Source organism: Aythya fuligula, chromosome W, assembly GCF_009819795.1.
Source record: "Aythya fuligula isolate bAytFul2 chromosome W, bAytFul2.pri, whole genome shotgun sequence".
Lineage (NCBI taxonomy): Eukaryota > Metazoa > Chordata > Aves > Anseriformes > Anatidae > Aythya > Aythya fuligula.
This window is the reverse complement of record NC_045594.1, coordinates 8,463,333-8,588,602: the sequence shown is the minus strand read 5'-3', so window position 1 is coordinate 8,588,602 and position 125,270 is coordinate 8,463,333. Positions and strand designations below refer to the sequence as shown.

At 43.9% G+C, this 125,270-nt stretch overlaps 1 protein-coding gene and 1 pseudogene across 1 annotated transcript; one reads left to right on the top strand and one right to left on the bottom strand.

Moving 5' to 3' along the window:
* Positions 1-27,540: 27,540 nt before the first annotated feature.
* Positions 27,541-58,773, bottom strand: LOC116501287 (annotated as a pseudogene).
* Positions 58,774-61,410: 2,637 nt separating this feature from the next.
* On the top strand, positions 61,411-96,552 carry LOC116501286 (mitogen-activated protein kinase kinase kinase 1-like). The gene is given in 20 exon segments (XM_032206804.1): positions 61,411-61,611; positions 68,508-68,714; positions 69,851-70,063; positions 71,084-71,200; positions 71,724-71,800; positions 72,355-72,473; positions 73,118-73,199; positions 73,330-73,507; positions 77,403-77,693; positions 78,151-78,277; positions 78,838-78,948; positions 79,205-79,394; positions 79,722-81,000; positions 82,115-82,267; positions 82,625-82,707; positions 84,593-84,672; positions 87,865-87,996; positions 89,010-89,152; positions 89,612-89,743; positions 96,403-96,552. Coding segments are annotated over 20 exon segments (4,065 nt in total).
* The last annotated feature ends 28,718 nt before the right edge of the window (positions 96,553-125,270 follow it).

Genomic DNA, 125,270 nt, shown 5'->3' with positions numbered 1-125,270 from the left:
GTCAGCGGGTGGTGAGCAATTGCATTGTGCATCACTTGTTTGTACATACTATTATTACTTTCGTATTATCACCATTGTATCATCATTATTATTATTGTTATTATTATTTTGTTATTTTTTTTTTCCTGTCTTATTAAACTGTCTTTATCTCAACTCACGGGCTTCACTTTCCATTTCTCTCCCCCGTCCCAGAGAGGGAGGGGGGAGGGTGAGCGAACGGCTGCGTGGTGTTTAGCTGCCGGTCGGGTTAAACCACGACAGTCTTTTTGGCGCCCAACGTGGGGCCCGAAAGGTTGAGATAACGGCAGATCTGATCAGAGTGTGTTAAACTAAAATTGGTGTAAGGATTAGACCTGCTTAATAGTCACTTGTCATGATGCTGATTGCTTTAATCACAACTCTGCTGCGCCTGTTTTCCAAATTGAGTATTATAGTACATTATTTTCCGTATTTGCTCTCTGTAGTGTTGTTTCTCCTCTCCGGGCCCTGGTTTCAGACCATTATGGTACTAAGTGTTATAGCAATGGCTTATGAGACGATAAAATATCTGGTCATGACTCTAACTTGGTATTTATACTCAGTAACATCGTGGACTCTGTACTTTGGAAACAGCATCTTGGGAACTATTAGCAATTATACCTATTGTTTTTCTCCATTAGAGAGTCAATCTGTGGAGGGGAAAGGGGAGGATATTTTTCCTTACTTGCTTACTCTCCCTTTCTCCTTCACCACCCCTGTATCCTCCTGGGTCACTCTGCCTTCCTCCTTCACCACTCTCTTATCCCCTGAGCTTGTCACAATAGCTCTCCAAGATATTGAATATTTCTGGAATACTCAGAATACCATAGTCTTGTTGTTCTGCCTCATGAATGCACTTCAGATTCTGCTTAAAGTTAAACAACTACTTAGGAAGCTCATCCGGAGATCTGCCCGGAGGCAGTATAGTTGTGGGTGGCAGGGAGTATGGGTGGATATGGGCAGGCATCTAGAGCAGTTGGCACCCCCAGTGTGTTGGAAATTCACCCCTGAACAATGGCAAAATCCTCAAAAACTGGCAGAATGCTTGAAAAAAAGGTGTAATGATTCTGGCAGTTCCAAAGTAACACAAATCATTGTAACGTGCTGGGGCCTGGCTCATGCCTATCGAGCTGCCATTGATACTGCTGTCAACTTAGTGACAGACCCTGCGGCCACTCCAAACCCTGTGACAGATCCAACGGCCACTGTGACCCCTACGGTGGATTCTGCAGCCGCTCCAGTCCCAGCTCCTGCAGCCGCTCCAGTCCCAGCTCCTGCAGCCGCTCCAGCTCCAGCTCCTGCAGCCGCTCCAGTCCCAGCTCCTGAAGCTGCTCCAGTCCCAGCTCCTGCAGCCGCTCCAGTCCCAGCTCCTGCAGCCGCTCCAGTCCCAGCTCCTGCAGCCGCTCCAGTCCCAGCTCCTGCAGCCGCTCCAGTCCCAGCTCCTGCAGCCGCTCCAGTCCCAGCTCCTGCAGCCGCTCCAGCTCCAGCTCCTGCAACTGCTCCAGTCCCAGCTCCTGAAGCTGCTCCAGCTCCAGCTCCTGCAGCTGCTCCAGTCCCAGTTCCTGCAGTCGCTCCAGTTCCAGCTCCGGCCGCTACTCTAGTCCCAGTTCCTGCAACTGCTCCAGTCCCAGCTCCTGAAGCCGCTCCAGCTCCAGCTCCTGAAGCCGCTCCAGCTCCAGCTCCTACTGCTGCTCCAGTCCCAGCTCCTGCAACTGCTCCAGCTCCAGCTCCTACTGCTGCTCCAGTCCCAGCTCCTGCAACTGCTCCAGCTCCAACTCCAGCTTCTGTAGCCGCTACAGCTCTGGTTCCTGCAACTGCTCCAGCTCCTGTAGCCGCTCCAGCTCCTGTGGCCGTGTCAGAGAAACGAGCTGTAGCAGTGCAAGTTGACCCTGCAGAGGGCATTCCAACCCCTGTGGCAGACCCTGTAACAAAGTCAGAGAAACGAGCAGTAGCAGTGCAAGCTGCCCCTGTAGAGAAGGTGAAAATATGGTATAGAAATTCAAGTCGTTTAGAACGCAGAGAGTCTTCTGCCAATCCAGGTAAGGCTTCTGCCAAAACTAAGTATAGAGATGACGAAGATGATGACGACGCTGGGCCGTCAAGGATTCAGGAGGAGGAAGATGAGGATGCCGAAAGAGCAACAGTAACTACCCGAAGCCTAAACGAGCGCGAGCTACGAGATGTGCGAAAAAGATTTTGGTCGCTGTATAGGTGAGCAGCTTGTCACCTGGCTGCTCCGGTGCTGGGACTCTGGAGCCAATTGTGTGGAATTAGACGGCAGGGAAGCCAAGCGGCTGGGATCCCTTGCTCGAGACGCCGGCATTGACAAAGCAATTGCAGATGGAGCACGACCCATCAGCCTCTGGAGGCGTCTCCTCTCAGCCGTGAGGGAAAGGTATCCCTTCAAGGAAGATATTTTATGTCTACCAGGCAAGTGGACCACTATGGAGAAGGGAATCCAGTACCTGAGGGAATTAGCCGTACGGGAAGTGATTTATGAGGATCCAGACCTCAAACAAACATCCACAGATCCAGATGAAGTCAAGTGTACACGACCCATGTGGCGGAAGTTTGTACGGAGTGCACCATCATCATATGCCAGCTCATTGGCAATAATGGCCTGGAAAGAGGATGAGGAACCCACAGTGGGTGAAGCGGCTAAACAACTCCGGCAGTACGAAGAAAGTCTCTCCTCTTCCTTACAGGCCTGCGTCTCAGCTGTGGAGAAACTTTCTGAAAAGGTTCACCAACTTGAAGAGAATCTATTGTCCTCCCCACCTGAACCAACCAGTGCCCACCGACCAAAGGAGAACACTTGGGAGAAACTTTCTGAAAAGGTTCACCAACTTGAAGAGAGATTATTCTCCTTCGCACCTGTACAAAGCAGTGTCTCAGCTGTCAGGGGTAGGCGTTCACCCACACAAGGAAGACGATATGGTGGGTACTCACCCCGTGCCACCCTGTGGTTTTACTTACGAGACCATGGAGAGGACATGAGAAAGTGGGATGGAAAATCTACCGCGACCCTAGAGGCACGGGTACGTGAGTTGCAAAAGAAAACAATCAGGAAAAAGGGATTCTCCGAAAAGTTTGCTGCTCCAACTTCCAGCAGACAGTCCTTCAAACACAGAAACGAGGAAGATTCTGACCAGGATTAGGGGGGCCCTGCCTCCAGCCAGGGGGAGGAAAGGGACAATCGAGTTTATTGGACTGTGTGGATTCGATGGCCTGGCACATCACGCGCACAGAAGTATAAGGCTTTAGTAGACACCGGTGCACAATGTACTATAATGCCATCGAGCTATAAAGGACCAGAGCCCATCTATATTTGTGGAGTGACAGGGGGATCTCAGCAGTTGACTGTATTGGAGGCTGAAGTGAGTCTGACTGGGAATGAGTGGGAAAAGCACCGCATTGTGACTGGTCCGGATGCTCCATGTATCCTTGGCATAGACTATCTTAGAAGAGGATACTGCAAGGACCCAAAAGGGTTCCGGTGGGCTTTTGGTATTGCTGCCTTAGAGACAGAGGGCATTAAACAATTATCTACCTTGCCTGGTCTCTCAGAGGACCCCTCTGTTGTGGGGTTGCTGAGGGTCGAAGAACAGCAAGTGCCAATTGCTACCACAACTGTGCACCGGCGGCAATATCGCACCAACCGAGACTCCCTGATTCCCATCCATAAGCTAATTCGTCAATTGGAGAGCCAAGGAGTGATCAGCAAGACTCATTCACCTTTCAATAGTCCCATATGGCCAGTGCGAAAGTCTAATGGCGAGTGGAGACTAACAGTGGACTATCGCGGCCTGAACGAAGTCACGCCACCACTGAGTGCTGCAGTGCCGGACATGCTGGAACTTCAGTATGAACTTGAATCGAAGGCAGCCAAGTGGTACGCCACAATTGATATCGCTAATGCATTTTTCTCCATCCCTCTAGCAGCAGAGTGCAGGCCACAATTTGCCTTCACTTGGAGGGGAGTCCAATATACTTGGAATAGGCTGCCCCAGGGGTGGAAACACAGCCCTACCATTTGCCATGGGCTGATCCAGTCTGCACTAGAGCAGGGGGAAGCTCCTGAACACCTGCAGTACATCGATGACATTATTGTGTGGGGTGACACAGCAGAGGAAGTTTTCGAGAAAGGGAAGAAAATAGTCCAAATCCTTCTGAAAGCCGGTTTTGCCATAAAACAAAATAAAGTCAAAGGACCTGCACGGGAGATCCAGTTTTTAGGAATAAAATGGCAAGATGGACGTCGTCAAATCCCAATGGATGTGATCAACAAAATAACAGCTATGTCTCCACCAACTAACAAAAAAGAAACACAGACTTTCCTAGGTGTTGTGGGGTTTTGGAGAATGCACATCCCAAATTACAGTCTGATTGTAAACCCACTCTACCAAGTAACTCGTAAGAAGAATGAGTTTGAATGGGGCCCTGAACAACGACAAGCCTTTGAACAAATCAAGCAGGAAATAGTCCATGCAGTAGCCCTTGGGCCAGTTCGAACAGGACCAGATGTAAAGAATGTGCTCTATACTGCAGCCGGGGAGAACGGCCCCACCTGGAGCCTCTGGCAGAAAGAACCTGGGGAAACTCGAGGTCGGCCCCTGGGGTTTTGGAGTCGGGGATACAGAGGATCTGAGGCCCGTTATACTCCAACTGAAAAGGAGATATTGGCAGCATATGAAGGAGTTCGATCTGCTTCGGAGGTGGTCGGTACTGAAGCGCAGCTCCTCCTAGCACCCCGATTACCGGTACTAGGCTGGATGTTCAAGGGAAGGGTCCCCTCTACGCATCATGCAACTGATGCTACATGGAGCAAGTGGGTTGCACTGATTACTCAGCGGGCTCGAATAGGAAACCCCAGTCGCCCAGGAATATTGGAAGTGATCATGGACTGGCCAGAAGGCAAATACTTTGGGATATCATCAGAGGAGGAGGTGGGTCGTGCTGAAGAAGCCCCACTGTACAACCAGTTGCCAGAGAATGAAAAGAAATATGCCCTGTTCACTGATGGGTCCTGTCGTATTGTGGGGAAGCATCGGAGATGGAAGGCTGCTGTATGGAGTCCTACGCGACGAGTTGCAGAAGCTGCTGAGGGAGAAGGTGAATCGAGTCAGTTTGCAGAAGTGAAAGCCATTCAGCTGGCTTTAGACATTGCTGAACGAGAAAAATGGCCAGTTCTCTATCTCTACACCGATTCATGGATGGTAGCAAATGCCCTGTGGGGATGGTTACAGCAATGGAAGCAAAACAACTGGCAGCGTAGGGGCAAACCTATCTGGGCTGCTGCATTGTGGCAAGATATTGCTGCTCGGGTAGAGAACCTGGCTGTGAAAGTACGCCACGTAGATGCTCATGTGCCCAAGAATCGGGCTACTGAAGAACATCAAAACAACCAGCAGGTGGATCAGGCTGCTAAGATTGAAGTAGCTCAGGTGGACCTGGATTGGCAGCATAAAGGTGAATTATTTATAGCCCGATGGGCCCATGACACCTCAGGCCATCAAGGTAGAGATGCAACATACAGATGGGCTCATGATCGAGGGGTGGACTTGACCATGGACGCTATAGCACAGGTTATTCATGACTGTGAAACATGTGCTGCAATCAAGCAAGCCAAACGGTCAAAGCCTCTTTGGTATGGAGGACGATGGCTGAAATATAAATATGGAGAGGCCTGGCAGATTGATTACATCACACTCCCTCAAACTCGCAATGGCAAGCGCCACGTACTTACAATGGTGGAAGCAACCACCGGATGGCTGGAAACATATCCTGTGCCTCATGCTACCGCCCGGAACACCATCCTGGGCCTTGAAAAGCAAGTCCTATGGCGACATGGCACCCCAGAAAGAATAGAATCAGACAATGGGACTCACTTCCGAAACAACCTTATAGACACTTGGGCCAAAGAACATGGTATTGAATGGGTGTATCACATCCCCTATCATGCACCAGCCTCCGGGAAAGTTGAACGATACAATGGCCTGTTAAAGACTACCTTGAAAGCAATGGGCGCTGGGACGTTCAAAAACTGGGATACGCATTTGGCAAAGGCCACCTGGTTAGTCAATACTAGGGGATCTACCAACCGAGCTGGACCTGCCCAATCAAACCTGTTACGTACTGTAGATGGGGATAAAGTTCCTGTAGTGCATGTAAAAAATATGCTGGGTAAAACAGTCTGGGCTACTCCTGCCTCAGGAAAAGGCAAACCTATTCGTGGAATTGTTTTCGCTCAGGGACCTGGATACACTTGGTGGGTGATGCAAAAGAACGGAGAGGTCCGGTGTGTACCTCAAGGAGATTTAATACTGGGTGAGAATAGCCCATGAACTGAATTGTACCATGTTAATTACTATATAATACTGTATGTTATCACTACTATGACTACTATAGGTGACTAATTAGAATGTATGGAAAAGAGTGTAACCTGAGCATGACATAAATGGTATGGAATAAGGGGTGGATAGATGTCCTGGTTTCAGTTAGAACAGAATTAATTTTCTTCCTAGTAGCTGGTGGAATGCTGTGTTTTGGCTTAGAATGAGAAGAGTGCTGATAACACCCCGATGCTTTAATTGTTGCAGAGCAGTGCTTATACTAAGCCAAGGACATCTCAGCCTTTGCTCTGTCCTGCCAACGGGCAGGCTGGGGGGTGCAGTAAGAGCTGGGAGGGGACAGACCCAGGACAGGTGACCCAAACTAGCCAAAGGGGTATTCCATACCATCTGACGTCATGCTAAACAATATATAGGGGTGGCTAGCCGGGGGGAGGGGGCCGGACTGCTCGGGGTTAGGCTGGGCATCGGTCAGCGGGTGGTGAGCAATTGCATTGTGCATCACTTGTTTGTACATACTATTATTACTTTCGTATTATCACCATTGTATCATCATTATTATTATTGTTATTATTATTTTGTTATTTTTTTTTTCCTGTCTTATTAAACTGTCTTTATCTCAACTCACGGGCTTCACTTTCCATTTCTCTCCCCCGTCCCAGAGAGGGAGGGGGGAGGGTGAGCGAACGGCTGCGTGGTGTTTAGCTGCCGGTCGGGTTAAACCACGACAACCTGATGTTACGGTTCCAAATTTCTAGAAGTAACCTTTAAATTGAAAGCTTTATGGGTTATTGCAAGACCCAATATGCCACAGTGAACACATTCTTTTGGGAAAATAAGTACTTTGAATTTACTTTTCACCGGCAGAAAAATAATTAAACTGACTGGATTTGTCCACTACATTGAAAATAAACTGATTTACAGAGTATTGTCTCAGTGCATAGCATTAACGGTATTGTTTTTAAATCTAGTAAGTTTTGTTTGCATTTATATTAAATGTACTCTGGCAGGAGTCATTGCATTTCAGAATGACATAAAGATATTTTTATCACCAGTTCTTGCTTTGTAGCAGCAGAAGTATATCTATGCAATAAGCATCTGTTTTGATTATATATTTTCCACAAGGTTGTGTAAACTATGTAGCATTAATCCATGAGCACAACTGCTCTCAGTGATGTCACATACACTTATAGTACAGCTTATATAGACATTCCTCGTCAAGATATTTTTGAATTGCACTACTTTTTATAGTAAGTAATTCACAATTTTAAACTCTAAAGCAAAAATATCAAGATTAGCTTTTGTCCATGTTTAACTTTTTTAGGAAAAACCTTTTTAAATAAGGTGATATCTAACAATTTTGGGCCAAAGATGTAGCGTGTTTTTCTTTTTCCTTTTTGTTAGTTTAAATAAGGGGGGTTATTCAATACATCATTTTTTTTTCATTTCTTTCTTTGAACAAACATTCAAATGTTGGTGTAGTTTATTTTGGCACAATGTTTTCAAATATGCCATTTTGTTGTCTAAATTTTAGAGGATAAAAATGTTTGTTTTTTTGAAGAGAAAACTGCTGTATCAGTAATGAAGTCTTTCCTAATTGTATGCCTTAAACATGTGTGGAATAATTGCCTGAGGTGACTTGGAAATTAAACCGATATTCACATTTTAAAGAAAAGGTTTTGAAAGGACTGAAGAAGCTTCCAGGGTGGAGTGTAGCTGCACTACATAGGAGTTCCCTAAGCCTTCAATCTTAGATGTTAATCACACTGGGGGAACTTGGTGTGCTGACTCTAAGAGGAACAGTACAGAGTGTGGAGCGGAGTGGAGACACCGAAGCTAGGCTCTGTGATAAGATGGGAACTTGATTGTTCTTGTACAGACCAAAACTGATAAACTTCACATTTGCTACCCTGAGCCAACGGCCTGTCATGTTTTTGACAAAATGCTGTACTGCAGTGAACTTTTCTCATTATAATATTATAATACCAAAACACACCTCCATCCCAAAAACTACCCATCTCCAAGGTGTGACCACCCCTCACCGAGCATGCACTCTGGATTTCTCTGAAACTATACTTTTAAACACAAGTGAGAAAACTTTGCAGCAATTGTAACCAAGATATGTATGACTAGAGTCACTCAAGCTCCACCTAAAAGATAGAAAATAATATAAATTGGCTTAAGAGAGAAAGGTTGTTAGGGAAGATACCATTGTGAAGGATACCTTCTGACTCCTGGGATCAGTTGACGGGCTGAGTCTCTCTTCCTCCCCCATTGGGATGCCTTTGGGTAAGATTTGAACGCTTGGTTATACCAAGTGCCTCCCTGGGAAACTTATAAATCTCTATAGAGTCGCTTTATACTTTTTAACATGTTTATAGCCAGGCTGTGTTACTCATACTTTTGGTATTGATTCAAAGATCGAAGCCGAAATTCCTTTAAGTGGTATATTCTTTATTGCAGCGCTGGATGCACGGGGGATCTCTCCACCTATCGTGCATACCCAAAGCGGAAAGCAGTCTTGAATTTATACAATCAATCTATCAATATTCTACAAGCGCCTATACATATTCATTACCTATCCCCGCCTTCCCTCGCTTCTCATGCTAATTAGCCTTTTGGCACCTTGCGCCTGCGCAGAGCCTTCCAAGAATTGTGGGCAGGGGTCTTTGGGAGGAAGACCCCAAGTCTTCCTCACAGTGTACTTTTCACCTTTGGTCAGGAATCTGCTGAATTGGCATGTTTCTTAATTGCAAGAGCTGGTTGTTGCTAATTCTTCCGTTTGTTGTATCTTTATAATGAATTCCAATGTCCAGTTTTGAGATTTATAGTCCTTACGTTTGTTTCTCTGTCTGTCTGCCGCTTCCTTATCATGAGTTCCAGTGTCTTGTTTCGAGATATACAGTCCATGTCTGGGGATTGTCCTTGCCTCCCCAATGCGTTTTATTGTGTTCTGTAAGAGCTATGGGCCATGTCAAACTAGAGGGTATTACTATGTGGTTATCTTTTAAATATACTCATCCATCTGGTTTCATTTTACCTTTCAAATCTTCAATTAATTTTAAGTCTTCTTTTGTATAATTTGGATATAGTTTGGATTTTACCGTCTGGTATCAAAGACAATGCCTTCACCTCAGTTATTTCAGCTGCCTGCTTAGCCTCTGCCAATCGATTTCCAATTTCAAAATCGGTGTTCCCCTTTTGGTGTCCCTGACAATGCATGATAGCTACCTTTTCTGGTTGTTTTACAGCCTCTAACAATTTTAAAATTTCTTCAGCATACTTTGTGTTTTCACTGAGCGGTCAGCAATCCATGTTCTTTCCAAATTGCTCCATGAGCATGTACCACGCCGAATGTATATTTAGAATCTGTCCAAATATTTACCCTTTTTCCTGCTGCCAGTTCCAATGCTCTCGTGAGAGCAACTATCTCCGCCTTTTGAGCTGATGTTTCAGGGGGTAAAGGCTTAGACTCGATTACCTGCTGAGTAGTTGTTATAGCATATCCAGCTTTACGTTGTCTTTGCATAACAAAACTGCTCCCATCCGTGAACCAAGTTTCTTCCGCATCTTCCATGGGCTCCTCCTTAAGGTCTGGTCGGCTGGAATACACAGTCTCTATAGTTTCTAAACAATCGTGAATCACAGGTTGTGCCAGAGCATCACTAAGAAAAGAGGCTAGATTCACAATATTAGTTATCACAATTTCCACGTTGTCCTGTTCTACCAATATTGCTTGATATTTCAAAATCATCAATTCTTGTTTAAGTTGTTTAAAGACTTTTTGTGCTTCTCCAGTCCAGACTAACTTTGACTGGTTAATCTTTATCAATTCACATAGAGGCTTTACCAATAGTCCATAATTATAAATCCAAAGGCGACACCAACCTGTCATTCCTAAAAAGGTTTGTAGCTCCTTTACCATTTGAGGTTCTGGAGTCTGGCAAATGACTTCCTTATGTTCAGTTCCTAGTTCTCGTTGTCCTTCCGAAATTTCAAATCCCAGATAGGTCACACTTTGTTGAGCCAGCTGGACTTTCTGTCAAGAGACTTGATATCCATTTAAACCCAGAAAATTGAGACGACTTATAGTCCATTGAATACAACTCCCTTTAGTCTCGGTAGCTATTAAGAGATCATCTACACATTGTAACAAAGCACCTTCAGTGTCCGGAGGCATCCATGTTTTGAGTTCCTTGCTAATTGGTTTCCAAAAATAGTGGGGCTATTCTTGAATCCTTGAGGTAGTAATGTCCACGTAAGCTGCGTCTTTCTGCCTGAATCGGGATTTTCCCATTCAAAGGCGAATAGGTTTTGGCTTTCTGTGGCTAAGCCTAGGCAGAAGAAGGCATCTTTTAAATCCAGTACGGTAAACCAGACTTGACTATTCTTTAATTTAGTCAGCAAAGTATAAGGGTTTGCCACTACTGGATGTATATCCTCAGTGATTTTATTTATGGCCCTCAGATCCTGAACTAGCCTATAGCTTTTTCATCTGCCTTTTTAATTGGCAATATGGGTGCATTGTATTCTGATTCGCATTCAATCAATAATCCATACTGTAAAAATTTATTAATTATCTCTTTAATTCCTTTCCTATCTTCTATCCTCAAAGGATATTACTTAACCTTAACGGGTTTCTCTCCTGGCTTTAATTTAATAATTATTAAGGTCACATTTTTAGCTCTTTCAGGGGTTTCAGTAGCCCAAACTCCTGGACATACTTGATCTGTGATCTCTAAAGGTATTTCACTTTTAGGGTCAGTTTGTATTAGTGCCAAGCTTAACACATTTGTTAGTTGTTCTTCTCCTATACTTAATTCCATTTTCCCTTTTTCAAAGACAATTTCTGCTCCTACTTGCTCTAATGAATCTCTACCTAAGAGTGCCCATGAGGAGCTAGGCATAGATAAAAATCTGTGTATGCCCCATTGTTTCCCTAACTTGTACTTCAAAGGTTCCCAAAAATAAGCCTTTTCGGTTACACCTTGTCCTGGTTTCAGTTAGAACAGAGTTAATTTTCTTCCTAGTAGCTGGTAGAATGCTATGTTTTGGCTTAGGATGAGAAGAGTGCTGATAACACCCCGATGTTTTAATTGTTAAAGAGCAGTGCTTATACCAAGCCAAGGACATCTCAGCCTTTTGCCCTGTCCTGCCAACAGGCAGGCTGGGGGTGCAGTAAGAGCTGGGAGGGGACAGACCCAGGACAGGTGACCCAAACTAGCCAAAGGGGTATTCCATACCATCTGACGTCAGGCTAAACAATATATAGGGGTGGCTAGCCGGGGGGAGGGGGCCGGACTGCTCGGGGTTAGGCTGGGCATCGGTCAGCGGGTGGTGAGGAATTGCATTGTGCATCACTTGTTTGTACACATTATTAGTAGTGGTACTATTATCACCATTGTATTATTATTATTATTATTATTATTATTATTTTGTCTTATTAAACTGTCTTTATCTCAACTCACAGGCTCCACTTTCCATTTCTCTCCCCCGTCCCAGAGAGGGAGGGGGAGGGTGAGCAAACAGCTGCGTGGTTTTTAGCTGCCGGCCGGGTTAAACCACAACACACCTTTTACCCTAACATAATAATTCTGTGAAGGCATTAATGCTTGATTTAGAACTGAATACGTTGCCCCATATCAATAAGAAATTTCACTTCCATTCCTCCCCTAGCTTCATTATAACCAGTGGAGGATCCGCTAGGGTAGATTCCCCAGGTCCCCATTATTCCTGTTGAAATCAGGGGTCAATTACCCTAGGAAAAGGCTAGTCAATTTATCCTCCGAAGCCAGGTCCAAACCGTTTTGTTTTATTTATTTATTTATTTATTTTCATTACATTTCAGAGTTGGTCTAAAAATTCCATAGGGGTTTCTTTTAGACCTTGTTGGAAGCATATTCTCAATTCCCAATTCATCCAGGTTTTAGTATTTACTTAACCGTTCATAATTTTCAGGATGATTTGGGTCTTAGTGGGGGTCGGTCAGGGGAATGCAATTGTCCACAGTTCCCTGAGCGGTCCCATCGGCAATCTGAGCTCGCACATGAACTCAGGTTGTTTTAAGAGTTAGCTGCTTTTCTGTTTCTGTGACAACTCTCTCGGACCCATCATGGTCCCTTTGCCCTAAAGGGCTAACACCCGTGATTTTAAGATCTCTGCCTCGGGCAGAGGCAGAACTATTAACATTCCTACATCCTCTTTCCCTGCTCATTCAACTTCAAACACCTTTAACACTTTCAACAACCCTTTTAACACTTCCTTTATCTTTCTCCAGCCTGTACTTCTCTAATGCCATCATCAAAGGCTCAGTCAGGGGCCAACTTAATTCTGTACCTTTTCCCACCAAGATGCTGAAACATCAGTATACAACATTTCATCCTGTTCTGCTTCTCCAAAAACAACACTAACTGTAGCAAAATATTATAGTTTAAAGTTCCATTTAGGGGCCACTTTTCTCCACATTCCAGCTTATAAAGTGGCCACCACTGATTACGATATTTTATCAATGTTTTCCTGTTCACACTTCCACCGGCAGATCCTCCAATATCCTTCCAGTGACTTAAAACACATCCTAACACACTTTTCTTTAAAATTTCACTGCTTGTTTGCCCCCCCATTTTCCAGTTTACACTTTCAGAATACACGTTACTTACAAAAGCGTATCACAAAACGTATCACTCACAAAAATACGGGCACGCAATATCTTTCAGTAGCGATGTCACAAAACTACTATTACCAGCAATATTGCCAAAATCACAATAACAATAGTCAGAGTCAAATTCCACGTGCGATAAGTCAGAAAACCGAACTGTGTAACACCGTAACGATATCTTTCTTATAACAATGCCACGAACCTACTATTACCACCAGGAAAATAGCCAAAATCGCAGTAACAATAACCAGAGTTAAATACCATACTCCATGAGTCAGAAAACCGAAATAGACAACACAATTCCAGATGGACCTTAAAGCGAGCTCCTTCCTTAAGGTCCCCAAACATATACTTATGGTGCTAACCACAAAGTATATACCAAACACTGCCTCGCAGAAGATCACCTTCTGACTTACAGACAGTTCCAGATGATCGGTCTACCAGAAAACCAAACCAGAATAAAGAATATACTCACTTACAATGATGGGGTCCTTGTCTGCCTCCGCAGTGATCCGGTGAGTCGAGGAGTCCCTCCGGGAAATCCCGGGGGTACCCTAGGGAGTCCTGTTCCCAGCGGGTCCTGCGGTCCGGCAGAGAGGTTGTCCCATCTGGGGTGCCAGATTGATTCAAAGATCGAAGCCGAAATTCCTTTAAGTGGTATATTCTTTATTGCAGCGCTGGATGCACGGGGGATCTCTCCACCTATCGTGCATACCCAAAGCGGAAAGCAGTCTTGAATTTATACAATCAATCTATCAATATTCTACAAGCGCCTATACATATTCATTACCTATCCCCGCCTTCCCTCGCTTCTCATGCTAATTAGCCTTTTGGCACCTTGCGCCTGCGCAGAGCCTTCCAAGAATTGTGGGCAGGGGTCTTTGGGACGTGGGCAGGGGTCTTTGGGAGGAAGACCCCAAGTCTTCCTCACAGTGTACTTTTCACCTTTGGTCAGGAATCTGCTGAATTGGCATGTTTCTTAATTGCAAGAGCTGGTTGTTGCTAATTCTTCCGTTTGTTGTATCTTTATAATGAATTCCAATGTCCAGTTTTGAGATTTATAGTCCTTACGTTTGTTTCTCTGTCTGTCTGCCGCTTCCTTATCATGAGTTCCAGTGTCTTGTTTCGAGATATACAGTCCATGTCTGGGGATTGTCCTTGCCTCCCCAATGCCTCCCCAATGCCTCCTTAATCAGTATTTGTATGTGCTTTGCAGACAGTGAATTTATCACCGGCAATCCAAAGAACCTGTGTACCGTTTGCTTTAATAAATTGCACTCACCTTTAATGCAACAGAGAAATTGGTGTATTTGGCAGGATTGCCATGGATAAACTGCAAACATACAAATGTCCCCCTTCCCAGGCTGGGAAGGAGTGGGCTCAAAAATTTTAGAAATATGGAGAGACAGTGGTAGAACGGATTAAGCAGTGTCAGGTTATGCAAAAGATTGGAGTGAAAAAAGGTGAAGGTGTAATTTGTGCAGTATTAGGAGTCTGTTTGTCTTACACTCAGCAAGAAGCTAAGGAAATTTCTGCTCCCAAACTAGTTTCTGATGTGGAATATACAACTTTAAAATGGGAAAATGTGGTGTTAAAGTCATCATTAGCCTTTGAAAGGGAGACAGGAAGAACATTAGGAATCAGTTGCTAAACTTTTGAATTAGAATAGTCATCTTAAACAATTGCTGGAAAGGTTTAATCATTTCTTAGATAAAATGCAACCTGCTCCAGTTAAGCAGGTTCGTAGATTAACGCATAGTGCAGACCCTGAAAGTACCATGCCAGGAGAGCATAACTGCTCCTTAACTGCATGAGCTGCATACTGGGCAGGTGGTATAGATCCTCAGGAGAGGGGAAACACTAGAAATTAGAGCCACAGGCTATTCCAACCTGGCTGTAGCAGTACAGAAAGCAGCCTGCATACAGGTGATATATGAAAGATTTGAATTTAGGAAATCCCCAGTGTTAGCCCTTATCGACCCAGCTCAATTAACCCCTCTCATCCGTGGACTCCCTGATTGTTTTAAGATGTTTGTAGCAAATACCCAGGATTGCATACAAGCTGTTCATAGGGAAGGTGATTGTGGTTGTAGACAAAATCTGCACTCTCCCATTCCCACCTGGAGTGAATTTGCACAAGACAGATAAGTATGGACGCTGAATGGGCTGAATTAGTTCATCCAGTATTAAGTCCCCAGATCACTCCTGGCGAGTTCACCAAATCCACACTCAAAACCCCAAATACCCCAAATTCAAAGAGAGGTTCAAACCTAATAAGGAACAGGGTGAGTTGTGGTGTAAGGCCCTAGATTTGGGTGTACCCTGACCAATCTTGCTTGGCATCTCTATGGAGGTTCTCCATACATTAGTCCAATCTCTGGGTAAGGAAAATATTCCAGCTGGGGAGAATTGCCTAACTGGAAAACTCCCAACCCATAAGGAAAGTACACCTTCTGCACTGAGCCCAATTGACGAGGCAGAAGCTAACCAAAAAAACTCCTATCTCCGGGGAGGGCAGTGAGCCACCCTGCTTGGCAGGTATTAGCAATTCAATGGCTCTGTTGAATACTCTGACCCTACCATTGCCCTTCCCACTGGACCCCGAAAAATACTGCTAAACTTTCTCATTGACACTGGGGCCCAAATGTCAGTAATTACCCATGAGACAGCACAAACCCTGGGTATAAGACCTGGTTGACACATGGTTGAAATCACAGGAATCGACAGTGTGAAGAAAGAATGTCCCACCACAAAAATTTCACTCTGGCTGCCAGAGGTATGAAAATTAACCAGGGCAGAAGTATTAGTTGGTGCTGCATATACTAATATTTTAGGATTTGACATACTGGGTAGATGAATGTGGAAACTCCCAGATGGGATGGTGTGGAGTTTCACGACACATCAAAGGAATTCAGGCACAGTGAGATTGTCTGTTACAAACATTTATACCCTTACCCCCCTCTAAAATCACTAATGTTTGGCAATATCCATTGCCAGCAGCAGCACTTATGGGGATTGACAGTGTGGTAACAGAATTGGAAGAAAGAGGCATTATTAAAAGGACTCATTCACCTTACAGTTCACTGGTGTGGCTGGTAAAGAAACCAACCGGGCAATGGTGTTTTACCATGGATTACAGACAGTTAAATGCTAATACCATACCTTTGACTGCCACAGTTCCAAACATGGCAGAAATAGTGACATTGATACAAGGTGCTGCCCATTCTTAGATGGCTGCACCAAAATGAAAGTCTGTGCATCTAGCAATACAATCACCCCAAGCATTATACTAAACCAGGAGAATATCCTACAGGATTTCACACTGGACAACCTGTGCTGGTAAAAATGCCTCAGACTGGAACAGTAGCAATGGTACCAACTATCCCCAAAAAACTCTACGCATGGCAAGCCAAAGATTGTTCAGGAAAAGTACACCGGATTAGCACTCAGTGGATTTCACCCTCTTTTTAACCCTGCCGGTTGAATACAACCAAGCATATTTTCTTTCCTTTTGTGTTCACAGGAATCCTGAGTGAACTGCATGTAGACAGTTGGAGAATGAAAAATCAGCAGTTTGAATTGATAAAACTATACTTTACCCTGACCTTAATGCAATCCCCTTTGGTTCATAGCCAAAAAGACACAGAATGGCCACGATCCCAAGTCCACGTTAAATACACTGGAATTAAGGGAACACGTGCCGTCAGGGAAAACTTAAACTTGGCTACTGTGGTTGTGCATGGAGCTGAGGTGTTTCACCATGACATGTCATAATGACCCTTGGAACAATGCATTGTCACGATATAGTGCAAGTGTTGGAAAACTGCAAAACAAAAGAACTTAAATCTCTCAACTCTAGCTATACAAGGAGATGAAGTGTTTTCAAAAGATGAGTGGAGTTGGAATGACTCTCTTCGGATGGCTGAACTTCAAGCCATTTCAGGACAGACAATACAAATCAGTTGCCTAATAACTAATGCGTCTACTTACAATAGGCTGACTGAAATTAAGATGATTTATTGTTGAGGTTTAACCCAGCTGGCAGCTAAGCTCCACACAGCTGTTCATTCACCCTCCCCCCACCCCCTTGTGGGACAGGAGAAAATCAGGAAAAAAAAGTGAAAGCTTATGGGATTAGATAAAGACACTTTATTAGGATAGAAAAGAAAGGATAATAATAATAATAATAATAATAATAATAATAATAATAATAATAATAATAATAATAATAATAATAATAATAATAATAGTGTGTACAAATCAAGTGATACACAATGCAATTGCTCACCACCAGCTGACAAGCCTATCCTCAAGCAGCAGATCCATCCCTCCCCACCCCAGCCAGCCCCCCATATTAATTGTTCAGCATGACGTCAGATGGGATGGAATACCCCTTTGGCTAGTTTGGGTCACCTGTCCTGGGTCTGTCCCCTCCCAGCTCCTGCTGCACCCCCAGCCTGCCTGCTGGCAGGACAGAGTGAGAAGCTGAAAAGTCCTTGGCTTAGTGTAAGCACTGCTCTGCAACAATTAAAACACCTGTGTGTTATCAACATTATTCTCATCCTAAATCCCAAACACAGCACCATGCCAGCTACTAGGAGGAAAATTGACTCTCTCCTAGCCAAAACCAGGACAATAGCCACCCCTTATTCCATACCATTTATGTCATGCTTAGGTCCCACACTTCCCAATACATTCCAATTAGTCACCACCTTCATATATGTATATAAAATGTCCACTGAGCTTGTGGAGTCTGTGACTGACTTTGGGCTCTATCTGTCCCAGCAGTCTTTCAGGGCAGAAGGGATGATGTGTGATGTTGGATCATCACATGCTAAAGCTCGTTCTGGTTCCATCACACCACTGTGCTTGTCCAATTCTATCAAAATTCATTCATCATTATCTGCATGGCTGTTACTGTGATACCATTAATGGGACATTGACATGTAGCAATCAAGGTAGTGATGACATACAGCATTATATAATAATTAACATAATACAATTCAACTCGTGGGCTATTCCCACCCAACATCAGATCCCCTTGAGGTACACATCGGACCTCTCCATTCCTCCCCCATAACGAAGATGCTTTAACCACTTGGCTTGCTTGATTGCAGCATGTTTCACAATCATGAATAACTTGTGCAATAGCAGTCATGGTCAGGTTTGCCCATTGATCCTAAGCCCATCTGTATGTTGCAGCTCTTCCTTGATGACCTGAGGTGTCATGGGCCCATCGAACCATAAATAATTCACCCTTATGTTGCCAGTCCAGGTCCACCTGAGCCACTTCAATCTTAGCAGCCTGATCCACCTGCTGGTTTTTCTGATGTTCTTCAGTATCCCGATTCTTGGGCATGTGAGCATCTATGTGGCATACATTTACAGCCAGGTTCTCTACCCGATCAGCTATATCTTGCCACAATGCAGCAGCCCAGATGGGTTTGCCTTTGCACTGCCAGTTGCTCTGTTTCCATTGCTGTAACCACCCTCACAGGGCATTTGCTACCATCCATGAATCAGTGTAGAGATGGAGAACTGTCTACTTTTCTCATTCAGCAATATCTAAAGCCAGCTGAATGGCCTTCACTTCTGCAAACTGACTCGATTCACCTTCTCCCTCAGCAGCTTCTGCAGCTCGTCGCATAGGACTCCATACAGCAGCCTTCCACCTCCGACATTTTAACAGAATCACAGAACTGTAGGGGTTGGAAGGGACCTCAAGAGATCATTGAGTCCAACCAACCCTGCCAAAGCAGGCTCCCTAGTGCAGGTTGCCCAGGTAGGAGTCCAGACATGTCTCGAATATCTCCAGAGAAGGAGACTCCACAACCTTCCTGGGCAGCCAGTTCCAGTGCTCCGTCACCCTCACTGTGAAGAAGTTCTTTCGCTTGTTGGTGCGGAACTTACTGTGATCCATTTTGTGGCTATTGCCCCTTCCCCTGTCCCCACAAACCTCTGAAAAGAGGTTGGCCAAATCCCTTTGTCTCCCACACTTAAGGTATTTGTAAATATTAATAAAATCCCCTCTCAGTCTTCTCTTCTCAAGGCTGAACAGACCCAGGTCACTCTTGTCCCCTGTGCTGTGGGGTCAGTCCTTGGGATGCAGTCCTTGGTGAACTGATCCAGCGTGGGCTTCCCACAGGCAGCAGCTCTTCCAGAACTGCTCCAGATATGGGTCCGTACCATGGGGTCCATCCCTCAGGAGCAAACTGCTCCAACCTGGGTCCCACATGGGCAGCAGCTCCTGCCAGGTCACCTGCTCCTCTCCATATGGCTCCTCTCCACGGGCTACAGGTCTGTCCCGGAATCTGCTCCAGCAGGAGTATTCCACAGGCCACAGCCTCTGTCGGTGCAGGTCCACCTGCTCCACCATAGTTTCCTCCACGGGCTGCAGGGGGACAGCCTGCTCCACTGTGGTCCTCACCATAGGCCGCAGGGGACTTCTGCTCCGGTGCCTGGAGCACCTCTCCTTCTTCACTGACCTGGGCGCCTGCAAGGCAGTTCCTCACTCTTCTCACTCTCTCAGCTGCTGTGAGGCACAGCGTTTTTTTCCCTGTCTTAAATATGCTCTCACAGAGGCACAAAAAACCATCACTTATTGGCTCGGCTCTGGTCAGCAGCGGGGCCCTTACCAAACATGGATCCTTCTCACAGAAGCCACTCCTATGGCCCCAAGCTCAGATCCTCTGTATCCCCGACTACAAAACCCCAGAGGACGACCTTGCGTTTCCCAGGACTCTTTCTGCCAGAGGCTCCAGGTGGGGGCATTCTCCCTGGCTGCAGTGTAGAGCACATTCTTTACAACTGGTCCTGTTCAAACTGGCCCAAGGGCTACTGCATGAACTATTTCCTGCTTGATTTGTTCAAAGGCTTGTCGTTGTTCAGGGCCCCATTCAAAATCATTCTTCTTACGGGTTACTTGGTAGAGCGGGCTTACAATCAGACTGTAATTTGGCATGCGCATTCTCAAAAACCCCACAACACCTAGGAAAGTCTGTGTTTCTTTTTTGTTAGTTGGTGGAGACATAGCTGTTATTTTGTTGATCACATCCATTGGGATCTGACGACGTCCATCTTGCCATTTTATTCCTAAAAACTGGATCTCTCGTGCAGGTCCTTTGACTTTATTTTGCTTTATGGCAAAACTGGCTTTCAGAAGGATTTGGACTATTTTCTTCCCTTTCTCGAAAACTTCCTCTGCTGTGTCACCCCACACAATAATGTCATCGATGTACTGCAGGTGTTCAGGAGCTTCCCCCTGCTCCAGCGCAGACTGGATCAGTCCATGGCAAATGGTAGGGCTGTGTTTCCACCCCTGGGGCAGCCGATTCCAGGTGTATTGGACGCCCCTCCAAGTGAAAGCAAACTGTGGCCTGCACTCTGCTGCTAGAGGGATGGAGAAAAATGCATTAGCGATATCAGTTGTGGCATCCCACTTGGCTGCCTTTGATTCTGGTTTGTACTGGAGTTCTAGCATGTCCGGCACTGCAGCACTCGGTGGTGTGACTTCGTTCAGGCCACGATAGTCCACTGTTAGTCTCCACTCACCATTAGACTTTTGCACTGGCCATAGGGGACTATTAAAAGGTGAATGAGTCTCGGTTGGTGCGATATTGCCGCCGGTGCACAGTTGTGGTAGCGATTGGCACTTGCTGTTCTTCGACCCTCAGCATCCCCACAACAGAAGGGTCCTCTGAGAGACCGGGGAAGGTAGGCAATTGTTTAATGCCCTCTGTCTCTAAGGCAGCTATACCAAAAGCCCACCAGAACTCTTTTGGGTCCTTGCAATATCCTCTTCTAAGATAGTCTATGCCAAGGATACATGGAGCATCCGGGCCAGTCACAATGCGGTGCTTTTGCCACTCATTCCCAGTCAGACTCACTTCAGCCTCCAATACAGTCAACTGCTGAGATCCCCCTGTCACTCCGTAAATACAGATGGGCTCTGGCCCTTTATAGCTCGATGGCATTACAGTACATTGTGCACCGGTGTCTACTAAAGCCTTATACTTCTGTTCGTCTGACGTGCCAGGCCATTGAATCCACACAGTCCAATAAACTCGATTGTCCCTTTCCTCCCCCCGGCTGGAGGCAGGGCCCCTGGTCAGAACCTTAATTTCTTTGTCTGAAGGACTGCTTGCTGGAAGTTGGAGCAGCATGTTTGTGGTGGTTTTACTGTGCTAGGCAGCTGAACACCACAACCGCTCTCTCACTCCCCCTCTGTAGAAGAGGAAGGGAAGAAGGAATGGAAAGAACAACTCACGGGTTGAGATAAAGATAATTTAATTAAAAGGTAAAAAAATATTAAGGAAAGATTATTATTAATTAAACAATTAGCTTAAAGGGAAAAAAGGGAAAGGGGAAAAGGGAGGGGGAAAGGGAAAAACAAAACAAAACAAGTATAGGCTATGTGGAAGTGCAGAGGAAAGAAATTACTCTCTACTTCCCACAAATGAGCGATGCTTGACCACGTCCTTGAAGCAGGGCCTCAACGCACATAGCCGGTGTTCGGGAGGACAGACGTTTTCACCATGAGAGCTCACCCCTCCCCTCTTCTTCCTCTTTCCACCTTTTATTGCTGAGTGTGACATCATATGGTATGGAATATCCCTTTGGTTGGTTTAGGTGCTTTTGGTTTTATATGTTCAACTTGGAGGTTTGAGTCCGCTCCTGGGGAACTGAAATGCAAGCTAAGGAAGAACTAATATTCTGTCAACGAGGGTCTGCATGAATTAAGGATGCCAAATAAAGGGGACAAGCCTGAAGGGAGGAAAGGGAGAAGGCAAGACCGGGGCAGGACCCTCCACTGCGGTATGTATGGTCTACCGAGGGAGGCAACCCCTATGGGTATTGACTGCCGAGTGAGAGGGCCTTGACCGGACTTCTCCCACACTAAGGTCAGGTTGTCCTGAGAAAATAACATAAGAACCTCTTTTTTTTTAAACCTATATAAAATTGTGATTCGTTTTCCAGGAGCTGGATCACCCTGATAGGCTGAACGGTAACACAAGCCTCAATCGACCCTGAAAGCAGGCCCAACCCCTTGATTGAAGGCGTTTGCCTATTATGATCCAGCTATGTGGGCAGAAGACAGATCCTGGGGCTATAGGACCCCAATATATATACTTAATAGAATAATTAGGTTACTAGCTGTAATAGAAATAGTTATAAATAAAGCCAGAGATGCACTTGGATTAATTGCAAAGCAAAATACCAAGATGAGAACTGTTTTGTATCAAAATAGCTTAGCTTTGGATTATTTACTAGCACAAGAAGGAGAAGTCTGTGGAAAATTTAACTTTAGTAATTGCTGTTTAAAGATTGATGATGAGGGTGTTTCTTCCTAGTAGCTGGTAGAATGCTGTCCTGGTTTCAGTTAGAACAGAATTAATTTTCTTCCTAGTAGCTGGTGGAATGCTGTGTTTTGGCTTAGGATGAGAAGAGTGCTGATAACACCCCGATGTTTTAATTGTTGCAGAGCAGTGCTTATACCAAGCCAAGGACATCTCAGCCTTTTTGCTCTGTCCTGCCAACAGGCAGGCTGGGGGTGCAGTAAGAGCTGGGAGGGGACAGACCCAGGACAGGTGACCCAAACTAGCCAAAGGGGTATTCCATACCATCTGACGTCATGCTGAACAATATATAGGGGTGGCTAGCCGGGGGGAGGGGGCCGGACTGCTCGGGGTTAGGCTGGGCATCGGTCAGCAGGTGGTGAGCAATTGCATTGTGCATCACTTGTTTGTACATATTATTATTACTTTCCTATTATCACCATTGTATTATTATTATTATTATTGTTATTATTATTTTGTTATTATTATTTTCCTGTCTTATTAAACTGTCTTTATCTCAACTCACGGGCTTCACTTTCCATTTCTCTCCCCCGTCCCAGAGAGGGAGGGGGGAGGGTGAGCGAACGGCTGCGTGGTGTTTAGCTGCCGGCCGGGTTAAACCACGACAGTCTTTTTGGCGCCCAACGTGGGGCTCGAAAGGTTGAGATAACGGCAGATCTGACCAGAGTGTGTTAAACTAAAATTGGTGTAAGTATTAGACCTGCTTAATAGTCACTTGTCATAATGCTGATTGCTTTAATCTCAACTCTGCTGCGCCTGTTTTCCAAATTGAGTATTATAGTGCATTATTTTCTGTATTTGCTCTCTGTCATGTTGTTTATCCTCTCCGGGCCCTGGTTTCAGATCATTATGGTACTGAGTGTTGTAGCAATGGCTTATGAGACGATGAGATATCTGGTCATGACTCTAACTTGGTATTTGTACTCAGTAACATCGTCGACTCTGTACTTTGGAAACTGTATCTTGGAAACTATTAGCAATTATACCTATTGTTTTTTTCCATTAGGGAGTCAATCTGTGGAGGGGAAAGGGGAAGATATTTTTTCTTACTTGATTACTCTCCCTTTCTCCTTCACCACCCCTGTATCCTCCTGGATCACTATGCCTTCCTCCTTCACCACCCTCTTATCCTGCGAGCTTGTTACAATAGCTCTCCAAGATATTGAATATCCTTGGGATACTCAGACCAGCATAGTCTTGTTGTTCTGCCTCCTGAATGCACTTCAGATTCTGCTTAAAGTTAAACAACTACTTAGGAAGCTCATCCGGAGATCTGCCCGGAGGCAGTATAGTTGTGGGTGGCAGGGAGTATGGGAGGATATGGGCAGGCATCTAGAGCAGTTGGCACCCCCAGTGTTTTGGAAATTCACCCCTGAACAACTGCAAAATCCTCAAAAACTGGCAGAATGCTTGAAAAAAAGGTGTCATGATTCTGGCAGTTCCAAAGTGACACAAATCATTGTAACATGCTGGGGCCTGGCTCATGCCTATCGAGCTGCCATTGATACTGCTATCAACTTAGTGACAGACCCTGCGGCCACTCCAAGCCCTGTGACAGATCCAAGGGCCACTGTGACCCCTACGGTGGACTCTGCAGCCGCTCCAGTCCCAGCTCCTGCAGCCGCTCCAGTTCCAGCTCCTGCAGCTGCTCCAGTTCCAGCTCCTACAACCGCTCCAGTTCCAGCTCCTGCCGCTACTCCAGTCCCAGCTCCTGCAACTGCTCCAACTCCAGTTCCTGCAGCCGCTCCAGCTCCGGGAGGGGGGGGCTGGACTGCTCGGGGTTAGTCTGGGCATCGGTCAGCGGGTAGTGAGGAATTGCATTGTGCATCACTTGTTTGTACACATTATTATTAGTAGTACTATTATCACTATTATTATTATTATTATTATTATTATTATTATTATTATTATTATTATTATTATTATTATTATTATTATTATTATTATTATTATTATTATTCTTTTCCTGTCTTATTAAACTGTCTTTATCTCAACTCACGGGCTTCACTTTCCATTTCTCTCCCCCGTCCCAGAGAGGGAGGGGGGAGGGTGAGCGAACAGCTGTGTGGTGTTTAGCTGCCGGTTGGGTTAAACCATGACAATAGCATAAGCAAGCACGTAGATAGATTTAACAGAACGATGCTACAATATATGTTAAACTGGGTATGCTTTCTTGCATTGTCTTTACTGCATTTCTGCTACCACCCTGAAGGGCAGTCTTTCTCAGATGGAACACTAGGATTACACCACCAGATTCACACAGACCACTGAATCATTAAGACAATTAGATCTCTTATTTGAATATCTCACAGAATCACACAGAATCACACACAGAATTTCTAGGTTGGAAGAGACCTCAAGATCATCGAGTCCAACCTCTGACCTAACACTAACCAGTCCTCCACTAAACCATATCACTAAGCTCTACATCTAAATGTCTTTTAAAGACCTCCAGGGATGGTGACTCAACCACTTCCCTGGGCAGCCCATTCCAATGCCTCACAACCCTCTCAGTAAAGAAGTTCTTCCTAATATCCAACCTAAAACTCCCCTGGCGCATCTTCAGCCCATTCCCCCGCGTCCTGTCACCAGGCATGTGGGAGAATAGACCAATCCCCACCTCGCTACAGCCTCCTTTAAGGTATCTGTAGAGAGCAATAAGGTCGCCCCTGAGCCTCCTTTTCTCCAGGCTGAACAACCCCAGCTCCCTCAGCCGCTCCTCGTAGGACTTGTTCTCCAGACCCCTCACCAGCTTCGTTGCCCTTCTCTGGGCTCGCTCGAGCACCTCGATGTCCTTCTTGTAGCGAGGGGCCCAAAACTGAACACGGTACTCGAGGTGAGGCCTCACTAGAGCTGAGTACAGGGGGACAATCAGTTCCCTAGAACTGCTGGCAACGCTGCTTCTTATACAAGCCAGGATGTTGTTGGCCTTGGCCACCTGAGCACACTGCTGGCTCATATTCAGCCGACTATCCACCAATACTTCCAGGTCCTTCTCCGCCAGGCAGCTTTCCACCCACTCATCTCCCAGCCTGTAGCTCTGCTTGGGGTTGTTGCGCCCCAGGTGCAGGACCCGGCACTTGGCCTTGTTGAACTTCATGCAGTTGACCTCAGCCCATCGGTGCAGCCTATCCAGATCCTCCTGCAGAGCCTTCCTACCGTCAAAAAGATCAACACACTCACTTGGTGTCATCTGCAAACGTACTGATGGTGTACTCAATGCCCTCATCCAGATCATCGATGAAGATATTAAAGAGGACCGGCCCCAGCACCGAGCCCTGGGGAATGCCACTAGTGACTGGCCTCCAGCTGGATTTGACTCCATTCACCACAACTCTTTGGGCCCGGCTATCCAGCCAGTTTCTAACCCAATGAAGTGTACGCCAGTCCAAGCCAAGAGCAGCCAGTTTCTTGAGGAGAATGCTGTGGGAGATGGTGTCAAAAGCCTTGCTGAAGTCAAGGTAGACCACATCCACAGCCTTTCCCTCATCCACCCAGCACGTCACTTTGTCATAGAAGGAGATCAGGTTCGTCAAGCAGGACCTGCCTTTCATAAACCCATGCTGACTGGGCCTGATCGCCTGCTTGCCCTGCAAGTGCTGCATGATGACACTCAAGAGAATCTGCTCCATGAGCTTCCCTGGTACTGAGGTCAAACTGACAGGCCTATAGTTCCCCGGGTCTGCCCTCCGGCCCTTCTTGTAGATGGGTATCACGTTTGGTAGCCACCAGTCAACTGGGACCTCCCCCGATAGCCAGGACTGCTGATAAATGATGGAAAGCAGCTTGGCCAGCTCCTCCGCCAGTTCTCTCAGTACCCTTGGGTGGATCCCATCCGGCCCCATCGACTTGTGCACATCCAAGTGCCGTACCAGGTCACCAACCAGTTCTTCATGCATAGTGAGGGCCACATCCTGCTCCCCATCCCCTTCCACCAGCTCAGGGTACTGGGTATCCAGAGAACAACCGGTATTGCCGCTAAAGACTGAGGCAAAGAAGGCATTAGCACCTCACCCTTTTTTTCATGTCTTGTAACTAAGTTTCCCTCTGCATCCAGTAAAGGATGGAGATTCTCCTTAGTCCTCCGTTTTGCGTTGATGTATTTGTAAAAAGATTTCTTGTTGTCTTTAACGACAGTAGCCAGATTGAGCTCCAGATGAGCTTTGGCCTTTCTTATTTTGTCCCTGCACAGCCTCGCAACATCCTTATATTCCTCCTCAGTGGCCCGCCCTTTTTTCCAAAGATTATAAACCCTCTTTTTTCTCCTAAGCTCAAGCTGCAACTCTCTGTTGAGCCAGGCTGGTCTTCTTCCATGCCGGCTCGTCTTTGGGCACGTGGGGACAGACCGCTCCTGCGCCATTAAGATTTCCTTCTTGAGGAGTGCCCAGCCTTCCTGGACTCCTCTGCCCTTCAGAACCGCCTCCCAAGAGACTCTGCCAACCAGTGTCCTGAGCAGCTCAAAGTCAGCCCTCCAGAAATCCAATGTAGAAGTTTTACTGGTCCCCTTCTTGGCCTCGCCAAGAATAGAGGACTCCACCATTTCGTGCTCACTCTGCCCAAGACAGCTCCCGACCACCACATCTCTCACCAGTCCTTCTCTGTTTGTGAAGAGAAGGTCTAGCGGGACACCACCCCTGGTAGGCTCACTAACCAGCTGCATCAGGAAGTTATCTTCCATGCTCTTCAGAAACCTCCTAGATTGCTTTCTCTGGGCTGTGTTGTGTTTCCAGGATATGTCAGGGAAGTTGAAGTCCCCCACGAGTACAAGCGCCGACGATTTCGCAATTTCTGTCAGCTGCCTGTAGAACTCCTCATCCATCTCCTCATCCTGGTTCGGCGGTCTATAACAGACCCCGACCAGGATGCTAGCCTTGTTGGCCTTCCCGCCGATCCTAACCCACAGGGACTCAGCCTTGTCATTCCCAGCCTCAAGTTCTACAACATCGAAAGATTCTCTAATACAGAGAGCCACACCACCACCCCTTCTGTGCTGCCTGTCCCTTCTGAAGAGCTTATTGCTGTGCTAGTTCTGTTTTGTGGAAACACTTTATTCACTCACGCTAGCGAAGATGCTAATCACTTTCTTCACCTGTGACAGTATTTTCTTCATTCATGCCTACAGTTCAACTTGATTTTTAGAAACAAATATACTTAGTTGATTTTAGTGAGAAAAATGAATGCTGAAATTGATGACCTACAAAAGGGAGGGACAATACTCATATATAGTATGGCATAATGGTAAATATCTTTCAGTGAAATCTGGTCGTGGAAAATCACGTTTCACCAAACAGCATTCCCCACTATGAAATATGAATACACATATAAATGTTTTATGTTAGAAACACTTTTCTTTTGCTCCCATATTTTACAGGATTGTAAAAAAGACTTCAAATTCTTGACTCTAGGAAGAAGATTGGATCTCTACTTCCTAACTTTTTTTAGCCTGTTACATTATGTGTCTTCTAACAGGGATTTTTCTGCATATTATTGCTGGTAGCTTTTTTTTTTTTTTTTTTCAAAGTCAGTATGATTAGTATATTGATATCAGTATTACCTTTTTACTAACAGCTCTATTATAAAGAAGGGCCATTGGAACAACCCCAGCAACCCCTTCTACTTGCATACTTTTCTAAAATTCACACTTCTGTATATGAAATTGGTCAGTGTCATTTGTAGCAACAAATACCTCACCTTAAATACCAGAGCAAGATGATTGGAATGTTTCTCTGCATTCCAGGGAGGCTTAGCACAAGCCATTTCTATAACAACACAGCCAACGCTCCACACATCACAACTCCTACCATATTGCTGACCTCTCAGAACCTGAACAGATAGACAAATTAAAGCTCAGATTATCCACTTCAAAGTCTCCTAACTAAGTAATTTAGATACTGAAAAAAAATCAATCAAGTGCATTCTGATTAACATTTCAGGTTAACAGAGTGATCAGTGATGCAAATGCCATTAGACTTATACAGCTGTAGAAACAAAGTGCCTGATCAAGGGACAAATCAAATAATCTTGCAAGCTTTTGACCAAATGGTTATTTAGGCTTTTGTAACAGTACTCATGCTATATTTTGCAGCAAATTACTTATAACAACTTTGACAACAAGAAAGAAATTTAATTACTGCCATGTTGAAATAATTTCTATTCTTTAGAACAAGTACACTTAAAATATGTTAGAAGCATTTACATCAGTTTTCTGTTATTTGACTGCATGAATTAGCTTACAGAGTTCAAACAAACTTTTTGAAGTAACTTCTAGAACTGTTTTCTTACCTCTGGTTCCATAAATGCAATAGTTCCCAACAACTGTCCCTGAAACTCGCCAGCACCAGTTCCTTTTGATGCCAACCTGGCTGCAGCTCCAAAATCAGCAATTCTTAATCTATGACCTGTGCTGTCAATTAGCAAATTGGCACCTGTCAACAGCATAATAAAAATACTGTTAGTTGGTTTTCTATTAAAGGCAAATGGATGAACAATCTTCCTCCCTCTGTTTCAAAACTATAAATAGGTTGATGCTTCCCACCCTCAGTATCAAGAAAATCTAAAAATTAAGGACAAGTCTAATAATGTCACTTTTTCTGTTATGCCTGAGTGATACTGCACACAACTTGAGGACATCTGAGAGATTTAGAGAAGCAATCAAATTTTCAAAGTAGGGCAAACACTGGATTCTGGAACAATGGCTGAAGCTAGAATAATGAAAGAAATTGGTGCACTCAAACCCTGAAGATTTTCAGTGACTGCACCTCCCTGTGAAATTTACACATTTCGTTCTTATTTAGCTTTGAGATGTCTTGAAGATAATTACATAGCAATTGAAAATTTTCCTATTTTAAAGAAAAAATATTAGAAGGCAAGTGTTTGTCATTGTTACATTGCTACTTATTTGGATCTCTCTCCAGTTCGAGGATAGTTATAATGACATTAAAGGCTGAAGTTTAATAAGACTGGGATTTCCCAGTAAAGTCCAAATTTTGTTTGTCACACAGCACAAATGTGTTTATGTTCAATTAGGATGAAGGAAGAAAACCCATCACAATATTCCTATACATTAGAGACCAGATGACCTCTTTATTTTGGATCGTTCACAGATTTTACTATCACTTCGCAGTAAATATTTACATAAATTTAACTAACTAATCTTTAAAGCTATATGGTAACTTTATATTTTATTTGAAAAAATCCAGAAAACCAATTTTTCTAAACTATTGGCTCAGCACTCCATGTGCTGGCAACAGCAGTTCCCAAGCACTCCATGAATGTTCTGGTTAATTTCTGTAAAGTAAAGGTTCTTAAGTATGATCAGATAAACCCAATAGCGATACTACTCTTGAGATGGCATACAAGAGAAGCAATAGGTGTCAAGCCAAAATAGATGTTGCCTTCCAAATATTACTTTTTAAAAGATACTCTAAATAATTCTTACCTTTAACATGTCTATGGATTATCTGATTCTCATGTAGGTAAGAAAGGCCACATAAGAGTTGTTCTGTGTAATTGTCGTGGTTCCGCTCGAGTGGGCAGCCGAGCTCCACCACAGCCGCTCTCTCACTCCCCCTCCTCAAAGAGGAATGGGGAGAAAATATGTGAAAAGGGCTCAAGGATTGAGATAAGGACGAGAAAATCACGCAATAATTATTGTAACGGGCAAAACAGACTCGGCATAAGGAGATAGTAAGATTTATTGCCTACAACTAACAAGCGAGAGAAGTGAGAAAACAAAGGAAAAAAAAAAACAAAAGCACCTTCCCCCCCATCCACCCTCTTCCACCTCCTCCCCCCGAGCGGCGCAGGGGAACGGGGAATGGGGGTTATGGTCAGTCTACAGCACTTCTTCTCTGCCGCTCCTTCTCGGTCACTCTCGTCCCCTGTGCTGTGGGGTCCCACCCACGGGATGCAGTCCTTGATGAACTGATCTGGCGTGGGCTTCCCACAGGCAGCAGCTCTTTCAGAACTGCTCCAGATATGGGTCCGTACCACGGGGTCCATCCCTCAGGAGAAAACTGCTCCAACCTGGCTCCCCTACGGGCAGCAGCTCCTGCCGGGTCACCTGCTCCTGCGTGGGCTCCTCTCCACGGGCTACAGGTCCGTCCCGGAATCTGCTCCGGCAGGGGTCTTCCACAGGCGGCAGCCTCCGTCGGTGCAGGGCCACCTGCTCCACCGTGGTCTCCTCCACGGGCTGCAGCGTGGAACCTTGCTCCACCGTGGTACTCCATGGGCTGCAGGGGGACATCCTGCTTCACCATGGTCCTCACCACAGGCCGCAGGGGACTTCTGCTCCGGCGCCTGGAGCACCTCTCCCCCTCCTTCTACACTGACCTTGGTGCAAGGCTGTTCTCTCACTCCCTTGACTCTCCCGGCTGCTGTGTGGCGCAGCGTTTTTTTCCCTGTCTTAAATATGCTCTCACAGAGGCGCAAAACAACATCCCTTATTGGCTCAGATCTGGAAAACAATGGGGCCCTTCCCAAACATGGGGCAGCTTCTAGATCTTTCTCACAGAAACCACCCCTATGGCTCCCTGCTACCAAAACCTTGCCACGTAAACCCACTCCATGAATGTTCTGGTTAATTTCTGTAAAGTAAAGGTTCTTAAGTATGATCAGATAAACCCAATAGCGATACTACTCTTGAGATGGCATACAAGAGAAGCAATAGGTGTCAAGCCAAAATAGATGTTGCCTTCCAAATATTACTTTTTAAAAGATACTCTAAATAATTCTTACCTTTAACATGTCTATGGATTATCTGATTCTCATGTAGGTAAGAAAGGCCACATAAGAGTTGTTCTGTGTAATTAATAATAACTGATTCTTTGAAGGCTCCATAATTACTTGATAAATGAGCAACTGAACCCCCTAGAAGATAACAAAGGAATTTATCAACACAATTTGTATTAGTAGAATGCGACACTGCCTCCTAAATTTGGAGCTTGGTATCGGTATTCCTAATTTATACCTAGATTTCTCCTCTTAAAAATATGTTAAAAATTCTCTAGGTAAAAAGTAATATAGTTGATTACTTAATTACTTTCTGCCTGGAACTGTACACATTATAATGGCATAGGTCTTTATTCTTCCTAATAATTTCATCCTTCCTTAAAAAAAAAAAAAAAAGTATGAATACTTTAGTATACTAAATAGTGGCATATAGAACCTCAAGGATTTGAATTTCCACTGTGCTTCTCGAAGTACTGTAATATAACCTGCACTTGAATGATGCAAAGACATTTCATTATCTAAGCAATATTATTTCATAAAACATAAACTTTAAAAATTAAGAAAAAATGAGATAAGTTAAAAAAATACACACACAAAGAAAATACAAAAAACACCCTTAGTTTCAAGAAAATATTTTCTGCACTATTGATTGTAATAACACGTATTTGGGCTTTGCTTGTTAGCACTCTGGTATTGCTAAGTGATTTCTGCCGAAGAACATAAGTTAAGGTGCAATGCCTTCTTTCATAAGGAAATAAGGATGTATAAAACATCCTTTGATGGAAATTTGGAGAGTGTGATTTGGGGAGTGACATTTTACAGGGGCAGATAACGATAGGATAAGGGGAAACAGTTTTAAACTAAAAGAGGGTAGATTTGGATTAGATGTTAGGAGGAAATTCTTCACTGAGGAAGGTAACACATTGGAACAGATTACCCTGAGAAGCTGTGGATGCCCCATCCCTGGAGGTGTTCAAGGACAGGTTAGATGGGGCCCTGGGCAACCTGATCTAGTGGGTGGCGGGGTGGGGGGGGGTTGGAACTAGATGATCTCTCTAGTGGAGATCATCTCTCTCATGGACAGTGAGGTTGAGTGCACCCTCAGCAAGTTTGCCGATGACACCAAGCTGTGTGGTGCGGTTGACATGCTGGAGGGAAGAAATGCCATCCAGAGGGTCCTGGACAGGCTTGAGAGTTGGGCCCATGCAAACCTCATTAGAAGTTCAACAAGACCTTCAAGGTCCTACAGCTGGGTTGAGGCAATCCCAAGCACAAATACAGGCTTGGAGGAGAATGGATTGAGAGCAGCCCTGATGAGAAGGACCTGGGGGTCTTGGTTGATAAGAAGATCAACATGAGCAGGCATTGTGCGCTTGCAGCCCAGAAAGTCAACCATATCCTGGGCTGCATCAAAAGAAGCATAGCGAGACGGTTGAGGGAGGTGATTCTCCCCTCTCTACTCTGCTCTCATGAGACCCCACCTGGAGTACTGTGTTTGGATCTGGGGCCCCTAGCACAAGAAGAACATGGAACGAGTCCAGAGGAGGGCCACAGAGGTGATCAGAGGGCTGGAATATCTCTCCTACAAAGACAGGCTGAGAGAGTTGGGGTTGTTCAGCCTGGAGAAGAGAAGGCTCCAGGGAGATCTCATTGCAGCCTTCCAGTACCTAAAGGGGGCCTACAGGAAAGCTGGAGAGGGAGTCTGTCAGGAAGTGTAGTATTGGACAAGGAGTAATGGCTTTAAGCTAAAAGAGGGTAGACTTAGATTAGATATTAGGAAGAAATTCTTTACTCTGAGGGTGGTAAGGCACTGGAACAGGTTGCCCAGAGAAGTTTTGGATCCCCCATCCCTGGAAATGTTTAAGGCCAGGCTGGATGGGGCTTTGAGCAACCTGGTCTAGAGGAAAGTGTCCTTGCTCATGGCAGGGGGGTTGGAATTAGATGATCTTTAAGGTCCCTTTCAACCCAAGCCATTCTGTGATTCTATGAAAACACCAAATCTAGTCTTGTTAACCAGAATGCAATGACATATAGTCCCATTCAGAAAATAAAGCTCCTTCTTAAAAAAATAAAAGATATAAACTTACTTGGCACTGCCATATACAATAATGAAAAATAATTACTACTAAAGTACCACTTAACAGATAGTTAAACAGATAGTATTTTAACATGGTTTTCCTGAAGCATCCTGTTGTACTGGGTGTGGCTGGAATGGAGTTAACTTTCCCTGCAACGACCCATATAGTGTTGTGCTCTGCACTTGTAGCTGGAACAGCCCTGATATCACACCAATGTTTTTGCTATTGCTGAGCAGTGCTGGCACAACATCAAGACTCTCTCCAAACCCCCCAAAGCCAGTGGGGAGGGGACATCACCAGGGCAGCTGACCTAAACCAACCAAAGGGATATTCCATACCATATGATGTCACATTCAGCAATAAAAGGTGGGAAAGGGGAAGGAGGGTGGGGCTCTCATTGTGAAGATATCTGTCCTTCCAATCATCCCCTATGCGTATTGAGGCCCTGCTTCCCAGGACATGGCCTAACAACGCTCGTTGATGGGAAATATAGAATGATTTTTTTTCTTTCCCCTTTTCTTCAGCATGGCCTTTTCTTTTTTTTTTTTTTTTTTTTCTTTTTTTTTTTTCTTTTAATTAAATTATTCTTATCTTAACCTGTGAGTTGTTTTTTTCTTTCCATCATACTTTCTTCTTCCCCTCTTCTATTGAGGGGGGGGGAGTGAGACAGAAGTTGTGGTAGAGTTTAGCTGCCCAGCACGGTAAAACCACCCCACCTGTTTACTACCTATTATTAGAAATTTACTTTAAGTTCTCAAGTGCTTTTGCATGTCCCCTCACACAATTTTAAAGAAAATGCTTGGGACAAAAACAAGTGACCGGCATCGCAAACTTTCTAGGAAAGTAATTTTTAATAATCATTTAAAATTACACAGCTACACAGAAAATGCAACAGTTGGAAATATAGAAAGCTGAAGAGTCTGTATCTCAAAGTTTAATTCCTCTTTTGGATGCAGAAATTGAGGAAAATGTAATTGATTTTTTGTTCAGGGCTTTAAACTACATTAACTGTATGACAAATTATGCATGGATAATTCCAAATCAAATGAAAGATGCCAGTAAGAATATTGCTATGACCACTTAAACTGTTTTGTAAGTAAATCTTTATGCTTTAATTAGCACAAATCTTTAAATCAGCAATAAAAACATAACTTTCCGAACTGAAGCAATGCATGGAATATTTTGCAGTATGAAACTACATAGTTCCAAGACAACCGATACTTTAATTTTATTTGGCATGTAGTTGTTTACCAGCCATCCATTCAATAAAGAGGTTATAGTTGCTCTTCTCACATGTAGCACCCAATATGCAAATAATATTAGGATGGTTAGGGACAAAATTAGGAAGGCCAAAGCTCATCTGGAGCTCAATCTGGCTACTGCCGTTAAAGATAACAAAAAACGTTTCTATAAATACATCAACACAAAAAGGAGGACTAAGGAGAATCTCCATCCTTTACTGGATGCGGGGGGAAACTTAGTTACAAGAGATGAGGAAAAGGCGGAGGTGCTCAATGCCTTCTTTGCCTCAGTCTTTAGCGGCAATACCGGTTGTTCTCTGGATACCCAGTACCCTGAGCTGGTGGAAGGGGATGGGGAGCAGGATGTGGCCCTCACTATCCACGAAGAACTGGTTGGTGACCTGGTACGGCACTTGGATGTGCACAAGTCGATGGGGCCGGATGGGATCCACCCAAGGGTACTGAGAGAACTGGCAGAGGAGCTGGCCAAGCCACTGTCCATCATTTATCAGCAGTCCTGGCGATCGGGGGAGGTCCCAGTTGACTGGCGGCTTGCAAATGTGACGCCCATCTACAAGAAGGGCCAGAGGGCAGACCCGGGGAACTATAGGCCTGTCAGTTTGACCTCAGTACCAGGTGTAGTGGGTTTACGTGGCAAGGTTTTGGTAGCAGGGAGCCATAGGGGTGGTTTCTGTGAGAAAGATCTAGAAGCTGCCCCATGTTTGGGAAGGGCCCCATTGTTTTCCAGATCCGAGCCAATAAGCGATGTTGTTTTGCGCCTCTGTGAGAGCATATTTAAGACAGGGAAAAAACGCTGCGCCACACAGCAGCCGGGAGAGTCAAGGGAGTGGGAGAACAGCCTTGCACCAAGGTCAGTGTAGAAGGAGGGGGAGAGGTGCTCCAGGCGCCGGAGCAGAAGTCCCCTGCGGCCTGTGGTAAGGACCATGGTGAAGCAGGATGTCCCCCTGCAGCCCATGGAGTACCACGGTGGAGCAGGGTTCCACGCTGCAGCCCGTGGAGGAGACCACGGTGGAGCAGGTGGCCCTGCACCGACAGAGGCTGCCGCCTGTGGAAGACCCCTGCCGGAGCAGATTCCGGACCGGACCTGTAGCCCGTGGAGAGGAGACCACGCAGGAGCAGGTGATCTGGCAGGAGCTGCTGCCCGTAGGGGAGCCAGGTTGGAGCAGTTTTCTCCTGAGGGATGGACCCCGTGGTACGGACCCATATCTGGAGCAGTTCTGGAAGAGCTGCTGCCTGTGGGAAGCCCACGCCGGATCAGTTCATCAAGGACTGCATCCCGTGGGTGGGACCCCACAGCACAGGGGACGAGAGTGACCGAGAAGGAGCGGCAGAGAAGAAGTGCTGTAGACTGACCATAACCCCCATTCCCCGTTCCCCTGCGCCGCTCGGGGGGAGGAGGTGGAAAAGGGTGGATGGGGGGGGAAGGTGCTTTTGTTTTTTTTTCCTTTGTTTTCTCACTTCTCTCGCTTGTTAGTTGTAGGCAATAAATCTTACTATCTCCTTATGCCGAGTCTGTTTTGCCCGTTACAATAATTATTGCGTGATTTTCTCGTCCTTATCTCAATCCTTGAGCCCTTTTCACATATTTTCTCCCCATTCCTCTTTGAGGAGGGGGAGTGAGAGAGCGGCTGTGGTGGAGCTCGGCTGCCCACTCGAGCGGAACCACGACACCAGGGAAGCTCATGGAGCAGATTCTCTTGAGAGTCATCATGCAGCATTTGCAGGGCAAGCAGGCGATCAGGCCCAGTCAGCATGGGTTTATGAAAGGCAGGTCCTGCTTGACGAACCTGATCTCCTTCTATGACAGAGTGACGCGCTGGGTGGACGAGGGAAAGGCTGTGGATGTGGTCTACCTTGACTTCAGCAAGGCTTTTGACACCGTCTCCCACAGCATTCTCCTCAAGAAACTGGCTGCTCTTGGCTTGGACTGGCGCACGCTTCGTTGGGTTAGAAACTGGCTGGATAGCCGGGCCCAAAGAGTCGTGGTGAATGGAGCCAAGTCCAGTTGGAGTCCAGTCACTAGTGGCATTCCCCAGGGCTCGGTGCTGGGGCCGGTCCTCTTTAATATCTTCATCGATGATCTGGATGAGGGCATCGAGTGCACCCTCAGTAAGTTTGCAGATGACACCAAGTTAGGTGCGTGTGTCGATCTGCTTGAGGGTAGGAAAGCTCTGCAGGAGGATCTGGATAGGCTGCACCGATGGGCTGAGGTCAACTGCATGAAGTTCAACAAGGCCAAGTGCCAGGTCCTGCACCTGGGGCGCAATAACCCCAAGCAGAGCTACAGGCTGGGAGAGGAATGGTTGGAGAGCTGCCAGGCAGAGAAGGACCTGGAAGTATTGGTGGATAGTCGGCTGAATATGAGCCAGCAGTGTGCTCAGGTGGCCAAGAAGGCCAACGGCATCCTGGCTTGTATCAGGAACAGTGTGACCAGCAGGGCTAGGGAGGTGATCGTCCCCCTGTACTCAGCTCTGGTGAGGCCTCACCTCGAGGACTGTGTTCAGTTTTGGGCCCCTCGCTACAAGAAGGACATCGAGGTGCTCGAGCGAGCCCAGAGAAGGTCGACGAAGCTGGTGAGGGGTCTGGAGAACAAGTCCTACGAGGAGTGGCTGAGGGAGCTGGGCTTGTTCAGCCTGGAGAAGAGGAGGCTCAGGGGCGACCTTATCGCTCTCTATAGGTACCTCAAGGGAGGCTGTAGCGAGGTGGGGGTTGGTCTGTTCTCCCACATGCCTGGTGACAGGACGAGGGGGAATGGGCTAAAGTTGCACCAGGGGAGTTTTAGGTTAGATGTTAGGAAGAACTTCTTTACTGAAAGGGTTGTGAGGCATTGGAACAGGCTGCCCAGGGAAGTGGTGGAGTCACCATCCCTGGAAGTCTTCAAAAGATGTTTAGATGTTGAACTTAGTGATATGGTTTAGTGGAGGACTGGTTAGTGTTAGGTCAGAGGTTGGACTCGATGATCTTGAGGTCTCTTCCAACCTAGAAATTCTGAGATTCTGTGATTCTGTGGTTCAGATGACTCATCATCCATATCTCCTCCCTCAGTGCTTTGGCTACCTTTTCTTGCTCAGATGATGTGTTCCTGACATACGTCACCTTTTTTGAAATATGATATTCAGGTTTACTTTATATAATTATCAATTGTGTTTCCACACCCCCTCCCACAACCCATTCAGTACAGTAATGACAATGGATGGTTTTCCATCTCTGTTCACCATCCAAAAACTGCAGTTGTTCTTCTAACCTCAAGTCCGTTCAGCTGAGAATGCATCTCCATATGAGACAGTCATAGAAAAAGTAAGAGCAATCTTCTGGGGAAATACCAACAGAATCTCTGGAGTGGGGAGCAGAGGAAGTAGGGAACAGTTTGTGAGAGCAAAAGGTTTTTATATTTAATATTCAAAAAAATATTGAAGAGCAAGCAGAATACATTCAAGAATGTGAAATATTTACCTGTTTTACAGCCATTAATGTCCCTGTTCCTACATCCTGTGCTTGGTAACAGGAAGAGAAAGCTCCAAGACTAATTTGCTGACCTTTAAGCCATTCTGAATCTTCTCTGTAATGGTGTTTTGCTTTGTTATGTCCAGGCAGGGTTTCTGGTATCTGCAAATTAAATTCCAAATCAATTACATGTTTACTAGCATGCATCTAAAATGTAGACATTCTGGAAGGCTATGATATATCCAAGTTTATATTCCTCTCCTCTCCCTTACAGTTATTTACATTGCATGTTATATGTTTCAGTTGAGACTAGAACACCATATAATCCACATCTTCTATAATCCACACATTCCTACCGTATGTAAGAAAAGAGCACATCCTCTGTGTTATTAACTGAAGATGAAAGACAAGATGTAAAGACACAAATAGAAGCTAGACTTTTTTTCTATTCCTAATCTCATGTCTATTTATTTTTTTTTTGTTTTTTTATCATCTGCACTAAACACAACCAAAATCATGTTTTCTACTTAATTTACTCCTGGCATTTTGTGCTTCACGTGTTGTTACCTCATGCAAATGATCACAAAAACCAACATGAGATTTCTTTCTTCTTCCCAGCAACACTATCAATTCTGCTGCCTTTCCTAGGCATGTAGCCTCATAAGCTTCCAGCACCTGTCTTACTCCCTCAAGTCAATATACTCAAATATTTTGTGAACTTTTATAAAATACTCCTTTCTCTCTCTATTCTTATTTCTTGTGATTTTGTATACTTGCAAACAAACATATTCAGCTTCTCATGCTGCCCTGCCAGAGAGGAGGGTAGGGGTGCACAAGAAGCTGGGAGGCGACACAACCAGGACAGCTGACCCAGACTGGCCAAAGGGATATTCCATACCCCATTGGACATCATTCTGAACAATAAAAAACTGGTGTATGTGTGTGTGTGCACTGCTCTGCTCGGGGAGGGGCTGGGCATCAGTCAGCAGGTGGTGAGCAATTGCATTGTACATCACTTGTTTTATATATATATATATATAATTATTATCATTATTATTATTTTCCCTTCCTTTTCTGTCCTATTAAGCTGTCTTTATCTCAAGCCACAAGTTTTACTTGTGGCTTGAGATAAAGACAGCTTAATAGGACAGAAAAAAAAACAAAAAAAAAAAAACAAGCTGTGGGGGGTGGGGAGTGAGTAAATGGCTGTGTGGTGCTTAGCTGCCTGATGGGTTAAACCACAACAGAGACATGTTAAATTCCCATATGTATACTTACATCCTGCTGAATAATTATGATTTCTTCACCATTTTCAACCTGTAGTTGGGGAATTATTGGCAGTGCATCTTGAGACACTGACATTGCCAGAGCAATAGCTAAAGCTTCCTCCTCTTCAGCTTCCATCTCTTCCTTGCATTTTTTATTATGATTTACATCATCTTTATAAGTGTCATAATTTTCTTCCTGCTCAGGAGAGAGAACTGCAACTTCAGACTTGAATGTAACTGTGCCATCACTTGTTGGCATGGAGGCCTCAAGTAGGTGTTCAATACTGGAGTTGAGCTCTGCATTAACATCCAACCAACATTTCTCATCTACTGGTGTGAACACCATCCCTTCAATTGGTATAACTACACTGCTATTACTACTACTGCCATCGAACTTTGAGATATCATCCAGGTGAAGTGTCATAAGTGTCATACTGTTTTTTGAGGTTTCTCCCTGCTTGTTCATATTGCTTGGAGTGGGTCGTGATGGCTTTGGCCTGTGTATGTGACTGGATGGCAGTGGCCTGGCTTGGATAAAAACTGGAGAAAGTTCCTCTGGTTCTTTATTTTCAGAACACCTTCTCCGAAACTGGAAAGAAAGTTTCCGCTGTGTTTGAGAAGAAGGTGAGGGGATTTTGGTGGGAATGAATCCCTGAGATCTGAGTTTAGAGACTTCTGTTACAGTGACAGCTGGGACAGATGGATTTGAAGGAGAGAGAAGCATTGGGAATAGTGATTGGGAATGACTGGATGAGGGAGAAGAGTTCAAACACTGACTGTGGAGTTTTCCTTTTGTTTGAACAGTTGTCTTTGGTTGCTCAGTTGATGAAATGGGAAGTCCCACAGCAAGACCAGCCAATGTCTTTAAAACGTCCTCTGGAGTGGCACTCAGTTTTTAATCACTTAAACCTTTCCAACTTTTCCCTGATAACTGGACAGTATTGTTAGGAGTATTACTTTCTGCAGCTTCTGGAGAGTTATCTGGTACAGGTAGCTGCAAAAAGACTTTATGTTGGCATTCCCTAGACTGCATTTCTCCCATGCCTAGCTGGATGGCTTCTGCAATTTCCATTTCATCTGCAATTGCCATCAGACGTCAACGCACCCTTGCATAATGAGTTGAGCTTGTCACACTCAACATTTCTAACAGCTTTACAAAAACATGAGGTACTCTTGCGACAATTCTTGCTGCACTCAAAAATACTCTCCATGATAGTTTACCAGTCCTTGAGTGGGAATTGTCAATTGACTGCAAGGCAAAATTTAAGAGGGAGAGAAGTTTCTTATACCTGAAATTAAAAAAAAAAAAAAAAAGTAAAAAAAAAAAAAGTAAAAAAAAAAAAAGTAGCGTTTTATACAATGCTCTAGTTAACTAGTGCTAAGAAAGCCATTTCAGGACAATGCATTTAGCTGTCAGTTCTGCAGTAGCAGAGCAAAGACTTACTGCTGCACCGGTGCTTCAGAATTGTTTGACAGGTCAGAAGTTTAAAAATGGTAACCATTTACTCTAAAGTATGTGCACTTTTGCATGTAAATATGCACTACTTGTTTACAGATATTAAAACCACTATTTTTGGAAGAGATCACCAACAATGTTCAACTACAAATAGTCAAATAGTGTAAGCAAGTACCTGTTTATTACAGTATCAGCCTGTAAATCATCTCCACAGACAATTTGGGGATAAAATTCACCAGGAAATTCCAACAGAAGTCTGTCTATAAGACAAAGTCGCCCCAGTAGTGCTTGCCAGTTGCTAGAATCAGTTTGGGTTCCAAGAATACAGTTTAAGACATAATCAACACCACCAATACCAATGGACTCTAAAAAAAAAAAAAAAAAAAAAAAAAGTTGATAAAAATAAGGATTTGATATGTTCACAGTCTAAATTCCATAAAGATCAGAACTGTGTCACACAGAAATACATGTGTGCCCAAACCAACCCCACCCGAACCTCCAAAGAACAACACCGTTCTCTTTGCCATGCTGATTTTGGATAAATCCAGTACTTAATTTAAAACACTTGAGTATATTTGCTTGTAATTATAATTCATTTATGTATGAAGAGCTATTATTACCAGATTTAAGTATTGTTCTCCCAACTGCCAGCTCTCCCGCTTGGCCTTTACACATCTTCAGTAGTGCTGAGACTGACAGAGCAGACAGGGTAGATTGGGACAAGACAAAGCCTGCTCAAGCCAGACCTGCCAAAGGCATTCACTCAGAATAGCCATCTCCTAACATTATACTATGAAATAAAAAGTAACAGCATTATGTTAACACTTAATGAAACAGATCTACAGCAGCTTTTGTTGAAGTAAGAAATACGTGCAAATATATTAAATATATAAAATTTGATTATTGGTACTTGCGAAAAAGTTTTAAAGGAGATTCATGAGAATTAGACCAAAACAGTCCAACTAACTGAGAGGGAGGGGATGGTTGATGACTGCACCCAACATATCTTCCTTCATTTTAAGGCACAAAGTCCTTGTGAAAGCAAAGCATCATTTAAGATCTGTAAATGCTGGAAAAATATAATCAGATGTGTTCAAAACCTACATCTTTCAAGACTGAAGTTGGCTGTAGCAACTAGATTTTAACAAAAACATACAATGATAAATTTATACTTATTATCCACACACTTTATTTCACCACCACCTATGAATAGTCTTCTGGTTTCACACAAAATAGCAACAAATGAAGCTGCAAGACATTTCAGTAACAATCCAAAATGAATTTGAGACACCATACCTGTTGCCATCTGCACATTTAACTAATATTGTCTCTACAACTGGTTTGAGAAGTTGCCATAGTTTAGTTCTCTCTGCGAAAGTATGACAAGGTGTATACACCAGCATGGCTCTTAAGGTTTTCTAAGAGAAAGGAGAAAAAACAATATATATGACATTAAATTAGCTACACAAATAGTTTTTTGTTGTTGTTTGCTCTTTTTTTTTAAGTTGTGAATAGATTCATATAAATTACATTAAAATATGACTGAAATGTTAAAAGGATAAATAGCTTAATATGCATTCACTCTTAGGTTAGTCATGTACTCTTTGTGACTAGCAAGTGACCTGGTCATACAATTACTGTTAATGCTAAACACTGTAGCAAGCATTTCCTTATATTTGGCCAGTGGAGTCATGCCAATTCACCCTTGCTGAGAATTTTGTTCATCCCACTTTCAGATGATAGTTAATAGTTGTCAGCAGTGATGCTCAACAACAATAATTAGCATTCTTGACTTCATACATGCCCTTTTCCTTCCCCTTCAAAAATGAAGCAGCTTTGAAATTACTAGAATACAATGAGTAAACAGCTACTTACTAAAGCAGCAACATACACTTTGTAGACAGGGTCAGAACAGACCATGGACAGCACACTGCAGCAGGATTTAACCACGACATCTTCTGAGGTAGTGTTCTGAGATGACCCACTAGCTGCTCCCAGAGCTCCAACACTTGTGTTGTTTCCATTGCTACTTCCAGAATTTCCAGTGCTTTCACCATTAGCCAGTAATAGAGCACCACTAACATCATGGGAAAGACGTCTAAGTGCCATCTCTCGTATATTCCAGTTTTGAGAAAACAAGCAGCCAACTAACTCCATTCCAAATACCTGCCAAGGAAAAAGCAACCTTACATGAGTCAAATTGAATAATGTCACAACTTAAGAAGAGCAATCAAAAAAGAGCAAAGAAATGTTTCTCGTGAAAAATCATTTTAAGTAGTCTGACAGCAAAAATATGTCAGAGGGTATACAGTCTTAAAAAATTCTATGACAGAAATCAACCATCATAAATGATGAATCATCAGTTCTCCAAAAACTCTGCTAGGACATGTGGGGGAATGACAGTATGGGTAGTTTCATTTACCATGGTTTAATTACTTAGTATGGAGTTTGTTTTTAGATGCTGATGTAAACAACCCTGAAATCGAGGTCCAGCTATGCTAGACAAAAATTACAGCAAAAATATAGGCAACATACATTCTCCCATTCTTTTAAGTGTATAATCCCTGCTCAGTTGAACCCACCTCTAGGCTAGAGAGTATTTAGGCTATTTGCAACCCAACTTAAGTAAGTGCCAATTTTGTATTTATGTGACACTTGCACAGTTAAGACCAAAATTAGGAATACTATATTTTATTACATGGACCTTCAATAAGAGGCCATATGTTGCAGGAAGAACGGCCGAAAGCACGACAGACACTAGTACGGTCAGATCATGCTCCATTTTATTACCCGAATAGCCTAGGTTTTATAGCGAACTTAACGGGGACGGATAGTATCTCACACAAGATTATTGGTCAAAAGCACTCAGACAAACAGCTGCAAGAAAACAACCCCACCTGCAAGAAAACAACCCCCTTGTGATTAGCAGTCACGTAGACCTTGTCCTTGAAGCCAGCTGCTGGCAACAATATTTTTCTGAATTCCTCAATTGGGCGATGTGGGAACACTGTCATGGGAACTTCTCATAGTTGCCCTGGTAGCTTGGTTTGCTCAGCTGCAGCAAGCCATGGGATCTTTGCTGTTTCAAAAATCCCTCAACAGCCATTGGTTGAAAGGATTGATTTCATATTGAATCTTTCTCATGAGCTCTTTCAGGAAAGTAATGGATTTATGAATTGATTCACTATGATCAAAAAGGTTCAAACAGCACATTCCCTCAAAGTCCTCACACCCATGCCCTTGAGCCAAAAGCAAGAAGTCAATAGCAGCTTGATCCTGTAAGAGCGCATGTCGCAGACTATTTTGATCTGGTAACATCTCCTCAAGTATCTCTGTCGTGGCATGGGCTTGTTTCTTGGCCCAGCATACCAATTTTTCTAAGTTGTTAAGTGCGGCCGCAGATGCCACTCCTGGCACAAAAATTGCCAATGCTGCTCTAGCTGCAACACCAAGCAACTCAACATTATCATTGCAATCCAGTGCGAGCAATACCCATTTATGTCTGGTGACCTCACGCAACTGCGACAAGCTAGGAGCAAATATAGTAAGTTTACGTAAGTAACGTGGACGTCCGATAGCATTTGCAGGGATACCTTGCCAGGCCCTATCCCTGCAAATCAGGAAACCATCAGGAGGTAAGGCCATAGCTGTACGATTGTTCCAAACGCTATAGTTGTTACCCCTTGTCTCCGTGCCATAAGTCCCTAAACCCTGCCTAGCAGTGTTTTTTATTGTTTGAGAATGAATACTCGCAGGACGGTCTTCTCGGTCCCTAATCAAACATAAGTGATTCACAACAACCGATGCCTTGGGCAATCGCTCATTGATGTTCTTGATCTCTTTTAATCTCACTAATTGTTCCTTTAAAACCCGATGTGATCGTTCAACCATCACTTGGCCCGTGGGAGAAAACGGAACACTCGTTTTTGGATGAATCTGTAGGAAAATCCATTCCAGAACTCGACAATGCTGCCCTATCATTCCACCCTTGCCATCACCTGTGTCATTTATACTACTCCTATTACCCGTGCTGTTAGTGTCAGCGGCATCCTCCTGGTACCGTTTCTGTCTTTGTCGCCCCTTACTCTCCCCCTTTTCTTTTTGCCACTGACCATTCACCACAAATGGATGAGACACACGATTACTAGTTAGAAAAGAGAGTGTAACGTCTGCTATACGGCCGCAGGCAGTGCCGGCTGCAACCTTAGAAGCTGTTTGTGAAGGAGCCTGCCGGTGGTCATTTGGCAGTGTAATCTGCGACTCTGCACTCCTGCCCTGTAATAGAGCTAAGTCGTCATTAGTAATCCGTAGAATGTGGCAACCCCACGGAATCTTATCCAGAAACGTAGTTATAACACCGATCTGGGGACGAATAGTCTTTTTTGCATTGCAAGATAAACCTCTTATAAAAAGAATGCCAGAGAGAAGCAGCACAGCCGCCGCTGCTTCCATGGTTACGTCAGACAGTCTGCAGGGTCCTGATGTCCGTCCCTCTGCTCTGTGCCGACTCGCCACACAGTGAGGGTCGGCTGCCGTTCGATTCCGCGGAGCTCGGAGCGCAACGCTGCCCGTGGCGGTGACTGAGGGGGGGGGGGAGGCTCCCATTGCCCCGTAGCCCCCTGAGGCAGCGTTATCGTTCTCACTGAAGGCGGCAGTGGGCAATCCCCAGCTCCCTCCTTCCCTCCCTGTTGAGGGTTAACACTAGCAGCACCTCCCGGCAATCCCAGTCGCTCTGTAGCGGCAGCAGCGACTCTCTGCTCAGCCTGATGTATAGCTAAAGCGTTAGTGACTGCTCTCCAAGGCTTCAATAATTTTTTAGCAGCCTTATTTTCATTAATAACTTCATCAAACAATTTGTCCCCAAATTTACGCCACTCTGTTTGTTCAAAAACTGTATCAGGATTGATAAAACAACCCTGCGCTAAATCCTTTTTGCAGTCTATAAGCTGCCTGCTCCGCTTTTCTAAAAAGCATTTGAGCAAATCATGCGCCGCTTGTCTCTCCATACCTTTATTTATATTAGCACCGATGCAGCCTTTGCGAGACCTCGACGGCGCATAACCGGCGGGACCCTCTATAGGCGCTCCCAGGTGCGGGGACTCCGTTTCACCTTCCGAGACACGGGTGCAGGGGTTCCAAGTTTTCGTCCCTTTCACCTTGCAGACCGCGGCGACATGGGTGCAGGGGTTCCAAGTTTTCGTCCCTGTCACCTGTCAGACCAAGCCGCGATCCACGTCCCTTTCATCTCCTGGGCTGCATTGCAGGACCGGTACCCGTATTCCGTCCAACCGTGGCCCAGGTTCACCGCCAGCGGTGTCCAGATCCCGTTCAGGTCTCAGCCTGTTCGGGCGCCATTTGTTGCGAGGACATTTGTTGTCGACGGAAGGAAGACAAGCGCACTCAATATGAGTGATCAGCAAGCTCCATTTTATTGCCCGAATAGCCTAACTTTTATAGTGAACTTAACAGGGGCGGACAGTGTCTCACACAAGATCATTGGTCAAAAGCACTCAGACAAACAGTTACAAGAAAACAACCCCACCTGCAAGAAAAGAACCCCTTGTGATTAGCAGTCACGTAAACCTTGTCCTTGAAGCCAGCTGCTGGTAACAGTATTTTCTGAGTTCCTTAATTGGGCGATGTGGGAGTCATAGCCGTGGGAGCTTCTCACAGTTACTCTGGCAGCTTGGTTTGCTCAGCTACAGCAGGCCCTGAGATTTTCTAAGGCCTACCCCTGGTTGCTTAAAGCAAGCTCAAATTGAACAATTGTTCCACGGGCACATGTCCACGTCCTGTATGCCAATTCCCAACATAACTTTCCTCATTCCAAGCTCTTTCAGAAGAAAGCTCCTTCAGTTATTAAAAATAGCAGGAGCAAATACTGCATAAGCATATTTCATTACTGGCCAGTAGGCACAATGATCATAGTTTCTTCTGAAGGAAATTAAAGTAGTTTTGCATTAGTGCTGTGTAAATGTAATATTCACCAAGTATAGCAAATCTAGCGTAATGGTTCAAAATCATTTTTTACATTTGAAGCTTCTTTTGCAAAGTAAAATTACCTGAATCCATGGCTCAGCGAAACCTTTATAGGCAGAAGGGATCTGCTGGACCCCATAGTGAGTAAGGTTAAAATTGCTATCTTGGGTTCTCCTCTGTGATCCAACTGTAGATTGCTGTTGAGTTTGTTGCTGAACCACATGGAGAACAGAAGAAACCACAGGGGTTGGCAATTCATGACTACAGATTAACAACAAATAACATGGATTAACAAACGAAACACTGACCAAAGTAAATACTTCACTGTATTTAAGAATACTTCTAGAGATCCAGAAACAGATAGTTTGTTATACTCAGACTGACTGCTTACCTATAGAAATCATGAGATCTCCATTTAGATCTACAAAGAGGACATATAAGTGGCTCTCTGTTTCTTCTACATTCTTCTGCCCCTGGAACACAGCAACAGGATAATATGTATTCCAGTTTTATAGTGTATATAACCAGAAGATGGCATTAGTATACCTAAATTTTACTGAAGAATGTCAGTTTCAGGATAAACGTTTCTGAACTGAGCCACTGCAGCAGCCTGATAAATATGTGCATTTAAACATTTCTGTATGCAGAAATGCTTCAGTCTAGCACTATAATTAATATTAAAAGTTATGAACTGAAATATGGGTCTTTTTATACGTCAAACATAAGCAATGTTTTTAAAAAAGTACTAATATACATGAGACTGAATTTTATTTGCTAAAGCAAACTAGCTATTTATATACTTTATTTAATGTAGTATGTAAGAATATTCCATAATTTACTATATAATCCAAGCTGATCGTGGATGACTCTCATGAACTCTAATGTCGAGTTGCAGAGGAATAAAGTCTGCTCCTAACCTTGCTCTGAGATTGGACATAATCTCATTCAGGTAAAAGAGGTTCAAACCTCTAGCCCTTCAGTTAACTTCTTTCTAAAAGCACTAAATTACAAGCTTGATTTGTGAATAAACAACAAAAAAAAAAACAACACACAAAGTTATAATACTTTTTGATATTTAGAGTCACCAGAATTTAATGAGACAAAGATGATAACATACATATTGACATGCAGTGGTGTAATTTGTTCCTGCAGCCATCCTCACACACAGGCAGGCTCTCTTCATCCAGCATGCCTAACAAACAAATGGAGCACATCTGTTCTTCATCCTTTATACTACTAAAAATAATAAAAAAAAAAAAATCGTGATTGTTTATTGGGTTTACATGGCAAGGGTTTGGTAGCAGGGGGTTGTAGTGGTGGCCTCTGTGAGAAGAGTCCAGATGCTGCCCCATGTCAGATAAGGGCCAGTTTCAGCTGGCTCCAAAAGGAACCCATCTCTGGCCAGAGCCAAGCCAATGAGAAATGCTGGTTGTGCCTCTGTGAGAGCAAATTTAAGAAAGGGAAAAACTGCTGTGAATCAGCAGCTGGGAGAGAGGAGTGAGAAATAACCCTGCAGACACCAAGGTTACTGAAGAAGGAGGGGGAGGAGGTGCTCCAGGCGCAGGAGCTGAAGTTCTCCTGCAGCCTGTGGAGATGCCCATGGTGGAGCAGGCTGTCCCCCTGCAGCCCATGGTGTACCACGGTGGTGCAGATTTCCACACTGCAGCATATGGAGGAGCAGGTAGTTCTGACCTGAAGGATGCTGCGGCCCATGGAGAGCCTCTGCCTGAGAAGGCTCCGGGCCAGACCTGTAGCCCATGGAGAGGAGCCCACGCAGGAGCAGGTGCAACTTCTGGATGGTGTTACAAGATGGAGCTTTGATCCTCGAGCTACGCCTACTGTGATATTTCTGGAACAAACTCTCAACCTACCATCAGAAAAATATAGCAACAGTTGTATTTATGCTATGAATTGCTTATATTTAAAGGCAACGTTACTAAAGCTTAACTACTGCTTAAAGATCTATTGACCTTCACAATAATGTATTAGCAGCAGAAGTAACAGGAATTTCAGAAGTCTTACTAATCAACAGATCACAAGAAACACAGCTTACAGCAAAAAGCTATTTATTTATTAAAAATAGCTTACAGCTTTAAGTATATACAAATACTTCTGAGGACCCCTGTTCTGCTTATCTTTCAACTCATGGCGACATTAAATTTGAATCATTCACTAAACTGCAGCTCTCTACTAATTCTTTTAGTTACATCTTTTATTTGCAGATTTTTTTTCTACTTACATAGCTCTTGAAACTGAATTAAAAACGATTAAAACCACATTCTTGTTGCTTTGAAATGCAGCAGTTTTGATCATTTTTAAGACAGTACCCTAAAGAATTCTACCTGGAGTATATTTTAGATCTGCCATTAGATCTTTATGAGATTGATTACCTCAAAGTTCTTCAGTGTCTTTCTCCATAGCATTGGGTCTGAGGGTTCAAGCTGGAATACACGCAGCATAACAAATAGCAGATGAATATAAAATGTTCCACAGCCACAGCTACAAGTCTGCAAAGAAAAGTATAAGCTAGGGAGGGCTCTACTGACTTGATAATTACATGGATCATTTTTCCACATTTAGGTGCATCATGGAAGTGTATACTAGGCCCTCCTACTTTTCAAAAAAGAGTATTTAATGCAAAATAGTATTTCAAATATGGGCATAAATATCTTCTTACATGGCCTTTCAGAAAAGGGAATTCCCAAAATATTATTTAGGAATATGTCTGAAAAAAATCTGACAATTATAGCATCAGTTTTCTCCTTTCTTTTTCAAAAAATCAACTGAAAGCTATTGTTACTCTCCATACTAAAAGGAATTTATGCATATAATCATAATATATATCTGTAACATGACGGCAAACTTAAATGACATGTTTCTGCTTACACAAAAACCTACATGTTCCCCAATACAGCATCACAGTAGTACTATGAAAGTCTCTGAAAAGGACCTTATTATGGGTATTAATGATATTATCACTCCATTAAAGGAATTATGACATTGCTTGTCATTTATAGCTACCCCATAGTTAAAGAAATAAAGCATTTCAGGGTGAGAAACCAGGAAAGTAAGTGGCCAAATTTTAGCCAAAAATGCTTAATAAGACATATAATTAGGAGCTACTTGTAGGAATAAGAAATATATGGAACGTTAGTAAAGATTTCTTTAACTAGAATCTTTTTCTTAAGAGAAACTTCGGACAAAAATAGTACTTGCTACATATTTGATAAAAATACAAGCTGATTACTATGCTATATGAGCACGTATTGCATCTTTTAAACATTGCTTTACAGAACCATTAGCATGGGTTGCTGACTGACAATCTAATTTGGTTTTGTACAGTTGTCCTGGTTTCAGCTAGGATAGTTAATTTTCCTCCTAGTAGCTGGTAGGGTGCTGTGTTTTGGATTAGGATGAGAAGAGTGTTGATAACATGCTGAAACCAGGACAACGGTTTTCCAAGATTAATTATAAATTAATAAAATTATAATTTATTATAAATTAATAAAAGATACAGACAACACAACAATGTTCTTTATCTGAGGCCCAATAAACACTCTGTATTTATTATCAGGGCTGTCTCCTCCAATTAAGAAAGAGTAGGGTCCTATCTACTGCAGCAGGTACAGCCTAGCTTGCATAACTTTATTGACACGACGATTTGTTTCTTCAGGGTTGTATGGAGAGAAGCCATCTGGAGATGGGGCTCTTTGAGGCAGTGTTATTCGTCCATTCTGATGCTACAAAAGTGGTTCCATTGTTTCCAGGAAGGAAATAGAAAGTTTAGCTATGTATTTTGTTCAGAATGTCATAGAATAAGAGTCCCTCAGACCTGAAGAAACTACGACTTGATTAGACTACATGAATTTAAAATGATTAATTTTCTTTTATGACCAGAACTAGAGGGCAGAAGAAAAACAAGAATTTTTAATTGAAATTTTTATAACTGAAATTTTGTCTGGTATTATGACAGAAAAGGAGACTTTTAAGTTGCTTCAGTTTTCAAGTCTTCATTAATAGCCTTTTAACATTTTAATTTCTCTTATTAAGAGGAAAGGATTTGTTCTACAGTGCTATATTGTGTGATATTAATTCCTAGTTCAGTGGAATAACAGTACATATTTTACTGATTTTGGAATCCTTTGTTAGAGCAATGGGACAATAAAAGCAATTAGACTTTATTCTTACTCTAATTGCATTGTGAAATTGTATACAAGTCAACAGAAGATTAACTGTGGATGAGTATGTTTGTAATCTGTTATATACTATTGCTCAAAACACTATATTCCTGATCTTCTCTAATGAAGTCAGTAATTAATGCTCAAAATATTCCACTCCATTCCTGATCTTCTCAAATGCAATGGTATAGATTTTATCATCTAACAATGCAAATACCTAAAACGTCACCAATCTGTATGCAAAGAACAGTCCTGAAACAGAGGATCACAAATAGCATACCAGTAACTCTTTTCTACAGGAATCTTACTCTAATCAACAATCTTTTCCTCGAGGGAATATACTTGCCTGGAGAACTGACATGCAAAACTACAGAGAAAAACTACTGACATCTCTTTGTGCAAATCTAACTAAGAGAACATATGGCCTCATTTATTTCCTACAAAACAAAACAAAACAAACAAACAAAAAACCGAAAGCATGACTGAATTAAAAAGAAGAAACACACCTAAGAGCAGAGAATAAAGTTCCATACATAAGAGAAATGTAACACTCTCAAGTGATACTGTGTCATAACACCCCTTTTTTACATCAGCATCTTGCCCTACCCAGCGAGGATTACATACTAATTGCCTCTCTTTTAAGCAAAAGATTGCAGAATATAGCCAAATTAGTAATTACATCACAGCTTGCAACTTACATGTACTGCAGATACCCTTTTTCTTCTAACACCTGGTGATTCAGATTTAACAGTCCTAGAGGACGATGAAGAGGAGCTACCAGGAGAAGGACTATGCCTTCCTTTCTGCATAGGTGAACAAGCAGTGCTTTGTCCTTCAGCTTGAGGTTCTTGAGATATCTTGTTCTTTTCATATGCATCTCCTTTCACAGGGATAGGTTTCACCACCTTGCAGGAATTAAACCATGAGTGTTAGAATTACAAATTAATCATTTCACTTTAAAGCAACGCAAACCCATCAAAACTTGTTTTTCTAGCATTATATAATTAAGCCATAATTCAGACATACAAAGTTTGCAAATTTGCTAGTTTCCAATATTAACATCTCATAGGTGTTTTCTTGTTAGTCTATATGCAAAACATATAAAAACAAGAACGTTTTTCCCGTCCGTTTGTGCCACTTCCATTAGTTGTAGAAGCAACTGATTTATTCTTAAAGTGCTTATCTGTCATTCATGGTATCCCAAAGGACAGCAGTTCCCCCATTTGGACAGTAGGATTAAAATGATTTTTTTTCCTACAGTCATTGTCTGCCTATATAAGAGTTATAACCTTGAATCCATTTATTATATACTGTATGTATCAGACGAGAAATATTAGGTTTATTATTTCTACAGCACAGTATGACCACTTGTTACAAAATAAAATTACTTTAAACCTGGAAGCAATACAGAAAAATTAAGGTGTTCTGTGCCCTGTAAGAACCCTGGACTGTTTTTCTGCCTGCAATACAGCTGAAACAGTTAGTTAGCGCAGATACTGGAAGCAAATCACTGTGCACGGTGTTGCACAGAAAAATGCTCAACCAGAGTAATCGTTTATACTCCTAATAAAGCGCTCTATTGCATCAACACTCAATTTAGACACAGATATGGAATATTTTAGTCCCTTTCGGAGGTGGTTTTGAAGGGCAGAGAAGTCCAGCAAGGCTGGGCACTCTTTGAGAAGGAAATCTTAATGGCGCAGGAGCGGTCTGTCCCCATGTGCCCAAAGACAAGCCGGCGCGGAAGAAGACCGGCCTGGCTCAACAGATAGTTGTGGCTTGAGTATAGGAGACAAAAGAGGGTTTATGATCTTTGAGAGATCATAAGAAGGCGGGCCATGCGGGAGGACTATAAGGATGTTGCGAGGCTGTGCAGGGACAAAATTAGAAAGGCCTAATGCCTTAATGCCTTCTTTGCCTCAGTCTTTAGCAGCAAGAGCAGTTGTTCTCTGGATATCCAGTACCCTGAGCTGGTGGAAGGGGATGGGGAGCAGGATGTGGCCCTCACTATCCATGAGGAAATGTTTGGCAACCTGCTACAGCACTTGGATGTGCGCAGGTCGATGGGGCCAGATGGGATCCACCCGAGGATACTGAGAGAACTGGCGGAGGAGCTGGCCAAGCCGCTTTCCATCATTTATCAGCAGTCCTGGCTACTGGGGGAGGTCCAAGATGACTGGTGGCTACCAAACGTGACGCCCATCTACAAGAAGGGCCAGAGGGCAGACCCGGTGAACTATAGGCCTGTCAGTTTGACCTCAGTGCCAGGGAAGCTCATGGAGCAGATTATCTTGAGTGTTATCACGCGGCACTTGCAGGGCAAGCGGGCGATCGGGCCCAGTCAGCATGGGTTTATGAAAGGCAGGTCCTGCTTGACGAACCTGATCTCCTTCTATGACAAAGTGACACACTGGGTGGATGGAAAGGCTATGGATGTGGTCTACCTTGACTTCAGCAAGGCTTTTGACACCATTCCCCACAACATTCTCCTCAAGAAACTGGCTGCTCATGGCTTGGACTGGCGTACGCTTCGTTGGGTTAAAAACTGGCTGGATAGCCGGGCCCAAAGAGTTGTGGTGAATGGAGTCAAATCCAGTTGGAGGCCAGTCACTAGTGGCATTCCCCAGGGCTCGGTGCTGGGGCCGGTCCTCTTTAATATCTTCATCGATGATCTGGATGAGGGGATCGAGTGCACCCTCAGTAAGGTCACAGATGACACCAAGGTAGGTGCGTGTGTGTCGTGGTTCCGCTCGAGTGGGCAGCCGAGCTCCACCACAGCCGCTCTCTCACTCCCCCTCCTCAAAGAGGAATGGGGAGAAAATATGAGAAAAGGTCTCAAGGATTGAGATAAGGGCGAGAAAATCACGCAATAATTATTGTAACGGGCAAAACAGACTCGGCATAAGGAGATAGTAAGATTTATTGCCTATTACTAACAAGCGAGAGAAGTGAGAAAACAAAGGAAAAAGCAAACCAAAAGCACCTTCCCCCCCATCCACCCTCTTCCACCTCCTCCCCCCGAGCGGCGCAGGGGAACGGGGAATGGGGGTTATGGTCAGTCTACAGCACTTCTCTGCCGCTCCTTCTCGGTCACTCTCATCCCCTGTGCTGTGGGGTCCCACCCACGGGATGCAGTCCTTGATGAACTGATCCGGCGTGGGGTTCCCACAGGCAGCAGCTCTTTCAGAACTGCTCCAGATATGGGTCCGTACCACGGGGTCCATCCCTCAGGAGAAAACTGCTCCAACCTGGCTCCCCTACGGGCAGCAGCTCCTGCCGGGTCACCTGCTCCTGCGTGGGCTCCTCTCCACGGGCTACAGGTCTGGCCCGGAATCTACTCCGGCAGGGGTCTTCCACAGGCGGCAGCCTCCGTCGGTGCAGGGCCACCTGCTCCACCGTGGTCTCCTCCACGGGCTGCAGCATGGAACCCTGCTCCACCGTGGTACTCCATGGGCTGCAGGGGGACATCCTGCTTCACCATGGTCCTCACCACAGGCCACAGGGGACTTCTGCTCTGGCGCCTGGAGCACCTCTCCCCCTCCCTCTACACTGACCTTGGCACCTGCAGGCTGTTTCTCACTCCCTTGACTCTCCCGGCTGCTGTCTGGCGCAGCGTTTTTTCCCTGTCTTAAATATGCTCTCACAGAGGCGCAAACAACATCGCTTATTGGCTCAGATCTGGAAAACAATGGGGCCCTTCCCAAACATGGGGCAGCTTCTAGATCTTTCTCACAGAAACCACCCCTATAGCCCCCTGATACCAAAAACTTGCCACGTAAACCCACTACAGTGTGTCGATCTGCTCGAGGGTAGGAAGGCTCTGCAGGAGGATCTGGATAGGCTGGACCAATGGCCTGAGGTCAACTGCATGAGCTTCAACAAGGCCAAGTGCCGGATCCTGCACTGGGGGCACAACAACCCCAAGCAGGGCTACAGGCTGGGAGATGAGCGGTTAGAAAGCTGCCTGGCAGAGAAGGACCTGGAAGTATTGGTGGATAGTCGGCTGAATATGAGCCAGCAGTGTGCTCAGGTGGCCAAGAAGGCCAACAGCATCCTGGCTTGTATAAGAAGCAGTGTGGCCAGCAGGTCTGGGGAAGTGATTGTCCCCCTGTACTCGGCTCTGGTGAGGCCGCACCCTGAGTCTTGTGTTCAGTTTTGGGCCCCTCGCTACAAGAAGGACAACGAGGTGCTCGAGAGAGTCCAGAGAAGGGCGACGAAACTGGTGAGGGGTCTGGAGAACAAGTCCTACGAGGAGCGGCTGAGGGAGCTGGGGTTGTTCAGCCTGGAGAAAAGGAGGCTCAGGGGCGACCTTATTGCTCTCTACAGATACCTTAAAGGAGGCTGTAGCGAGGTGGGGATTGGTCTATTCTCCCACATGCCTGGTGACAGGACGCGGGGGAATGGGCTGAAGATGCGCCAGGGGAGTTTTAGGTTGGATATTAGGAAGAACTTCTTTACTGAGAGGGTTGTGAGGCATTGGAATGGGCTGCCCAGGGAAGTGGTGGAGTCACCATCACTGGAGGTCTTTAAAAGATGTAGAGCTTAGTGATATGGTTTAGTGCAGGACTGGTTAGTGTTAGGTCAGAGGTTGAACTAGGTGATGTTGAGGTCTCTTCCAACCTAGACGATTATGTGATTCTGTGATTCTGTGAGCTACATGGCGTACTTTTACAACCAGGTTCTCCACACAGGCAGCTATATCTTGCCACAGTGCAGCAGCCCAGATGGGTTTGCCCTGGTGCTGCCAGTTGTTTTGCTTCCATTGCTGTAACTACCTCCACAGGACATTTGCTACCATCCATGAATCAGTATAGAGATAGAGTACTGGCCACTTTTCTCATTCAGCAATATCTAAAGCCAGCTGGATGGCCTTCACTTCTGCAAACTGACTCGATTCACCTTCTCCCTCAGCAGCTTCTGCAACTTGTCACGTAGGACTCCATACAGCAGCCTTCCACCTTCGATGCTTTCCCACAATACGACAGGACCCATCAGTGAACAGGGCATATTTCTTCTCATTTTCTGGTAGCTTGTTGTACAGTGGGGCTTCTTCAGCACGGACCACCTCCTCCTCTGGTGATATCACAAAACATTTGCCTTTTGGCCAGTCCACAGTCACTTCCAAGATTCCTGGGTGACTGGGGTTTCCTATTTGAGCCCACTGAGAAATCAGTGCAACCCACTTACTCCACGTAGCATCAGTTGCATGATGTGTAGAGGAGACCCTTCCTTTCAACATCCAGCCCCAAACCAGGTAGCATCCAGCCAACAGCAGGATCCAGGTGGGGCCATTCTCCCCGGCTGCAGTGCCCATTCCTTACATCTGGTCCTGCTCTGACCGGCCCAAAGGCTACCGCATGAACTGTCTCCCGTTTAATTTGTTCAAAGTCTTGTCATTGCTTGGAGCTCCATTTGGAGTCGTTCTTCATATGGTTTACTTGATAGAAAGGGTTTACAATCAGAGTGTAATTTGGAATGTGCGTTCTCCAAAACCCCACGACACCTAGGAAAGTTTGTGTTTCTTTTTTGCTAGTTGGTGGAGACATAGCTATTATTTTGTTGATCACATCCATTGAGATTTGACGAAATCCATCTTGCCATTTTATTCCTAAAAACTGGATCTCTCGTGCAGGTCCTTTGACTTTATTTTGTTTTATGGCAAAACCAGCCTTCAGAAGGATTTGGACTATTTTCTTCCCTTTCTCAAAAACTTCCTCTGCTGTGTCACCCCACACAATGATGTCATCGATGTACTGCAGGTGTTCAGGAGCTTCCCACTGTGTATAGGGACAAGGTTTTGGTAGCAGGGGACTGCAGGGGTGACCTCTGTGAGAAGAACCCAGAACCTGCCCCATGTCAGCTAAGGACCAGTTTCAGCTGGCTCCAAAAGGGCGCACCACTGCCCAGAGCCGAGCCAATAAGCGATGTAGGTTGCACCTCTGTGAGAGCATTTTTAATAAAGGAAAAAGAAATGCTGCTCAACAGCAGCTGGGAGAGTAAGGAGTGAGGAACAGCCCTGCAGACACCAAGGTCAGTGAAGAAGGAGGGGAGGAGGTACTCTAGGTGCTGGAGCTGAAGTTCTCCTTCAGCCTGTGGAGATGCCCATGGTGGAGCAGGCTGTCCCCCTGCAGCCCATGGTGTACCACGGAGGAGCAGATTTCCATGCTGCAGCCCGTGGAGGAGCCCACAGTGGAGCAGGTGGATATGACCCGAAGGACTCTGTGGCGTGTGGAGAGCCCCCACTAGAGCAGACTCTGGGCCGTACCTGTAGCCCGTGGAGAAGAGCTCATGCAGGAGCAGGTGACCTGGCAGGAGCTGCCACCCATGGGGGGACCCATGTTGGAGCATTTTGCTCCTGACAGATGGACCCCGTGGTACGGACCCATATCTGGAGCAGTTCTTGAAGAACTGCTGCCTGTGGGAAGCCCACACAGGATCAGTTTGGGAAGGACTGCATCCCAAGGGAGGGACCCCATGCAGGATCAGGGGAAGAGAGTGACCATGAAGGAGTGGCGGAGATGAAGTGCTCTAGACTGACCACAACCCCCATTTCCTTCTTCCCCTGTGCTGCTCGTGGGGAGGAGGTAGAAGAGGGTGGATGGGGGGGAAGGTGTCTTTAATTTAAAAAAAAAAAAATTTTTGTTTCTCACTTCTATAACTTGTTAGTAATAGGTAATAAATTTTATTAATCTCCCTATGCTGAGTCTGTTTTGCCCGTGACAATAATTGTTGAGTGATCTCTCTGTTCTTATGTCAACCCTTGAGCCCTTTACATCATATTTTCTCCCTCTTTCCCTTTGAGAGGCGGGAATGAGAGAGCGGTTATGGTGGAGTTTGGCTGCCCACCTGAGTGAAACCATCACACCCTGTTCCAGTGCAGACTGGATCAGTCCATGGCAAATGGTAGGGCTGTGTTTCCACCCCTGAGGCAGTCGATTCCAGGTGTATCGGACGGCCCTCCAAGTAAAAGCAAACTGTGGCCTGCACGCTACTGCCAACGTGATGTAGAAAAAACGCATTAGCAATATCACTTGTGGCATACCACTTGACTGCCTTTGATTACGGTTCATATTGGAGTTCTAACATGTCCGGCACAGCAGCACTCATTGGTGGCGTGACTTCCTTCAGGCCACAGTAGTCCACTGTTAGTCTCCATTCACCATTAGACTTTTGCACTGGCCATATGGGACTATTACTTCCTGGCTGGAAGCAGGGCCCCTCTATTCCTGGTCATAACATTCATTACTGTGTCTGGGGGATTGCCTGCTGGAAATTGGAGCAGCCATTTTTTCAGAGAACCCCCCTTTTGCAATTGTTTTTCCTCGCACCTCATGTACCCATGCCTCTAGGGTCAAGGTAGAATTTCCATCCCATTTTCTCATGTCCTCTCCATGGTCATGCAGGTAAAACCACAGGGTGGCATGGGGTGTATACCCACTATATCTTTTTTCTTGAACAGAGGGACGCTTACCCCAATAGCTGAGACACTGGTTTGTAGAGATGGGGAGGAAGATAAATTCTCTTTAAGTTGGTGGACCTCTAGAGAAAGCTTCTCCACAGCCCAAATGAAGGCCCATAGGGAAGAAGAAAGACTTTCTTCGTGCTGCCAGAGTTACCTAGTCAATTCTTCCATCATGGATTCCTCTCGGTCTTTCCAGGTCATTACTGCCAATGAGCTGTCATATAATCACGGTACACTCTGTACAAACTTCCACCACATGGGTCATGTATGCTCGACTTCATCTGGTTCTTTTGATAGCTGCTCTTTTTCTAGGTCATCATAAATCACCTCCCATACGGCTAATTCCCTCAGGTACTGGATTCCCTCCTCTATGGTCACCCACTTGCCTGGTTGACATACAAGATCTTCCTTGAAGGGATACCTTTCCTTCACAGCTGACAGGAGACACCTCCAGAGGCTGAAGATTTGCGCTCCTTTTCGAATAGCTTTGTCAATGCCTGTGTCTGTGGGAGGAGATCCCAGCCGCCTGGCTTCCATGCCCTCTAATTCCAGGCTATTGGTCCTGCTATCCCAGAACTGGAACAGCTAGGTGACAACATGTTCAATTGGACAACTGCTGAAATCTTTTATGTATATCTCATAACTCACCCTAGGATAGACATTGGGTAGTTATTGATGCTTTTATGATAGCTTCCTCTTTGTCTTCCTGTTCATCTGATGGCCCAGCCACTTTCGGTGTAGCCTTCTTCTTCCTCCTCAGTCTGAGTAGGAGTTCCTCTGCTTTCTAAATGAACTTACTTTCTCATCTGTTGTTTCATCTTGGATGCAGGGGCAACTAATACTAGCACAGTTTGGTTCCCTGGCCAACCTTGGAGCCTGTCACATGGGTTGGAGTGGCTGCATGGCCCGTCACAGGGGTTGGAAGTGCTGTAGGGCCGATTGCAGGGTTTGGGCTGGCGTTGATTGCAGTTCACTAAGCATAGGCCAAGTCCCAGAACATTGCAGTGATTTGTGTCTCTTTGGAATTGCCAGGGTGTTAGAGGACGCACGGCTGAAAGCACGACAGACACCAGTAGAGTCAGATCATGCTCCCTTTTATTGCCGGAATAGCCTAACTTTTATAGTGAACTTAACAGGGGCAGACAGTGTTTCACACAAGATTATTGGTCAAAAGCACTCAGACAAACAACTACAAGAAAACAACCCCACCTGCAAGAAAACAACCCCCTTGTGATTAGCAGTCACGCAGACCTTGTCCTTGAAGCCAGCTGCTGGTAACAATATTTTTCTGAATTCCTCAATTGGGCGATGTGGGAACACTTTCGTGGGAACTTCTCATAGTTGCCCTGGTAGCTTGGTTTGCTCAGCTACAGCAGGCCAAGGGATTTGCTAAGGCCTACTCCTGGTTGCTTAAAGCAAGCTCAGATCGAACAATTGTTCCACGGACTCATGTCCACGCCCTTTGTGCCAATTCCCAACAATTCCCCCTTTTTCTTTTAGTACGAGCAGTACTTGGCCGAAGGTGTTTTCCATCAGACGTCGAATACATGACATAACACAACTTAAACCTAATAACACTACAATTACTATAATCACTTAATGGTACCCCGACAAGGTATGTAACAGCAGGTGTGCTAGGGCTGGCTAGACTTGCACAGAAGATGGTGGTATTCAGTTCCCTAGCCAGCGATACCCAGACATTCTCCTTAGGATCGAAGGCTGTCCTTGACAGTCCTTGAGTGCCGCAGCCCGTATCATTGTCAGATTGCCTTCAACTCTATACTTTGGAACCCATATCTCAGAAACTATTAACAATTACACCATTTACCTTTTCTACTCAGGAAACCAATCTATGGGGGAGGACACACGGGGATGCTATTCCCCACTTCTTCACCCTCCCTTTTCCCTTCACCCCCCCCTTCTCATCCAGGATAGTTACAATAGCTTTTCAAAATTTTGAATATCCTTGGGATGTTCAAAGCAGTGTGTTCTCATTGTTATGTCTCCTGAATGCGCTTCAGGTTTTGTTTAAGTTTAAACAACTACTTAGAAATCTCATCCGGAGATCTGTCCGGAGGCAGGATAGTTGTGAGTGGCAGGGAGAGCGGGAGGATATGGGCAGGCATCTAGAGCAGTGGGTACCTCCAATGCTTTGGAAATTCACCCCTGAACAACTTCAAAATCCTAAAAAGTTGTCGGAATTCTCAAAAAAAGGTGTGTCCTCACCCTGGTGTTGGGAATTGGCACAAAGGGCGTGGACATGAGTCCGTGGAACAATTGTTCGATCTGAGCTTGCTTTAAGCAACCAGGAGTAGGCCTTAGCAAATCCCTTGGCCTGCTGTAGCTGAGCAAACCAAGCTACCAGGGCAACTATGAGAAGTTCCCACGAAAGTGTTCCCACATCGCCCAATTGAGGAATTCAGAAAAATATTGTTACCAGCAGCTGGCTTCAAGGACAAGGTCTGCGTGACTGCTAATCACAAGGGGGTTGTTTTCTTGCAGGTGGGGTTGTTTTCTTGTAGTTGTTTGTCTGAGTGCTTTTGACCAATAATCTTGTGTGAAACACTGTCTGCCCCTGTTAAGTTCACTATAAAAGTTAGGCTATTCCGGCAATAAAAGGGAGCATGATCTGACTCTACTGGTGTCTGTCGTGCTTTCAGCCGTGCGTCCTCTAACACCCTGGCAATTCCAAAGAGACACAAATCACTGCAATGTTCTGGGACTTGGCCTATGCTTAGTGAACTGCAATCAACGCCAGCCCAAACCCTGCAATCGGCCCTACAGCACTTCCAACCCCTGTGACGGGCCATGCAGCCACTCCAACCCATGTGACAGGCTCCAAGGTTGGCCAGGGAACCAAACTGTGCTAGTATTAGTTGCCCCTGCATCCAAGATGAAACAACAGATGAGAAAGTAAGTTCATTTAGAAAGCAGAGGAACTCCTACTCAGACTGAGGAGGAAGAAGAAGGCTACACCGAAAGTGGCTGGGCCATCAGATGAACAGGAAGACAAAGAGGAAGCTATCATAAAAGCATCAATAACTACCCAATGTCTATCCTAGGGTGAGTTATGAGATATACATAAAAGATTTCAGCAGTTGTCCAATTGAACATGTTGTCACCTAGCTGTTCCAGTTCTGGGATAGCAGGACCAATAGCCTGGAATTAGAGGGCATGGAAGCCAGGCGGCTGGGATCTCCTCCCACAGACACAGGCATTGACAAAGCTATTCGAAAAGGAGCGCAAATCTTCAGCCTCTGGAGGTGTCTCCTGTCAGCTGTGAAGGAAAGGTATCCCTTCAAGGAAGATCTTGTATGTCAACCAGGCAAGTGGGTGACCATAGAGGAGGGAATCCAGTACCTGAGGGAATTAGCCGTATGGGAGGTGATTTATGATGACCTAGAAAAAGAGCAGCTATCAAAAGAACCAGATGAAGTCGAGCATACATGACCCATGTGGTGGAAGTTTGTACAGAGTGTACCGTGATTATATGACAGCTCATTGGCAGTAATGACCTGGAAAGACCGAGAGGAATCCATGATGGAAGAATTGACTAGGTAACTCTGGCAGCACGAAGAAAGTCTTTCTTCTTCCCTATGGGCCTTCATTTGGGCTGTGGAGAAGCTTTCTCTAGAGGTCCACCAACTTAAAGAGAATTTATCTTCCTCCCCATCTCTACAAACCAGTGTCTCAGCTATTGGGGTAAGCGTCCCTCTGTTCAAGAAAAAAGATATAGTGGGTATACACCCCATGCCACCCTGTGGTTTTACCTGCATGACCATGGAGAGGACATGAGAAAATGGGATGGAAATTCTACCTTGACCCTAGAGGCATGGGTACATGAGGTGCGAGGAAAAACAATTGCAAAAGGGGGGTTCTCTGAAAAAATGGCTGCTCCAATTTCCAGCAGGCAATCCCCCAGACACAGTAATGAATGTTATGACCAGGAATAGAGGGGCCCTGCTTCCAGCCAGGAAGTAATAGTCCCATATGGCCAGTGCAAAAGTCTAATGGTGAATGGAGACTAACAGTGGACTACTGTGGCCTGAAGGAAGTCACGCCACCAATGAGTGCTGCTGTGCCGGACATGTTAGAACTCCAATATGAACCGTAATCAAAGGCAGTCAAGTGGTATGCCACAAGTGATATTGCTAATGCGTTTTTTCTACATCACGTTGGCAGTAGCGTGCAGGCCACAGTTTGCTTTTACTTGGAGGGCCGTCCGATACACCTGGAATCGACTGCCTCAGGGGTGGAAACACAGCCCTACCATTTGCCATGGACTGATCCAGTCTGCACTGGAACAGGGTGTGATGGTTTCACTCAGGTGGGCAGCCAAACTCCACCATAACCGCTCTCTCATTCCCGCCTCTCAAAGGGAAAGAGGGAGAAAATATGATGTAAAGGGCTCAAGGGTTGACATAAGAACAGAGAGATCACTCAACAATTATTGTCACGGGCAAAACAGACTCAGCATAGGGAGATTAATAAAATTTATTACCTATTACTAACAAGTTATAGAAGTGAGAAACAAAAATTTTTTTTTTTTTAAATTAAAGACACCTTCCCCCCCATCCACCCTCTTCTACCTCCTCCCCACGAGCAGCACAGGGGAAGAAGGAAATGGGGGTTGTGGTCAGTCTAGAGCACTTCATCTCCGCCACTCCTTCATGGTCACTCTCTTCCCCTGATCCTGCATGGGGTCCCTCCCTTGGGATGCAGTCCTTCCCAAACTGATCCTGTGTGGGCTTCCCACAGGCAGCAGTTCTTCAAGAACTGCTCCAGATATGGGTCCGTACCACGGGGTCCATCTGTCAGGAGCAAAATGCTCCAACATGGGTCCCCCCATGGGTGGCAGCTCCTGCCAGGTCACCTGCTCCTGCATGAGCTCTTCTCCACGGGCTACAGGTACGGCCCAGAGTCTGCTCTAGTGGGGGCTCTCCACACGCCACAGAGTCCTTCGGGTCATATCCACCTGCTCCACTGTGGGCTCCTCCACGGGCTGCAGCATGGAAATCTGCTCCTCCGTGGTACACCATGGGCTGCAGGGGGACAGCCTGCTCCACCATGGGCATCTCCACAGGCTGAAGGAGAACTTCAGCTCCAGCACCTAGAGTACCTCCTCCCCTCCTTCTTCACTGACCTTGGTGTCTGCAGGGCTGTTCCTCACTCCTTACTCTCCCAGCTGCTGTTGAGCAGCATTTCTTTTTCCTTTATTAAAAATGCTCTCACAGAGGTGCAACCTACATCGCTTATTGGCTCGGCTCTGGGCAGTGGTGCGCCCTTTTGGAGCCAGCTGAAACTGGTCCTTAGCTGACATGGGGCAGGTTCTGGGTTCTTCTCACAGAGGTCACCCCTGCAGTCCCCTGCTACCAAAACCTTGTCCCTATACACAGTGGGAAGCTCCTGAACACCTGCAGTACATCGATGACATCATTGTGTGGGGTGACACAGCAGAGGAAGTTTTTGAGAAAGGGAAGAAAATAGTCCAAATCCTTCTGAAGGCTGGTTTTGCCATAAAACAAAATAAAGTCAAAGGACCTGCACGAGAGATCCAGTTTTTAGGAATAAAATGGCAAGATGGATTTCGTCAAATCTCAATGGATGTGATCAACAAAATAATAGCTATGTCTCCACCAACTAGCAAAAAAGAAACACAAACTTTCCTAGGTGTCGTGGGGTTTTGGAGAACGCACATTCCAAATTACACTCTGATTGTAAACCCTTTCTATCAAGTAAACCATATGAAGAACGACTCCAAATGGAGCTCCAAGCAATGACAAGACTTTGAACAAATTAAACGGGAGACAGTTCATGCGGTAGCCTTTGGGCCGGTCAGAGCAGGACCAGATGTAAGGAATGGGCACTGCAGCCGGGGAGAATGGCCCCACCTGGATCCTGCTGTTGGCTGGATGCTACCTGGTTTGGGGCTGGATGTTGAAAGGAAGGGTCTCCTCTACACATCATGCAACTGATGCTACGTGGAGTAAGTGGGTTGCACTGATTTCTCAGTGGGCTCAAATAGGAAACCCCAGTCACCCAGGAATCTTGGAAGTGACTGTGGACTGGCCAAAAGGCAAATGTTTTGTGATATCACCAGAGGAGGAGGTGGTCCGTGCTGAAGAAGCCCCACTGTACAACAAGCTACCAGAAAATGAGAAGAAATATGCCCTGTTCACTGATGGGTCCTGTCGTATTGTGGGAAAGCATCGAAGGTGGAAGGCTGCTGTATGGAGTCCTACGTGACAAGTTGCAGAAGCTGCTGAGGGAGAAGGTGAATCGAGTCAGTTTGCAGAAGTGAAGGCCATCCAGCTGGCTTTAGATATTGCTGAATGAGAAAAGTGGCCAGTACTCTATCTCTATACTGATTCATGGATGGTAGCAAATGTCCTGTGGAGGTAGTTACAGCAATGGAAGCAAAACAACTGGCAGCACCAGGGCAAACCCATCTGGGCTGCTGCACTGTGGCAAGATATAGCTGCCTGTGTGGAGAACCTGGTTGTAAAAGTACGCCATGTAGCTCACAGAATCACAGAATCACATAATCGTCTAGGTTGGAAGAGACCTCAACATCACCTAGTTCAACCTCTGACCTAACACTAACCAGTCCTGCACTAAACCATATCACTAAGCTCTACATCTTTTAAAGACCTCCAGTGATGGTGACTCCACCACTTCCCTGGGCAGCCCATTCCAATGCCTCACAACCCTCTCAGTAAAGAAGTTCTTCCTAATATCCAACCTAAAACTCCCCTGGCGCATCTTCAGCCCATTCCCCCGCGTCCTGTCACCAGGCATGTGGGAGAATAGACCAATCCCCACCTCGCTACAGCCTCCTTTAAGGTATCTGTAGAGAGCAATAAGGTCGCCCCTGAGCCTCCTTTTCTCCAGGCTGAACAACCCCAGCTCCCTCAGCCGCTCCTCGTAGGACTTGTTCTCCAGACCCCTCACCAGTTTCGTCGCCCTTCTCTGGACTCTCTCGAGCACCTCGTTGTCCTTCTTGTAGCGAGGGGCCCAAAACTGAACACAAGACTCAGGGTGCGGCCTCACCAGAGCCGAGTACAGGGGGACAATCACTTCCCCAGACCTGCTGGCCACACTGCTTCTTATACAAGCCAGGATGCTGTTGGCCTTCTTGGCCACCTGAGCACACTGCTGGCTCATATTCAGCCGACTATCCACCAATACTCCCAGGTCCTTCTCTGCCAGGCAGCTTTCTAACCGCTCATCTCCCAGCCTGTAGCCCTGCTTGGGGTTGTTGTGCCCCCAGTGCAGGATCCGGCACTTGGCCTTGTTGAAGCTCATGCAGTTGACCTCAGGCCATTGGTCCAGCCTATCCAGATCCTCCTGCAGAGCCTTCCTACCCTCGAGCAGATCGACACACTGTAGTGGGTTTACGTGGCAAGTTTTTGGTATCAGGGGGCTATAGGGGTGGTTTCTGTGAGAAAGATCTAGAAGCTGCCCCATGTTTGGGAAGGGCCCCATTGTTTTCCAGATCTGAGCCAATAAGCGATGTTGTTTGCGCCTCTGTGAGAGCATATTTAAGACAGGGAAAAAACGCTGCGCCAGACAGCAGCCGGGAGAGTCAAGGGAGTGAGAAACAGCCTGCAGGTGCCAAGGTCAGTGTAGAGGGAGGGGGAGAGGTGCTCCAGGCGCCAGAGCAGAAGTCCCCTGTGGCCTGTGGTGAGGACCATGGTGAAGCAGGATGTCCCCCTGCAGCCCATGGAGTACCACGGTGGAGCAGGGTTCCATGCTGCAGCCCGTGGAGGAGACCACGGTGGAGCAGGTGGCCCTGCACCGACGGAGGCTGCCGCCTGTGGAAGACCCCTGCCGGAGTAGATTCCGGGCCAGACCTGTAGCCCGTGGAGAGGAGCCCACGCAGGAGCAGGTGACCCGGCAGGAGCTGCTGCCCGTAGGGGAGCCAGGTTGGAGCAGTTTTCTCCTGAGGGATGGACCCCGTGGTACGGACCCATATCTGGAGCAGTTCTGAAAGAGCTGCTGCCTGTGGGAACCCCACGCCGGATCAGTTCATCAAGGACTGCATCCCGTGGGTGGGACCCCACAGCACAGGGGATGAGAGTGACCGAGAAGGAGCGGCAGAGAAGTGCTGTAGACTGACCATAACCCCCATTCCCCGTTCCCCTGCGCCGCTCGGGGGGAGGAGGTGGAAGAGGGTGGATGGGGGGGAAGGTGCTTTTGGTTTGCTTTTTCCTTTGTTTTCTCACTTCTCTCGCTTGTTAGTAATAGGCAATAAATCTTACTATCTCCTTATGCCGAGTCTGTTTTGCCCGTTACAATAATTATTGCGTGATTTTCTCGCCCTTATCTCAATCCTTGAGACCTTTTCTCATATTTTCTCCCCATTCCTCTTTGAGGAGGGGGAGTGAGAGAGCGGCTGTGGTGGAGCTCGGCTGCCCACTCGAGCGGAACCACGACACACACGCACCTACCTTGGTGTCATCTGTGACCTTACTGAGGGTGCACTCGATCCCCTCATCCAGATCATCGATGAAGATATTAAAGAGGACCGGCCCCAGCAGCGAGCCCTGGGGAATGCCACTAGTGACTGGCCTCCAACTGGATTTGACTCCATTCACCACAACTCTTTGGGCCCGGCTATCCAGCCAGTTTTTAACCCAACGAAGCGTACGCCAGTCCAAGCCATGAGCAGCCAGTTTCTTGAGGAGAATGTTGTGGGGAATGGTGTCAAAAGCCTTGCTGAAGTCAAGGTAGACCACATCCACAGCCTTTCCCTCGTCCACCCAGCGCGTCACTCTGTCATAGAAGGAGATCAGGTTCGTCAAGCAGGACCTGCCTTTCATAAACCCATGCTGACTGGGCCCGATCGCCCGCTTGCCCTGCAAGTGCCGCGTGATAACACTCAAGATAATCTGCTCCATGAGCTTCCCTGGCACTGAGGTCAAACTGACAGGCCTATAGTTCCCCGGGTCTGCCCTCTGGCCCTTCTTGTAGATGGGCGTCACGTTTGGTAGCCACCAGTCAACTTGGACCTCCCCCAGTAGCCAGGACTGCTGATAAATGATGGAAAGCGGCTTGGCCAGCTCCTCCGCCAGTTCTCTCAGTATCCTCGGGTGGATCCCATCTGGTCCCATCGACCTGCGCACATCCAAGTGCTGTAGCAGGTTGCCAAACATTTCCTCATGGATAGTGAGGGCCACATCCTGCTCCCCATCCCCTTCCACCAGCTCAGGGTACTGGATATCCAGAGAACAACTGCTCTTGCTGCTAAAGACTGAGGCAAAGAAGGCATTAAGGCATTAGGCCTTTCTAATTTTGTCCCTGCACAGCCTCGCAACATCCTTATAGTCCTCCCGCATGGCCCGCCTTCTTATGATCTCTCAAAGATCATAAACCCTCTTTTGTCTCCTATACTCAAGCCACAACTATCTGTTGAGCCAGGCCAGTCTTCTTCCGCGCCGGCTTGTCTTTGGGCACATGGGGACAGACCGCTCCTGCGCCATTAAGATTTCCTTCTCAAAGAGTGCCCAGCCTTGCTGGACTTCTCTGCCCTTCAAAACCACCTCCGAAAGGGACTAAAATATTCCATATCTGTGTCTAAATTGAGTGTTGATGCAATAGAGCGCTTTATTAGGAGTATAAACGATTACTCTGGTTGAGCATTTTTCTGTGCAACACCGTGCACAGTGATTTGCTTCCAGTATCTGTGCTAACTAACTGTTTCAGCTGTATTGCAGGCAGAAAAACAGTCCAGGGTTCTTACAGGGCACAGAACACCTTAATTTTTCTGTATTGCTTCCAGGTTTAAAGTAATTTTATTTTGTAACAAGTGGTCATACTGTGCTGTAGAAATAATAAACCTAATATTTCTCGTCTGATACATACAGTATATAATAAATGGATTCAAGGTTATAACTCTTATATAGGCAGACAATGACTGTAGGAAAAAAAATCATTTTAATCCTACTGTCCAAATGGGGGAACTGCTGTCCTTTGGGATACCATGAATGACAGATAAGCACTTTAAGAATAAATCAGTTGCTTCTACAACTAATGGAAGTGGCACAAACGGACGGGAAAAACGTTCTTGTTTTTATATGTTTTGCATATAGACTAACAAGAAAACACCTATGAGATGTTAATATTGGAAACTAGCAAATTTGCAAACTTTGTATGTCTGAATTATGGCTTAATTATATAATGCTAGAAAAACAAGTTTTGATGGGTTTGCGTTGCTTTAAAGTGAAATGATTAATTTGTAATTCTAACACTCATGGTTTAATTCCTGCAAGGTGGTGAAACCTATCCCTGTGAAAGGAGATGCATATGAAAAGAACAAGATATCTCAAGAACCTCAAGCTGAAGGACAAAGCACTGCTTGTTCACCTATGCAGAAAGGAAGGCATAGTCCTTCTCCTGGTAGCTCCTCTTCATCGTCCTCTAGGACTGTTAAATCTGAATCACCAGGTGTTAGAAGAAAAAGGGTATCTGCAGTACATGTAAGTTGCAAGCTGTGATGTAATTACTAATTTGGCTATATTCTGCAATCTTTTGCTTAAAAGAGAGGCAATTAGTATGTAATCCTCGCTGGGTAGGGCAAGATGCTGATGTAAAAAAGGGGTGTTATGACACAGTATCACTTGAGAGTGTTACATTTCTCTTATGTATGGAACTTTATTCTCTGCTCTTAGGTGTGTTTCTTCTTTTTAATTCAGTCATGCTTTCGGTTTTTTGTTTGTTTGTTTTGTTTTGTTTTGTAGGAAATAAATGAGGCCATATGTTCTCTTAGTTAGATTTGCACAAAGAGATGTCAGTAGTTTTTCTCTGTAGTTTTGCATGTCAGTTCTCCAGGCAAGTATATTCCCTCGAGGAAAAGATTGTTGATTAGAGTAAGATTCCTGTAGAAAAGAGTTACTGGTATGCTATTTGTGATCCTCTGTTTCAGGACTGTTCTTTGCATACAGATTGGTGACGTTTTAGGTATTTGCATTGTTAGATGATAAAATCTATACCATTGCATTTGAGAAGATCAGGAATGGAGTGGAATATTTTGAGCATTAATTACTGACTTCATTAGAGAAGATCAGGAATATAGTGTTTTGAGCAATAGTATATAACAGATTACAAACATACTCATCCACAGTTAATCTTCTGTTGACTTGTATACAATTTCACAATGCAATTAGAGTAAGAATAAAGTCTAATTGCTTTTATTGTCCCATTGCTCTAACAAAGGATTCCAAAATCAGTAAAATATGTACTGTTATTCCACTGAACTAGGAATTAATATCACACAATATAGCACTGTAGAACAAATCCTTTCCTCTTAATAAGAGAAATTAAAATGTTAAAAGGCTATTAATGAAGACTTGAAAACTGAAGCAACTTAAAAGTCTCCTTTTCTGTCATAATACCAGACAAAATTTCAGTTATAAAAATTTCAATTAAAAATTCTTGTTTTTCTTCTGCCCTCTAGTTCTGGTCATAAAAGAAAATTAATCATTTTAAATTCATGTAGTCTAATCAAGTCGTAGTTTCTTCAGGTCTGAGGGACTCTTATTCTATGACATTCTGAACAAAATACATAGCTAAACTTTCTATTTCCTTCCTGGAAACAATGGAACCACTTTTGTAGCATCAGAATGGACGAATAACACTGCCTCAAAGAGCCCCATCTCCAGATGGCTTCTCTCCATACAACCCTGAAGAAACAAATCGTCGTGTCAATAAAGTTATGCAAGCTAGGCTGTACCTGCTGCAGTAGATAGGACCCTACTCTTTCTTAATTGGAGGAGACAGCCCTGATAATAAATACAGAGTGTTTATTGGGCCTCAGATAAAGAACATTGTTGTGTTGTCTGTATCTTTTATTAATTTATAATAAATTATAATTTTATTAATTTATAATTAATCTTGGAAAACCGTTGTCCTGGTTTCAGCATGTTATCAACACTCTTCTCATCCTAATCCAAAACACAGCACCCTACCAGCTACTAGGAGGAAAATTAACTATCCTAGCTGAAACCAGGACAACTGTACAAAACCAAATTAGATTGTCAGTCAGCAACCCATGCTAATGGTTCTGTAAAGCAATGTTTAAAAGATGTAATACGTGCTCATATAGCATAGTAATCAGCTTGTATTTTTATCAAATATGTAGCAAGTACTATTTTTGTCCGAAGTTTCTCTTAAGAAAAAGATTCTAGTTAAAGAAATCTTTACTAACGTTCCATATATTTCTTATTCCTACAAGTAGCTCCTAATTATATGTCTTATTAAGCATTTTTGGCTAAAATTTGGCCACTTACTTTCCTGGTTTCTCACCCTGAAATGCTTTATTTCTTTAACTATGGGGTAGCTATAAATGACAAGCAATGTCATAATTCCTTTAATGGAGTGATAATATCATTAATACCCATAATAAGGTCCTTTTCAGAGACTTTCATAGTACTACTGTGATGCTGTATTGGGGAACATGTAGGTTTTTGTGTAAGCAGAAACATGTCATTTAAGTTTGCCGTCATGTTACAGATATATATTATGATTATATGCATAAATTCCTTTTAGTATGGAGAGTAACAATAGCTTTCAGTTGATTTTTTGAAAAAGAAAGGAGAAAACTGATGCTATAATTGTCAGATTTTTTTCAGACATATTCCTAAATAATATTTTGGGAATTCCCTTTTCTGAAAGGCCATGTAAGAAGATATTTATGCCCATATTTGAAATACTATTTTGCATTAAATACTCTTTTTTGAAAAGTAGGAGGGCCTAGTATACACTTCCATGATGCACCTAAATGTGGAAAAATGATCCATGTAATTATCAAGTCAGTAGAGCCCTCCCTAGCTTATACTTTTCTTTGCAGACTTGTAGCTGTGGCTGTGGAACATTTTATATTCATCTGCTATTTGTTATGCTGCGTGTATTCCAGCTTGAACCCTCAGACCCAATGCTATGGAGAAAGACACTGAAGAACTTTGAGGTAATCAATCTCATAAAGATCTAATGGCAGATCTAAAATATACTCCAGGTAGAATTCTTTAGGGTACTGTCTTAAAAATGATCAAAACTGCTGCATTTCAAAGCAACAAGAATGTGGTTTTAATCGTTTTTAATTCAGTTTCAAGAGCTATGTAAGTAGAAAAAAAATCTGCAAATAAAAGATGTAACTAAAAGAATTAGTAGAGAGCTGCAGTTTAGTGAATGATTCAAATTTAATGTCGCCATGAGTTGAAAGATAAGCAGAACAGGGGTCCTCAGAAGTATTTGTATATACTTAAAGCTGTAAGCTATTTTTAATAAATAAATAGCTTTTTGCTGTAAGCTGTGTTTCTTGTGATCTGTTGATTAGTAAGACTTCTGAAATTCCTGTTACTTCTGCTGCTAATACATTATTGTGAAGGTCAATAGATCTTTAAGCAGTAGTTAAGCTTTAGTAACGTTGCCTTTAAATATAAGCAATTCATAGCATAAATACAACTGTTGCTATATTTTTCTGATGGTAGGTTGAGAGTTTGTTCCAGAAATATCACAGTAGGCGTAGCTCGAGGATCAAAGCTCCATCTTGTAACACCATCCAGAAGTTGCACCTGCTCCTGCGTGGGCTCCTCTCCATGGGCTACAGGTCTGGCCCGGAGCCTTCTCAGGCAGAGGCTCTCCATGGGCCGCAGCATCCTTCAGGTCAGAACTACCTGCTCCTCCATATGCTGCAGTGTGGAAATCTGCACCACCGTGGTACACCATGGGCTGCAGGGGGACAGCCTGCTCCACCATGGGCATCTCCACAGGCTGCAGGAGAACTTCAGCTCCTGCGCCTGGAGCACCTCCTCCCCCTCCTTCTTCAGTAACCTTGGTGTCTGCAGGGTTATTTCTCACTCCTCTCTCCCAGCTGCTGATTCACAGCAGTTTTTCCCTTTCTTAAATTTGCTCTCACAGAGGCACAACCAGCATTTCTCATTGGCTTGGCTCTGGCCAGAGATGGGTTCCTTTTGGAGCCAGCTGAAACTGGCCCTTATCTGACATGGGGCAGCATCTGGACTCTTCTCACAGAGGCCACCACTACAACCCCCTGCTACCAAACCCTTGCCATGTAAACCCAATAAACAATCACGATTTTTTTTTTTTTATTATTTTTAGTAGTATAAAGGATGAAGAACAGATGTGCTCCATTTGTTTGTTAGGCATGCTGGATGAAGAGAGCCTGCCTGTGTGTGAGGATGGCTGCAGGAACAAATTACACCACTGCATGTCAATATGTATGTTATCATCTTTGTCTCATTAAATTCTGGTGACTCTAAATATCAAAAAGTATTATAACTTTGTGTGTTGTTTTTTTTTTTGTTGTTTATTCACAAATCAAGCTTGTAATTTAGTGCTTTTAGAAAGAAGTTAACTGAAGGGCTAGAGGTTTGAACCTCTTTTACCTGAATGAGATTATGTCCAATCTCAGAGCAAGGTTAGGAGCAGACTTTATTCCTCTGCAACTCGACATTAGAGTTCATGAGAGTCATCCACGATCAGCTTGGATTATATAGTAAATTATGGAATATTCTTACATACTACATTAAATAAAGTATATAAATAGCTAGTTTGCTTTAGCAAATAAAATTCAGTCTCATGTATATTAGTACTTTTTTAAAAACATTGCTTATGTTTGACGTATAAAAAGACCCATATTTCAGTTCATAACTTTTAATATTAATTATAGTGCTAGACTGAAGCATTTCTGCATACAGAAATGTTTAAATGCACATATTTATCAGGCTGCTGCAGTGGCTCAGTTCAGAAACGTTTATCCTGAAACTGACATTCTTCAGTAAAATTTAGGTATACTAATGCCATCTTCTGGTTATATACACTATAAAACTGGAATACATATTATCCTGTTGCTGTGTTCCAGGGGCAGAAGAATGTAGAAGAAACAGAGAGCCACTTATATGTCCTCTTTGTAGATCTAAATGGAGATCTCATGATTTCTATAGGTAAGCAGTCAGTCTGAGTATAACAAACTATCTGTTTCTGGATCTCTAGAAGTATTCTTAAATACAGTGAAGTATTTACTTTGGTCAGTGTTTCGTTTGTTAATCCATGTTATTTGTTGTTAATCTGTAGTCATGAATTGCCAACCCCTGTGGTTTCTTCTGTTCTCCATGTGGTTCAGCAACAAACTCAACAGCAATCTACAGTTGGATCACAGAGGAGAACCCAAGATAGCAATTTTAACCTTACTCACTATGGGGTCCAGCAGATCCCTTCTGCCTATAAAGGTTTCGCTGAGCCATGGATTCAGGTAATTTTACTTTGCAAAAGAAGCTTCAAATGTAAAAAATGATTTTGAACCATTACGCTAGATTTGCTATACTTGGTGAATATTACATTTACACAGCACTAATGCAAAACTACTTTAATTTCCTTCAGAAGAAACTATGATCATTGTGCCTACTGGCCAGTAATGAAATATGCTTATGCAGTATTTGCTCCTGCTATTTTTAATAACTGAAGGAGCTTTCTTCTGAAAGAGCTTGGAATGAGGAAAGTTATGTTGGGAATTGGCATACAGGACGTGGACATGTGCCCGTGGAACAATTGTTCAATTTGAGCTTGCTTTAAGCAACCAGGGGTAGGCCTTAGAAAATCTCAGGGCCTGCTGTAGCTGAGCAAACCAAGCTGCCAGAGTAACTGTGAGAAGCTCCCACGGCTATGACTCCCACATCGCCCAATTAAGGAACTCAGAAAATACTGTTACCAGCAGCTGGCTTCAAGGACAAGGTTTACGTGACTGCTAATCACAAGGGGTTCTTTTCTTGCAGGTGGGGTTGTTTTCTTGTAACTGTTTGTCTGAGTGCTTTTGACCAATGATCTTGTGTGAGACACTGTCCGCCCCTGTTAAGTTCACTATAAAAGTTAGGCTATTCGGGCAATAAAATGGAGCTTGCTGATCACTCATATTGAGTGCGCTTGTCTTCCTTCCGTCGACAACAAATGTCCTCGCAACAAATGGCGCCCGAACAGGCTGAAACCTGAACGGGATCTGGACACCGCTGGCGGTGAACCTGGGCCACGGTTGGACGGAATACGGGTACCGGTCCTGCAATGCAGCCCAGGAGATGAAAGGGACATGGATCGCGGCTTGGTCTGACAGGTGACAGGGACGAAAACTTGGAACCCCTGCACCCGTGTCGCCGCGGTCTGCAAGGTGAAAGGGACGAAAACTTGGAACCCCTGCACCCGTGTCTCGGAAGGTGAAACGGAGTCCCCGCACCCGGGAGCGCCTATAGAGGGTCCCGCCGGTTATGCGCCGTCGAGGTCTCGCAAAGGCTGCATCGGTGCTAATATAAATAAAGGTATGGAGAGACAAGCGGCGCATGATTTGCTCAAATGCTTTTTAGAAAAGCGGAGCAGGCAGCTTATAGACTGCAAAAAGGATTTAGCGCAGGGTTGTTTTATCAATCCTGATACAGTTTTTGAACAAACAGAGTGGCGTAAATTTGGGGACAAATTGTTTGATGAAGTTATTAATGAAAATAAGGCTGCTAAAAAATTATTGAAGCCTTGGAGAGCAGTCACTAACGCTTTAGCTATACATCAGGCTGAGCAGAGAGTCGCTGCTGCCGCTACAGAGCGACTGGGATTGCCGGGAGGTGCTGCTAGTGTTAACCCTCAACAGGGAGGGAAGGAGGGAGCTGGGGATTGCCCACTGCCGCCTTCAGTGAGAACGATAACGCTGCCTCAGGGGGCTACGGGGCAATGGGAGCCTCCCCCCCCCCTCAGTCACCGCCACGGGCAGCGTTGCGCTCCGAGCTCCGGGGAATCGAACGGCAGCCGACCCTCACTGTGTGGCGAGTCGGCACAGAGCAGAGGGACGGACATCAGGACCCTGCAGACTGTCTGACGTAACCATGGAAGCAGCGGCGGCTGTGCTGCTTCTCTCTGGCATTCTTTTTATAAGAGGTTTATCTTGCAATGCAAAAAAGACTATTCGTCCCCAGATCGGTGTTATAACTACGTTTCTGGATAAGATTCCGTGGGGTTGCCACATTCTACGGATTACTAATGACGACTTAGCTCTATTACAGGGCAGGAGTGCAGAGTCGCAGATTACACTGCCAAATGACCACCGGCAGGCTCCTTCACAAACAGCTTCTAAGGTTGCAGCCGGCACTGCCTGCGGCCGTATAGCAGACGTTACACTCTCTTTTCTAACTAGTAATCGTGTGTCTCATCCATTTGTGGTGAATGGTCAGTGGCAAAAAGAAAAGGGGGAGAGTAAGGGGCGACAAAGACAGAAACGGTACCAGGAGGATGCCGCTGACACTAACAGCACGGGTAATAGGAGTAGTATAAATGACACAGGTGATGGCAAGGGTGGAATGATAGGGCAGCATTGTCGAGTTCTGGAATGGATTTTCCTACAGATTCATCCAAAAACGAGTGTTCCGTTTTCTCCCACGGGCCAAGTGATGGTTGAACGATCACATCGGGTTTTAAAGGAACAATTAGTGAGATTAAAAGAGATCAAGAACATCAATGAGCGATTGCCCAAGGCATCGGTTGTTGTGAATCACTTATGTTTGATTAGGGACCGAGAAGACCGTCCTGCGAGTATTCATTCTCAAACAATAAAAAACACTGCTAGGCAGGGTTTAGGGACTTATGGCACGGAGACAAGGGGTAACAACTATAGCGTTTGGAACAATCGTACAGCTATGGCCTTACCTCCTGATGGTTTCCTGATTTGCAGGGATAGGGCCTGGCAAGGTATCCCTGCAAATGCTATCGGACGTCCACGTTACTTACGTAAACTTACTATATTTGCTCCTAGCTTGTCGCAGTTGCGTGAGGTCACCAGACATAAATGGGTATTGCTCGCACTGGATTGCAATGATAATGTTGAGTTGCTTGGTGTTGCAGCTAGAGCAGCATTGGCAATTTTTGTGCCAGGAGTGGCATCTGCGGCCGCACTTAACAACTTAGAAAAATTGGTATGCTGGGCCAAGAAACAAGCCCATGCCACGACAGAGATACTTGAGGAGATGTTACCAGATCAAAATAGTCTGCGACATGCGCTCTTACAGGATCAAGCTGCTATTGACTTCTTGCTTTTGGCTCAAGGGCATGGGTGTGAGGACTTTGAGGGAATGTGCTGTTTGAACCTTTTTGATCATAGTGAATCAATTCATAAATCCATTACTTTCCTGAAAGAGCTCATGAGAAAGATTCAATATGAAATCAATCCTTTCAACCAATGGCTGTTGAGGGATTTTTGAAACAGCAAAGATCCCATGGCTTGCTGCAGCTGAGCAAACCAAGCTACCAGGGCAACTATGAGAAGTTCCCATGACAGTGTTCCCACATCGCCCAATTGAGGAATTCAGAAAAATATTGTTGCCAGCAGCTGGCTTCAAGGACAAGGTCTACGTGACTGCTAATCACAAGGGGGTTGTTTTCTTGCAGGTGGGGTTGTTTTCTTGCAGCTGTTTGTCTGAGTGCTTTTGACCAATAATCTTGTGTGAGATACTATCCGTCCCCGTTAAGTTCGCTATAAAACCTAGGCTATTCGGGTAATAAAATGGAGCATGATCTGACCGTACTAGTGTCTGTCGTGCTTTCGGCCGTTCTTCCTGCAACATATGGCCTCTTATTGAAGGTCCATGTAATAAAATATAGTATTCCTAATTTTGGTCTTAACTGTGCAAGTGTCACATAAATACAAAATTGGCACTTACTTAAGTTGGGTTGCAAATAGCCTAAATACTCTCTAGCCTAGAGGTGGGTTCAACTGAGCAGGGATTATACACTTAAAAGAATGGGAGAATGTATGTTGCCTATATTTTTGCTGTAATTTTTGTCTAGCATAGCTGGACCTCGATTTCAGGGTTGTTTACATCAGCATCTAAAAACAAACTCCATACTAAGTAATTAAACCATGGTAAATGAAACTACCCATACTGTCATTCCCCCACATGTCCTAGCAGAGTTTTTGGAGAACTGATGATTCATCATTTATGATGGTTGATTTCTGTCATAGAATTTTTTAAGACTGTATACCCTCTGACATATTTTTGCTGTCAGACTACTTAAAATGATTTTTCACGAGAAACATTTCTTTGCTCTTTTTTGATTGCTCTTCTTAAGTTGTGACATTATTCAATTTGACTCATGTAAGGTTGCTTTTTCCTTGGCAGGTATTTGGAATGGAGTTAGTTGGCTGCTTGTTTTCTCAAAACTGGAATATACGAGAGATGGCACTTAGACGTCTTTCCCATGATGTTAGTGGTGCTCTATTACTGGCTAATGGTGAAAGCACTGGAAATTCTGGAAGTAGCAATGGAAACAACACAAGTGTTGGAGCTCTGGGAGCAGCTAGTGGGTCATCTCAGAACACTACCTCAGAAGATGTCGTGGTTAAATCCTGCTGCAGTGTGCTGTCCATGGTCTGTTCTGACCCTGTCTACAAAGTGTATGTTGCTGCTTTAGTAAGTAGCTGTTTACTCATTGTATTCTAGTAATTTCAAAGCTGCTTCATTTTTGAAGGGGAAGGAAAAGGGCATGTATGAAGTCAAGAATGCTAATTATTGTTGTTGAGCATCACTGCTGACAACTATTAACTATCATCTGAAAGTGGGATGAACAAAATTCTCAGCAAGGGTGAATTGGCATGACTCCACTGGCCAAATATAAGGAAATGCTTGCTACAGTGTTTAGCATTAACAGTAATTGTATGACCAGGTCACTTGCTAGTCACAAAGAGTACATGACTAACCTAAGAGTGAATGCATATTAAGCTATTTATCCTTTTAACATTTCAGTCATATTTTAATGTAATTTATATGAATCTATTCACAACTTAAAAAAAAAGAGCAAACAACAACAAAAAACTATTTGTGTAGCTAATTTAATGTCATATATATTGTTTTTTCTCCTTTCTCTTAGAAAACCTTAAGAGCCATGCTGGTGTATACACCTTGTCATACTTTCGCAGAGAGAACTAAACTATGGCAACTTCTCAAACCAGTTGTAGAGACAATATTAGTTAAATGTGCAGATGGCAACAGGTATGGTGTCTCAAATTCATTTTGGATTGTTACTGAAATGTCTTGCAGCTTCATTTGTTGCTATTTTGTGTGAAACCAGAAGACTATTCATAGGTGGTGGTGAAATAAAGTGTGTGGATAATAAGTATAAATTTATCATTGTATGTTTTTGTTAAAATCTAGTTGCTACAGCCAACTTCAGTCTTGAAAGATGTAGGTTTTGAACACATCTGATTATATTTTTCCAGCATTTACAGATCTTAAATGATGCTTTGCTTTCACAAGGACTTTGTGCCTTAAAATGAAGGAAGATATGTTGGGTGCAGTCATCAACCATCCCCTCCCTCTCAGTTAGTTGGACTGTTTTGGTCTAATTCTCATGAATCTCCTTTAAAACTTTTTCGCAAGTACCAATAATCAAATTTTATATATTTAATATATTTGCACGTATTTCTTACTTCAACAAAAGCTGCTGTAGATCTGTTTCATTAAGTGTTAACATAATGCTGTTACTTTTTATTTCATAGTATAATGTTAGGAGATGGCTATTCTGAGTGAATGCCTTTGGCAGGTCTGGCTTGAGCAGGCTTTGTCTTGTCCCAATCTACCCTGTCTGCTCTGTCAGTCTCAGCACTACTGAAGATGTGTAAAGGCCAAGCGGGAGAGCTGGCAGTTGGGAGAACAATACTTAAATCTGGTAATAATAGCTCTTCATACATAAATGAATTATAATTACAAGCAAATATACTCAAGTGTTTTAAATTAAGTACTGGATTTATCCAAAATCAGCATGGCAAAGAGAACGGTGTTGTTCTTTGGAGGTTCGGGTGGGGTTGGTTTGGGCACACATGTATTTCTGTGTGACACAGTTCTGATCTTTATGGAATTTAGACTGTGAACATATCAAATCCTTATTTTTATCAACTTTTTTTTTTTTTTTTTTTTTTTTTTAGAGTCCATTGGTATTGGTGGTGTTGATTATGTCTTAAACTGTATTCTTGGAACCCAAACTGATTCTAGCAACTGGCAAGCACTACTGGGGCGACTTTGTCTTATAGACAGACTTCTGTTGGAATTTCCTGGTGAATTTTATCCCCAAATTGTCTGTGGAGATGATTTACAGGCTGATACTGTAATAAACAGGTACTTGCTTACACTATTTGACTACTTGTAGTTGAACATTGTTGGTGATCTCTTCCAAAAATAGTGGTTTTAATATCTGTAAACAAGTAGTGCATATTTACATGCAAAAGTGCACATACTTTAGAGTAAATGGTTACCATTTTTAAACTTCTGACCTGTCAAACAATTCTGAAGCACCGGTGCAGCAGTAAGTCTTTGCTCTGCTACTGCAGAACTGACAGCTAAATGCATTGTCCTGAAATGGCTTTCTTAGCACTAGTTAACTAGAGCATTGTATAAAACGCTACTTTTTTTTTTTTTACTTTTTTTTTTTTTTTTTAATTTCAGGTATAAGAAACTTCTCTCCCTCTTAAATTTTGCCTTGCAGTCAATTGACAATTCCCACTCAAGGACTGGTAAACTATCATGGAGAGTATTTTTGAGTGCAGCAAGAATTGTCGCAAGAGTACCTCATGTTTTTGTAAAGCTGTTAGAAATGTTGAGTGTGACAAGCTCAACTCATTATGCAAGGGTGCGTTGACGTCTGATGGCAATTGCAGATGAAATGGAAATTGCAGAAGCCATCCAGCTAGGCATGGGAGAAATGCAGTCTAGGGAATGCCAACATAAAGTCTTTTTGCAGCTACCTGTACCAGATAACTCTCCAGAAGCTGCAGAAAGTAATACTCCTAACAATACTGTCCAGTTATCAGGGAAAAGTTGGAAAGGTTTAAGTGATTAAAAACTGAGTGCCACTCCAGAGGACGTTTTAAAGACATTGGCTGGTCTTGCTGTGGGACTTCCCATTTCATCAACTGAGCAACCAAAGACAACTGTTCAAACAAAAGGAAAACTCCACAGTCAGTGTTTGAACTCTTCTCCCTCATCCAGTCATTCCCAATCACTATTCCCAATGCTTCTCTCTCCTTCAAATCCATCTGTCCCAGCTGTCACTGTAACAGAAGTCTCTAAACTCAGATCTCAGGGATTCATTCCCACCAAAATCCCCTCACCTTCTTCTCAAACACAGCGGAAACTTTCTTTCCAGTTTCGGAGAAGGTGTTCTGAAAATAAAGAACCAGAGGAACTTTCTCCAGTTTTTATCCAAGCCAGGCCACTGCCATCCAGTCACATACACAGGCCAAAGCCATCACGACCCACTCCAAGCAATATGAACAAGCAGGGAGAAACCTCAAAAAACAGTATGACACTTATGACACTTCACCTGGATGATATCTCAAAGTTCGATGGCAGTAGTAGTAATAGCAGTGTAGTTATACCAATTGAAGGGATGGTGTTCACACCAGTAGATGAGAAATGTTGGTTGGATGTTAATGCAGAGCTCAACTCCAGTATTGAACACCTACTTGAGGCCTCCATGCCAACAAGTGATGGCACAGTTACATTCAAGTCTGAAGTTGCAGTTCTCTCTCCTGAGCAGGAAGAAAATTATGACACTTATAAAGATGATGTAAATCATAATAAAAAATGCAAGGAAGAGATGGAAGCTGAAGAGGAGGAAGCTTTAGCTATTGCTCTGGCAATGTCAGTGTCTCAAGATGCACTGCCAATAATTCCCCAACTACAGGTTGAAAATGGTGAAGAAATCATAATTATTCAGCAGGATGTAAGTATACATATGGGAATTTAACATGTCTCTGTTGTGGTTTAACCCATCAGGCAGCTAAGCACCACACAGCCATTTACTCACTCCCCACCCCCCACAGCTTGTTTTTTTTTTTTTGTTTTTTTTTCTGTCCTATTAAGCTGTCTTTATCTCAAGCCACAAGTTTTACTTGTGGCTTGAGATAAAGACAGCTTAATAGGACAGAAAAGGAAGGGAAAATAATAATAATGATAATAATTATATATATATATATAAAACAAGTGATGTACAATGCAATTGCTCACCACCTGCTGACTGATGCCCAGCCCCTCCCCGAGCAGAGCAGTGCACACACACACATACACCAGTTTTTTATTGTTCAGAATGATGTCCAATGGGGTATGGAATATCCCTTTGGCCAGTCTGGGTCAGCTGTCCTGGTTGTGTCGCCTCCCAGCTTCTTGTGCACCCCTACCCTCCTCTCTGGCAGGGCAGCATGAGAAGCTGAATATGTTTGTTTGCAAGTATACAAAATCACAAGAAATAAGAATAGAGAGAGAAAGGAGTATTTTATAAAAGTTCACAAAATATTTGAGTATATTGACTTGAGGGAGTAAGACAGGTGCTGGAAGCTTATGAGGCTACATGCCTAGGAAAGGCAGCAGAATTGATAGTGTTGCTGGGAAGAAGAAAGAAATCTCATGTTGGTTTTTGTGATCATTTGCATGAGGTAACAACACGTGAAGCACAAAATGCCAGGAGTAAATTAAGTAGAAAACATGATTTTGGTTGTGTTTAGTGCAGATGATAAAAAAACAAAAAAAAAATAAATAGACATGAGATTAGGAATAGAAAAAAAGTCTAGCTTCTATTTGTGTCTTTACATCTTGTCTTTCATCTTCAGTTAATAACACAGAGGATGTGCTCTTTTCTTACATACGGTAGGAATGTGTGGATTATAGAAGATGTGGATTATATGGTGTTCTAGTCTCAACTGAAACATATAACATGCAATGTAAATAACTGTAAGGGAGAGGAGAGGAATATAAACTTGGATATATCATAGCCTTCCAGAATGTCTACATTTTAGATGCATGCTAGTAAACATGTAATTGATTTGGAATTTAATTTGCAGATACCAGAAACCCTGCCTGGACATAACAAAGCAAAACACCATTACAGAGAAGATTCAGAATGGCTTAAAGGTCAGCAAATTAGTCTTGGAGCTTTCTCTTCCTGTTACCAAGCACAGGATGTAGGAACAGGGACATTAATGGCTGTAAAACAGGTAAATATTTCACATTCTTGAATGTATTCTGCTTGCTCTTCAATATTTTTTTGAATATTAAATATAAAAACCTTTTGCTCTCACAAACTGTTCCCTACTTCCTCTGCTCCCCACTCCAGAGATTCTGTTGGTATTTCCCCAGAAGATTGCTCTTACTTTTTCTATGACTGTCTCATATGGAGATGCATTCTCAGCTGAACGGACTTGAGGTTAGAAGAACAACTGCAGTTTTTGGATGGTGAACAGAGATGGAAAACCATCCATTGTCATTACTGTACTGAATGGGTTGTGGGAGGGGGTGTGGAAACACAATTGATAATTATATAAAGTAAACCTGAATATCATATTTCAAAAAAGGTGACGTATGTCAGGAACACATCATCTGAGCAAGAAAAGGTAGCCAAAGCACTGAGGGAGGAGATATGGATGATGAGTCATCTGAACCACAGAATCACAGAATCTCAGAATTTCTAGGTTGGAAGAGACCTCAAGATCATCGAGTCCAACCTCTGACCTAACACTAACCAGTCCTCCACTAAACCATATCACTAAGTTCAACATCTAAACATCTTTTGAAGACTTCCAGGGATGGTGACTCCACCACTTCCCTGGGCAGCCTGTTCCAATGCCTCACAACCCTTTCAGTAAAGAAGTTCTTCCTAACATCTAACCTAAAACTCCCCTGGTGCAACTTTAGCCCATTCCCCCTCGTCCTGTCACCAGGCATGTGGGAGAACAGACCAACCCCCACCTCGCTACAGCCTCCCTTGAGGTACCTATAGAGAGCGATAAGGTCGCCCCTGAGCCTCCTCTTCTCCAGGCTGAACAAGCCCAGCTCCCTCAGCCACTCCTCGTAGGACTTGTTCTCCAGACCCCTCACCAGCTTCGTCGACCTTCTCTGGGCTCGCTCGAGCACCTCGATGTCCTTCTTGTAGCGAGGGGCCCAAAACTGAACACAGTCCTCGAGGTGAGGCCTCACCAGAGCTGAGTACAGGGGGACGATCACCTCCCTAGCCCTGCTGGTCACACTGTTCCTGATACAAGCCAGGATGCCGTTGGCCTTCTTGGCCACCTGAGCACACTGCTGGCTCATATTCAGCCGACTATCCACCAATACTTCCAGGTCCTTCTCTGCCTGGCAGCTCTCCAACCATTCCTCTCCCAGCCTGTAGCTCTGCTTGGGGTTATTGCGCCCCAGGTGCAGGACCTGGCACTTGGCCTTGTTGAACTTCATGCAGTTGACCTCAGCCCATCGGTGCAGCCTATCCAGATCCTCCTGCAGAGCTTTCCTACCCTCAAGCAGATCGACACACGCACCTAACTTGGTGTCATCTGCAAACTTACTGAGGGTGCACTCGATGCCCTCATCCAGATCATCGATGAAGATATTAAAGAGGACCGGCCCCAGCACCGAGCCCTGGGGAATGCCACTAGTGACTGGCCTCCAACTGGACTTGGCTCCATTCACCACGACTCTTTGGGCCCGGCTATCCAGCCAGTTTCTAACCCAACGAAGCGTGCGCCAGTCCAAGCCAAGAGCAGCCAGTTTCTTGAGGAGAATGCTGTGGGAGATGGTGTCAAAAGCCTTGCTGAAGTCAAGGTAGACCACATCCACAGCCTTTCCCTCGTCCACCCAGCGCGTCACTCTGTCATAGAAGGAGATCAGGTTCGTCAAGCAGGACCTGCCTTTCATAAACCCATGCTGACTGGGCCTGATCGCCTGCTTGCCCTGCAAGTGCTGCATGATGACTCTCAAGAGAATCTGCTCCATGAGCTTCCCTGGTACTGAGGTCAAACTGACAGGCCTATAGTTCCCCGGGTCTGCCCTCTGGCCCTTCTTGTAGATGGGCGTCACATTTGCAAGCCGCCAGTCAACTGGGACCTCCCCCGATCGCCAGGACTGCTGATAAATGATGGACAGTGGCTTGGCCAGCTCCTCTGCCAGTTCTCTCAGTACCCTTGTGTGGATCCCATCCGGCCCCATCGACTTGTGCACATCCAAGTGCCGTACCAGGTCACCAACCAGTTCTTCGTGGATAGTGAGGGCCACATCCTGCTCCCCATCCCCTTCCACCAGCTCAGGGTACTGGGTATCCAGAGAACAACCGGTATTGCCGCTAAAGACTGAGGCAAAGAAGGCATTGAGCACCTCCGCCTTTTCCTCATCTCTTGTAACTAAGTTTCCCCCCGCATCCAGTAAAGGATGGAGATTCTCCTTAGTCCTCCTTTTTGTGTTGATGTATTTATAGAAACGTTTTTTGTTATCTTTAACGGCAGTAGCCAGATTGAGCTCCAGATGAGCTTTGGCCTTCCTAATTTTGTCCCTAACCATCCTAATATTATTTGCATATTGGGTGCTACATGTGAGAAGAGCAACTATAACCTCTTTATTGAATGGATGGCTGGTAAACAACTACATGCCAAATAAAATTAAAGTATCGGTTGTCTTGGAACTATGTAGTTTCATACTGCAAAATATTCCATGCATTGCTTCAGTTCGGAAAGTTATGTTTTTATTGCTGATTTAAAGATTTGTGCTAATTAAAGCATAAAGATTTACTTACAAAACAGTTTAAGTGGTCATAGCAATATTCTTACTGGCATCTTTCATTTGATTTGGAATTATCCATGCATAATTTGTCATACAGTTAATGTAGTTTAAAGCCCTGAACAAAAAATCAATTACATTTTCCTCAATTTCTGCATCCAAAAGAGGAATTAAACTTTGAGATACAGACTCTTCAGCTTTCTATATTTCCAACTGTTGCATTTTCTGTGTAGCTGTGTAATTTTAAATGATTATTAAAAATTACTTTCCTAGAAAGTTTGCGATGCCGGTCACTTGTTTTTGTCCCAAGCATTTTCTTTAAAATTGTGTGAGGGGACATGCAAAAGCACTTGAGAACTTAAAGTAAATTTCTAATAATAGGTAGTAAACAGGTGGGGTGGTTTTACCGTGCTGGGCAGCTAAACTCTACCACAACTTCTGTCTCACTCCCCCCCCCTCAATAGAAGAGGGGAAGAAGAAAGTATGATGGAAAGAAAAAAACAACTCACAGGTTAAGATAAGAATAATTTAATTAAAAGAAAAAAAAAAAAGAAAAAAAAAAAAAAAAAAAGAAAAGGCCATGCTGAAGAAAAGGGGAAAGAAAAAAAATCATTCTATATTTCCCATCAACGAGCGTTGTTAGGCCATGTCCTGGGAAGCAGGGCCTCAATACGCATAGGGGATGATTGGAAGGACAGATATCTTCACAATGAGAGCCCCACCCTCCTTCCCCTTTCCCACCTTTTATTGCTGAATGTGACATCATATGGTATGGAATATCCCTTTGGTTGGTTTAGGTCAGCTGCCCTGGTGATGTCCCCTCCCCACTGGCTTTGGGGGGTTTGGAGAGAGTCTTGATGTTGTGCCAGCACTGCTCAGCAATAGCAAAAACATTGGTGTGATATCAGGGCTGTTCCAGCTACAAGTGCAGAGCACAACACTATATGGGTCGTTGCAGGGAAAGTTAACTCCATTCCAGCCACACCCAGTACAACAGGATGCTTCAGGAAAACCATGTTAAAATACTATCTGTTTAACTATCTGTTAAGTGGTACTTTAGTAGTAATTATTTTTCATTATTGTATATGGCAGTGCCAAGTAAGTTTATATCTTTTATTTTTTTAAGAAGGAGCTTTATTTTCTGAATGGGACTATATGTCATTGCATTCTGGTTAACAAGACTAGATTTGGTGTTTTCATAGAATCACAGAATGGCTTGGGTTGAAAGGGACCTTAAAGATCATCTAATTCCAACCCCCCTGCCATGAGCAAGGACACTTTCCTCTAGACCAGGTTGCTCAAAGCCCCATCCAGCCTGGCCTTAAACATTTCCAGGGATGGGGGATCCAAAACTTCTCTGGGCAACCTGTTCCAGTGCCTTACCACCCTCAGAGTAAAGAATTTCTTCCTAATATCTAATCTAAGTCTACCCTCTTTTAGCTTAAAGCCATTACTCCTTGTCCAATACTACACTTCCTGACAGACTCCCTCTCCAGCTTTCCTGTAGGCCCCCTTTAGGTACTGGAAGGCTGCAATGAGATCTCCCTGGAGCCTTCTCTTCTCCAGGCTGAACAACCCCAACTCTCTCAGCCTGTCTTTGTAGGAGAGATATTCCAGCCCTCTGATCACCTCTGTGGCCCTCCTCTGGACTCGTTCCATGTTCTTCTTGTGCTAGGGGCCCCAGATCCAAACACAGTACTCCAGGTGGGGTCTCATGAGAGCAGAGTAGAGAGGGGAGAATCACCTCCCTCAACCGTCTCGCTATGCTTCTTTTGATGCAGCCCAGGATATGGTTGACTTTCTGGGCTGCAAGCGCACAATGCCTGCTCATGTTGATCTTCTTATCAACCAAGACCCCCAGGTCCTTCTCATCAGGGCTGCTCTCAATCCATTCTCCTCCAAGCCTGTATTTGTGCTTGGGATTGCCTCAACCCAGCTGTAGGACCTTGAAGGTCTTGTTGAACTTCTAATGAGGTTTGCATGGGCCCAACTCTCAAGCCTGTCCAGGACCCTCTGGATGGCATTTCTTCCCTCCAGCATGTCAACCGCACCACACAGCTTGGTGTCATCGGCAAACTTGCTGAGGGTGCACTCAACCTCACTGTCCATGAGAGAGATGATCTCCACTAGAGAGATCATCTAGTTCCAACCCCCCCCCCCCCCCGCCACCCACTAGATCAGGTTGCCCAGGGCCCCATCTAACCTGTCCTTGAACACCTCCAGGGATGGGGCATCCACAGCTTCTCAGGGTAATCTGTTCCAATGTGTTACCTTCCTCAGTGAAGAATTTCCTCCTAACATCTAATCCAAATCTACCCTCTTTTAGTTTAAAACTGTTTCCCCTTATCCTATCGTTATCTGCCCCTGTAAAATGTCACTCCCCAAATCACACTCTCCAAATTTCCATCAAAGGATGTTTTATACATCCTTATTTCCTTATGAAAGAAGGCATTGCACCTTAACTTATGTTCTTCGGCAGAAATCACTTAGCAATACCAGAGTGCTAACAAGCAAAGCCCAAATACGTGTTATTACAATCAATAGTGCAGAAAATATTTTCTTGAAACTAAGGGTGTTTTTTGTATTTTCTTTGTGTGTGTATTTTTTTAACTTATCTCATTTTTTCTTAATTTTTAAAGTTTATGTTTTATGAAATAATATTGCTTAGATAATGAAATGTCTTTGCATCATTCAAGTGCAGGTTATATTACAGTACTTCGAGAAGCACAGTGGAAATTCAAATCCTTGAGGTTCTATATGCCACTATTTAGTATACTAAAGTATTCATACTTTTTTTTTTTTTTTTTAAGGAAGGATGAAATTATTAGGAAGAATAAAGACCTATGCCATTATAATGTGTACAGTTCCAGGCAGAAAGTAATTAAGTAATCAACTATATTACTTTTTACCTAGAGAATTTTTAACATATTTTTAAGAGGAGAAATCTAGGTATAAATTAGGAATACCGATACCAAGCTCCAAATTTAGGAGGCAGTGTCGCATTCTACTAATACAAATTGTGTTGATAAATTCCTTTGTTATCTTCTAGGGGGTTCAGTTGCTCATTTATCAAGTAATTATGGAGCCTTCAAAGAATCAGTTATTATTAATTACACAGAACAACTCTTATGTGGCCTTTCTTACCTACATGAGAATCAGATAATCCATAGACATGTTAAAGGTAAGAATTATTTAGAGTATCTTTTAAAAAGTAATATTTGGAAGGCAACATCTATTTTGGCTTGACACCTATTGCTTCTCTTGTATGCCATCTCAAGAGTAGTATCGCTATTGGGTTTATCTGATCATACTTAAGAACCTTTACTTTACAGAAATTAACCAGAACATTCATGGAGTGCTTGGGAACTGCTGTTGCCAGCACATGGAGTGCTGAGCCAATAGTTTAGAAAAATTGGTTTTCTGGATTTTTTCAAATAAAATATAAAGTTACCATATAGCTTTAAAGATTAGTTAGTTAAATTTATGTAAATATTTACTGCGAAGTGATAGTAAAATCTGTGAACGATCCAAAATAAAGAGGTCATCTGGTCTCTAATGTATAGGAATATTGTGATGGGTTTTCTTCCTTCATCCTAATTGAACATAAACACATTTGTGCTGTGTGACAAACAAAATTTGGACTTTACTGGGAAATCCCAGTCTTATTAAACTTCAGCCTTTAATGTCATTATAACTATCCTCGAACTGGAGAGAGATCCAAATAAGTAGCAATGTAACAATGACAAACACTTGCCTTCTAATATTTTTTCTTTAAAATAGGAAAATTTTCAATTGCTATGTAATTATCTTCAAGACATCTCAAAGCTAAATAAGAACGAAATGTGTAAATTTCACAGGGAGGTGCAGTCACTGAAAATCTTCAGGGTTTGAGTGCACCAATTTCTTTCATTATTCTAGCTTCAGCCATTGTTCCAGAATCCAGTGTTTGCCCTACTTTGAAAATTTGATTGCTTCTCTAAATCTCTCAGATGTCCTCAAGTTGTGTGCAGTATCACTCAGGCATAACAGAAAAAGTGACATTATTAGACTTGTCCTTAATTTTTAGATTTTCTTGATACTGAGGGTGGGAAGCATCAACCTATTTATAGTTTTGAAACAGAGGGAGGAAGATTGTTCATCCATTTGCCTTTAATAGAAAACCAACTAACAGTATTTTTATTATGCTGTTGACAGGTGCCAATTTGCTAATTGACAGCACAGGTCATAGATTAAGAATTGCTGATTTTGGAGCTGCAGCCAGGTTGGCATCAAAAGGAACTGGTGCTGGCGAGTTTCAGGGACAGTTGTTGGGAACTATTGCATTTATGGAACCAGAGGTAAGAAAACAGTTCTAGAAGTTACTTCAAAAAGTTTGTTTGAACTCTGTAAGCTAATTCATGCAGTCAAATAACAGAAAACTGATGTAAATGCTTCTAACATATTTTAAGTGTACTTGTTCTAAAGAATAGAAATTATTTCAACATGGCAGTAATTAAATTTCTTTCTTGTTGTCAAAGTTGTTATAAGTAGTTTGTTGCAAAATATAGCATGAGTACTGTTACAAAAGCCTAAATAACCATTTGGTCAAAAGCTTGCAAGATTATTTGATTTGTCCCTTGATCAGGCACTTTGTTTCTACAGCTGTATAAGTCTAATGGCATTTGCATCACTGATCACTCTGTTAACCTGAAATGTTAATCAGAATGCACTTGATTGATTTTTTTTCAGTATCTAAATTACTTAGTTAGGAGACTTTGAAGTGGATAATCTGAGCTTTAATTTGTCTATCTGTTCAGGTTCTGAGAGGTCAGCAATATGGTAGGAGTTGTGATGTGTGGAGCGTTGGCTGTGTTGTTATAGAAATGGCTTGTGCTAAGCCTCCCTGGAATGCAGAGAAACATTCCAATCATCTTGCTCTGGTATTTAAGGTGAGGTATTTGTTGCTACAAATGACACTGACCAATTTCATATACAGAAGTGTGAATTTTAGAAAAGTATGCAAGTAGAAGGGGTTGCTGGGGTTGTTCCAATGGCCCTTCTTTATAATAGAGCTGTTAGTAAAAAGGTAATACTGATATCAATATACTAATCATACTGACTTTGAAAAAAAAAAAAAAAAAAAGCTACCAGCAATAATATGCAGAAAAATCCCTGTTAGAAGACACATAATGTAACAGGCTAAAAAAAGTTAGGAAGTAGAGATCCAATCTTCTTCCTAGAGTCAAGAATTTGAAGTCTTTTTTACAATCCTGTAAAATATGGGAGCAAAAGAAAAGTGTTTCTAACATAAAACATTTATATGTGTATTCATATTTCATAGTGGGGAATGCTGTTTGGTGAAACGTGATTTTCCACGACCAGATTTCACTGAAAGATATTTACCATTATGCCATACTATATATGAGTATTGTCCCTCCCTTTTGTAGGTCATCAATTTCAGCATTCATTTTTCTCACTAAAATCAACTAAGTATATTTGTTTCTAAAAATCAAGTTGAACTGTAGGCATGAATGAAGAAAATACTGTCACAGGTGAAGAAAGTGATTAGCATCTTCGCTAGCGTGAGTGAATAAAGTGTTTCCACAAAACAGAACTAGCACAGCAATAAGCTCTTCAGAAGGGACAGGCAGCACAGAAGGGGTGGTGGTGTGGCTCTCTGTATTAGAGAATCTTTCGATGTTGTAGAACTTGAGGCTGGGAATGACAAGGCTGAGTCCCTGTGGGTTAGGATCGGCGGGAAGGCCAACAAGGCTAGCATCCTGGTCGGGGTCTGTTATAGACCGCCGAACCAGGATGAGGAGATGGATGAGGAGTTCTACAGGCAGCTGACAGAAATTGCGAAATCGTCGGCGCTTGTACTCGTGGGGGACTTCAACTTCCCTGACATATCCTGGAAACACAACACAGCCCAGAGAAAGCAATCTAGGAGGTTTCTGAAGAGCATGGAAGATAACTTCCTGATGCAGCTGGTTAGTGAGCCTACCAGGGGTGGTGTCCCGCTAGACCTTCTCTTCACAAACAGAGAAGGACTGGTGAGAGATGTGGTGGTCGGGAGCTGTCTTGGGCAGAGTGAGCACGAAATGGTGGAGTCCTCTATTCTTGGCGAGGCCAAGAAGGGGACCAGTAAAACTTCTACATTGGATTTCTGGAGGGCTGACTTTGAGCTGCTCAGGACACTGGTTGGCAGAGTCTCTTGGGAGGCGGTTCTGAAGGGCAGAGGAGTCCAGGAAGGCTGGGCACTCCTCAAGAAGGAAATCTTAATGGCGCAGGAGCGGTCTGTCCCCACGTGCCCAAAGACGAGCCGGCATGGAAGAAGACCAGCCTGGCTCAACAGAGAGTTGCAGCTTGAGCTTAGGAGAAAAAAGAGGGTTTATAATCTTTGGAAAAAAGGGCGGGCCACTGAGGAGGAATATAAGGATGTTGCGAGGCTGTGCAGGGACAAAATAAGAAAGGCCAAAGCTCATCTGGAGCTCAATCTGGCTACTGTCGTTAAAGACAACAAGAAATCTTTTTACAAATACATCAACGCAAAACGGAGGACTAAGGAGAATCTCCATCCTTTACTGGATGCAGAGGGAAACTTAGTTACAAGACATGAAAAAAAGGGTGAGGTGCTAATGCCTTCTTTGCCTCAGTCTTTAGCGGCAATACCGGTTGTTCTCTGGATACCCAGTACCCTGAGCTGGTGGAAGGGGATGGGGAGCAGGATGTGGCCCTCACTATGCATGAAGAACTGGTTGGTGACCTGGTACGGCACTTGGATGTGCACAAGTCGATGGGGCCGGATGGGATCCACCCAAGGGTACTGAGAGAACTGGCGGAGGAGCTGGCCAAGCTGCTTTCCATCATTTATCAGCAGTCCTGGCTATCGGGGGAGGTCCCAGTTGACTGGTGGCTACCAAACGTGATACCCATCTACAAGAAGGGCCGGAGGGCAGACCCGGGGAACTATAGGCCTGTCAGTTTGACCTCAGTACCAGGGAAGCTCATGGAGCAGATTCTCTTGAGTGTCATCATGCAGCACTTGCAGGGCAAGCAGGCGATCAGGCCCAGTCAGCATGGGTTTATGAAAGGCAGGTCCTGCTTGACGAACCTGATCTCCTTCTATGACAAAGTGACGTGCTGGGTGGATGAGGGAAAGGCTGTGGATGTGGTCTACCTTGACTTCAGCAAGGCTTTTGACACCATCTCCCACAGCATTCTCCTCAAGAAACTGGCTGCTCTTGGCTTGGACTGGCGTACACTTCATTGGGTTAGAAACTGGCTGGATAGCCGGGCCCAAAGAGTTGTGGTGAATGGAGTCAAATCCAGCTGGAGGCCAGTCACTAGTGGCATTCCCCAGGGCTCGGTGCTGGGGCCGGTCCTCTTTAATATCTTCATCGATGATCTGGATGAGGGCATTGAGTACACCATCAGTACGTTTGCAGATGACACCAAGTGAGTGTGTTGATCTTTTTGACGGTAGGAAGGCTCTGCAGGAGGATCTGGATAGGCTGCACCGATGGGCTGAGGTCAACTGCATGAAGTTCAACAAGGCCAAGTGCCGGGTCCTGCACCTGGGGCGCAACAACCCCAAGCAGAGCTACAGGCTGGGAGATGAGTGGGTGGAAAGCTGCCTGGCGGAGAAGGACCTGGAAGTATTGGTGGATAGTCGGCTGAATATGAGCCAGCAGTGTGCTCAGGTGGCCAAGGCCAACAACATCCTGGCTTGTATAAGAAGCAGCGTTGCCAGCAGTTCTAGGGAACTGATTGTCCCCCTGTACTCAGCTCTAGTGAGGCCTCACCTCGAGTACCGTGTTCAGTTTTGGGCCCCTCGCTACAAGAAGGACATCGAGGTGCTCGAGCGAGCCCAGAGAAGGGCAACGAAGCTGGTGAGGGGTCTGGAGAACAAGTCCTACGAGGAGCGGCTGAGGGAGCTGGGGTTGTTCAGCCTGGAGAAAAGGAGGCTCAGGGGCGACCTTATTGCTCTCTACAGATACCTTAAAGGAGGCTGTAGCGAGGTGGGGATTGGTCTATTCTCCCACATGCCTGGTGACAGGACGCGGGGGAATGGGCTGAAGATGCGCCAGGGGAGTTTTAGGTTGGATATTAGGAAGAACTTCTTTACTGAGAGGGTTGTGAGGCATTGGAATGGGCTGCCCAGGGAAGTGGTTGAGTCACCATCCCTGGAGGTCTTTAAAAGACATTTAGATGTAGAGCTTAGTGATATGGTTTAGTGGAGGACTGGTTAGTGTTAGGTCAGAGGTTGGACTCGATGATCTTGAGGTCTCTTCCAACCTAGAAATTCTGTGTGTGATTCTGTGTGATTCTGTGAGATATTCAAATAAGAGATCTAATTGTCTTAATGATTCAGTGGTCTGTGTGAATCTGGTGGTGTAATCCTAGTGTTCCATCTGAGAAAGACTGCCCTTCAGGGTGGTAGCAGAAATGCAGTAAAGACAATGCAAGAAAGCATACCCAGTTTAACATATATTGTAGCATCGTTCTGTTAAATCTATCTATGTGCTTGCTTATGCTATTGTCATGGTTTAACCCGACCGGCAGCTAAACACCACACAGCTGTTCGCTCACCCTCCCCCCTCCCTCTCTGGGACGGGGGAGAGAAATGGAAAGTGAAGCCCGTGAGTTGAGATAAAGACAGTTTAATAAGACAGGAAAATAATAATAATAATAATAATAATAATAATAATAATAATAGTGATAATAGTACTACTAATAATAATGTGTACAAACAAGTGATGCACAATGCAATTGCTCACCACCCGCTGACCGATGCCCAGCCTAACCCCGAGCAGTTCGGCCCCCCTCCCCCGGCTAGCCACCCCTATATATTGTTTAGCATGACGTCAGATGGTATGGAATACCCCTTTGGCTAGTTTGGGTCACCTGTCCTGGGTCTGTCCCCTCCCAGCTCTTGCTGCACCCCCAGCCTGCCCGTTGGCAGGACAGAGCAAGAAGCTGAGATGTCCTTGGCTTAGTATAAGCACTGCTCTGCAACAATTAAAACATCGGGGTGTTATCAGCACTCTTCTCATCCTAAGCCAAAACATAGCATTCCACCAGCTACTAGGAAGAAAATTAATTCTGTTCTAACTGAAACCAGGACATCTATCCACCCCTTATTCCATACCATTAATGTCATGCTCAGGTTACACTCTTTTCCATACATTCTAATTAGTCACCATTTTCATCTAGGGTATATAGTAGTCATGGTAGTGATAACATACAGTATTATATAGTAATTAACATGGTACAATTCAATTCATGGGCTATTCTCACCCAGTATTAAATCCCCTTGAGGTACACACCGGACCTCCCCATTCTTTTGCATCACCCACCAAGTGCATCCAGGTCCCTGAGCAAAAGCAATTCCACAAATAGGTTTGCCTTTTCCTGAGGCAGGAGTAGCCCAGACTGTTTTACCCAGCATATTTCTTACATGCACTACAGGAACTTTGTCCTCTTCTACAGTACGTAACAGGTTTGATTGGGCAGGTCCAGCTCGGTTGGCAGATCCCCTAGTATTGACTAACCAGGTGGCCTTTGCCAAATGCGTATTCCAATTTTTGAATGTACCAGCGCCCATTGCTTTCAATGTAGTCTTTAACCATCCGTTGTATCGTTCATCTTTCCCGGAGGCTGGTGCATGATAGGGGATGTGATACACCCACTCAATACCATGTTCTTTGGCCCAAGTGTCTATAAGGTTTTTTTGGAAATGTGTTCCATTGTCTGACTCTATTCTTTCTGGGGTGCCATGTCGCCATAGGACTTGCTTTTCAAGGCCCAGGATAGTGTTCCGGGTGGTGGCATGAGGCACAGGATATGTTTCCAGCCATCCGGTGGTTGCTTCCACCATTGTAAGTACGTGGCGCTTGCCATTGCGAGTTTGAGGGAGTGTGATGTAATCAATCTGCCAGGCCTCTCCGTATTTATATTTCAGCCATCGTCCTCCATACCAAAGAGGCTTTGACCGTTTGGCTTGCTTGATTGCAGCACATGTTCCACAGTCATGAATAACCTCTGCTATAGCGTCCATGGTCAGGTCCACCCCTCGATCACGAGCCCATCTGTATGTTGCATCTCTACCTTGATAGCCTGAGGTGTCATGGGCCCATCGGGCTATAAATAATTCACCTTTATGCTGTGCCAATCCAGGTCCACCTGAGCCACTTCAATCTTAGCAGCCTGATCCACCTGCTGGTTGTTCTGATGTTCTTCAGTAGCCCAATTCTTGGGCATGTGAGCATCTATGTGGCGTACTTTCACAGCCAGGTTCTCTACCCGAGCAGCAATATCTTGCCACAAAGCAGCAGCCCAGATGGGTTTGCCTCTGCGCTGCCAGTTGTTTTGCTTCCATTGCTGTAACCATCCCCACAGGGCATTTGCTACCTTCCATGAATCAGTGTAGAGATAGAGAACTGGCCTTTTTTCTCATTCAGCAATGTCTAAAGCAAGCTGAATGGCCTTCACTTCTGCAAACTGACTCGATTCACCTTCTCCCTCAGCAGCTTCTGCAACTCGTCGTGTAGGACTCCATACAGCAGCCTTCCATCTCCGATGCTTCCCCACAATACGACAGCACCCATCAGTGAACAGGGCATATTTCTTCTCATTCTCTGGTAACTGGTTGTACAGTGGGGCTTCTTCAGCACGACCCACCTCCTCCTCTGATGATATGCCAAAGTATTTGCCTTCTGGCCAGTCCATAATCACTTCCAATATTCCTGGGCGACTGGGGTTTCCTATTCGAGCCCACTGAGTAATCAGTGCAACCTACTTGCTCCATGTAGCAAATATAATAATAATGTGTACAAACAAGTGATGCACAATGCAATTGCTCACCACCCGCTGACCGATGCCCAGACTAACCCCGAGCAGTCCGGCCCCCCTCCCCCGGCTAGCCACCCCTATATATTGTTTAGCATGACGTCAGATGGTATGGAATACCCCTTTGGCTAGTTTGGGTCACCTGTCCTGGGTCTGTCCCCTCCCAGCTCTTGCTGCACCCCCAGCCTGCCCGTTGGCAGGACAGAGCAAGAAGCTGAGATGTCCTTGGCTTAGTATAAGCACTGCTCTGCAACAATTAAAACATCGGGGTGTTATCAGCACTCTTCTCATCCTAAGCCAAAACATAGCATTCTACCAGCTACTAGGAAAAAAATTAATTCTGTTCTAACTGAATCCAGGACAGCTGTGGCAGTTAACACTGACTGCAAGTGGACTAAAGAATACCCACAGTTATGGCATAAGAACTTTTCTTATGGTCTGTCTTGCAGTTAGTCACTGCAGAATCTTGCTGTAAGAAAAAAATTTAGAGAAAAGTGCAAGGAGAGAGGCAAACTGCAAAAACCAAGAGAGCATATGTTATTGGTGAAAGATGCATAAATGGAACTTAATACCCATTTTATAAAATGGCAGTTTATGTAATACTCAAACTGAAGTGTGAAATATGCTAAGGGGATAAAAATACATAGTATAACTCGTCAGCTGAATATAATCAGCTTATTGAAAGTTTTTGGGGTAGAAGAGTGGGCTTAAAAGACACTTCTCAGAAAAAAAAAGAAAATATTTTCACTTTGTTCAGATTGCTAGTGCAACTAATGCTCCATCAATCCCTTCACATCTGTCTCCTGGTTTGAGGGATGTGACTCTTCAGTGTTTAGAACTTCAACCTCAGGACAGACCCCCATCAAGGGAGCTGCTGAAACACCCAGTGTTCTGCACTACGTGGTAGCTAATTATGTGTAAGGCTGATATACTGAAGAAGATGGTACTGAATATACAGTAACTGTTTTGCACTGCAGTTAAGCACAGCAACTTTTGTTATTCTGCTGGCCTTAATTACAGGTATATCAGGTACTCAAGGCCAGTGGAGGACCCTACCAAGTATGTGATTTACAAATCGAGATCTTTACCTAACTCAGTATGCAACATTTCACAATTTGTACAGAGATTTGTAAACTGTGTCTTTTCAAATATCTGGCCCTATGTCAACACCAAAGCAGTTTTCTTTAAATCTGCATGATTATTTAGCAGTTAGGTGATTTTTATTTTATTTGGAGCACTTTTTCAGCAATATTAGCAGCTGAGGCACTCAGGATCTATTTTAATATAGTTCGCTTTCACTGTTCCATTTCACAGCACGTAGATGTAAGTAGAGGGTTCTGCAATTACAGTCGGTTTTCAGCAATGATTAAAAGGAAGTTCTTTATCTGTCCCTTTTGATTATACAAAGTTCTCTGTGTAACAATTCCAAATGTTGATGGATACTTTTAAAAAACATTTTGCCTTCTTTAAAGTAAGAACAGGCAGTTGTGGTTCACTATGCATTTTTTGCTGGCTATATAATTTCTTTTGTAATTAATGTTTTGTATTGTCATTGTATTTTTAACTTTCAGAGAAAGGTGATCTTTTAAAATAGTTTTTAGAAAAAGATGCAAGCTATGTCACTGAGCATCTTACTGACACAAGTTTTAAAAACGGATTTGCTGAAAATCTGGAATAAAATGCTACCTTCAACAAGTCAGTGTTTCAGGGTCTGATAGTATAATTTATTTAAAAATAAAAAAAGGGAAAAAAGGGAAAAAAATTGTTCTGCATAAAACAACTTAGAAGCTGAATCATGCTAAAAGTTGTTGAGTCTTCCTTTCATATAGCAGTTTCTTCTGGCAAATTATGTCAAAAAATTTCATGTTAAAGTCCCCAAACTCAGTTCCCATTAAAGTATATGGGAGGCTTTGTCCCATACTTCAGTGGGAGCAGGTGCCAATTATGAGTAAATCTCATTCTTTCTGTAACAAAACTGAGGTCACATTCTCCACTGATACCAACTTTTACCTGCTGTTTTCCTTCTGTCATACATAATCTATTTACTATAACTGTTAGCAATAATTTAATTTGAAAACGTTAAAAAAAATTCCATAAGAAAGGTATTTATTTTAACAAGAAATGAACTTGGACTTGAAAAGCAAGATAAAGTAAAATGTGAAGTAAAGGTTCACCTGTAGTGCAAAACTTGTTTTCAACAAATGTGTTTTTAAAATAGGTTTTTAAAGTGATTTTAAAGGTATGTTTTTAGGTTCTGAAGCATGTAATTCTGAAGGAAAATGGCAGCTTTTCTTTCTCTTTTTTAAGAGGGCAGAGATCTTTTTAAATCAAATACTGATTGTATTTAATCCATTTGAAAAAAATACTGATTGCATTTTAACTCTTCAGAAGCCAGTTGAATTGTTGGACTGAAATAGAATTGGCTATTTTCAAAGACTCAGGACAAACTAAATAAGCTATAGTAAATTTAAAAATGTACGCTACAAATTGGAAGTAAAACATCTCAATAGGTTTACAGGAATAATAGTGCTCATACCAATTAAAAAAAAAAAAAAGCATTGTCATTAGTCATGAATGTGTTTCTTTTGAAAATTGTACATGCCTTTGTTTTGGAAGATTGGCAGACTTCAAAGAGTTAAAGATATAATACCAATATGTTAAGTTTGGTAGCTCTGTTTCTCTGTTTTGTACTTGACTTTCTTTTGACCATTTCAGAATTTCTCTTTCTAATAAGATTATTTCCAAGTTTTTCTTATGTGCAAGCTTTAAAGGATGCACTCTTGCCAATTCATGTACTGGAAAATCAGTTGTCAGATTAATATCGTTTCTGGCAGAAATGTAAACTGTATAAACTGATGAACCTCAGCTAATCAGTATTACTTTGTAGATCACCATGCCTACCACATTTCAAACTCAAACTGCCTCTAGATATCCAAATGCATTTTGTTTGAATTTGCTTGTGTTTCCCTCAGCTTGCTGGTGTTTTAAAAATGCAGATGTGTTGTAATATTATTTTCTTTGGATCAAAGCTGTACTGAAAATTATATCGTGTAATTATTTTTTCGTGTTCTTAATGTTATTTGGTACTTCAGTTATAAATAACCTCTACTGTTGTTTATTCCAGTTTGTACTACCTCAGGTGCTCTATAGAGTTTCTTCTACCAAAGTTCACATTCACAATGAAATTATATTTGCTATGTGACTGATTCCTAAGACTTCCAGGGCTTAAGGGCTAACTTCCATTAGCACCTTACTGTACAAGAAAATTTTACAGAAATCTCTGGGTTAAGAAGTTTGGCTTCATTGTATCCTTTGTTATTTTAAATATATCAAAATATTTTAATTAAAAGTTTTTACCCTATTGAACCAATTTTATATAGTATGATTTGTACCTATTTTAGTGTTTTTGTTTTTATAGTAAATAAAAGGTTTTGAACAAATTTTGTCCTTTGTTTATTGTAATGTAAACACATTAAATTTACCAATGTGAATAAAATATTTCTGGTACACTTCACTGTTTATACACACATTTCAAATGCAACACTCAATATAGTAAGACTTATGTGTCATTTAATAGTAGAAATTATGAATTAGTGTTGGCTGTCGTGTGTACCTTAAGTATATCAATGAAGAACACTGAGATAAAGGGCAACAACAAACTAAATATTTTTAATTAGTAGTAAAGGTAGGAACTGCTCTTATGACAATTTTGTATCTATGAACCTCACCTTGCATATGCCCTTAGATCAAACATTAAATGTCTAAATTTTGCATTACTACAGAAAAGTAATTATTAATTGCCAAGTCAGGTGAGTTGATTTGGTTAGATCAGTTCTGAAACCATTGACGTAATTTATGGTTTTCAGTGAAGTGGTTCTGCTGCTTCTGATTTAAGTAGAAAACATAAGCCTTTCCCTTTTTTAGGCAGTTTGAATATGTATTGCAAAGCTAGGGCTTGTTTCAGTTCTTTGTTTTTCTCTTGTTTTTTGGATATTTTTAAAATTGATTAATTTTTGGATAGTTGAAAAAGTATTCTGTAGTCTCTTTTGTGATTACTAAATTCCACATTTTGAAGGATCAGGCTCTTTATTTTCCCCATTATTTACGTGGTTTTCTGCAAATAGAAATGAACACATCAATTTCGATATTTCAATATTGTCACGTCAATTGTTCAATATATTAATCGATGACTTGGATGAGGGAATGGAGTGCGCCGTCAGCAAGTTTGCTGATGACATTGTGAGAAACAAAGTTGTGTTTTTGCAATAGAAGGTGTTTTTGCAGTGGAAAATTCCATTAACCTTGCACATTCAAAAGTGGTTGTGCAGCATAGCAGTGGGGAGTATGTTAAGCAGATAAGGGGAAGGTCCCACTGTCCCAAAATAAGGAGGATAGCTAAGGAAAACAGGACGAGCAGTACGAAACCAGTAAAAACAAAAATCACGAGCCCTCTAGACACAAGAGAAGAAGGAAAAAAAAAAAAAAAAAAAAGGGAAAAGGAGAAATGAACAGTTGGTCAAATAAAATTGTACATTTAAGGTATAGAAGTGCGTTGAGTAGGTTGTGAACCTGTAGTACTCAGCCAATGAGGAAACAGGGGAGGAATCAAGAGTCAGGTAATAGGGAATATAAGGTTATGATAAACTTTTACTGTGTGCTCCTGCTTGCAGGACACCCGCCACTGCAATCACAAATAAAATAGCTTCACAGAAGATCCTGTCTGAAGAAAATTATTGATTTTTTTCTCACAACATTGAACTGGGAGGAGTGGCTGACATGCCAGAAGGCTGTGCTTCCATCCAGCAAGACATTGACATGTTGGAGAATTGGGCGGGGAGAAATTTAATGAAATATAACGACAGCAAGTGTAGAGTCCTGCATCTGGGCAAGAAAAAAAAGAACAGACACCAACTGTATAAGCAGGGGACTGCCCTGCTGGAAAGTAGTGAAGGGGAGAGGGACCTGGGGGTCCTGGTGGACAGCCAGATGACCATGAGCCAGCACTGTGCCCTTGTGGCCAATAAGGCCAATGGCATCCTGGGGTGTATCAGAAGGGGTATGGTTAGTAGGTCAAGAGAGGTTCTCCTCCTCCCTCTACTCTGCCCTAGTGAGACTACATCTGAAATATTGTGTCCAGTTCGGGACACCTCAGTTCAAGAAGGACAGGTAACTACTTGAGAGAGTCCAGCGCAGAGCCACAAGGATGATTAAGGGAGTGGAGCATCTCCCTTACGAGGAAAGGCTGAGAGAGCTGGGTCTGTTTAACTTGGAGAGGAGACTGAGGGGTGACCTTATTAATGTTTATAAATATGTAAAGGGCGAGTGTCAGGAGGATGGAGCCAGGCTCTTCCCGGTGACATCTAATAGGACAAGGGGCAATGGGTGCAAGCTGGAACATAGGAGGTTCCACTTAAATATGAGACAACTTTTTTACGGTGAGGGTGACAGAGCACTGGAACAGGCTGCCCAATGGGGTTGTGGAGTCTCCTTCGCTGGAGACATTCAAAACCCACCTGGACATATTTCTGTGTGACATGATTTGGGTGTTCCTGCTCTGGCAGAGGGATTGGACTAGATGATCTTTCAAGGTCCCTTCCAATCCCTAATATTCTGTGATTTTGTGATTCTGTAATTTACCAGTAAAACTTGGCAGCAGTGCTCTTCGATTAAATTCTAATATCTGTTTTTTAAAAACTGGAAAATACATTTACTGAAATGTCAAGAAGGAAAATACGTGACAAATAAAAGATAAATGGAGTGTAAGATATTTTCCTTCATTTGATTTACTGTAAAACTGAATTTTTTCAATACTGTGTGGTACTTTTAATGTTGTGGTCTCCTTTTTAGAAGCAAGGGTTGACGGAGATCTCCTGTCCCCAGCAGCAGGCAGTAAATGTCAAGACACCTACATAAGGAAATGTCTTCATTTGCAAAAGGCATATTCAGTTCTTCCACAATCGAATAGTAAGTTATGCTCATTTTGATTTCTTTGGTGGGAATAATGTTAAATTTGGTGTTCTACATGATGCTCTCGTTGCTTAACGTTACTTGCTATGCTGAATAATGAATATAACAATCTTTCTTCTAAGAGCCATGATATACTGTGGCAAAGGTGTATGTTATTTTCTCATTAAGGCACACATGTTTAAACTCAAAATTTCAGTGATGAATTGAGATCTTTTTTTGCAATGTCATTACCAAGAAAGTCTAGAAGATGGCAGGAAAACACTATGACCCAGACAAAGACTGAGGCTTTATCAGGGAAATAAAGGGAAACAGCACAGTATGTCACAAAGTTATTTCAGTTGGCAGTATATCATCACTCAGTTCCTGCTCTAAGAAGAGCTGCGTAAAGCCAACAATAGAATTCATGTGAATATGGAGTAAATCAAGAGGCAATTTTATAAGCAAGGCTCCGAGTTGGGAATTCTCCTGCTTGTGTCATTGTGTTGGTGGACCAGGCTCACAAAATCCTGAAATCTTGGCAAGAGTTGAGACGCGGAATTACAGAATCACAGAATCACACAGAATTTCTAGGTTGGAAGAGACCTCAAGATCATTGAGTCCAACCTCTGACCTAACACTAACAGTCCCCACTAAACCATATCCCTAAGCTCTACATCTAAACATCTTTTAAAGAATTCCAGACATGGTGACTCCACCACTTCCCTGGGCAGCCTGTTCCAATGCCTCACAACCCTTTCAGTAAAGAAGTTCTTCCTAACATCCAACCTAAAACTCCCCTGGTGCAACTTTAGCCCATTCCCCCTCGTCCTGTCACCAGGCACGTGGGAGAACAGACCAACCCCCACCTCGCTACAGCCTCCTTTAAGGCACCTGTAGAGAGCGATAAAGTCGCCCCTGAGCCTCCTCTTCTCCAGGCTGAACAAGCCCATCTCCCTCAGCCGCTCCTCCTAAGGCTTGTTTTCCAGACCCCTCACCAGCTTCGTTGCCCTTCTCTGGGCTCGCTCGAGCACCTCGATGTCCTTCTTGTAGCGAGGGGCCCAAAACTGAACACGGTACTCGAGGTGAGGCCTCACCAGAGCCGAGTACAGGGGGACAATCAGTTCCCTAGAACTGCTGGCAACGCTGCTTCTGATACAAGCCAGGATGTTGTTGGTCTTCTTGGCCACCTGAGCACACTGCTGGTTCATATTCAGCTGACTATCCACCAATACTTCCAGGTCCTTCTCCGCCAGGCAGCTATCCACCCACTCATCTCCCAGCCTGTAGCTCTGCTTGGGGTTATTGCGCCCCAGGTGCAGGACCCGGCACTTGGCCTTGTTGAACTTCATGCAGTTGACCTCAGTACATCGGTGCAGCCTATCCAGATCATCCTGCAGAGCTTTCCTACCCTCGAGCAGATCGACACACGCGCGTAGCTTGGTGTCATCTGCAAACTTACTGAGGGTGCACTCAATGCCCTCGTCCAGATCATCGATGAAGATATTAAAGAGGACCGGCCCCAGCACCGAGCCCTGGGGAACGCCACTAGTGACTGGCCTCCAACTGGACTTGACTCCATTTACCACGACTCTTTGGGCCCGGCTATCCAGCCAGTTTCTAACCCAACGAAGTGTACGCCAGTCCAAGCCACGAGCAGCCAGTTTCTTGAGGAGAATGCTGTGGGGAATGGTGTCAAAAGCCTTGCTGAAGTCAAGGTAGACCACATCCACAGCCTTTCCCTCATTCACTAAGTGTGTCACTTTGTCATAGAAGGAGATCAGGTTCGTCAAGCAGGACCTGCCTTTCATAAACCCATGCTGACTGGGCCTGATCGCCTGCTTGCCCTGCAAGTGCTGCGTGATGACTCTCAGGAGGATCTGCTCCATGAGCTTCCCTGGCACTGAGGTCAAACTGACAGGCCTGTAGTTTCCCGGGTCTGCCCTCCGGCCCTTCTTGTAGATGGGCGTCACGTTTGGTAGCCGCCAGTCAACTGGGACCTCCCCCGATAGCCAGGACTGCTGATAAATGATGGACAGTGGCTTGGCCAGCTCCTCTGCCAGTTCTCTCAGTACCCTTGGGTGGATCCCATCCGGCCCCATCGACTTGTGCACATCCAAGTGCCGTAGCAGGTCACCAACCAGTTCTTCATGCATAGTGAGGGCCACATTCTGCTCCCCATCCCCTTCCACCAGCTCAGGGTACTGGGTATCCAGAGAACAACCGGTATTGCCGCTAAAGACAGGCAAAGAAGGCATTGAGCACCTCCACCTTTTTTTCATCTCTTGTAACTAAGTTTCCCCCTGCATTCATTAAAGGATGGAGATTCTCCTTAGTCCTCCTTTTTGTGTTGATGTATTTATAGAAACGTTTTTTGTTATCTTTAACAGCAGTAGCCAGATTGAGCTCCAGATGAGCTTTGGCCTTCCTAATTTTGTCCCTGCACAGCCTCGCTACATCCTTGTAGTCCTCCCTAGTGGCCTGCCCACTTTTCCAAAGCTTATAAACCCTCTTTTTTCTCCTAAGATCAAGCCACAATTCTCTGTTGAGCCAGGCTGGTCTTCTTCCCCACCAGCTCGTCTTTGGGCACGTGGGGACAGACCGTTCCTGCGCCATTAAGATTTCCTTCTTGAAGAGCGCCCATCCTTCCTGGACCCCTCTGTCCTTCAGAACTGCTTCCCAGGGGACTCCACCAACTAGTGTCCTGAGCAGCTCAAAGTCAGCCCTCCGGAAGTCCAATACAGCAGTTTTACTGGTCCCCTTCCTGGCCTCGCCAAGAATTAGGAGTATAAGCCTTGACTGAATTGGTTTGCTTTCTCTACTCTACCCAAAAGCCATTCCCAAACCCTAGCTCCTTATGATTACTTTTTGAACTAATGTTGTGGTTTAACCCAACAGGCAGCTAAACACCACACAGATATTTGCTCACTCCCCCCACAGTGGAATGTGGAGAATATTAAAAAGAAAAGTGCAAGAACTTACGGGTTGAGATAAGGACAGTTTAATAAGAAACAAAACAAAACAAAACAAAAAAAAAGTGGAAAAAAAATAACAAAAAGAATAAATTAAAAAAGTGATGCACAATGGAATTGCTCATCACCAGCTGACCAAGGCCCAGCCTGTCCCCGATCAACAGCGTCCCCCCTAGCCAATTCATCCCAGTTTTATTGTTCAGGATGACATCATATGGTATGGAATATCCCTTTGGTCCGTTTCGGTCAGCTGTCCTGGTTCTGTCCTCTCCCAACTTCTCATGCACCCTCAGCCTCCTTGCTGGCAAGGCAGTATGAGAAGCTGAAAAGTCCGTGACTTAGTGTAAGCACTGCTCTACAACAACTAAAACATCAGCGTGTTAGCATTATTCTCATTCTAAATCTAAAACAAAGCACCATACTAGCTACTAAGAAGAAAATTAACTCTACCCTACCTGAAACCAGAACATACTTGGAGGCATGACAGGATTGGTGCAATGCAGGCTCTGAAAGCCGCTTACAGGCTAGGTATAGTACGAATTAAACTTCTGTATCTCACATGTATCTCTGCATGAGTCATTTACTCCCCCAAACCTTAAGACCAACATGTATCGTGAGGCAGAAGAAATAAATAGTTCTCCTAATGTCCCACATCTGTCATACTACCAATTCCCTAGATTTTGTGCACTTTTATTTCTTAAGTCTGTCACTGTTCAATTTGGACTATAATATTTTAGAATCTAATGGCACGTCACTTTGTTCATGGTTTTCTCAGATCTGTTGGAACCATACTGGAGATCTCAATTTGCAACTCTTTTTGCCACTTCGGTCCAGAAGTCCTTTGCCAGATATTCTACATACCACCTGGGAGAGATCTGGGGGAGTCAATGAGAAAAGCACAAGGATATTTGAAGAGTTGCTGCACTGAAGGAGTCTAACACAGTTCTCACAAAACACTTCAGCAACTGTTCCATAAGTTTTTATCTTGCTTTAAACAGCAGCCATCATCATCATGTTGTCTCACACATGCACACTGCCAGTATCTGATTCTCCATGTCACCCGCAAAATAATTTATATTCTTAAAGAGACACTCAACCCTCAAAAATTTACCTGGCAATTTACCATATGAGCAGAGCAGTTAATGTACTGTCCCCTGGCCAGTGGGTTTTGTGGAACAGCCGTGAGCCAGCTCACATCACTCATTTGAAACAGACTAAGCTGATCCCTGCTCTCCTGCTGTAAGACCAGAAATGACCCTGTAGTGTGTTTACGTGGAAAAGTTTGGGTAGCAGGGGGCCATAGGGGTGGCCTTTGTGAGAAGAATCCAGAAGCTGCCCCATGTTAGATAAGGGGCTCACCACTGTCCAGAGCCAAGCCAATAAGTGATGTTGGTTGTGCTTCTATGAGAGCATATTTAAGAATGGGAAAAACAAAACTGCTGCACACAGAAGCTGGGAGACTAAGGAGTGAGGCACAGCCTTGGACCTGTAGCCCCTGGAGAGGAGATCACAAAGGAGCAGGTGACCTGGCAGGAGCTGCTGCCTGTGTATAATGGGTATGGATGGGATGGAGTTAACTTTCCCTGCAGCAGCCCATACAGTGCTGTGCTCTGCACTTGTAGCTAGAACAGCAGTGGTATCACACCAGTGTTGTGTCTGCTGCTGAGCAGTGCTGGCACAGCATCAGGACTCTCTCTAACCCTCCTAGGGGGTGGGCAAAAAGTGAGGAGAGAAACATCACTAGGGCAGCTGACCTAAACCAACCAAAGGGATATTCCATACCATATGATGTCACACTCAGCAATAAAAGGTGGAAACAGGAAGAAGAGGGGAGGGGTGGGCTCTTGTTGTGAAAACATCTGTCCTCCCGAACACCGGCTATGTGCGTTGAGGCCCTGCTTCAAGGATGTGGTCAAGCATCAGTCATTTGTGGGAAGTAGAGAGTAATTTCTTTCCTCTGCACTTCCACACAGCCTTTGCTTGTTGTTTTTTTTTTTCTTCTTTTTTTTTTTTCCCCTTTCCCTTTTTCCCTTTAGTTAAATTATTTAATCAATAATCTTTTTTTCCTTAATAATTATTTTTCCTTTAATTAAATTATCTTTATCTCAACCTCTGAGTTGTTATTTTACTTTACTTCTTCCCCTCCTCTTCTACGGAGGGGGAGTGAGAGAGCAGTTGTGGTGGAGTTCAGCTGCCTAGCAAGGTAAAACCACCAAAGTCCTTTTGGGAGCCCAACGTGGGGCTAGAAGGGTTGATATAACAATAGAATTGATTAAAAGTCTTACAACTAACACACTTACTTCCTAGTCACCATGTTCAATGTCCTATTAATATTTGCCTGTTTGATCATATGTCATGCAATCCGTGTCATGTTCTCCTTTCTCCTCTATATCCGATCCGAGAATGTGCTACAATCTGTATTAGTTTTCTTTTTGATTTGCTGTGCTGTCAAGCACTGGCCTCGAGTTTAATCTGTCATTCAGGCTCTGCACTGTTCTCATTTGGGTCTCATGGAAATTATCTTTTAGAGAATATTCAGAATTACACTGCCTTTTTTTCCTCATCTGGAAGTCAGTTTATGAATAATATCAGCAATGGTACCTCCTCCTTTCACACTGGGCAAATTACAACAGTTTGGGAGTACTTTGAATATCCATGTGTAACCAATATATTCCTATTGCTAACTCTGAATAATGTGTTTCCTCTTCTCTCTAAGGTTAATCAGTTGTTTAGAAATCTTACCTGGGAATTTGTCCCAAAATGGTCTGGTGGTGGGTGGCAAGGTGTGTGGGAGGATACAGGCAGGCACCTATTGTGAGAAACACTCTAGCCAATAACTTAGTCTCGGGTGAGGATCTCAGTGAAGTAGTAATTTAATTGTGATTGCAATGGCAGGTGTCCCACAAGCAGGAGAGCGTCCCTACTAATTCCATAACAATTTACATACTTTTTTTTTTTCTCAAGGACTGGGACCCTCCCCTGTTTCCCCATTGACTGGGTAATCCAGGTTCACAATCTATCCGGTGCTTCACAGACAATACGTGGCTTTCAGCTGCTGGCCTGTTATAAGTCAAATTTCTTTCGGCTTTTATACTCTTTGAGGTGGTAATGTTTCTTACACAGTGATTTCTGCCTAATTGCTCTAAGGATTCTGGTTGTCTGCATTTTACAAGGTAGTCTGCTGTTATAAATGAAGATACAACTCAATCTGAATTTAGTAATATTTATAAAAGGCAAGTAAACAGCTCTGGGTGCGCGGGGAGTCTACGCTCTACCAACACCTGCACACAACCGTCAATCTTTATAAATATATAGAACATTACTTTTACATATTAAACCCAAGTACACCTATACATATGTACAATCAAAAAAGGTATCAATTGAAACATAAACATGGCAAAGTTTTCCAAATTCTGGCAAGTGTTTAACAAACAATCCTTTAATTCTATTACTATTAATGTCCATAACTGGGGGAGCATAGTTGGAGTTGGTAATCCTGGTTGAAGTGCTCCCATATCTTCCATGACTTCATTAATTTTTCTCAGATCATATAACAGTCTATATTTTCCATTCCTTTTCTTGATTACAAACACCAGAGAATTCCAGGGCTAGTCGTGGGAACAATATGCCTTGCTTTAAGTTGTTAAGCAACTCGGCCTTCAGGCCTTATGTATTCTATTCTTCCCGGACCAAAGGGAAACATATCCATCTCCTTTTCAAGGCCGATAGGGCCTGGATCAAAAGGCACTTCCAGGTCACCAGGGGGTGTAACAACAAAGGCCTGTGATGGCAGTAGCGGTGGGGGGGGCGATGGTGTAACAGAAGGATGGGACGAGCCTGCAGCCCCCTGGCAAACAACACGTTTCTGACTGTGGCCCCACACGGCTCTTTAAGGCCTCAGAGACTGCTCACCAGGTGCCGAGCAATCCCGCTGCAACTTTGTCGTTTTTAGTTGCAGAGTCCCACACCTTGACCTCAATTTGGTTCCATATTTCAGGATCATAAGCTGTCTGACTGTTAATAAAGGGAATAAGCTGTAAGCTTACCAGGACAGTCTTTGTTTCTAAGGACGTATGATTCCCCATAATGCACAACTGCTTACCAGCGAGGGGCAGTTGTGTGCGCGGGTCCGCTTCTCTCAGCTTGAGCTTCTTACCAGCTCCAATGCGCCTATTTCCAGTGACTTTCTGTATGAGCTTCTTTGAGCGGTGTCGCGTTAAGGGGTGTAGCCAATTAACCATTATGGTTCCAGTAGGATTCAGGGTACTGAACTATCACAATCACAGATTCACCAATAATGCATTAACCATTATGGGTCTGGTCAGATTCAGAGCACTGAACTATCATGGTCAGGGATTCACCAATAACGTATAACCGCCCTTACTTGAGTCGTGTTCAATGAGAACTATCACGGCTAAGAACAACACACAATTTATTACAGCAACAGGTACACAGGTTCTTTGGATTGCCGGCAATAGTTACTGTCTGCAAAAGCAAGCTAGCATGCATGAGATACACAGGTGCGCAGCCTGGAAATTAACGTGTTAAAAGGCACAAAGACTCTATAGAGATTTCTAAGTTTCCATGGAGACACACAGTATAACCAAGTGTTCAAATCTCACCCAAAGGTGTCCCAATGGCGAAGGAAGAGTGGATCAGCCCGTCGACTGATCCCAGGGGTCAGGAGGTCCTCGGGATGGTGTATTCCCTCGGGATGGTCCTAACGATGGTATCTTCCCTAACGATGATATCTTCCCTGACATCCCTTCTCTCTTAGGCCAATTTATACTATTTTCTGTCTTTTAGGTGGAACTTGAGTGACTCTAGTCAAGTATATCTTAGTTATGATAGGTGAAAAGTTCTCCCATCTCCATTTAAAGGTATAGGCTCTGAGAAATTCAGAGCGCATGCTCAGTGAGGGGTGGTCGCACTTTGGAGACAGGTAGCTTTTGGGATGGAGGTGTGTTTTGCTATTATAATTGTGAAATATGTTCATCTGATTCGTGTCAATATGGAACAATGCTAGGGCCACATGATCAAATGTGACCTTCTGTCTTACATACCCTTGTATAACCACAAGTCTAAGAAAAACAGAGTGGTTAATGTATATAGTTCTTGTATCTTGCAAAAGAATGGTCTAGCAGTTCATGTCAATAGAGGCTTTGAAGAGTAAACCTTGAGACTCAGGTCTAGGGGATAAGAGAACAAAGGAGTTTTCAAAAACTGCTGACTTTTGCATGGGATGCTGCACAAGTCTCTGATATCCGCGCTAAGAGATTACCGAAGAAGGAGAGGGGGGAAGCTGAAGAACGACTGAAGGACAAAGCCTGGGAGGAAGACTACGAGCCTTCAGTACAAGCGACCCCCAGAGGGACCATCTGAGATCAATATGCATGCGTCCGTGGGATGGTTCGGATCCTGGGAAAATAATTATAATAACCCTGCCTTTTCCAAAAGTGGTGATGACTATGTAGTAGCCTAGGAGTGAGCTCAGTTTATGAGTGAGCTGAGATTGCCAATGGGAACTCTCAAGGAACTGTTTATGATTACATTTCCCTGATCGACCCCCCTACTGAGACCCTAATCACCCTGGAAATAATGAACAGTAAATACCAAAATATGGTTAAATTGGGAATTGAGAATCTGTTCCAATAAGGTCCAAAAGAAACCTCTATAGAATTTTTGGACCAAATTTGAAATGCAATGGAAAACAAAACAAAACAAACAAACAAACAAAAATTTGGACCTGGCTTCGGAATACAAACAGAGGCAATTGGCTAGCACCTTTCTAGGGCAATTGGCCCCTGATATCAGAAAGAAACTGTCTTAGGCTGCAGGCAGGAATGACAGGGACCTGGGACTTCTACCCTAGCAGGTCCACTGACCAGGGGACACATTTCAAATCTAAGGTGTTATGGGACTTAACCACAGCCTTAGGCATTAAATGGGAATACCATACTCCACGGCATCCACAAAGTTCAGGACGAGTTGAGAAAATGAATCAAACGATTAAACAACAATTGGCTAAATTAATGATTGAAACCCAACTGTCTTGGATAAAATATTTGCCATTGGCATTATTGAATATTAGGACTATGTCCCATTGTGAAACGGGTATCTCACCTTATGAGATCTTATATGGAATGCCGTATTACAAAGGAATGCCATTGGACTATTCTTTGATAGAGAATTATGAAAGCCAGAAATATGTGATCATGACAGGGAAACAACTACAACAATTAAGGGAAAAGGGAATTTTAGCACAAAATGCCCCACTGGGGTTTGCTATTCATAAGATACAACCAGGAGACAAGGTCTTAATGAAAACCTGGAGGGAAGAATCATTGAACCCCCGATGGGAGGGATTGTACCTTGTTTTACTTACTACTGAAACAGCTGTGAGAACTGCAGAAAGGGGTTGGACCCACACATCCAGCGTGAAGGGACCAATAACTACCAAAGCTTGGAGGGTGGAGTCCACTCCTGGGGAACTGAAACTAAGGCTAAAGAGGGACTAATATTCTGGCAACGAGGCTCTGCATGAATTAAGGGCACCAGATAAAGAGGACAAGCCTGAAGGGAGGAAAGGGAGAAGGCAAGACCGGGGCAGGACCCTCCACTGCGGTGTGTATGGTCTACCAAGGGAGGCAACCCCTATGGGTATTGACTGCCGAGTGAGAGGGCCTCGACCAGACTTCTCCCGCACTAAAGTTAGGTTGTCCCGAGAAAATAACATAAGAACCTTTTTGAAACCCATATAAAATTGTGATTCATTTTCCAGGAGCTGGATCACCCTGAAAGGCTGAACGGTAACACAAACCCAAATCGACCCTGAAAGCAGGCCCAACCCCTTGATTGAAGGCGTTTGCCTATTATGATCCAGCTACGTGGACAGAAGACAGATCCTGGGGCTATAGGACCCCAATATATATACTTAATAGAATAATGAGGTTACTAGCTGTAATAGAAATAGTTATAAATAAAGCCGGAGATGCACTTGGATTAATTGCAAAGCAAAATACCAAGATGAGAACTGCTTTGTATCAAAATCGCTTAGCTTTGGATTATTTACTAGCACAAGAAGGAGAAGTCTGTGGAAAATTTAACCTTAGTAACTGCTGTTTAGAAATTGATTGTTATATGTGGAGTGGTAATTTGTGTCGAGAAAATGGTTGATATTAATAAAGAAGGGGGAGATTTGGGAAAGTGGCCATGGGGGTTGGAAAGCCCCATGGTTGAGATAACATTAGACTTGTTAGAAATCCTAAACCAGAACATAACATTCTACCAGCTACTAGGAAGAAACACCCTTTTCATCAATCTTTAAACAGCAATTACTAAAGCTAAATTTTCCACAGCTGAAGGCTCGTAGTCTTCCTCTCCAAGTTTTTTTCTTGTCCTTCCCCTTTGTACTCCTTGTCAAGTTTATACAGCATCCCCTGCAAGTCTTGTCTCCCAGCCGTCCTTCAGCTTCTTTTTTCTTCTTCTTAATCTCTTGGCCACCTGGCCAGATATCAGAGGCCTGCATAGTATCCCATAACAGTCTCTAGTTGTTATCAGTTGTTCTGAAACCCCCAGACATCAAAGACTTCATACAAACACAAATAGCTTTCTTATTGACTTTTCATGAGTAATTAAAACATTCCTCACCAGCCATTCATAGGGACAGTCACACCTATAGCAGTGTTAAGTTAATCTTGAAGAAGACAAAAAAAAAGGCTGTAACTGTTAGAAATAGAAGTTCGGAATAACAAAGGCAAACAGGTTCATAAATTTGAGGAGTATCTTCTGAAGACTTGATAAATTGACTAGAATGAGGGGGAGACTGGGACACACTGTATCTGTGGTTCAAGAATTAAATTGCCAGTGCAGGACCCAGAGGCAGACAGGACTATTCTTTATGGACACGAATTGTTAAAACATTCCTCACAGACTCTTAATGATGAGGCCATCGGGAATATAAAAGAGTTTAGAGGGAACAAAGAAGGGTGATTCAGGAGACTCCATGCAGTCTCTGGTTGCTTGTTCTCCAGCTGGTCTCTTGTTCTCCAGCCGTTAAGGCATGGATGTTTCTGGGTGTTTGCAGTTGATGTTACATTCAAAGTTGTTTGACCAATGAAAAGTTGTTTTGAAAAGAACTGCTGTGGAGAGAAGGGTATAAGAGGGGAGCCTGCCCTCAAAAAAAAAAAAAAAAAGATAAAAAAAGGCAACACGATGAAGTTATGTCATCAATAAAGAAGCAGGAAAAAGAAGTGAGGGGGAACAGGCTGGCAGAATGGAGACCAGGAAGGGAACAGGCACTTTGCCTCATGAAGATAGGTTCAGCCAAACTCAGCAAACTGCTCAGAGAAGCTCGTACAGAAAGTCGCTGGAAACAGGCGCACTGGAGCTGGAGAGAAGCTCGAGCTGAGAGAAGCGGACCCGCGCACACAACTGCCTCTTGCTGGTAAGCAGCTGCGCATTATGGGGAATCATATGTCCTTAGGAACAAAGACTGTCCTGGTAACCTTACAGCTTATTCTCCTTATTAACAATTGGACAGTTTATGAGCCTGAAATATGGGACCAAATTGAGGTCAAGGTGTGGGACTCTGCAACTAAAAATGACAAGGTTGCAGTGGGATTGCTCGGCACCTGGCTAGCAGTCTCTGAGGCCTTAAAGAGCCGTGTGGGACCACAGTCAGAAACATGTGGTTTGCCAGATAGTGAGGGAGCTGCGGGCTCCTTTACTGATCCAACTGCTAAAAGATACTAACAGCATATGAGGGTGTTCGAGCTGCTTCAGAAATTGTGGGTACAGAAGCACAACTCCTCTTGGTATCACGGCTACCTGTGTTACATTGGTTCTTCAAAGGGAAAATTCCCACTACACACCATGCAACCAATGCTACATGGAATAAGTGGATAGCGTTAATTACACAGAAGGATCGAATGGGGAAATTCAACTGCCCAGGAGGCCTGGAAGAGATTATGGACGGGCCGTAAATCAGAGATTTCGGCGTACTGACAAAAGAGGTAACTCGTACTGAAGAGGTACCACCATACCATGAGTTGCCAGAAGACAGAAAGCAGTCTGTGTTGCTCACTGATGGATCCTGCCGTGTGGTAGGGAGCTATCGGAAAGGGAAAGCTGCTGTGTGAAGTCCCACACGACAATTTGTGGAGGCCATGGAAGGGGAAGGTGAGTCGAGTCAGTATGCAGAAGTGAAAGCCGTACAACTGGCCCTAGTGATTGCTGAAATATTGTTGAAAAATAACAATTTTGGTTTAACACACTCTGGTGAGATTTCCAAATCACTGGAAGTGCCCACTGCTCTAGATGACTGCTGTGAGAAACATCTCAAATAATTTTCTTCAGACAGGATCTTCTGTTAAGCTATTTTTTTCGCGATTGCAATGGCGGGCGTCCTGTCAATCAGGAGCACATTTTAGTAAACAAATCATAACATTTTATTCCCTATTACCCAACGCCTGATCACCTCCCGTTTCCTCATGCCTGTAGGCTGAGTACTACAGGTTCACAAGCTACTCGACGCTCCTCTATACCTTATATGTACAATTTTTCTTTTTTTTTTAAACCTTTAATTTCTCCTTTCTTAAGTTTTCACAGAATCAGAGAATCACAGAATCACAGAACTGTAGGGGTTGGAAGGGACCTCGAAAGATCATTGCGTCCAACCCCCCTGCCAAAGCAGGTTCCTCAGAGCAGGCTGCCCAGGTAGGCGTCCAGACAGGCCTTGAATATCTCCAGAGAAGGAGATTCCAAAACCTCCCTAGGCAGCCTGTTCCAATGCTCCGTCACCCTCACCGTGAAGAAGTTCTTTCGCATGTCAGTGCGGAACTTCCTGTGCTCTAACTTGCAGCCATTGCCCCTTGTCCTATCCCCACAAACCACTGAGAAGAGGTTGGCTACATCCTCCTGTCCCCCACCCCTCAGATATTTATATACACTGAGGAGATCCCCTCTCAGTCTTCTCTTCTCCAGGCTGAACAGACTCAGGTCTCTCAGCTTTTCCTCATAGGGAAGATGCTCCAGGCCCTGTATCATCTTTGTGGCCCTCCACTGGACTCTTTCCAGGAGATCCCTGTCTTTCTTGTACCGGGGAGCCCAGAACTGGACACAGTACTCCAGGTGAGGCCTGACCAGGGCAGAGTAGAGGGGGAGGATCATCTCCCTTGACCTGCTGGCCACGCTCCTTTTAATGCACACCAGGATCCCATTAGCCCTCTTGGCCACAAGGGCACAGTACTGGCTTATGGTCAACCTGTTGTCCACCAGGACCCCCAGGTCCTTCTCAGAACTCCTCTCCAGCAGGTCATCCCCCAGCCTGTACTGATAGTTTGGGTTGTTCCTTCCCAGGTGCAGGAGAACTTGGGATCTTTGTTTGACTGTTCTCACACTGCGCACCCTGTTTTTCTCAAGTTTCTACCTTATTTTGGAACAGTGAGGCCTTCTACTGTCCACTTATCTACTTAGCATTTCTCATTGTTATGACTACCTTTGAATACAAAAAATTAGTTCTCTACTGCAAAAACACAACTTTGTTTCTCACTGCTCTAGAAACCTGCCCATATCCTCCCACACTCCCTGCCACTCATAACTGTCCTGCCTCAGGACAGATCTCTGGATGGCATTCCTAAGTAGTTGTTTAACCTTCAACAAAATTTGAAGCACATTAAGGAGATATAACAATAATAACATGCTGGTCTGAACATCCCAAAGATATTCAAAATCTCAAAGAGCTATCGTAACTAGCCCAGAGGATAAGAGGGTGGTGAAGGAGAAAGGGAGATTGAACAAGTAGGAAAAAATATCTTCCCCTGTCCCCTCCACAGATTGGCTCCCTGACGAAAAAAGGCAATAAGTGTAATTGTTAATAGTTTCCAAGAAATGTTTTCCAAAGTATAGAATCGATGACATTGCTGAGTACAAATACCAGGTTAGTTTCATGACCAAATGATATGATTTTATCATATCATAAGCCAGTGTAACACTGTACAGTAAAATAATGTTATAAATTCGCTCAGTCCCAAAATAGGATTATAATCAAAGTTTACAATTTATTAAAAGAATAGAGGTAAGCAAACAGCGCTGGGTGCGCTGGGAGTCTCTACTCCACCAAGACGCACACCAGTTACATCAAGTAGCTGATTTTTATGCTCCTAGAATAATACATATTCATTACTACTTCTAAAAAAAATGGGTTATTATAATTAGCTTCCGGGGTCCAGTCCCTCCTACTGGAGCATGCGCATCAGTCTCCGGTGGTCCCCCTGGGGGTCTCTGGGGGTCTTTCATGCTGAAGGCTCGTAGTCTTCCTCTCAGTTTTTTTTTTCTTGTCCTTCCCCTTTGTACTCCTTGGCAGCATGTCAAAAGTTTACACAGCGTCCCCTGCAAGTTTTGTCTTCTAGCCATCCTTCAGCTTCTTTCTTTCTTCTCCTTAATCTCCTGGCCACATGGTCAGATATCAGGGGCTTGCATAGTGTCCCATTCAGAAGCCATAACAGTTACTAGTTGTTAGCAGTTGTTCTGAAACCCCCAGACATCAGAGACTTCAAAGAAAGAACATACAAATACAAATAGCTCTCTATTGACACTTCACGTGTTGTTAAAACATTCCTCACAGGCCATTCACAGGGACACTTCAGTCACATCTATAGCAGTGCTAAATCAACCACAAAGAAGGCAAAAAGGCTGTAACTGTTAGGAATAAGAGTTCGGAATAACAAAAGCAAATAGGCTCATGGATTTGAGGAATATTTCTGAAGATTTGATAATTTGACTATATTGAGGGGGAGACTGGGACAATGGGAGGAAAGGGAAGAAACCACATCTGTGAAAGAATTAAATTGCCAGTGCAGGACCCAGAGACAGACAGAACTGCTCTCTAGTGACACGAATTCCTTTGCAAGGTACAAGAACTATATACATTAACCATTCTATTTTTCTTAGACTTGTGGTTATACAAGGGTATGTAAGACAGAAGGTCACATTCATCATACCATGTGGCCCTAGTACTGTTCCATACTGACACGAATCAGATGAACATATATCACAATAATGATCTTAAACCAGGCCCCAGAAAAGATAAATAGCACAACAGAGAACACATACAGTAAGTAGCGTGCTATATATCTCAATTTCGAAAACAGGCACAGCAGACTTGAGATTAAAGCAATCAACACTGTGACTAGAAACTATTAAGCAGGTCTAATACTGATACCAATTTTGGTTTAACACACTCTGGTCAGATCTGTCATTATCTCAACCGTTCGTGCCCCAGGTTGGGCGCCAAAACAACTGTTATGATTTAACCCAGCTGGCAGCTAAGCACCACACAGCCGCTCGCTTCCCCTCCCTCTCTGGAATGGGGGAGAGAATCAGGAAAATGAAGCCTGTGAGTTGAGAAGGAGACAGTTTATTAAGACAGAAAATATAATAATAATAATAACAATAATAATAATAATAAAAATGCGTACAAAACAAGTGATGTACAATGCAATTGCTCACTACCCGCTGACCGATGCCCAGCCCAACCCCAAGCAGCTGCCCCCCACCCCCACCCTGGCTAGCCACCCCTATATATTCTTTAGCATGATGTCAGATGGTATGGAATAACCCTTTGGCCAGTTTGGGTCAGCTGTCCTGGGTCTGCCCCCTCCCAGCTCCTGCTGCACCCCTAGCCTGCCCGCTGGCAGGACAGAGCGAGAAGCTGAAAATTTCTTGGCTTAGTGTAAGCACTGCTCTGCAACAAATAAAACACCTATGTGTTATCAACATTATTCTCATCCTAAATCCCAAACATAGCACTCTACCAGCTACTAGGAGGAAAATTAACTCTATCCTAGCTGAAACCAGGACATCCTTCAAAGTGATTAATGGAAAAACTTATTTCTTTTTCTCAGATTGTTTTCTTTCTAATTGGAGGGCTTAGATACCCAGAAGTTCTCTGTTCTTAGTTTTGTCATAGGAGCAATATTTTGATTTATGCGTATATAAAGAAACTGCTTCTACTTTGCAATTGAGAACTTGAAGCTCTGTACTGTATGATTCTAGAATCTAGAATCCTTCTATGATGATACTGTATATAATATTATGTCAGATTTCTTTCATTGTGGATCAGTTCATGCAGTGCCTGGCTGATGCGCTGAGAATAATTTGTCAGTGCTACCTGCCGCCAAAGAGCTATAAGCATAGTTATGTTATGTAGTATGTGTGAAGGTAAATAATGTGTTATTCAGGATGAGGTGATTACACATCTATGAGTGGTTTAAAATATATATATATATATTTTTAAAAAGTGATCTTGAAGGGTTACTCAGAGATGAAAAAGACAACAACAAAAAACAACAGTGCCACTGTGCAATGCTTGTAAGACTAACTTTTCTGACCCTGTTTCTATTTCAGGAAAAATAAAATTTGCTGTAATGGGACTGTACAACTTAACTGTATGTGTGTGTTGGGTTTACGTGGCAAGGACTTGATATCGTGGAGCTGCAGCAGTGGCCTCTGTGAGAAGAGTCCAGAAGCTGCCCCATATTAGAGAAGAGCCGGTTCCAGCCAGCTCCAAAAAGGACCAGCCGCTGGCCAGAGCCAAGCCAATAAATGATGTTGGTTGTACCTCCGTAAGAACATATTTAAGAAGGGGGGGAAATCCTGCTGTGCAGCTGGGAGAGCAAGGAGTGAGAAACAGCCCTGCAAACACCAAGGTCAGTGAAAAAAGAGAGGGAGGAGGTGCTCCAGGCACTGGAGCAGAAGTTCCCCTATGGCCTGTGGAGAGGCCCATGGTGAAGCAGGTTGTCCCCCTGCAGCCCATGGTGTATGATGATGGAGCAGATCTCCACGCTGCAGCCTGTGGAAGGAGCCCATTGTGGAGCAGGTGGACCTGACCTGAAGGAGGCCCATGGAGAGCCCCTCAGGAGCAGGCTCCAGGCCAGACCTGTAGCCTTTGGAGAGGAGCCCGTGCAGGAGTGGGTGATCTGGTGGGAGCTTCCACCTGTGGAGGACCCATGTTGGAGCACTTTGCTCCTGAAGGGTGGATCCTGTGATACAAACCCATATTGGAGCAGTTCTTGAAGAGCTGCTGCCTGCGGGAAGCCCATATAGGATCAGTTTGGGAAGGACTACATCCCATGGGAGGGACCCCATGTTGGGGCAGGGGAAGAGTGACCATGAAGGAGTGACAGAGGTGAAGCATTATGGACTGACCACAACCTCCATTCCCCATGTTGCTGCTTGGGGGAAGGACACAGAAGAGGGTGGATAGGGTGGGGGGTGGGGGTTTTAGTTTGCTTTTAGTTTCTCTCTGTTCTGGCCTGCTAGTGATAGGCAATAAATTACATCAGTCTCCCTATGCTGAGTCTGTTTTGCCTGTGATGATAATTGTTGAGCGATCTCCCTGTCCTTATCTCAACCCTTGCACCCTTTTCATCATATTTTCTCCCCCTTTTCCTTTGAGGAGTGGAGCGAGAGAACAGTTGTGGTGGAGTTCAGCTGCATAGCAGAGTAAAACTTACACAGTGAGTGAGTTAGGAAACGTCTGCATTTTTTTATTTGGTATTGTATTGCTGAATACACCCTGAGGTGGGTGTTGGGTGCAGTGTTGTTTAAGAAATGCACAAAGATTTTGATTGAAGATTAAAAAGTTCTTGGTTAACAGTGTTTTGAGCTTCAGAATTCTGAAAATATTATGTGAACATGATTGGAGTTTCTGTTCCTGAAATTGTCTTGAACTCTTAATATCTTCATGGTATTTATGTCAAATGCATTTGGTTGTCTCGCTGTACACAGCTGATTTTCAGATGCAATGTATTTTGGAGGGGAAAAAAAAGGTCATAATATCGTTGGACAGATGTATGTAACACGTAACAAATACTCTAAGCTTTTAATTGCATGTATTTAGTTCCCTGCCATTGCTGTTTCACTAACTGGTATCAAAAGATGTTCAGGTGTAACAAATCATATAACTGTAATAGTTGTCCAGCTTCCAACATTAATTTAAATGATTATCAGTAGAAGATGCACTGTGTAACTGAGTGGTTAAGTAGATAACTTCACATCAGTCTTTTATAATGTGATGATGTTGATAATTTTTAAGGCCTGCAGTGACAGGCTTCACCTCTGAAATAATGATGCAAGTTGTGATCAGCTTCTGAATCATGCTTGGAGGAAGGTTTTTTGCCCTGATACACTAAAATTCTTTAATATTTTGATGAATTTTCTTTGATAATCTAAGATGTATTTTCCAGGTTAATAATTTAACAGCTGAACATATGTTTACTGGGATACCTCTTAAGAATTTCTTGCTAAGCATTCTAAAATTTCTGGAAGCAGATAGCACTGAATGGAAGGGGAATGGTAATGATGGTCTCAATCCTGGACTCAAAAATATTTCTTACAAGTGCAGAACTGGCTGAGTGATTGCCTCCTGCTATGGGTAATGCTGTTATATGCCAAGCCTCGGGCTTTTGTTGTCAAAAGAGTGCTAGCTAGATAATCATACTCTTCTTTGTTTTTTCGGTTGCTAAGACTTCTGAGGTAGTTTGGCTAATTACTGAATAAAAATTACAAGTTGACGAATGAGTAGAATAAACATTTTAGATTTATGGGATTAAAGAACTTTTAATATTTGAGTGAGCCTGGACAGTCTGCTTTCTAAATAAGCTTTCTTCCTAGTTCTTATATCACGGCTAGTAAGTTACAATTGCTGTTACAACAGCCTGGGAATTTTGCAGCATTTGTAGAGGTTTACTTGAGTGGAATTTACTTTTAAACTCTGTAATGTATAATTGCTTTAACAGGATGACTCCTTTAACTTGCATAACAGCAACAGTCCTCGTCATGAGAGATATATAAATCAAAACTTTGAAAATGAAATTCCGCAAGAGAATGGCAATGCTTCAGTTACATCTCAACTAGTCATTAGATCTTCAACTTTTCCTCAGGCAGATGTTCTTTCAAGCTCACTTGAGGCAGAGCATAGGTATGTATTTATTATATAAAATGTTTCTTCATGGTAAGTGAGTGTCTTCAGTTCTTACAAGCTTAGAAGTCAGAATCTGGAAGCTGAGAAGACGATACTTAATAAGAGTTTAAGTTTTAGACATACTAATTTAACATTGAATATACTTTGCTTCTATTAGGCTTGTGTACTGGCATCTTTAACTTGCTTTACTAAAAATTTGATATTTCCTTAATGAAATAAAGCAAACTACATAGAGACTTTCATCCCTCTGATTTTGGGCTGTATATCTAGGAGGAACAACGTGTGTAATTGCTATCTGTATTAATAATACTTCAAATGTTGCATCTTATGTAAAACTCAGTGAACTTTTCCTTGTTAAAGAAATGGATCGTTTTTATAGCTATTTGACATGGTCAGTGATATCACAAGACAATGCAACAGAAAGGGAGAAAGTAACTTCAAAAAAGGATTGAAATATAATTCTAGTATCTCCTAGGTGTAACTGCAGTAGCAGGTGATACAGATGAGAATGGTGCTGCTAGGAAATCATAACTCAGTCTGCAAGCGAGCTTGTCATGAGTGCTGTTAATTTCTTACTGTTAACTAAGGAAATAGAGTCTTTTTTTCAGTGATAGATTCTATGTATACATTGGACTAGAGAAATTTTCCTTCTGTAGTACCCGCAGAGACTTTCATGACTTCTTCTCCATTAAGAGTATAGAAGGTGAAACGTACCCTGTTCTGTTTGTGGTTTTTCCCTGTTTTTGTGTGTGTGTGTGTGGATTTCTGCATGCATGAAGACGTTATGGTAGGCCTTTTTGTGGAAAAGTGGACTCGAAGTGTCCAGCTTAACTCACAGGATGCTTGTGCATGCCTAATAACTATTGGCACATTGTACAAAATAAATCTTGGACTTTCCTTCTGCTGGGGGAGTTTCCAGCATGCAGTGATTATATATTCATCCTGTAGGTGTTGAGTTTGCTAATCTGAAATTTTTAGTGTAGTTTACATTCTTAACTGTCCTAGAAGCCTAACGCTGCTTTAAAGAGACAATGTTGCTTAAGTTATTTAGCTATTGCCCTAAATTTTACTTAAATTAACAGCTATATAACTGTTCAATTATACATAATACTATTAAAATCCTAGCTTGCCTGCAGTAAAACTTTGACTCAAATTACTGTTGCTAAAAATATAACTATCATTGAAATGCTTTTGGCATTACATAGTAGCAAGTCTTTTTTTTTTTTTTTTCCTCATAAAAGAGAAGCTTTGGATGATTTGTGCATTATTTCTGCTGATTTCACTGCTCTGGCAATCGCATTGTCCAGTTAGGTCTAAGCAATACAGAGGGATATAACTTCCATTTCTGTTGCTGTCCCGTTAACTTTTTTTAAGCAGACTAAGTAGTGCTGTCCCATCCCTCTACAATTTGGGGCTTTTAGTATGGTTTTAATAACGGTTAGTGCTGTCATTGGTTGCATGCAGGGTTGTCCAGTGCACATCTGTTGTATTTTTTGTAGGGAGAGTTATGTTGAAGAGTGTTTCTTGATGACATCTGGCTAAATGGAGTATCAGGTACACAACATCAACTTGAATTCATCTAACTAATTCTGTTTTAATATATTCACTGTTCTTCATCTGTGTCAGTACCCTGTGCCAGTTCTGGCATATACTTTTAGAAACATCTTTAATTTTTGTGAGATAGCGGTGTGTTTTGCTTTTGCTTTTTAACCTCTGAAGATTTAAGGTCAATAGACCTTAAGGTTTGCCTGAAGAAGGTGCTAATCCTGTTGGAAAAAACTTTGCAGCAAGAGAATGTGCTATCTTTGTTAAATGCCAGTCTTCACCCTCAGATTAAACCCCTGTTTTCAGTGTCTTAATGCTTAAAACCACTTTCTTCATGCTCAGTTACTGCTGTACCACTTTTGGTACTAGCTAAAATACTTTGATTATTTCATCTTTTGAGATATCTCAAGTTTAATCACCAGAGGAATGTCTCCATTTCTCTTCCTCCCTGCATCCCAAAACTCGCTCCTAGTTATAGTCTGTACATGCTGCGATATCAGCATTTGCTGTTAGGTGAGACTTGAAAAATTACAAAGAAGCCTGTCCGGGCTCTGACACTAGCATGTGCTAGAAAAATAGAAACTATATGAGGCCATTGCATCCTGAATTGTGCCTCTGTCACTGAAGAGCAATGCAGATTTTCTCAGGATTTGATGCAGAAGGTGGTGTAGGTTGAAGTGAGTGCTAGCTCCCATGGAGGAAACTCCACCAGCATTCCTTCTGGTTGCTGCTATCCAGGAAAAAACGCAGATTGCCTCAGTGTGAATATTTGCCTCTTTACACTTTTTGAGGAGGTACACTGTTGTTCCACCAAAGCAGTTATGCAAAGGAAATGCATTCTTTTCCACCTTATATAGTCTTCTTCTAGTCTTTACTATGGCCAAGGTGGCCACCTATCGCCACCTCACTCACCAGACCCTCCCTGTTTACAAGCAACAGGTCTAGGAGGGCACCTTTCCTAGTCAGCTCTCTTTGTACCTGTACCAAAAAGTTATCATCAAGGTGCCTCAGGAATCTCCCGGACCTCTTTGTCTCAGCTATGTGATATTCCCAGTTGATATCTGGCAGGTTGAAGTCCCCCATAAGGACAAGGGCAGCTGATCTAGAGGTATCTCTCAGTTCCTTAAAGAATAGTTCATCAGTGTTGTCATCCTGGCCGGTTGGTCTATAGTAGACTCCTGTAACAACATCCCCTTTATTTGCTTGTCCCTTAATCCTTACCTAGAGGTTCTCAACTGTGTCATTGCTTACTGCAAGCTCTGTACAGTTCAGTCCCTCCATTACATACAGTGCCACCCCTCTGCCTCACCTGCCCTGCCTATCCCTTCTGAAGAGCCTGTAACCATCCATCGTAACACAACAGTCACAGGTCTCTTCCCACCAGGTTTTGCTTATGCCAATAATGTCATAGCTCTAGGACTGGGCCAAGGCTTCTAGCTCCTCTTGCTTGTTCCTCATGCTGCATGTGTTTCTGTAGAAACATTTCAGATGTGCTTCACTGTACCCAATGCTTTAGAGCAGACAAAAGGATCTCACTAGCATGCAGTCCTTCCAATTTTGGCATGCCATCCTATAGCTTATTGCTGACGGGCCCGTTTTTGTCCCTTTCCCCCCTCAAATCTAGTTTAAAGCCCTATCAATCAGCCATGCTAACTCCTGGGCAAAAATCATTTTTCGCCCTCTGAGAAACGTGCATCCTATCAGGTGGTAGCAGGCCTGGTGTTGTGTAGACCATCCCTTGATTGAGCAACCCTAAATTCTGCTGATGCTATCAGCCTCGGAGCCACATATTGGTCAGCTGGGTCTGCCTATTCCTTTCAATATTGTTCCCTGCTACTGGAAGGACAGAGGAAAATATTACACTTAAGCAGTTGCCTCAAGGCCCTGAAGTCCCTTTTGATTGCCCTTGGACTTCTGTTTGCTACTTCATTCCTGCCAGCATATAAAACCAATAAAAGGTAACAATCAGATGGCCATACCAGGTAAGCGACTTTTCTAGCAGTGTCTCTTACCTGGGCCTCAGGGAGGCAGTAGACTTCCCTATGGGTTGGGTTGGGTCGATATATTGGGCCCTGAGTTCCCCACAGAAAGGAGGAGGAGTCACCTATGACAATACCTCTTTTTTTTTTCTTTTTTTTTTTTTTTTTTCCTTGATGGAGCCTGTTGTGATATAGGGGATAAGGGCTGACTTGCCCTAGGCATCATCTCGAACCTTGTTAGACCTTCATCTACATCATTGTTTGTCTGTCAGTCATGTTCTAGAGCCTCATAATTGTATAAGAACACCCAAGGAGGTGAAGTAGGCAGGGAGGGGGGTTGCCTGCCACCCTGGGCAGAAACCTGCTTCTATTCCCTTCCTTCCCTGCCATTTCTTAGTTCCCCTCCTTTTGCCTGGTGGTGAGAGGGTAGGGAGGATCCTTTGTTTCTTGTGTTGTGGCTGGCCCACATGCCTGTCTCAGGGATGGTAAAGTATGATTCCACCAGTTGATCTTCTTCTCTGACTCCCTGCTGCTCTTCAGCCTGTCCACTTCCTCCCGAAGCTCTGTCACCAGGCTGAGCAGTTCTACCTGGGCATACATCCCCACATGTATACTCACTGCTGCCATCACTGATGGAAAACTTGGGCGTGCTCTGCAGTCTGAGACTGTCTGGCTGCATGTTGCCAGGGAAGCTCTGTTGGGGTAGCTGCATCAATTCCTGTGGCTGGAGAGGCCAGAGGGGGCGCAGAGGGTGTATGCTATGACTAGAGTTCCTTGCACACAGGTGTGGTAGTTTTACCCTGCTATGCAGCTGAACACCACAACTGTTCTCTTGCTCTGTAACCGTCCATCGTAACACAACAGTCACAGGTCTCTTCCCACCAGGTTTTGCTTATGCCAATAATGTCATAGCTCTAGGACTGGGCCAAGGCTTCTAGCTCCTCTTGCTTGTTCCTCATGCTGCATGTGTTTCTGTAGAAACATTTCAGATGTGCTTCACTGTACACAGCCCATCATGGAGCAGACCAAAAGGTCTTGCTAGCACGCAGTCCCTCAGTGCTGGCGTGCAGTCCCATAGCTTATTACTGACGGGCCCGTTTTTGTCCCTTTACCCCCTCAAATCTAGTTTAAAGCCCTATCAATCATCCCTGCTAACTCCTGGGTAAAAATCATTTTTCGCCCTCTGAGAAAGGTGCTTCCC